Source organism: Podarcis cretensis, assembly GCF_951804945.1.
Source record: "Podarcis cretensis genome assembly, chromosome: 14".
NCBI classification, from domain to species: Eukaryota; Metazoa; Chordata; class Lepidosauria; order Squamata; family Lacertidae; genus Podarcis; species Podarcis cretensis.
In genome coordinates this window covers 37578785-37711192 of record NC_137183.1, presented here as the reverse complement: position 1 = coordinate 37711192, position 132408 = coordinate 37578785, and the positions used below count along the sequence as shown (strand labels likewise).

Below are 132408 nucleotides of genomic sequence, written 5' to 3'. Positions count from 1 at the left end.
TATGGTTGAATGTATAGTTTTATACAATATCTGGACTGAAAATAGTTATGGCAGCTACTCCACTTTGTTCGTTTCTTCATATTGTTGTCAAACCGATAACCCTGAAGACAGGCAAGCCTACTCAGTTCCTTGATGCAGTTTGGTCTTGGTGCACTTCTCCTGCAATAACAGCACAGCTCTCATCTGCTACAACTGGGTGCTGATTGGGTAAGCTACAGACCTCCCCATCTGAGGCTGTGCCAGTCTGTTCAGAGCAGCATTGTTGCTATTGCACATTCGCAGCCAAGAGATAAACATGACTAAGAGCCAGGCACAGTCTCTCTACAATATCTGCTGCACTGAGTTGCCCATGATTCAGCATTCAGGAACTCTGTACCCTGCCAAGAGCAGCCAGGGCAAAAACACAAGTAACAAGCCAACAAACAATGAAGCCAAGTATCAGTGAATCAGACTCCAGATTTGGCCTTGTAATGTTAAGGGATATCTATGACTACTACACCTTTTATTCATTTTTTACACAAGATACTGCAGTAAGAAATCAGTTTTCCTCACTGTAGTTATTTTACTTCTTTTGTTTGTTTTATTACTTTTTAGCACATTGTTTTATTCTGGATTGTAATACAATTTGTTTTTTTAATAAAATAAAAAGGCAGTACGAATGAAAGGCAAACCTTCACTTGCAGCAAATACAGCTTCTCTCTAAAGAAGGCAAGTTAGAGTTTCCACTTTTCACTGAGGTAGTAACACTCTCTCTGGCCTACACCGTTTCAGACTGAATATCCTCTGTACTGTACACAGAAAGCTAGCATGCTATGGAGAAAGATTTGGCATGCTGGCTTTCTATTTGCAGGAGTATTTATGAATGCTGGAGCAGTCAGTCATGCGACAACACACACCCCGTCCAGTCTAAAGTGATCCAGCCCAGACGCAAGGTTACTATCTCAGTGAGAACTATGCCTCAAATACAGACTAGACTAGAGAGACAGACCAGGGTCTAAATTCCAACTAGACCATGAAACTAAGTAGCCTTGGGCTGGCATCTGTTTCTCAAGATAGCCTACCTCAAGCAGTTGTTTGTGAGGTTAAAATGGAAACTTCGGCTGCTTGAAGAAAGGGTGGACCAAAATGTGATAAATCATAAAAGTGATACTTTGGACCATGACCCCAAGCTAGGGAAGAAAGGTGTTATTTCCTAGGACAAAGTATTGTACAAAACTAGGGAAATATTTCATAGCTGAGGAGCTACAGATGAAACAGACTTGCAGACTTAAATTCACCCACTAGAGTAAAAGTAAATTAAATCTAACTTGCTAAATTCAGTAATGCTATGCTTTTTCCAAGTCTCCAGAATCCAATATGATCTATCATCAGAAATGGTTCATCTCAGGTGCACTCGTGATCAGCATTCATAGTGCTGAAGTTTAGAGGGCAACATGACCATACATTATTAAGGAAGATAAGGAAAGCCAACATAGCAGTAAAAGGTGTGTCTTGTTCTAAAGCAGCACAGTGTTGCCAAAAAGTCTGTTTATGAAGTTATGTATGAGGAAATAGCTTGGGGCACCAGCTATACAAACAGGCAGTCTAAGAAGAAACAAACAGGCTTCTCATTCGCAACACGAGCCAGTTTATGGAAGAGTAATACACCAAATTCTCTTGGGAAGGGTGAACAAGGAACAGATACTAGTCTAGATGTAAAGCAGCAGTGGCTGCATCAACACATGCAGCAGAATGAGGCAAGACTGAGGCAGCAGAATGGGCAGCACCAATTCTGACTGAAAGTTTCTTTAATGCTGGCCTGTGTTCGTTTTGTTAAAAATCTTTGCAAGTAAGAAGCTAACGCAGCAGGGAGAAAGATTCTAACCACCCCTTTGCACACTTTACTTGTTTTCTAGGCACAGGGTGTTTGTAATGTAGGAAAACATTCAGACAAGTCATTCCCTTAATTGCAGTCTTAAGTGGCACAGCCCATCCTTCCACTTTATCCTGCTGCATGTCTACATGGGAATTTGTCATCATCTCTTTATACTTCCAACAATCACACACACACACACACACACACACACCCCAACTGCAATTTAAATATCACATGCGGATATTTATTGCACATATGTGCTGCTCTTCTTTGAGGACAGACGTGGCACATAGAAAGGTATTTCGTATCCCACAACCATGGAACACTCACTCTTTAGAAATTCATTGAGCCCAATTAGCTTTCAGAACCGGCTCAAGATATATTTTGGGGAAAATGTAAATGAATGAAATACATGGAAGGCAAATATATTTCCCCCCAAAGGAATCCTTCACATTCCTAGGGTTAGACTACACATACACACATAAGATCACCCAGCCTCACAGAGCCAAAATCTCCAGTCTCCATTAAAATCCTCACACAGCAGATGATCTCATAAGATCAGGCATTATTTTTCCTCAGAATTTGTTATCAAAGGGTCTTTGGAAAACTCAAAACTACAAATCTGACAGTAGTTTGTTTTGTCTATTTGCAAGGAAGACGCCAAGATTCATATGAGCCATGCTGCCCATCATAATTATTGTAAAACTCCTCTACATCCTTTAAAAAGCACATATGCTTTACTTTTGCCTCAACATACGTAGGAAGTAGGTAATGAATATCCCAATTTTACATACATAGTAGTGAGACTGAGAATAACTGATCCGGAATTGAACCCACTTCATTCAGGATTACTTACTGGACCACACTGGTTCACAGCTCTGTTTATGTCCATATGTTGTGTACAAAGCTATACTCTGTTCAAGACAGACGGATGCTGCCAACAACAACTTGTTTTACAATACACTTTATGAGGTAGTTAATATCATAAAAAAACCTCGTTTCTGATCCCAGTGTTTCAATATTGCTGTCATCTCCCAACTCAAATCGTTCACTATGTTATAATTTCCTCCTTGCTGTCCTAGATTTCAGACGGTTGATATCTCTGAGAGGGCCGGTCTCAAGCTGGCACAGAGGTAAGGTTAACTTTAGACAGAGGAAGGTGACAATTTAATTAAGAACTACCATATGCATACAAAATGGAACAGAAGGCTCCACCTACCACAAGCACACCATCTCTCACAAAAGCAAGAGAAGGCTTTTCATATTGGTAATTTCTCTCACACACAGACAGAGAAAAATCCTAAGTACTATGGGCTGAATACAAAATAGAGGAGTGTTACTTCATTAAAACTCAAACAGTGTATTACAAAAATAAAGACAATAGGGTAAAAAAAATCCCAAATACATCTCCCAAAACAACCAAGTGCAACTGAAACCACACCTCCTTCCAGGATAAGGGTCATATTCAAAGCAGGATCATATAAGGGCTCTAGGAAGGTACCGGTAATTACAACTCATAAGGGTCATAGATAGGGAGCCACAGGTTCTTCTTGGCAAAGCAAGTTACTTTCCAACAAGTCACAACATGAAAACAGGATTGATAGTATGTAGAAGCCCAATCAGTGATAACAACAACAGAGACTGGTTAGTGAGCAAACTGTTACCACCACCAATTAGTAGCAGTGCTAGGTGTGAGCAGAAGAGAAAGTGAACACCTGTGAGAGGGAAGAACATCACCAGGAGGCAAACTAGTCAGTTCCATGGGAATTCATTTAGCAGTAGCACGGGCTTTGCAACCATGGGCCCAGCAACCAACTTCTCCCTTTCTATACTAGATTTTCACACATCTTCATCCAAGACTAGATGGCAAGTTCCTACAGAAAACCACTTCCCCACAGGCATCAAACAAATGAAACCAGTTAGTGCCCAGCATACTCGATTAGTTCCTGGTTCACTTGTGAATCAGATTCAGAAAGCTCTGGAAGACTCTGCTTGCTTCTATGATAGCCAAGATGAGCAGATTACAGGTGGATGGTTGCAAGATGATGGACAAAGAGCCCTAGATTCCAACTAATGACTGGTGGCATGAAAACTCACTTCAATGGAAGACAAACCTCATCCTAGCAAAACAACACTTGCTACTCTGCGAAGCAAAGGAAGAAGAAAATCCAAATTGTCCAGAACAGTACAAGATCAAAGTGAATGAGGTCTCTACAGCTCAAGCCACTGGGGTTTGTTAGGGGTGGGGTGGGGCAAAGGGGTCAACCCATTATGCTGTGGAAGAACCAAATTTGACTCTGAGTGGCATAAACCACATCAGTCTATATCCAATTAGTCCCTCTGCTACTCTTCTTTGTATCAGACTGCCCCTAAGTATTCCTCCCACATGCTGGCAGGTAAAGCAGCAAATGGAACCTCAGATTCCTCCCTTTTATGGCCAGCCACTTAAAACTTATCCAATTCAATGATGCTTGCCTGAGCTGGTTGACCCAAGGTCTTATATGCTCCCATAGCAACACTCTGGTGCACAGACAGCACAGCTAAGGTCACCTAACAGCAAATTGTGGTGAAAGGCAAGCAGAACACAGCACACATATACAGGACGTAGATATTTCAGAAAGTGAGAAATAATTCCACAAAACCACCCATTCTTTGCACTGTTCTATGAGACGTCTAATACAAATGGGCTTTGAATTCTGGCTGACTTTGATATTCTTTGGGGCAAATTTTAGCCTTAACTCCACTGTATCAATGTATGCTGTGGACTATGGATTGAAATCTGGTCTTAACTAGAAAGTAGTAAAGGACATCCCGGTTATATTTTATAATAATATTAATTTATTACTTATACCCTGCCCATCTGGCTGGGTTTCCCCAGCCACTCTGAAAAGCTTTGGCTAATGCTGCTTACAGCAGGCTTGCCTTTAGTCATCAGCCTTATCCAAACTTCTGTATCTACTATGCGGTTCCTCCCACTACATCTACATATTTTCAATTAACCCAAGCTTGTTTTATTATGCCATCATTTTAAAATGGTTCAATAAAAAGCATCCTCTTATCTTTTTTGCATGTCTCACTCTAGGTATACCAACAACCACAACCAAATTAGAGATCTGCTGCTTGAGATACCCTAAATATGAACTTTTTGTCTTCTTGGATCTCTTTTTCAAAAGTCATCATGTACAGTGGTACCTCGGGTTAAGTACTTAATTCGTTCCGGAGGTCTGTTCTTAACCTGAAGCTGTTCTTAACCTGAAGCACCACTTCAGCTAATGGGGCCTCCCGCTGCCGGAGCACAATTTCTGTTCTCATCCTGAAGCAAAGTTCTTAACCCAAGGCACTATTTCTGGGTTAGTGGAGTCTGTAACCTGAAGCGTATGTAACCCGAGGTACCACTGTATATAAAATATGGGTGCAGAGTTGTGTAACCAATGCAATTAATGGCAAACATCAGATTATATGCCATGAGACTCAGAAAGGTTCATGCAAAACACAGTTATGTCTAAACCTTGATCTAGATATTATTCGTGGAGTCCAAAGAGAAGAAAAGTACTGGAAATTCAAGGTGATACAAAAAGGCCTTTCTCTCATCCCAAATTCATTATTCAGATTCATTTTTTTAAACAATTGCGACCAACCCTCACCCAGAAGGTCTTAGTAGATACAGCCATTTTACAAGGATCATGATCTCAAAGTAGCCCCAAGCTAACACAACTCCGAACAATCATCCACATCGCCAAACATATGTTTCCCTACAACTGCTGATGTTTTTCAGAGGGGAAAAAAAATCATTTGAAAAGTTCATTAGTAACAATGAATGGATGCCAACTGCAAAATAGAAAGTTTGACCATTTCATAATGTTTAGTTTTGTTTACTAAACAAATATTTCCAAGCAATTTGGATTTTTGGATGTTTTCATGAATGTGTGCACTCTTATGTAAACTTTCACCTACTGTATGCAGTATCTAGTTGAGACACCTGTACTGCAGGGCCCTCAGGGGTCCCTTCCAACTCTACTATTCTATGACTCTGTGCTAAACTAGATCACTCTACAGGGTGTCACAAAAATGTTCAATGTAAATTGATTTTTTTTGGATGCAAATTACCCAAATTTCCACAGGGTTTCCCCCCCCCCCTGAAAACCCACATTCCTGGCAGCTTCCTACAGAATGACAACGATATGTGGGTGTGGGTGCATTTGTGAGAGAAAGTGCCAAGGCCAGCAGGAAGAACAGCTGGCTCCTTCCTCAATGAGCCACAGGGCTGCTAGTTCTTAGAACCGCCGCTATGGCAGAATGCTTCATTTCATCTGGAGCATGCCTTCTGTCCCTTCCCAAGAGTTCAGGAGGACAATATATAGCAGGTGTGGGTTTTCCTTGTCACCGCCACATTGTTCACTTTTCATAAATGTCTTCTCAAAGATTGAAAAAGAAGAGAACTACAGTCCTAGAATTCAGCAACTCCCAGTAATTGAAGGCTTGATATCAAGTGAGTGAGTGAGTGGTGAATGTGTAAATCCGTTTTAGAAGAAAACCACATTTGTGGCTTTTTGAAGAATAATAGAACTGTAGAGTCAGAAGGGACGCTGAGAGTCATTTAGTCAAATTCCTTGCAATGCAGGAATCTTCTGCCCAACGTGGGGCTCGAACCCATGACCCTGAGATCAAGCAATCATGTCACATTTAGTCCTCAGTTTCTGATGCACTGCGTTACAAATCAATAAATAAGAAGGGGAGTGACAATTTAGACTAGATACAAGAGTTTAATTTTAATTTTAATTTTAATTTCCCAAACACTCTGTGTACAAGGTAGCCAATGCTACCTTGTTCTTCTGGTGTGTACTCCTGTTATGATAGAGAATTTCATTCTGTATTTCTAATCTGTTTAAAAGTGCTTCCCAGAGGAAAGCAGTAAGCATTTTAAAGTCCAGTCACATGCAGCTGTGACGAAGCTACACCCCTCCAAAATAGTAGAATTAGCTTGCCTCTGCTTGCCAGAAACAAGTGTTTCCTTTATGGAAAGACTGCTACCCCATCTCCACTGCAAACAGCAAACTCCCCTCTCTTGACTCAGCAAGCTGCATCTAGCTACAAGGTCTGTACTTGCTATCTGCTAGTAGTAAAGTGTTTTTTCAACCTGTATTTGCAAGTTGCAAAAGACACAAATGGACAAGAACTCAAAAGCCAGATTCGTATCAATGTTCAACTATTGTTTTAAAGATGGGAGTCCAGAGAAATAGAAGAGTGCAAGGGAACAAGTTACTCTCCCTTCCCCATGCCCTCTCTTGTCTTCTTTCAAATGTATAATACTTATTAGCACACTTACATAGGGACTGATATCTTAAAAGTGCTGTACTTACAGATCAGCTAGTTAATGTGTCACTTGGCAGAGTATTTATAAAGATTTACCTTCCTTGTAAACCTTATTTAATGGGGGCGGACAGATTTTTCAGCAGCAAGAGAATAGGGTGGAGAAGCCTGTTATCTTTTGGAGAGATAAGGCCTAGGCTAGCCTGGTAATTAGATGGGAGACTACAATAAGTCTGAGGCTTTAGCTGGAATGCTGCTCTCTGGACAAGGTGAGCCTTCAGGAAATGTGTTGTCTGAAAACTAGTACGGTGTATAAGTGTCTCAATTATTAGATTATAAATTCACATTTCAGATATCAGATCAGCCCCAGGCAGTAGTCCCAGGTAAGCCACAATCTCTTAAGCTTCAGTTCTCCTTCTCCAATACTGTACAATGTCACAGGGTTATTGTAAAGCTTATTAGACCAAGAATAATTTGAAAGATCCTGTAAAAAAAAAAATGAAAATGCAGAAAGAAGAACACAAACCCCTGAAAATGCCTGGATGTTCATTGGAAGGAACCCATGAAACAGTCTGAAGGCAAATGATACAGCTACTTGGTGAAACTAAGCAAGCCTGTCTGGTTTGTGACTGGAAAGCTCATGTTTTTAAACTTAATTGTTCTATGGTTTTATTGCTGTAACGCCCCCCCCTCTCTCTGTGTGTGTGCGTGTGTGTGTCAGAGAGAGAGAGATCAACATACAGATATTAAAACAAACAAAATATTCAATAAAATGGATATTCAAACAAAAGATATAATGAACTGAATAAAACAATAATGCAGTTAGGGATCCTGGGTAATTTCTTACATTTGCACCCCTTTCCTAAATAATAGAATACCAAACACAGGTATTTATTTATTTAATTTATTTTTATTAGAGTTATATACTGTCCTTCATCAAAAGATCTCAGGGCAGTTCACAAGAAAAAAGACACAAGAGAAAAGCAGAAAAAAATAGACAAAACAGAAGCAACACACATTTAAAAAAAGCACACACATTTAAAAGGCTGTAGAATATGAATCCACCAAAGGCATGGCTGAAGAGGAATGTTTTTGCCTGGTGCCTAAAAATATATAATGACAGTGCCAGACAAACCTCCCTGGGGAGAGCATTCCATAAATGGGGGGTCACTGCAGAAAAGGCCCATTATTGTGCTGTCACCCTGCAGACCTCACATGGAGGCGGCACTTGAAGAAGGGCCTCAAATGATGTTCACAATGTCCAAGTCGGTTCCTATCAGGAGACTTGGTCCTTGAGGTACTGCGGTTCTGAGCTGTTTAAGGCTTCATAGGTCAAAACCAGCATTTTGAATTTGGCAGCCAGTGCAGTTGGGCCAGGATTGATGTAACATGCTCAAACTGTCCTTCCCCAGGGAGCAACCTGGCCACTGAATTCTGCACCAGCTGGAGATTCTGAACCATCCTCAGAAGCAGTTCTACATATAATGTGTTACAGTAATATAACCAAAAGGTTACCAGAACATAGATAACGAAAGTTAGGCTAACCCTGTCCAGAAAGGGGCGCAGCTGTGCCACCAGCTGAAATGGATGAAAGGAACACCATGCTGCTGAGGCCACCTGAGCGTCAAGGAGTACGCCCAAGCTATGTATCCGCTCCTTCAGAGGTAGTGTAACCCAATCAAGAGCAGGCAACCTCTCATCCACCTGATCTAGGGAAACACTCACTAACAGTGTCTTAGTCTTATCTAGACTGAGCTTCAGTTTTTTGGCTCTCATCCAGTCCATTACCTAGATAAGACAACCGCCTGGCACATTCATTCAGGTCCCTTCAGAATATTCCTGGGACCACAATAGTGCTTTGTTTAAATACAAATTTACTTTGAACCAAATGTGAATGTAAGAAACATGGTTTTATTGTCAGCAGCTATTTCTGAATAACACTAAACTATGGCCTCAGATGCAGAAGGCTACAGGCTCAATTTCTCACATCTCCAGTTAAAGAAAAGAGCTTTGCTGCTTTGTAAGTAGAGCTTGATACGGAAGGGGGGGGCATGTCTTCTTCACCCCTTCCGCCAGTCACCAGAGGATCCAAGGCGATGACCTCAAGGGCACCCGGCCCTACATGGACCCCTCAGCCCCCACACTGTTACACAAGCACCGATTTTCTTGCTTTCGGTGCTAATTTACTCCATTTCTCTAAGACTCCATGACACCTCCTCTGTCCTCCATAATCCCTCAAATGAGGTGTCACGTACACTCAGGAAGACCCTAATCCTGTCAAGTCACTCTGCCAAGCCTTTCCTCCGGGCAGTGCCAGGTGGCAGACTATGCATACCTGGACTATTGTCCTTTCATCACCGCTACTCGGGATGTACTTATCTGTGCATATCTCCAGCTCTGCATATTCCCCCCTCCCTCCTCCATATGTTAATCCTGTGTAACCCAACCTCTTCTTGATGTATTCATGATGTAACCGTGATGTATTGATGATGATTTTGCACTGTATTCTGGGGCATGGAAGGAAGTTTTAAAAGTTCATGTCACCCCATCCTCGGGGTTCAATCTCACCTTGAACCTGTTGCGCAATAAACTTGGATCTTCTGCATCTTGCTCCTGTCTCCGGCTGCGCTCATTTTCCTCTGCGGGGACCCACGGACTTAGTCCGACAAGCTGGGTGGCAGAGCAGCCTCGCACCCAGATTTTACCATAACAAGGTGGACTAGATGGATCACTGGTCCATTTTTGTACAAAGCAGTTCCATGCAGGCAAACATCTAGAACTGGGCTAAACAGCTGCAAAAAGAACAAACAAAACTATTTCCTTGAAATGGCTTCATAGCCACTTGGATATAAAAAAGGGCAATGTGATCTGAGGGTAGAATTTTTCAGGTTTCTGTTTTCAAAAAACCATCGACTATAAACATCTTCCACACACATACCCTTCAACAGCTTCCCAGATATGGAAAAGCCTCCCAGGCTTAAAGCCAAATACTAGCACTAAGAACCAGTTAACTGGGAAAGCCACAATCTCCCTTCTGCCAAATCAGAACAGCTTCCCAATCACCGAAGTTATGTTAGCTAGATTTAAAGCAGAAAGCATACACTGCCCCTGAGCCAGACATCAACTTGCCTGCCCTTCTAATTACATCAATATAAATGCATTATCTTTGCTGTCAAAGTTTGGCTTTCACTAAAATAGCAGCAGACTTGTGCAATGTAAAACTCAAAGGCGGGGACTGCAATCTAGAAATCCTTTCTTTAGGCCAATTGCAATCTGGATCTGTTCCCCACAAGCCTCTTCAGTCTCACACTGATTTCAGAAGAAAAGCCTCTGTGTGTCTAACAGAACAATAGTAATAAGAGAAGCAATAATAATGCACAGCTACTCCTTTCCATTCTTTTCCTGTGTCAGGAAAGAGCACTTGAGCATTTGGTATTTCCCTTCATTGAAGCTTCAATGAATGGGAGACTGGAGAAAGCAAGTCTACATCCTCTCTCCTTTTGTCTCCTTAACGGTAGCCTAACCATCAAGCAAATGATAGTGAATGCAGGTAAAAACAAATACTCTTCTTAGAAGGGATTAGCTACCCAGGAACCAGCCCCACTATATTAGATATAAAGCTAACCTGAAAACAGCAAGTCACAGGTCAGGACAACACAGGCAAAGCTTATTGGGATCTCAATGAAAAGGACTGTTTAAGGGCAACCAGGAACCCCAGCCTTGCTAACTAACTACAAACAGGTAGGGCCAATTCACAGAGGTTTTACTATTTATTTGTATTCTACACTTCAATGAGGAGAGATGATCTCTCCCTTTGATGAAAGCAACCCTTAGCACTGGTACTTTAAGGCAATCAATTTTAGCTTATAATTTTTAACTGCTGCCTCCTGCATCGTTTTTGCTGCATTAACAGCACCAAAGTGACCTATCCAGGGTGCAAGCCTGGGCGGTGTGTATGGAGGTCTTGGGCTGCACACAGGACAAGTCCCCCCCTCCTTGGCATCACTGATGTGGTCCAAAGGAAATGAAAACAATACATTTTGCACCAGTTTGGCCAGAAGGAAGCATACCCCGGTCAATAATGCCATGGTGCACTTGCAGCAGCACAACCTTCATCTGCCCCAGAGCTGCAACAAAACATGGCTCTTCCATATTGGTATTTACAGCCACAGCAGGTAGTATAACTCTCCAACATTTTGGCTTCACCCCCAAAGGCACACTCTTCCATTGTCTCACGAGACAGGCAGACATCAACCAACCACAATCCAAAGGAAAACTGGCTTCCAGACAGGTAGCAGCACTTGAAATTCCAAATAAAATGAAAAGCAAAAGGTTTCTTGGAGAACAGGGTTATCCACAGGCCTGGATCCAGCTATAATGGAGAGGTGCCTGGCTACTACTACCCTTCCCTTTGATGACCGCAGTGATGTCAGTGGATAACTGAAATGAAGAGACTCTCAACGAATCTGGATCTTAGGAATCACAGAGTTCTGACGTACTTTACCTACACACCTGTCAGCAACAGCAAGAGTGACAAAGTGGTTAAAAACCTGAACTAGAAATGGAAAAACCTATGTTCAAATCTCTACTCAGCCATAAAGTCCACTGAGTGAACTTGGGACAATCACCTCCTCTTTCATCCTCACAACAACTCTATGAAGTACGTTAGGACATGAAATAATCAAATATGCCACCTAGAGCTCTTTGAAGGAAGGATAACAATAAGGTGTGAAAGGGGAAGAGGGACGAGACACCAACAATTTCTTCCTTTCAGTGCCACAACAAGAGTTCAAGCACATTATGGCATTTCCATACATAGAATTGTAGAGTTGGAAGGGACCACAAGGGTCATCTAGTACAACTCCATGCAATGGAGGGATCTTTTTGCCCAACATGTGAGTCTTTCTTGCATTATGTAAGAATCTGATAAACTGGGAGAGAACTCAAAAAGAAAACAAAATGTTCAGTGCATCCAAAGTACAAATCACATTTATATAAGGAACTAATTTAACCTCAGATGTGGAATGCCCTTTGAAGTCCATTGTCCAGGCTCTGAATCTACCCAAATGGCACAGTTGCTTGTTGTTCAATGTAAGCAATCTAAAAAGGAAACTGAATGGAGAAGCTGGAGCTCTTTCCATTTCTAAAAGGTCCCTGACCACTTCAAGCCCAGCTTGCTTCCCTTTTCGTAACAAGTCAGTATTTTAATTTACTTCCAAATAAGCAAGCTTAGGATCAAAGCTCCACAGTGTTAATGGGGCTTATTCTGAAATTAGGCTGCATAGTTAACTAAGCTTAGTACAAATGACACTTAAAGCTTAAACACAGCTTAGGCGCTAGATATGTTTCATGGGTCTATGAAATGTTTTTTTGCCAGTTCAGGGTTACATCTTCTGTATTCCCTATTTAAAAGAAAATACCGGGGAGTGGGGGAATAATAATAAAGAATGAATGAATCACATTGAAAACATTCTTCCTATATAATTCAACAAGAAATCAGGCTATGCTGGCGATTAAACCACTAGCCCAGAATTGGAGAGAAACAGAGTAGACTTTGTCCAAAGACAAAACAACAAGACAAACAGAGTTGAAGACCTTCATGCTCCCTTCCAACTCTACAATTCTATAGAAAAATATCCAGGTGTACTATGAGTAGAACTGTCAGAAAAGAAACTAAGACAGAATCAAAGATTTCAAGTCATTTTTAAGAAACAAAACAAAACAAAATTCTCACAAAGCAAAACCCGTTATACAGTACTGTATATGCTACAACCAGATGCACAATCAATAAATGCTAAATGGCCAGGTTTTAAATTTCCAAAGCAAGAGAAATGGAGGACAAAGAGGAAGCACGGTATTCCACTATAATGCCCAAGATGCAGCATTTACTACACCCATAACTATGCTGACACTATGTGAGCACCACCACAAATCAGGATGGCGTCACAACAACACATGGGCACCGCCTCACTGCTGCAGGGCTCTTGTAATGTTTGTTTTTATTTAGAAGAGAACAGACACATCAGACTAAACGCTAGGTTTCATGGTATAGGTACATCCATTCATCACATTTGTATCCTGCACTTCCTCGTAAGAGCTCAGGGCAAGTCACATACATTTATCCCTTTTTGCCCTAACAACAATTCTGTGAAGTAAGTAAAGCTCAGAAACAGTGATTATGCTTAATGAGACACAGTTGAGCATCGTCAAAGAGCCGTGATATGAACTCAAGAGTTCCCGGTCAGCAGTTGAATGCTGTCCACTATGTAACTTTGGCTCAAGTTCACCAGAACTCATCTTGAACTATGTAATCACTGGTGCTTTTGGTTTTCCACCCACTACCCACCATGCGCCATTTATGACTACCTGCATATTTTCTTCATGACACAGACATTCACTGTTCCTTTTCATTACTGGAAAGCCCCAAAAAAATGCATTTTGAGAAAACACGCAACTGAACAAACACAGTGCCTTAGTTTACACAACACACTAAAGCAGCTTTGTATGTAGGGGTGCATAAATATTCAGTGAAATATATTGAAGGTTTACACTGATCACAACCTTGAACCCCCCTGCAAAAAGCCTACCCAACAAACTTCTCCTAATGCACCATTACCACATATCTGAACAATATTCTGCAATACTAGCTGTAGGAACAACCAAGGTAAACCAGAATTTGTTTAAATACAGATTGTTGTCAGTGTTAGAAGATAGCCAGGTGTGTTTTGTGACTGGCGCAGGTCCAATTGCGACTACGTGGAGATCTCTGGACACCAGGTTGGTGACTGGGGAAAGCAAAATGTCACTTAGAGAATGATCTGAAAGATTTTCCTTGAAGTTTTTTTATTATTATTGTGGATTGTTTTGTTAGATGTTTTAACCACTTTGAGATTCGTTCTTTAAAATACAAAGTGGTATAGAAATGAAAATAACAACAACAACAACAACAAACCCCACTAAGGAAACAAACAGTGCCTAGGTATGCCATTGTGGCGACCGTAACCTAGGCTCAAGGTGCAATTTGCTGATTAGATTATATATCTGAGTTTCTAACACTGATTGTTGTACTGAGGCAGCATGTGAGAATACTAAAACTGGCATTAGAAATCAGCATATCACCCACCCACTAAAATTCAGGCATAAAAGACAACAGGTCAGGGAAACAAGGCATTTCCACCAACTGCGGATTCCAGACCAGAAACCTAAACTTCATTCATTCAACCAGAGACATTGTCCCCTGTCCAGCACAAGGACACAGGACCAAGAATCTTATATTGCACTTCTGGCTCTGCCACTCAGTCACTGTTTGACCTTAGACCAAAACACTACTTCAATCCAGTGCATCTGTTTCCCTGTCTTATTGGCGCCAGCAACACTTCCTTGCCTCAAAGTAGGATTTCTCCTGTTTGAGAAATGCACAGTTCTTCAGAAGAAACTATGATTAACACTGTTGTGGTACAATTAATAAAATTCATTAAAGAGTAGAGCAAGGATTCAGTGCAACCCTCAAAAGTGCCTGCCTTCTAATTTATAAGATGTTTTGAAAACAAATATATACAGTCATCAACTCCAAGAGTCTTCAAAAGGATAGGCATAAAAAAACCAAATCAGAGAACACTTTACACAAAGACATTCACAGACATCCTAGACAACCAAGTGCATATTTAGATATGTTTGCATCTTACTGCTTCCAAGTGCTTTTTATTTGGGTGATTAAAACATGCTGATTTCCCAATGTTCTAGGGCAACTTCTTTTTAAAAAATTTAAAGATTGACATACATTCATATTTTCCTAGAAAACCACACTCTACTCAGCATTACTCACATATATAATGCATAAGAAATTCTACAGGAACCACTTCCCCCTCTGACTTTTTGTCCATTGATCTCATGTTTTGTGCCCCTATAACAGTACAGGAACTCCAACATGGATAAGCTCAATGGGGGTAGGGAGGAGAAAATAAAACTCATTTCATTATTGTGACGCCACACAGCATTTTTTAAGAAACCACCTACTATGCTTCAAACTCTTATCCAGGGGTTAGTGTTTGAGTCAAAGAAGGCAGCAAAGGGGGGAGGATCTCTCCAAGATATGACTAGTTCAAACAGGATTGTTATTTATTTAAAATTACACTGCTTAATATAAAAGCCTCTAAATTGTTTACTTGAAGATTAACAATAATGCAAGAACATTCATTAACATTTCTTAAAAACTAGATACAAAGTGCAACTGTATATCACTAATAACAATGAGTAGCTGAAGTCAGGCATGCGCCAAAGCGCATCACTAGTTAGGAGTCCCCTCAGCATTGCACCCCCATGGTTGTCTAGAAATGTGGGCAGGAGGGCGAGAATGTCTCGCACCATCTCAAAACTTCCCAGGCACTCCACAAGCAACATACAGAAGACCTGAGGAAGCACATTCCTCACGATGAGGAATACCCCGAAAGGTTGGAAGCAGTGGGAGATATGATGCACACTGCATTGTAGCAGAGAAGAACTGAGAACTAGGTGCACATCAGAATGGGACTAGGAAGGGGACCAGTCCCTCGAGAAGTTAATGCTTGCTCTCCAAGGCTCTGGGACAGTCTCTCAGATCAAACCCAAAAATGCTTCCTCAGGCACCCTCAACCAGTTAAGGGAGTCTGTTGAGAGGCCCTTGACTCCTGGACAAAACCGTCATCTCCAAAGTGGTCCCTAACTATGGAACAACCTCCCAAGAGAAATTCTTCTGACCCAACCCTCTTAATAAGTTTTAATTTGATCAGACGGTTTTTTAATACGTAACTTCCAATGTTATGTTTTTCATCTGTGAATTCTGAAGTAGTTTTTACAACAATGTTTGTGTCTGCACTTGTTCTTGTGGTTTTCATGATGACGTTTTAACTATTTGTCTGCTTTTTATTGTTAGCATTGCATTTTAAAAGCAAAAGAAAAAATATTGTGAGCCTTTCTCCACCTCAAATTTGATGATGATGATGTTGATGATGATTAGTTTTAAGAGGCAGGATATAAATATTAAAACAAGCAAAGCAAACAGAGAAGCAGCAGCAGCCTCTGGGCCAAAAGGGGTGTGTGCTCACATTCAGTCTCAACCTCAGTGGTGGTGGTGTGCCCTCTGCTGTGAGCTATTTATTCATTTTCTTCCATTTATATCCTGTCTTTCTTCCATCATGAAACCCAAGGCGGCATACATGTGGCTTCCCAGGCAGTCTCCAATCCAGGGACTAAACAGACCCAGAACATTAGTTCCATTATTTTTGTTTTGTATTTGAAATTCATGTAGTGTTCCACAACGTTGGGACTCGTTTAAGCACCTTCGGCTTCTAAACTGGTGTTTTGACTTTGGGGGTGTGACAGGCTTTATCTTTGCTGTTACCCATGTTGCTTTTCATTTCACGGTGCATGCCTGACATTCTTTTTTTTTATAATTACTGCATGCCAATTATGACAAAACATGTTCCATGATGGGGTGGTCCACAAATACTGTTCAGCCAGTGCGGCGAAGCAGTTAATAGCATTATATAGACTATGACATGGGAGAACAGGGTTCAAATGCCGCCCCCCCACCCCCCAACTCTGTCATGAAGCTCGCTGCATGACCTTGAGCCAGTCACCACCTCTCTGCCTTAGCCTACCTCACAGGGTTGCTGTGAAGATAAAATTGAGGGGGTGGGTGGGTTAGAACCATGCAGGCCACCTTCAGCTCCTTGACAAAAAGGTGGGGGTATCAATGTAATAATAAAAATGAACAAAACCAACAGATACAGCTTACAACAAAATAAATGAATGAACCAATAACTGAAGTGGGGCTGATGGGGGAAAGCGAATATCCCTCTTAGGGAGATTATTATGGAGAAGGAATGAGGAAGCTTTCATTTTTATTTGCGTGTGTTTGACTATCTCTCGCCTCATTTAAAAAAAATAATAGGGAAGGGGCGACTCACCTAGCCCACCACCACACGCCCCCCCCTCCAGTACGCGCACGCGCGCCTCCCCCTGACCGGGAGCGCGCCTTCCCTTCCCCCACATTCTCTGCCCCCCCCCAACTCACTCTCTCTCGCGCGCGCGCTCTTTGGCGTTCTCTCCCTCCCTCCCCCTCTCCCCCCCGCGAGGGTCGCGCGCTCAGACTGACCGTTGCTGAGGGACGCCCCGGCGGCGGCGGCGGCTTCAACGACTGTTTGCTGGCTGGGCGGCAGGCTGACCGGTTTCCTTTCTCTCCCGTTCTCCTCAGCCCCGTCTCCGCACTACTCACCGCCACTACTACCACCTACCCCGCCTTGGGCGGCCGAGTAACTTTGACCCCCACCCTCCCGCCTCCCACCCCGCCCGGCTCTCTCCCGCCTCCTCAGGAAACCGTTTCCTTTTTCTCTTTCCTTTTTTTTTTTTAACCCCCCTCAGCCCCAAAGCGGAGGCAGCCAGCTATAACAACCGCCCCCCCCCACGCTCCTCCTCCCAGAGTCCAGAAGCCGGCCCCTTACGCCGCTTCCGTAGCGTAGCGACTCACCGAGAAGCGAAGAGCCCGCCCTGCGGAAACAGCGCCGAAAGCCGTCGTGAATACGAAGGTGAGAGACTACAAGCCCCAGAGGGCCTGGCGGGAGGCGGGAAAACGGATGTGGTAGCCCTCGGTGGTGAGGGAGGCTCGCTTCGGGAGTTGTGGTCCTGCAAAGGAGGGAGGTTTTTATTTTTACCTCAGTCAGGAAGGGGTTGAGAAAGAGCGCGTAGATGCTGATTAAAGGCGAAAGGGAGGCGAGCTGTTTTTGCGGTCGCGATGTCCTGACAGGAGTGTTACCCAGGCCTGGAAAAGAAACATAGGGTTTTGACTACAACTCCCAGGATCCACTGCGCCTCCCACCCAGCCTGGCAGCTGTGCGGCAGCGGCGGCTCACCTGGGGCTCAGCTGGTGGGCGGGGCTAAGCATGATGCAAAGCTATGCGCTGCCCCAGGCAGCTCTCCGGTACCTTTTGCGTGCGCTTTATGCGGTCTTCGGTAGCTGCAGCCGCCCCCCGCCATCGGGAAATAAAAAGCACCCAAAAAGCTCATTGGAAAAAGCAGTCCCGGAACGACGACGCGTCAGCTGAAGGCGCTACTCGCACAGGCACGGGCAACTTGTAAAACAATGGCAATAGGAATTGAGAACTAGGATCTGATTTTCCCCCACCTCAGCGATACCACTTTACATCCAAAGCTACGCACATCTAAGCAATAAATAATCAAGAGCCCACCCACGGTCAGAAGTGCAGTTTTTTTATTTATTTAAAAGTACTTCCAAAGCACTTAACTAAAAAAAAAAAATACTTCAGCAGAGTCACCCTTGTTTCAATGACACTTTAACATACTGAAGCCAAGAACTTGAGGATTCAGCCCTGAGCACAAGTACTCCAGACTACAAGATTTTGATGCAGGACCCAGTTGAAAAGTACAGTTTGAAAATACATTGACCTTGAAATCAAAGGAGTGCTCTCAGCTTCAATTACCTGCAGTTTTCAATATCAAATGGAAAACACATAGCAGCTTCCTTTTCAGAAGCTAGCTGTTATCTACTGGCCATTTTAAGTTTACCCATTAGCAATTTGGCTGTTCAAAGCTTTTCTCTGCCTATGGCAGTTCCAAGCAAGAACCTGGGCCTGCACAACTGAGGAAGTCAGCACAGATGTTTGTGAGATATCTTCATTAGAAATGGGCTTACCCTTATTACCTATGGAGGTGTAAGGACTCTAGATATGTGTAATTTGTACACAAGTACAATAAGTATGTTTGTTTGTTGGTTTGTTTGTTTGTTTGTTCAGTCATCCTGAGAATAAAGCACTGGGCCCAGAAAGCAATAGTCAACGTTAAGACCTCACATTCAGGATCTGCACATGAAACTTATGACAATGCAGTTCTAGAGTCTCTTTTCACCCCAAATACCTTTTGGGAGGAAATCAAAAGTATCATGGTTGCTCTTCTATGCCTTCATTCGCCTACAAAACAGAACATTTAGGAGTTCTCCATTCCTCCAGAACCTTAACATGCACTCCTTGGGTTTTCCTCAACCTCCTTTCCCTATCTCTCCTGCCCTTTAACTTTGCCTCCTCTCCATGTTCTTTATTTTTTCTGGTTTAAGGGAACATAAGCCTTATGTTCCCCTTTCAAGACACTTTTTTCACAATTTAGGAGGGTTGAAACAGACTGCTTGTTTGGGGAACCATAGTATATGTGGCTCAAGGGAATCTAAAAAGACTTACCTACCCTACACAGCCTTTGCTTGGGAACAAAAATGACCCTCAACTTGTTTTCATACAGGCAGGGCAGACTACCCAACCATAATTAATGCATAAGGGCCCTGAGAACCTTGGTAACCAATCTGATCTCTGAGCTCCTAGATCACCATGAGCACTTGAGAATGTCTTTCTATATTTTTCTCACACCGTTTCCCCCTGTTGTATCCTGCCCTTTAAAGGATACCCGGTTTCTCTTGTCCTTCATCATGCCTAGGCAGAGAGGTCACATCTCCCCTCCCTTGGATTATGATAGTTAAGCTGCTGAAAACTTGTGGTTTCACAAAGAAACTGAACTGCTGTGGCAGTAATAAACACTTTGATAGCCACCATCTCCTTGCCATGGACACTTTTATTGCTTAATCCTTCATATGCCCAATAGCTGGGCTATGTACAGCTCCTGGGATTGGTTGCTTGGAGCCCCTTGTCAGTCGGAGGCCACCTGGGTAAAGAGCACTTAAAAATGGGACACCAACGTCCCTTTGTCCCTCCTCAGCCATCCAAGAAGATGCTAAGTTGCTCATGAGCAGACTATAAGCCTGCATGAGTAAAGTAATTGGGTAGGTGCATTTTAAATGTTTGTTTTTTCAGTATGTTATTCTGCCTTTGTGCTTTTGCTCTCGTAAGCCAAGTTTTTAATAAACTCTCTTAAAATTGGCTGCTGGGGGCTTGGTGTATGTTTGAGCTCACCTCACTGTTCCCAAATCTCTTTGGTATTTGTGTCTAGGGAAAATATGAGGAAAGCAAGCTGTTCTGATGTTGATGTTACAATTGCTCCGTATGCATAAGTTCTCACACCCAGCACTTAAGCAAATAATAGATTACTCGTGTTTACTGGTATGTGTCAGAACAATGCATAGGAGACATACCCCCCCCCCGATGTCTGTAAATTCTAGGGATTATACTAGCATAAAACATGTGAATTCAAAATCTCAAGAAATACAGTCTTTTTAAAACCCTACTTTTATTTTTTTTTAACCACACAAAGGTATATTGCACGAAAGCATAGTAGACAATTATATAATGACATAACCTGATGGTTTCCTAAAGAGACAGTCAGAGCAAAATACACAGAGAATAAAAAGAGCTTAGAAGAACTATCAGGATATGCTTGGATGCTTACAAATGATTTTCTCTATCAACCAGGGAGTTCTGTGAAAAAACCTGCTTGCTACCTAAATTTCTCCTATATTTATATTAGTTTGTGGTAGGTTTGTATGTGATATCTTGCACAAAGCTTCTAGCTGCTCACAGTTGTATCAGAAAGCCTCAATCTTGATCAGGGAATTTTATGTTTCCAGTACCGTTCTTGTTTTAATCTCCAAAGTAAGATTGTCAAGGTGGGCAAAAGTTCAATCTTGTTTACAGTGACAGACCAACAACCAGGTAAAAGACCGTGAAAGGTTAAAAGAGGACAAAGGCATCTACTGGAATGATGTCCTTGAAGCTGCATTCCAGAGAAGAACAGGCACAGGTTGAGTGCTCCAGCATCACCCTTATCATTCATAGCCTTGAGCATCTGCTCCTGTCTCAAGGTCAGAGGAGGAGCTGGTGGTACTGGTACCTAATAGTTGGAGACATAAGCTAGTTCTGTTTCTAGTTAGGGAGGTAGTGGAAAAGGCAGTATCTGTAATCTTCCTCTGTCCCTCCCTCTCCCTCTGCATTCTACCTGACTTTCTGCCCTAATGCTTGTGGCCCAAACTCGGCCACTGGCATTTTAGGTTTGTTCCATTGTGTCTAGGCCTGCCAGATCCCTAGTACCCTCCCCTCTTATTATTTAGGAACAGCAGTTTCTCCTGCCTCTTTACAACTAATCAGTGCACATGGCACATGCAACATTGATGCAACCTGTGAAGTGGTAGGAAAAGCAGGATTTGCCTCATCAGTAACATTGCGGACCCCCTTCCTAGAATATTCAGATAATGTTTACAAGAAAAATGTTTTAATTGTTTTACTTCAGGAGGTGTATGCCGGGGGGGAGGGGGAGAGAGAGATTGTTGGCAGCAGTGCTCCTACTTGTTTCCATTTTCCAAATCAATAAATGGAAAGGGCATGTGGATGACTGGCAGGCACTTGGCATATTTTTAAATGATGTTAAAATGTTATTGAATGTCATTACAATGAATTCAACATCTATTTTTAAGATATTAGATGCCTTGTATTAATTTTTTTACTGACTTGCTTTAACTTACAAGTCTTCCCACCCTGCTGATGAATCCTTAGCCCTCACCACTTCCCAACATTATTATCTCCGCTGGTTAGCTACCTCAAACAATGAACTGGAAAGACACTCAGCTAAGGCTTTAGATTGTTAATCACATTGATCAACCAGCTAAGCTAGCTCCAGCAGTTACCAAAGAGGCTGAGTTCACAGGTCTGTTGGAACAGGAAGGAGAAAAAGAAAAGCTGTTAGCTTCTTTCCTCTTCATCTATTACAGCAGTAGCATAAGAAAAGAAATATTGCAGGTACTGTCAGTTTTTGACTTGTAGCCCCACCATTCCTCCTGGCCGCACTCATTTGTCACCATTGCCATTTCCTGGTTATGCCTCTCATTTAAATAAACAAGATACATTGTGATCATAAATAGCAAAGCAGGCCTGTGGCCCTCCAGAGGTTGTTCATTTCCCATCAGCTCTAACCACGATAGCCAATGATCTGGGATGATGGATGTTGTACCCATTCAACATATGGAGGGCTAGAGGTCCCCCATACCTATGATAAGGTACATACCTCAGAGGATGTAAACTGGCCTTCACCAACCTGGGAGCATCTCTGTCCAAGAGCAGCCACAGCTGGGGTACCAGCTGTAACTAGTAAAGGGCACTCCTAACAAGTGAATCCATCTGAGCCACAAGTGGAAAAGATAGATCCAGGAGATGGAATTGGGTTAGGAAAGGATGCAGTGTAAAGTTAGAAGTAGGGTCTCCTGCAAATTCTCTCTCTCTCTCTCTCTCTGTGTGTGTGTGTGTGTGTGTGTGAGAGAGAGAGAGAGAGAGAGAGAGTTTAAATCAAGCAGTAATTCAAACTCTCCTCACAACATGCTGAGAAAAGCAGCCAAGGCCTTTTTGACATCTTCATTTCATAGCTTATGGTGCTGGTACTTTCCCTACCTGACTGTTGCACAACTTTGTGCTTGCACTCTGTACCTTGCCGCCTTCGCTCACCGTCATTAGTGGTGGTTTCACAATGCAGCACTGGTTTCTTCACCTAGCCCAGGGCAATCTTTCAGTGCTCTTTGACCCAGAGGTAATTAGATAAATATGACAATTAAACATTTGCACTGTGAATGCGGTTTAGGTGACAAGTGCAGTTAGAGGGTGGAAAAAATTAGTGACCTTTAACCCAAGGTGTGCAGTACTTCTCCCCAATCCATTTTTCCAAGCTGGAGGGTGTTGTTGGGCTTAGCATCAAGCCTCTACAACAAAAGCCCACCTAAGGAAATGGCCACCTCAGCTTCAGAGTAACTGGAGTCCTGCAGTCTGAGACAATTTTAATCAATAAGTGTTGTTTTTAAAATGCTAATCTTTCTATTTAATAAGGAAGAGAGTTTCCCCTGTGAATTTCATATAATATGATTTGGGGGCTGCATCCACTGCTAGTCCTACCCAGAGTAGATCCACTAAAAATAATGGTGATGGCTAACTTAGGTTATTAATTTCAACAGGTGCGCTCTGAGTAGAACCTCCTTGGATACAACACTCATTATTTATATAGTGCAATCCATGTGTATAGTGCAGGAAAATAGGTCTCTGCCTGGAGGAGCGTGCAGTCTAAAATTTATCACTTGAACATATTTTGCTGCTAACTGGGGAAGAAACAGCAGTAGTTATGGACAGAAAGCCACAGACACTTTTGAAGCAGCCAGTGTGAAAAATTTGGTCACACAAATTTCCAAATGCTGCAATGGCCAAAATATCTGCTTCAGGAGGAGACACACTGGTTAGGCAGCTTTACAACAAACACTGTTACGTAAATATTATTCATGTGAACATTTTATTATGACCACAGCACTGGAGTTTCCTTGACACATCCAGTACAAGGAAGCCTGATCCCTTTCCTTGAACTCCCAGTCATCAAGTCACAGAAACTCTTTCATCATTGTCCTTCCTTAGTCATCCACATCTCCATTTGTACCTTCCTACTCTCAACCTAGAGAAGAGCAGGAATGTGCAGCGATAAGGCATGACGGTGCCAGCATCCTCACTCACCACAATTCCGGGCTCAGTCATGCATTGATTCTATTTACTGTGTTTCATGCTTCCTACCTGGCCACTTCCCCAAAGAACCAAAACTTCAGGGGGCAGTTCTTACTGGGTCAGCTTCCTTCTTCAGAAGTACAAAAACCTTGTAATATTTTTAAAGAACATCCTACTGTTTATGTTCATTTAACTAAGCTGAGCACCAAAAAAATAGCCAAGCAAAGCTAGTCTTTAAAGTGGAGAGACGGAAAGAAGAGGTGATGTAAGGATAGTGGAGAAGGCATTATTGGTGAAGCTAACAGGTTTTGATTATGAGGGATACAGGAGGATGAGGAGATGGCTTTGCGATCAAATTGTGATTTCAAGGCCATCAGACTTTTTTGTCCCATGTTGGGTTTGCAGCGCAGCTTTTGGCATGCATGGTACCAGTGTTCAGGTTGGGAATGTATCCGAACAGCCATGACTCATCAGCTTACCTCAGGATGGGAGAGAAGTTCAATTCACTTTACATTTAAAGCAGAATCTGTCAAATTCACACTTTCCAAAGCACAGGTATCCCTTTAAATTCATATATATCTGAATTTTGTGATGCAATTCTCCAACCAAAGGAGGTTTACAAAAATCCATACGTTAGGAGAAAGTGTGCCAGTGTGGTGTAGTGGTTAAGAGCGGTAGTCTCGTAATCTGGGGAACCGGGTTCGCGTCTCCGCTCCTCCACATGCAGCTGCTGGGTGACCTTGGGCCAGTCTCACTTCTTTGAAGTCTCTCAGCCCCAGTCACCTCACAGAGTGTTTGTTGTGGGGGAGGAAGGGAAAGGAGAATGTTAGCCACTTTGAGACTCCTAAAGGGGAGGGAAAGGCGGGATATCAAATCCAAACTACTACTACTACTACTACTACTACTACTCCTCCTCCTCTTCTTCTTCTTCTTCTTCTTCTTCTCTTTTTTTTTTAATAATATTTATTAAAGATTTTCAAATATAACAAAAAAAAGAAAAACATCCAAATTTAAGGCCTTATTTTCAATATCATCTTTCCAGGACTTCCCCCTCCCCACCCCCTCTTATATTCCAATTCTTTCAAATAGATTCAGCAAATTCTTACCCCAAATTTTAAAATTATTATCATTAACCCAATTTAAAAAATATTTCCCCATCCCCTAAAATCGACCTGTTCCCTTCCACGAGTTCCCCTCTTTAATATAAGATACAGATTAACATAAAAAAATTAAAAAAAGAATAAAATATAATTTAACACCCTTTGGATTCCAAATTTCCCTCCCCCCTTTCCCGGTTGCGTTCCCAATGTCCATCAATATCTACTGTCTCCTGGAGCTCCCACATCTAAGCCATAGTCCTTCACCAGTCCGCTTTGCCGTCTTTTTAATAGTCTTTACCATCTTTTAATCATCTTTAATTTCAAATGTCCAATCTTCGAAGGGGTCTATCTTCCAACTTTGTCCAATTCTTGTTTTTCTTGTTGTTCTTGTTGTTCTCTCTTCTCCTCTTTTTTTTTTCCCCCCTGCTCTCCTGCAAAAATATTCTAATTCCAAAAAGCTTATAATTCCTCTACAGAGGCTTTGTTATTCAGGAACAAAACATTACGTCAAGTCCCTTCCATTCTTCAATAGATAAATCTATTGTCTCCTTTAGTGTGTAGACCTCTGTAGACAAAATAGTGTTCCATTTCTGCAGTTTCCCAGGAGATAAAAAGTCCGATTCAAATTCCATGCCAGCGATACTTGTAATAACCCACAGCTCCTCTAGAGGGATTATAGTAACTCAGTTTCATTCCCGATCTCACCCACCAGTCAAAGTAACTTATTATTCCTTGTTTTAAACAGTTTATATCCAATTTATAACAAATGTAACCAGCAAAGTCCTCGTAACAAAGTTCTCTTTTTGTTCTTTAGTTTTGGCAGCTCCTTTGACAGCTGTCAAAACCTCTATTTCTCCTCTCCAGGCGCTCTCACGGATCGCTCCCGGGGTTTCCGGGGGGGGTTGTATTTTAATTCACATTCCACTCTTCTCCTCCAGCCCAGCTTATAATTTTCCATCGCGAAATTAATAACTTTATCAAAAAAAAAAGGTTGCACTCGATCTTAGTTGTCAGGTCCTTTGCTTTAGCTCCTCTACAACAGGGGGGAGGTTGACTTCCTTTTTATACCTCCCCCGCTCGCTTCGAATTTAAGAAAAAATTTATTCCCCTTTTTAATCCAAGTTCCAATTACTCACGGGTTATTCTTTTAAGTCCAGATTTTCAATGGAAGAAGTCAGCGCTCTCCGCCAAATGGCATGCGGCTTCGCTCGGCAGGGGAAGCGGAGGACTCACAGCACCACCACCCCCCTGTCACCCGCTCCGCAGCCTTTAAAAAGGCTCCTTCGCGTGGTCGGGGGGGCGCAAACGGTGCCCGCCGAGTCACCATGCCCATGGGTTTCAGCGCCCATGGTTTTTGAGGGTCCCCGCGTCGCCGGCGCGGTAGAACCCAGCCCCTGCCGAGCAGACTCCCTCCGGAGCTCGGAGGGAGTCCGCCATTCGGTGATGGCGCCAACCCGGAAGTCTCCTCTTCTTCTTCTTCTTCTTCTTCTTCTTCTTCTTCTTCTTCTGTTCTTATTATAATGGAGCTTTTCTTATAATATGGAAGAAAATGTACAACTTGCAATTATTAAAGAGAAACTACCATTAATTGTTAGAAATGACATTCATCTTTCATGTTTTCTTTTCAATTCTGTTACAGTTAAACATAACAGAATCAAAATAGTCTGTACAAGATGAACAGGTGTGCCCTTAATTCTGAGCATTTTTAATACCAATAAAAACAAATTAAAATGTGGAGTTCAACCCCTTCTCCCATCCCATTTAGAAAAGAGTACTGGCCTCAGGTAGGATGCATTCAAGAAAAACAGGATACAGTGTTCAAATTCTTTGGAATAGCATTAGTTGGATTTCTACCCTGTCTTTGAATCTAAAATGATCCCCAAGGGCCCCTTACATAGAATAAGAACAGCTCTTCTGGATCAGGCAAAAGGCCTATCAAGTCAAACATATTGTTTCTCATAGGAGCAAACCAAATGCTATTCAGTTATTGGAAACTCACAAGCAGAACATCCTCCACAAATTCTTCTAATCTTATACAGCTTTAAAAGTTCGTGGCTACCACTGTTTCTTTGAGCATGTAGTTTAATAATGGGATTTGTAGCTGCATCTACCACTCCTCCATTTCGGGGGGGGGGGCGGCTTTTCTCTATCTACTTTCGCCACACCATGCATAATTTAATATCATGTCTCTCCTTACTTTTCCCTCCCCAAGCTTAAAAAAGCCTCAAACACAGTAGCTTTTTCTTGTGGGGAAGTTGCTCCAGCCCACTAATTATTTGGGTAGTTCTTTTCTGCATTTTTTCCAGCCCTGCAATATCCTTTTTTGAGGTGAAGCAGCCAAGTATTCCACAGTGTGGTCACACCCCAGATTTGTATGAAAGTATTATGCTATTAGCAGCTTTATCTGAGATTCCTTTCCCAACTATCCTCTACAAGGAATACACAGTTTTCACAGGAGCTGCATATTCGGTCAAAGTTTCCATAAATATTCCTTATTTTGAGTGTTCTGTTTAGTTGCCAACAAAAAACTAAAAAAAGAAATTTTCCATAAATCTATCTACAACAGTCTCAATATCTCATTCCTGTTTAGTCACTGCCAGCTCAGACACTGTGTGTGTGTGTGTGTGTGTGTGTGTGTGTGTATCCGTATCCAGTGTGTCCCCAGTATGCATCACCTTCGTAAGATAAAATGAAATTTGGGGCTTCTTCCATCTACTCAGGCACACAGGCACTGCTTTGTGATCAGTTTCCTCCTTTCCCCCCAAACCAGTCAATTCTCTTTAGGTTCTTGTGGCCATTCTTACCCCATTCATCCCATTTCACTCTGGCAACTGAGTTATATGTCTCTGTTTGCATGCGCCTTAACTCCCACCCAGGTCTGTACCCCTAAGTACAGTATACATCCTGTTATACGTACATGACTTCTTATTAAATGCATGCATTTACAATATAGATTCAATTATTTCATTCTGTTTACAGGCTCAGAAGAATTCCCATCGAGGTAGAGGTTAGCCTGAGCTTCTGTTCTGTGCCAAAATAAATATTTAAAATGGGTGTGTCACACTGCCCCAGCATTGCTGCTGCTGTCAGTTAAGCTCCCCTACACTTAATAACACATTCTATAACAGAACACTTTAGTTTGCTTAAGCAAAAAATAGCAGGTGGTGTTGAAAACAGGTCTCCTTTCACACCACATTGCTGGACCTCATCATTGTCCAAAATGTTTATCCATTTAATTTGAAACTTGCTACAATATAGTAACAATGTTAACAGGTTGTGGAAGTACCCTTATGAAGAAGTTGCAGTAAAGAGTGAAAAATCAGATTAGAAATTCAGCTTTATATGGTCTCAAATGCTGCTCACATTCTTTAGATATCTCCAAATCCAAACACCAATAAACCTATACATTCAAACTTGTTGTCAGAGCTGCCTCCAGGTCCCAGCTCACAGAGGACCAACGCTAGGCTGTAGTTATGTACAAAAGTCTTTATTGAGATTCAGTCTCCATTTCAAAGCCGCAGCGTGCAGCTCTACGTCCCGAGCTTAGACCGGCGAAGTCCTGTCTGAGTCTCCTCCCCCTCCACACCAGTTTAAGACTCTCGCTTTGCTCCACCTCTTCCTAAATTCCTTTCTCCTCTGGGCCCTCCTGCCCGCTAGGGTCTCATCCTTCCTCGACTCCTCTGACGCTGACCCTGACGATTCTTGCCCCTCCTTCCGGCGGGCTTTAGGACCTGGTTCCCTATCCGGGCTACCTTCTGTGCCGCTCGCCTGTACCTTTGAACTTGGCGCGCGCGCCCAGCCTGCAACTTTCCTCTTAACCGTTAACTCGCTCTCTGATGGAGGCGTGGTCCACCCTGACTCATCTTCTCTCGCTGGTGGTGCATATGTGGGCTCTGACACCTGGGACTCCTCCCCCCCACTACGCTCTGGTGGGGAAGCTGGTCCTGATTTGCAACTGGTGCTCTGGGAGTCCCCGCTGGCCCCTTGCTTCTGGGGTGTCCCCCTTGGCTCGCCCCTTGCCCTGCCCATCGGCGCCCCCTTCTGTGAATCCTCCGATTCGCTGGAGAGGCTCATGGAATCTATCGGGCTGCTGTCATATTCTCCTACGCTGCCCTCGGATTGCTCCCCCTCGCTTTCCATCTCCTCTCCTCCCTGCGCTCCCGCTGAGTCCCTGACATCCATCCCCCCCTCGAAGCCCCCCCTTCCCCCCTCCCCCTCCTCTGGCGTGGGTTCCGGGTGCTCCAATGCTGTGGGGGTGCATGCCGGATACCGGTCTTCCCCCCTGGCATGCTGCCAGTCCGTGACGGGTACATCGACGTCGCTCTCCTCCGCTTCCATCTCGTTGCCGGCGTGCTCGAAACCAGGATCCTCCCCCAACCCGTCCATGCCCCCTTGTTCCCCCATTTCCTCTGGGTAGTCTGCGTGCCAGGGCCCTCTGAGCAGTCTCCTGCGCCACTCCTCCTCGGGTTGAGTGTCCCACCAATAAGAGCGCTCCCCACCCAAGTCTGAGACCGACCCCTCCGGCGAGGTAGTCCCTGGAACCGTCTCCTCAACCGAGGAGAACCCCTGAAACGTACTGGCTGAGAGTGTGGGGGTGAAAAGATATTCGTCAAAATAATCCTCCGGCATGGGCCTGTGTGGGAAGAGTGCGTGGAACTCGTCTTTGAGGTAGTGCTCCTCCACCGCATAGTACGGCACCCAGCTGTTGGCGCTGGCCGGGGCACCTTCCCTTGCGATGAGATATTCGACTCCCTCTTCCCCCCATCTCGAGTCCAAAATCTCCGTCACCTCGTTGAGTGGCCCCGCCCTCGGCGACTCCCCTGTCATGGGTGCATCTCTAAGTGGACTGGGAGCTGTTCCTGGCTCCTGAAACCTGTGAGGTGCCTTGTAGGGCGTTAGCACCGATCTATGAAAGACCGGGTGCATTCTGGAACCCTCCGGTAGTGTCAAACGGAAAGCCACTGGGTTGATCTGTGCCTCGACTAGGTAAGGGCCCAACTGCTTGTGTCCTAGCTTCTTCTTAGCTAAGGACCTGGCCGGCACTGCCTGGGCCGCTAACCAGACCCAGTCCCCTACCCGTATGTCCTCCCCCACTCTTCTGTGTTTGTCTGCTTGCATCTTGTATACGTGTTTTGCTAGGTCTAACTGTCTACGGAGCTGTTCATGGACCTCCTGTAACTCCTCTGCCAATGCCTCTGCTCCCTGTGGCTCCCCCTCCCCCTCTTTCTCTAAGCCCGGGAAGGTCCTGGGATGTCGCCCGTGGTTGGCAAAAAACGGTGTCACCCCCGTGGACACGTGTTGTGTGTTGTTGTAGGCAAACTCGGCCAGGGGCAGATAGTCCACCCAGGTCGAGGGCTGCTGGTTGGCGTAACATCTCAGGTACTGCTGCATGACGGCGTTGACCCTCTCCGCTTGTCCGTTGGTCTGCGGGTGTCTTGCCGACGCTAGGTTGACCTTGACGTTCAGGATCCCCATCAGCTTCCGCCAGAAACTCGAGATGAACTGGCGCCCCCTGTCAGACAGGATAGACCGTGGCAGGCCGTGTACCTTGAACACGTGGTCTATGAACAGCTTGGCTGTCTGTTCCGCTGTGGCCACCTTCGCGCAAGGAATGAAGTGCGCCATCTTGGTGAACATGTCGACTACCACAAGTACTGCTGTTTTGCCCCTCGAGCTGGGCAAGTCAGTGACAAAGTCCAAGGCTACCCTCTCCCACGGTTCGGACGGGGTCTGTAGCGGTTCTAACAGTACCGCCGGCGGTCTGTGTACTGGCTTGGCCCTTTGGCAGGTGTCGCACCTCGTGACGTATTCCGCGACTTCTCCCCGCATCTTGGGCCACCAAAAGTCTCTGGCTACTAATTCCACTGTCTTTTCCCTGCCGAAATGTCCGGCGCTGGGTGCGTCGTGTAGCTGTTGCAGTACTGTCGCGCGGAGTTCATCTCCCGGTACGTAGATGGCCCCCTTGCGGAGGAGCAGTCCGTCGCGTATCTGGAACTCGTCGTCCTTTGCCGTGCCGCTGCGCACCTCCTCCATCTTGGAGCGCGCGAAGGAATCTGTTCGCAGCTCGCGCCGTATCGCTTCCAGGTCTATTGTGGCAGAAGCGCATGCCCACGCCTTGGGTGCGAAAATGTGTTTGGCCGCTACCGGTGCTGCTTCCTCCAGATACTGCGGCTTCCTGGATAGCGCATCAGCCATGACGTTGTTGTCTCCGGGGATATATTCTATCCTGAAGTCGAAATCCGCAAAGAACTCCGCCCAGCGGATGTGTCTCTGGTTCAGGAACCGCGCCGTGCGCCAGTACTCCAGGTTCTTATGGTCCGTGCGAACTTGCACCGTGTGTTTGGCTCCGATGAGGAAGTGCCGCCACGCCTTGAATGCTGCATGAATGGCCAGCAACTCTCTGTCCCAGATGGTGTAGTTCTGCTCCGACTTGCTGAGCTTCCTGGAGTAGAAAGCACACGGCCTCCAATCCCCTTGCGGGTCTCGCTGCAACAGGACTGCCCCCACGGCTCTGTCGGAGGCATCCGTCTCCACCCTCATGGGCTTGCTGGGGTTCACATGCAGCAGTTGTTCCTCGGAAGCGAAGAGACGCTTGAGTTTCTGAAAGGACTGCTCCGCCTGGTCCGTCCAGGTGAACTTCTTCTTCTTGGAGCTGAGGGTGTCCGTGATGGCCGCCGTCTGCATAGCGAAACCCTTGATGAACTTGCGATAAAAGTTAGCAAAGCCGACAAACCCCTGGACCTCCTTCCGATTGCGCGGGCTCTTCCAGTCCAGTACTGATCGTACCTTGGCGCTGTCCATGGCGATTCCCTTGTCGGACAGCTTGTAGCCCAGGAAATCCACCTCCGTCATGTCGAACTGGCATTTCTCCAGCTTGGCGTAAAGCCTGTGCTCCCGTAGTCTTTGCAGGACTTCCTTGACATCTCTCTCGTGAGCCTCCTGCAATTCCGAGAAGATCAGAATGTCGTCCAGGAAGCAGACGCACTTCTTGTATAGGAGCCCCGCTAACACGTGATGCATGAAGGCTTGGAAGCAGTGGGAGCCATTTTGTAAACCGAAAGGCATAACCCTATACTCATAGGTGCCCAAGGGCGTGAACATGGCCGTCTTCCACTCGTCGCCCTCCCGCATGCGTATAAGATTGTACGCCCCTCGTAGATCCAGCTTGGTGAAGATGCGTCCCTTTCTCACCGTCGCGAGCAAGTCGTCGATCTTGGGCATCGGGAAAGCCGTGGGCTTGGTTTTCGAATTTAAAATTCTGAAATCAACTACAAGCCTCTTCTGGGGCGTGTCTTTTTTCTTCACAAAGAAAACAGGACTGCCCCCCACTGCTTTGGATTCTCGGATGAATCCCCGCTTCAAATTGTGATCTATGAACTCCCTGAGCTCTTGCAGTTCGTCTTCAGACATGGAGTACAGTTTTCCGGTCGGCAGCGTTGCCCCCGGCAGGAGGTCAATCTTGCAGTCGTAGGGTCTGTGGGGAGGCAGCTTGTCCGCTTCCTTCTCGCAGAAGACCTCCAAAAACGCCTTGTACTTGTCGGGTACAGCTTGCAGCATGCCCAGTTGTAGCTGTGGGTCATCCTCTTGCCCCTCGTCCTCCTGGTTAGTCATGATGCAATGTTCTGCGCAGTAGGAGGAGCAGAAGGTCAATTTACGCTGGTACCATGCCAATGCCGGGCTGTGCCTGTCCAACCAGCTCATGCCCAACACTATGGGCGTGTCTGACAGTTGGGTGACGTTGAAGCTGATGACTTCGCGGTGATTTCCAATGCGCATCACCATTGGCGGCGTTTGCTGTACCACCTGTCCCCCCAGCAATTCTCTTCCATCGACTGTCACTACTTTCAGGGGCATCGTGGCAGGCAGGAGCGCTATGCTATGTTGCTTGATGAAATCCACCCCCATAAAGTCTGCATTGCTACCAGAGTCAATGGTAATAGGCACTTCCATGGTGAGCCCATTGGGAAGCTGGAGTGTTGCGGTGAGCTGCACCACTGGTTTGGGCGGGAGGGGGTCTGTGGGCTGTAAGATTCCTGGGGACTGCTTCACTGATTCATCTGGCTGGGCCCCAGCGGCTCTGCTTCCAGCCAGACTTCGTCGTTTCCCTGCTGCGGTTCCCTCTGCTGAGCTGCTTCTGTTACTTTTGCTGAGGCTGCATTGTGCTTGTGGAGCCTCTGGGGGCACTCTTTTGTCATATGCTGAGCACTTTCGCAGATGTAACACTTCCTGTTCCCTCTAGGAGGCTTCACCTTGGCTGCTCCTGGTGTGAGGGCTCTGGTCGCTGACTGAGCCTTGGCACCACCTATCTCCATCGGCTCCTCTCCCCCTCCCAGTGGAGGCGTGGATTGAGCGCGCGCTGAGTCTCTGGGGAAGAAAGGAGGTGCCCTTGCTGGCGTACGTCCCCAACGCCCTTCATCTTTGCTCCAGGGACGTTCTTCCAGCCGCACACCAATCGTCAACGCCTTCTGGACCACTTCTTGAGTGCTCCGTGGCCTCTCCCCCCTTGCGATTTCGTCTTTCACAGCCCCGTTCAGCCCCTCCCAGAACAGGTCCCTGACGGACGCTGAGTCTTTTTCCCATCCCAGCGCGTTGACCAATGCAAAAAAGCGGGAATGATATTGCCTTACAGTGGCTCTGCCTTGTTTCAGACCGTGAATCTCTTTTCTAGCGACATCGACATCTATCTCCGATAAAAAACAATCGTCCATCGCCTTAATGAAGGCTTTTGCGTTTTGGAGGGCTGGATCATTATCTCTCCACAGATTGCGCAACCACGCTTTAGCTTCTCCATGGAGATGCGTTAGTATGAAGCCTACTTTCTCCTGCTCATCTCTAAAGTCCTTCTCCAGCAACTTTAGCGCAAAAACTACGTCTGCTCTGAAGTTAGGATATTGCTGCAGACTCCCATCGAAATGCGACACCAGGCTCCCCCCTCTCTTCCCGAGCCCGATCCCTTCTGATTTGGCTGCCGGTGGCCCCTGTTTAGTCAACATTTCCAACCTGTTTTGCAGATCCTTGCAGACAGCATCTGATTCCTCTTCTCTCCTCCTTGCCGCTCGTATTTCTGCGTTAAGTTGTACCACGGCTTCTTGCAAAGCTGCCAGTCGTTCTTCTGTAGTCATCTTCTGCTGCTTTTGTGAGCTCGCAAAGCACCAATCTTCGCCCCTCGCTGCGTCCTCTCACGTTGCGAGGTTCTTTGAAATTTGAGACAGGACTTACTGTCAGAGCTGCCTCCAGGTCCCAGCTCACAGAGGACCAACGCTAGGCTGTAGTTATGTACAAAAGTCTTTATTGAGATTCAGTCTCCATTTCAAAGCCGCAGCGTGCAGCTCTACGTCCCGAGCTTAGACCGGCGAAGTCCTGTCTGAGTCTCCTCCCCCTCCACACCAGTTTAAGACTCTCGCTTTGCTCCACCTCTTCCTAAATTCCTTTCTCCTCTGGGCCCTCCTGCCCGCTAGGGTCTCATCCTTCCTCGACTCCTCTGACGCTGACCCTGACGATTCTTGCCCCTCCTTCCGGCGGGCTTTAGGACCTGGTTCCCTATCCGGGCTACCTTCTGTGCCGCTCGCCTGTACCTTTGAACTTGGCGCGCGCGCCCAGCCTGCAACTTTCCTCTTAACCGTTAACTCGCTCTCTGATGGAGGCGTGGTCCACCCTGACTCATCTTCTCTCGCTGGTGGTGCATATGTGGGCTCTGACACCTGGGACTCCTCCCCCCCACTACGCTCTGGTGGGGAAGCTGGTCCTGATTTGCAACTGGTGCTCTGGGAGTCCCCGCTGGCCCCTTGCTTCTGGGGTGTCCCCCTTGGCTCGCCCCTTGCCCTGCCCATCGGCGCCCCCTTCTGTGAATCCTCCGATTCGCTGGAGAGGCTCATGGAATCTATCGGGCTGCTGTCATATTCTCCTACGCTGCCCTCGGATTGCTCCCCCTCGCTTTCCATCTCCTCTCCTCCCTGCGCTCCCGCTGAGTCCCTGACACTTGTGAATTTTGTAAGTTTAGATTTGTACATGAAACACAAGACTTGCTATATTTTTGAGTCATAAATGACTCCAAAAGGGTATACCATATGTGAAGCTTTCCCAACCAGTATCACTTCATATATTCTGCAATAAAATATGTCAATTGTTTTATAGTGTTTCAACACATTGCTACTTTTCAAAAATAAAAAGGATTTCAAGAGTACAAAATGGAGTAGCTTTACCTACAGTATAGGAATCTGTAGTCCAAATATCACAGAATATGACTTTATGGTAAAAGGCATGTTTCCAGTACCTGTACAGAGTATCTTATTTCTAACCATTGGGACAAACCATATATTTGCTGGGCAGGTGCTGCTTATGGTTTTGCTTACTTTGGAGACAAATGCCTGGCAAACAATTTCATGGAGCGCTTGTATCAGTTGCACTGGGGGTATGAGCACTTAAATGAGCTTAAGCCTTTCCAATGCCTCACTTATTTTAAATGAATAATCTGCTGAAAGGAGAAGAGGGAGACATGATTACTTCCAAAGACCAGAATTAAAAAGGCAGCCTCGCAGCTTACCACCTTGTCATAGATTCACCCTCCTGTCAACCTTCATTCTCAAGGCAGCTTCTTACATCTCATTTTCTCATAAACACCAGGTTTGCAAGTCACAGGGGAAATGCAAGCCCTAATGAAGAGCTGTGGACAGTGCCAGAGCAACCTGGAAAACAGACAGGACTTGGGGGCAGGGACCAATGGAAGCCAAGAAATCCAGGTCAGGAAAGAAAAGTCAGCCAGGTGATCCTTGCAGAATCAGCCGTCTGACCAAATTAATATCATGGAAGTTTGCCAAAGGCTGAAGGGGAGATGGGACGTCTAACCACTGCCTCCAGTGAGCAAGCAGCAAAGGCTCCTGGTGTTCCACAAAGGAGGGTTGCCGTACAAACAGGTGGGTTGGTGTTTTCACGCTGCTGACATAAGAGCTGAAGCTTCTAAGCTGATACCCAAACTTTAGAAAATCAAGATAAGAATGGCCTTCTGGCATCCATCTGTCATGAGACAACAGAAGAATGTGCCTTCAGGGATAAAGCCAAACCATTGGAGAGTTACAGTGCCTGCTGTGGCCGTAGTGACCGCTATGGGAAGAGACCTGTTTCGTGGCAGCCGGGGCAAATGAAGGCCTCTTGTTGTTCTGAGGCATGTGTACCATGTTGTTTCTTCTCTTCACTCCTGCCAGCTGTCATCCCTCCCCTGGTCATGGTCTTGCTGTGTATGTTAGACACAGGTGAACATAGACAGTGCCAAGCATGGTAAACAAGTATGCTTAACACAAAAGTTGAGCCAGAGTAAGACCCCACTCCGGTGTCCTGTTCCACGGGAGCTTGAAACTCACTGGAGAAGTGATCAGGGTAGACAAGAACAGGACCTTGGACAGCTCCAAGGGGTCCTGCTAAGGCAGCTCTAGGCGGGCGATGTTACCTCATTTGTTTATTTTTTTTTTAAAAAAAACTATTTGTTTATTTTCACCACATGGGTCTCAAAGCAGCTCACAACAATAAATATACAATATGCAGAATTTAAAACAAACCTGCAAAATTTAAAAAGTCAAGAATTTAAAATCTCTCTCTCTTTTTTAAAGTAAAACATCTGAGGACTCAAGAGGGCAAAGGACTCTTGAAATGTAAGTTTTGACCAGACATCTGAAACTCAGTAGGGCCAGTGCCTGTCTTCTTGTAGGAGGGGCTTCCATAGGCCCACAACACTGAATGTGTGACGTGACTTGGGTACGAGTCATGCTTCTGGCCCATAGGCAACCACTAATGGTGCTCAGGGATCGACCTGGGGTGTACAGAGTAAGACAGTCCTTAAATGACCCTAGGCCTAAGTTGTGCAGGGCTTTGCACACTAGTACCTTGAAACTGGCCCACTTGCAGACAGGAAGTCAGTTCAGTTCTTTTAACATCAGCCTTATGCAGGCTATCCAGACCTGGAGTGTGGTGGGCTCCCTGGAGAAGCTTGTCTGTGTCTCTGAGTCAGAGGAAGATAATACGGTTGGTCTCAGCTGGAAGGGGCCCAAATAAGGTACGCCCAAGGAAATAGCCTGAACCTCATCTTATTCCTCTGCTCTACACATTGCAAGGAGCCAGGGTCATTGGTCATCTATCTCTTGCCCCATTCTGCAAGCAATGTTTAAGTAAATTATTTTCCCTTCACTGTGAGAGCTTAAGAACATAAGCAGAGCCCTGCTGGATCAGGCCAGTGGCCCCTGTAGTCCAGCATCCTGTTCTCACAGTGGCTAAGCAGATGCCCATGGCAGGCCCACAACCAGGACCCAAGTACCACACCACTCTCCGCTCCTGTGGTTTCTGGTATTAAGATTAAAATGTATTTATCTGCATAGGCCTTTGCAAGCAAGCATGAGGGAACTGCTGCTTCGTTGCTGCTATGAACTAAGCATTTTGTTTATATGTTTGTGAGATTTTACTGTAGATCATTTCGGGTGATAGTAAGTTGCCTCGAGGGTCTGTCTTGGCAAACAGGCAGAGTAGAAATGCTTTAAATAAATAAGAACTAAAACAGGGATAGGACAATGTTTCAAGGGCAACCATGACTGAGAGGTTTCTTTATTTAAAAGTGAAGTAGCTTGCTCCACAGGGTCCAAAGACACAGAAGTAGAAGTCATTTGGGGAATTTGGAGAACCAACATGATGTAGTGCTTAGCGTGTCAGACTAGGACCTGGCAGTCATTAACAGTCATCAACGGGTTTACCACACCTATCAGCCAATCACCCATTCCCACCACCCTTCTGAGTAATACCCCTCCCCACCTTCTCACTATATATAAAGGTCTGGTGGCTTCTGTTTCAGTGTATCTGAAGAAGTGTGCATGCACACGAAAGCTCATACCAAGAACTAACTTAGTTGGTCTCTAAGGTGCCCCAATATATTAAACGGGTGATAAGAAAAACCCTGTCAATTATAGACCCATTAGTTTGTTAGATGTAGCCTCTAAACTATATGCCAGGCTCCTCCTTGGGAGACTGGAAGAATGGGCAGATACAAAAAGATGGTATCTGAAGTCCAGGCAGGTTTCCAAAGAGGGAAATCCACATTGGACCAGTGCTTTGTGATGAACTTTCTGCTATGTAAATATGTCCATAATTTGAAGCAAAAATTATATGTCACTTTTATCAATCTAAGGTGCTACTGGACTATATATATATATATATATATATATTTCTACTGCATCAGACCAACATGGCTACCTACCTGAATCTAGGACCTGGGAAATCAGAGTTCAAATCTCCACACAGACATTAAGCTCACTGTGTTACCTTGAGCCAGTCACTGCCTCTCAGCCTAACCTACCTCACAGGATTGCTGTGGAGATTAAATGAGAAGGGGGAGAACCACGTTGACCACCTTGAGCTCCTTGGATAAAGTGGGATATAAACAAACAAACAAATAATAAGAGATTCACAGTCAATGTATATAAAATGCTCAGTTCTTAAAACTGTCACAACCAAACAAGGCCCAGGAAGAGGCTATGCAAATAGGAGTAGTCTCAGTTTTCAGGTGTCCAAGATCACTATGGTTAGGTGAGCATGTGTTCTACTTTACAGAGGCTGTCCAGTTAAAGACGAAGAACCAAAAAGGGGGAGAACCAGGGAGGAGGAGGATTGAAGTTGCCCATCAGCCATGAGCACCTGGACAGCAGGTAAGGAGGCACACAGGTCACTTGCTGTTTGTCTTCTCCAGTACGGTAAGAAGTAGTCTCTTTCTGGATAATTAAATACAGTGATTATTTCTAAATGTGCATCTGTAACATAAAATAGGCCACTCTCCATCAAGGGCAGGGGGCAGATGAAGCCCAGTAGTGTCACTAGATGCACCACTTTGCTTTCTCCCATACAAGAGAATGGCTGCCACACACTTTGATAGGGAAAATGTAAGGCAGCACTAGGAGACACTAGTAAGGTGCATGCAAAATTTACCTCCACCACCACCTCTTGCTGGCCCAGCACTTACTGTCAGCAACTCAACTGAGGAGTCCCCCCCCCCCCGCCTTCTCCCATACATTCTGCAGTGAGCTAGCACTCAAATTCCAGCAGCTCTTTGATGCCATCTAGTGGCAGAACAAGAGAAGTGTCATCAGCCTTGCATAATTGTCTATGAGGTTAATATCTTTTTTAACATGAGTTTTCAAATCACTTCTAGGAACTTATGTTAGGCCTCTGTTAATACCTTAGGGAAGTGTGCCTGTTGTGTGAATATGCTCAATACTGGAGAAACCATAAAATATCCCCACCAAATGTACAAAATTCTCTACATGAAGAACTTGCTCATGTGTGTGTATATATATCTCAACATCTTGGCTTGAATGCAGATGAATGTATCAGAATGAATCACCCCATGTAGCAATGTGTGTTTTATTATAATCACATACAAATGCACATGTGGCACTTCCAGGGGCATGTTTGACTAACAATGGCAGATAACCTCTGGTTAATATCCTGGGTGCAGCTTCCTGGGGCCAAATTCTGCAAAGCCCACATGAAGACTCACCCAAATAGCCTGATGCTCCCAGTCAACTCCCATTCCCATTACAGGTAGGCTGTGGCTCCTGCCTCTGCACCAGGAGTCCGCCCCCCCCCCCCACTCTTATTATTTCCATATTTCCCTGGTGCACTGCAACACAAAAGAGAACAAAAACTGAGACAGAGAGAGACTGGTCTCCAGCAAAGAGACGGTAACAGCTTTTAATCAGACAAGAGTCAGTACACCCGTTAAGACAAATACTGTTTGCCTCTTTCTGGAAGTTCCTTCACATACCAGCAGGGAAGAACAGGTTTCCTCAGGAAATTAAAGCAGTGTGCAAGCCAGTGCTTCACTTTTGTTGGTTTATTATTATAATTTTCCCCCTCCTGTGACTATTTACATTACAGTACCTCTTTGTGATCAACCGGGAGGGCTGGGAGAGGAGTGTGTGTGTGTGTGTTATCGTGGGCATAGATGCCCAAGTCAAGAAAGGCAGATCTGCTTATTTATAGATTTGTACATTATACATATATATATGTGCGTGTGTGTGTGCATGTGTGTGTGTATACACAGATACATTGCTCTCTTTTTTTGAAGTATTAAAAAATTGATCAGCCATCAATCTATAAAAAATACCTAACTCTACAAGGTAGAAAAAGAAAAGCCTTCCTTCTCCAAGTATACACTGATTTACACCCAAGAGTCCACTGGAAATGTACAATACGCGGATTCTTTCTCCAGATTTCTGGAATGGTTGAGTGGGCACAGCAAGGGGATAAATGTGAAGGTGGGTGTTTGAGCTCAAAGAATCGCTGTCCAGGTGGAGAAGCAAACACTTCCACATTTTTTGTCCCTGTGTTCCTCACCCCCCCACTTGATCTAGCTAGAAATTATAGAGCATGAATCCACTGATTATAATAATACAAAAAAATAGTTCCACATAATCTGGCCATGGTGCCGCAATTCATCCTGGGAACCTGGTAAATGCAATTGAGCTCAATAGGAGCAAAACCCAGTGACCTTGGATTGGGGTGCTCACTTTGGTGCATTTTTTATTTTAGAAAAAAACAGAATAGGATTGTTGCTTTCCCTGTACATCAGGGGTTGAGAACAAGCACTTTATGCTTTCCAGGAAGAAGGAGATATGTCAGCTTTCACTGCCCACTTCTGCTCTCCATGAGAGCCAGTTGCTCAGATGGCTCAGGCAAGTATGTGGGGTACTGCTACATACCTTGTGCCTAAATGCGTGTGCTTTAAGAGAGGGCGGGGAGATCTAAGAGAGAGAGGGAGAGAGAAGGCACCCAGAAAAAGCTCAGAACTCTCAGCTCCATCCCAGAAGCAAACCTTCACTGGGAGTCCCAGGCACTGGCCAATCAGTGCCCCTTCTTAGGGGGTCCTGAATGTTATCTATGTACAAAGCAGCAGGATCCATCAACAACAGATTTACGCTCCACCTTCCCTGTTCCCTAGTTGTGCCATTAAAAAGAGAAACCCCCAAGCAAAACATGATTTAAAACCAACCCCCAGGGCCAGATTTTAAAATATATATATATATAGAAGAACACCTTAACCTTCTGGTTCTGTGGAGACAGCATACCTTTTAGGTATGGGAAAAACCAACCTTTTCCTATAAAATTCGGGATGGGGAGGTGGGCAACATACATTTTTTTCTTCCAACTGGGCTTAGATAGAAGGAGAAGGGAAGAAGGAAAAGAGGATTAAGTTGCAACACATCCATCTCTCTCATCCTGTCCCAAAGGGTATGCAAAATGAAGCAAACAACCCAAAATCCTGCCAGCTTTAACCATTTTAGATTTGACTCTTGGTATGGATATGATGGCAAAAGCTTCATTTCTGGTTAATGGAACATTCTGTGCAGCAAGACATGGTTATGTCAGCAGCTGAACAGCTTGCTTCTCTGTCTGAAGTATCTTAAATTTCCTCTCTCATCCTCCCGCAAAAAAAATTTGGGATAGAACAGTCACCATTCCTGTCTTAAAGTGACCAAACTGCTGCGAAAATAAAAGGATAAGATAAAGGTGTGCAGTGAAGGTGAAGGGATGTGGTGGTGGCTGCTGCACCTGAGGGGGAAAATAGCTCTGCCTCCAGTGCTGAAGTATCATCAGCTGAGCATCCCCCCCCCCCCCGGTGCCTCCAGCAGACCAACCACATCACCTGGTGGGCAGCTGGCCTGCAGAATAGCCATCAGCTGCGACTAGGTCTTCAAGCAGAGAGGGTGTCAGTAGGCAATTTTTTAAAACTATAATGCCAGAAAGCCCCTCTCCTGGTTCCCCACCTGCCAGAACCTGTTCACCTCCCTGCAACCTCTGATAGGAAACAAGCCAGCTATGTTTTCTTTAAGGCAGCTTGCCAAACAAAAGGGGTCGGGGATCACACAAACTACAAGCAAGCCCCCTCCCTCAAATATTTTGATGGGGAATGCTTCTGCAAGCTAGAGAGACTAAAACGTTCGGACCAGGTAAGGGCCCTTTTCTCCCCTTCCACTGGTTCAATGATAAAAGTCATCCACGTGTCTTGTGGCCTTGACCCCTCTTGGAGGGTGCCCACAGCTTCAAGAAGGGAGATGCTGCAGAGTGCAACTGATGTGTCTCCCAGTGAGTTTTCAGGAAGGATGGGGTGGGCAAGGCAAGGGAGGGAGGGAGGGAGGCAGTGGAGAACTTCTCTTCTTCTTCATCTCCCCTGTGATGGCTGCTGCGGGACAAGAGAGATTTGGACCTCTTTTCTCTCCCCTTGTGCAGGGCAGGGTTGTAAGCTTACAGGAAGAGGGTTTCAAGTTGCAGCCCAGCACAGCAGGCTGCTGGTGTACGTTCCCATTCCCCCACCCCCTTTTCCCGCTGTGTTCTGCACCTTGCATTTTTTCCCCTCCGGGTTTCCTTTTGCCCACCCCCCACCCAACCCTCGTGAGTCACAAGGGCTCAAAAACCCACTGGAGTCAGCGCAGCCAGCCTCAATAGCCGTCTCTCTCTCTCCCACAAGTCCACCAGGTTCCACCACCTAACCAATTTCATGACGTGAGGCATCCCGCGCCTTCTTTGCAGAAGAGCCAAGACTTGCCAGCATCTCCTCAAGAGCAGCAAATGCACGGCACCCAAGTGTCACTCAGGACCGCAGTTCTCAGCCTCCTACTTGACCTCCAGGATGGATGGGTTGGTTTCCATGATGGCCACAATGATCCGGTCAATGTAGTCCTGGAGCCGGAAATTGATCTCTTCTTGTTTCTGAATCGCCTCCATTAGCTGCAGGGAGGAGGGAGAGAAGGGAAACATGTTACATGAAGGCTATTATTCTGAGTCGGCAAACTCTGGGCTGAACAGCGTGTCCAAAGGCACAGTACAATGATGAACTGCTGCACAGAGGGCCATAGCGCAGTGGTTCGACATCTGCTTTGCATGCAGAAGGTCCCAATCTCCAGCATCTCCAGACAGGGCTGGGAGAGAATCCAGCCTCAAATCCTGGAGAGCTGCTGCCAGTCAACGTAGACACTACTTGGCTGGATGGACTGAGTATAAGGCAGCTTCCTATGTTTCTGTGCAGAAAAAAGCTCCCAAATACAAGAGCAGCAAACCATTACCAATAGCCCTTCCTAATGGATTCTTGGTGGAATCAATCCAGAGCTTGTTCTTGCACCTTTGATGGAACATACCAATCACAAAGTAGCAGCTGCCATGTTCCATCTCCCTTCATGCTTCTCACTGTTTCCTTCAGTGGATTTTAAAGCTAGATGACATCTGAAGTTGTATGTTGTCTTAACTGACATCCCTTACAACTAAATATACAGAGTGAGGCCCACCTGCATCCCAATGGTTATTAGGGAAAGATTTTGAAATGAATCCCAGGGTAACTGCTTTATGTACCACTCTAACACTGCCTCTTCCAGAGAGAACTTACATGACAGTTTACTGAACTGTTTTTTTACTGTTTTTTTACTCACAAAATACAGCTTCTATATTTTCTGATTTAAGACCCCCTCGGGGGCAGCTTACAACTCTTAAAATGCACCAATAAAACCATGTTCAGAGAGAGAAGTAATAATAAAAGCACAAAAATGGCACAATCCCCACCCCCATATACCTATTTTGTCATTACAGTCGGTTGTAAGTGACAAGGAGTGTACTGCAGAAGGGTGGTCCACAAATTAAAATTTAAAGATTCTGGTCTAACTTCCATTTTCTCACTGGAATAAATACTTTCCAACTTCCTAAAGGCCAGAAACTTTTGTTTGTTTTTGAGGGGGGAAGAAATACAGTTTCTGTCTCATCAGGATTCATACCTGCCAAGTTCCATGTAGGCACAGCACTTCAGTGCAGCACCAACAGCAAAAACTCAGCATTATGCAGAACACTGTTGAATTTGATTATTTGTTCCAAATTAAAACAGGAGGGGGGGGGGCTTGCATCTGGCAAACTGATAATTTATAATGTATTTACACTTGGATACGGGGAAAAGATTTAAGTCCTTAGTCTTCCTTAAAAAACCCAAAGTATTGAAAGGTTTGAGTTCTGACTGCAAAATTTTACCACTACACTTTTGGTTTCCATTTCATATGAATTTAATTTCACCTTTACTGCTGACAGGAAAGTGGTACCCAGAGTTTCCCGCAGACCCTCCCACAGTACCTCATCTCTGGAGACAGAGCTGATTTCTGCAGCCAGAGATTCAGAGAAGGAAGCAGAGAAGAGGTTCTTGGCGCCTTGAATACTGAGGTTTATGATCTGCCCATTCAGCTCATCATTCTGTTCCTTCAAGTTTCGGTTATCCTGTTGGCAAAAAGAAACCCAAAATGTTGCAACTGTTATCACTACCAGCTCCTTCCACTATGAACAAATGTGTGAAGCTGCCTTACTGCAGATGCCCACCATCTAGTATTCTGACTGACAGTATTTGTGATACACTTACATGTAGCCTTTGCAAACCTCACATCCATTCATGCCACAAATTGACAGCACACATAAATATCTTTCAAAACTAAAACATATGTGCCATGAGTTCTATCTAATGCTCCCCGTGCATTGCTTTGCTGGAGCAATGGGACTCTTTCTCTCCTCCCCTCATGCGTCCCACAACCCCCCAGAGCAGATTTTGATGATACATGGGGTGCTGTAGAAGAGAGGACAGGAAGAGAAAGCTGCACTGAGCACATGCAAGTCTGTTGCACGAATGCATTGGATACGACCTCATAAACCTCAGCTGAATTAAAAATGATTATAAAAGTAATTCAGATGCATGGTCATAATTTCCTGGCAGCTGTGACAAATAATGCCACCATATAAGTAATATAAAACTGGTTCTCCAACAACAACCGTGCCCACAACATCCTGACGTGTTTCATCCAGGTAATATAAAATAATGCTTGACAAAAAATATTCCCTTGAGTCTGCAGAATAAATAGCAAGCTATATCTTTAATGTAAATGCATTTAAAAATGCATTTTTGATCCTGCAGCGGGATGCCTTATAATGAAGCTGACCATCTAGATATGCTCTGCAGATATGTGGATGACATTACTTGGCACCTACAATCTGTAAAAGATCCGTAAATGGCAGAAGATCTAAGTTTAAGAATAATGTGCCATGGAATGATTATTTTAGCATACCGCTGGGAGAAGTGTATATGATTAATGAGTGCACAATTGTTCTGCTTAGCCAACATACCAAATCATAAGGGCACAATATTGGTTTAAGGACCAAAGATTCAACAGTTTAGTTATAAACTTGCTCATTTATTTTGACCTCTCTCCACCAACATCTGACCTTTAGTTGTTCCAGCACATTGTTTTAGCATTCTCTTGCATTTAATTTGAACCAGTCTCTGAAATGCAGGGCCAGTAGAGCTATACTGAGACCCACAATGCTCTCTCCTCCCAGTGCCCAATCCAGCTATAGCATAGAAGTCTGTAAGGAAAGCTCAAGTACCTGCTTGAGCCGCCTGATCTCTTGCTCCAGTTCTGTCTCCCGCGTCCGGCTGTTGTATTCCTGGAGGCCTATGCTACTGCTCCTGCCCCTTCGCTGTTCTGCTTCCAGCTTGAAGAGCTGCAGGTGCTCCAGCTGTTTCCTGAGGTCCTCAATCAACTGCAAGGCAAGGGAGGCAACTAGATTAGTGGAGGACTATCGCCCAAGAGCACTAGCCCATACATACAAAGCGACTCTTTACTGCAAGGAGGTAAATGGGCTGGTGCACTAGGTGTGCAAGGCAAAAGGCACAAATGCTTCTGTACTGATAACAATGTAATATTTATTCAAAAAGGAGAGACAGACAGACAGACAGGAGGCCTTTAAACTCTGATAACCTTACACCCACCCTGAAATGAAGTCTTAAACATAATCCTATGATCTACAACCAGTTCCACCAAAAACTGGAGATCAGCAACCAAGGGCAGGACTGATAAGGGCCAAGACTTTACGGCAGGGATGGGGAACCTGTGGCCCTCACTATGCTGCTGTGCCTCTTGACTCCTATCAGCCCCAGCCAACACATGCTGATGGGAGTTGCAGCCCAAAACATCTAGAGGACACCAGGCTGGCAAAGGTTGGTTTAAGCAATGCATTTTGCTAAACATAAGAGTGAAAAAAGACAAGGAAAAAGCCTGCTCTGGAGGGGATGGGGTGGGTTTCTGTTTCTTTGTTCTTGTTCTTATCATGTATGTTGTGCTTTTATATTGTATTTTTATGTCGTGAACTGCCTCAAGATCTGTGGATGAAGGACGGTATACAAATTTAATAAATAATACAAGTAATACAATAAATAATACAAATAATCTAGTCAGAAGAGAGTGAGATATCTGGGGGTGGGGATGAGGCAGGATAGCAGGGAGTGCCCCATGGTGCAGTCCCCCTCTGGAAGCCAGCAGGCTCTGCTCACCTCCTGGGTCAATTCCTTGTCCTTTTGGAACTGGTGCCTCTCGTGGGTCAGCTTGTCTCCCAACTTCCTCTTGTTCTCCTGCTCCTCATTGAGCTGCATTGTGAGGTCTTCTATCTCGTCTAGCAACTTCTGCTTCTCCTGAAAAAAAAGCCAGGGAAATGAAACTGTGACCCTCCCAACACTCTCGCCTCTTCCAAGCACCTCTGAAGTCCAGCAAGACCCCATGCCTTCCTTCACTTGGAAAAGGGACACTAGAGGGCAGAATGGCAACAAGCAAGGAACATAAGAAACCTGCTTTAAGCAAGGCAAAGGGGTTAGAAATGCATAAGTGATCCAGACAAGGTAACACGTGCGATTGATTGGGTTTTATTATTATGGATACTGCTTGAAACTCTCTCCTCATAGAGTCAGCAAAAGTGGGAGAGCCCTTGGCCAAACATGAATGTAATAGGGGGCCGTAGGCATATCTTCCTGTCACCCCACCCGGATCTGTAACATGAAGGTAACACTGGCCTACTTTACAAGATTGTTGTACACTCTTGGTCTTCATAACCCTCATTAAAGAATTATAGAAACTGGTGTCTTATTAAGTGGAATAAAGTGACAATGCATGTTGCAAAAAAGCAATAAAAAAAGAACTACCGTATTTTTTGCTCTATAAGACTCACTTTTTCCCTCCTAAACAGTAAGGGGAAATGTGTGTGCGTCTTATGGAGCGAATGCAAGCTGCGCAGCTATCCCAGAAGCTTTCACTGCGCAGCAATCCCTCTTGCTGTTCTGGCTTCTGGGATTCAGAATATTTTTTTTCTTGTTTTCCTCCTCCAAAAACTAGGTGCGTCTTATGGTCTGGTGCGTCTTATAGAACGAAAAATACGGTTCTTCTTCTTCTTCTTCTTCTCCTCCTCCTCCTTCTTCTTCTATTAAATATCTGTTGTTGTTGTTGTTGTTTAGTCGTTTAGTCGTGTCCGACTCTTCGTGACCCCATGGACCAGAGAACGCCAGGCACTCCTGTCCTCCACTGCCCCCCGCAGCTTGGTCAGACTCATGCTGGTAACCTCGAAAACACTATCCAACCATCATTAAATATCTAGCAAGCGGCAAAGAAGTTGCTGGGATGAGTTCTTACCACAACTATCAGCTTGTCTTTTTCAGCATTCTCTAAAATGTTGACCAAAGATGCTTTACATGATGGAATAACCGTATTTTTCGGCCCATAGGGCGCACCTAGTTTTTTTTGGGGGGGGGGAATAAAGGGGGGGAAATTATTTCCTCCCCAGGCGCGGGGCTGGGGCGGGGGAAGCTTCCCCCGACCCCAGAATAGACTGCTATCCGCAACCCTAGGGAGCCCGGCGGGAAGTCGCGCCAGTCTCCCCAGGCTTGTGGATATCTGCCCGAAGCTGAGCAGCGCGCCCTGGGCTTTGGGATGCAGGCAGCTCTCCGGAAGCCTTGAGAGACTGGCGGGAACTCCCGCGGGCTCCCAAGGCTTGCGGATAGCTTCCTGAAGCCTGGATTCGCCCCATAGGACGCACACACATTTCCCCTTCATTTTTGGAGGGGGAAAAGTGTGTCCTATAGGGCGAAAAATACGGTATTTGCTACCAGTAACAATTAGTAACTAGAAGCCTAACAAAGGTTGCAACTCAATACCCTAGGTATTCAACAATGCAGCAAAAATAGCCAAATTAAGCTTCCAAAAAGCAGGAGAAAAATAGCCTCTTGGATTGAAAATCAAGGAACAAACAAAAGTGTAGATTTTTAGACAAGGAACCTTTCTTTTTAAAAAATGTATCATCCAGAAACTCTCCATTACTCTCAAGTTAAAAGGACAAAAACTGAAGGTACATACTATTAGCTAACATTTGAAACAAGGTGTCAGAATGTCTGGTTTTGATACCAAGGGAAATCCATCTGTGCAAAATCTCACATATCGCCCATTTTGTATAAAATCACTGAATTCATATACAGTGTTAATTTCCCAGTTACAGTATATACAGGATGAGTTCTTTAAAAGAGGCCCCGTGGATACAGAGTACACATTTTCCACGGGGCCTCTTTTAAAAGACTCACCCTGTGCTTGGATACAAGCTCTACTTGAAAATCACCTGTTACCTGCTACAAAATTCCCTTCTCCCCTTTCCTTTCCTTTCCTTTCCTCTTATCTGAAGGAGCTGAACACTTGTAGCCTGCATCTCAAAATAAAAGTCTCACTCACTTGCACTATGTTTTGTATCTTGGATTACAGGTGAACCACCCCCTGCTTCCAGAAAAAATTAAGCCAAAATCTAATCACAACCCCTCCAACCGAGCCTAGCCTTCCACTTGATCATATAAGAGAAATTGATGCAGTATCATCTTAGGATAACCACTATAGCAAATCACAGGAGATACATCATACATTTCTATGCATATTTACTCCAAAGAAATCCCTGCTATATTCAGTGGGGTTTACTACAAGGGAAGTGAACATAGGGATTGGAGTCTGAAAGTGACAGGTTTGAAGTTACAAGGCAGCCTAGGCTGGCATTCATGGAAAGGCTGGTATTTGACCTCAGGGGGAGACAAATAATCAGAGATTTGCCTAAGTGCATGGCCTAAAGCAGGTGTGAAGCCCCTCTGGCAAGAGCAAACTGAGCACAGCTTGCTCTGAAGGCAAGGATGCTGAGTAAGGGTGGGATAATGTTGTGTCACTGAAACATAGAGCCATATGCATTTTTCTTTACTGCTGAGAAGTTCTGCTCCAGAGGAAAGCACACCACCCCTTTTATTTTTAAGACACACAGAGGCATATTACAGAAATCTCTGCCCGGCAGAGGCACCTCACCTCCTCTAGCCTCTCAATACTGGCTCTCAGGCAAGGGACGCAGGACCGAAGTTCTCCATTCTCATCATCCAGCTGTTGTATCCTGCAGTTTACAGAAACAAGCATAAGCTTGGAAATGTACTGCCATCCCTGCAAGCAGGAGGCCTCTCTGCCTGGCCCTTGTGACTCTCCCCAGGCCACACCCCTTGCTGGCCTTGGCTGGCCTCATGTGCCCTTGAACCCTGATCTTGCTTCTCGCTTGCCTGGATGGAGAAGAGAGACGTGTGTGAGTGTAAATAACTGTACAAAGCCTAAAATTTACATCGGTTGCTCCGCCCACCTTTAGCTCTGGTCCAAATCACCCCTGGCATGTGAACCCCTGGAAAGCTCTCCAAAGGGGAATGTAGCCCCACCACCACCAACATGTGTTAACTGTAAGTTGTACGAATAAGGGCTTCCTTTTTTACTTGCTGAATCTTCCACCAGTGAATGTAACTGGATGACCCAGAGTAAGGATGTGCCTAAGCAGAGTCTCCATCCATTTGCCAACCGTACCGGGCTTGGAGGTTCTCGATCTCAATGCTCTTCTCCCGCTCCATCTTGCTCAGCAGATCCCGCTGTTTCCGGATTTCATCCATGAGGACCTCATCCGATTTCAGCTCCTGCTCTTTCAGCTGCTCCTCCAGGGCGTTCGCTCTGTGGAGACATAGAGAGGTTGTAAATTCTACTACCAATTGATAGGGCTGTGTCATGTCTGAAGCCCTGTCATTCCACACAACTGTGTCACATGCCATTTCTGAACACACAGACAGGCTTGTCTCAAAGCTGACACCTGTCATGCAAGCCAATCTCCCACCCACCCGATTTTTACCTGTGCACCAGTTGTAGGTTTTCCTGCTTTAAGCGGCTGTGCTGCTCCCCATTTGCCGCCGTGTCCTTTTCCAGCTCTGTCACTCTTTTCTCTAGGAAGATCACCTGCAAAAGGAGCAGTGAGAGTCAAGCATTAAAAGGCCTGCCCTTCCTGCTTCACCCATAGGACATGAAAGCCAGTCTGGGGGCAGAGGTTTTGGTCCAATTCAAGAGCAAGCAGCTCTAGCCAGTTGTACACTTTGTTTCCTCCGCACTTCATGGTCCTTTGCTTAACGTCATATTATCATCCTTGGCTCCTTAGTCTGTAATACCCAAAGCGTCACCTTTTGGGAGAGATTTAAAAATAGAATGCTCCTTCTTGGTAATCCATCTGAGTCAATGCTCAGGGCTGCTGTTTCAAAACCCTTAAGATGCTGGATGCTCACATATCCTAAGCCAGTGCTCCACAGCAGCAGCAGCAACAGCTGGGAAAGTGGGGGGTGGCCTTCTTGTAATCATGAACAGGGAACCTGTGGCCTTTAATAAAGGATGGGTTAGAAATTTTTCTAAACACATAAAAAGTAAAGCATCCCAGTGGCCATGCAGGCTGGGGCAGGTGGGGGTTGGGAGCCCGCAATTGTCTGGAGCAGTACTAGAGCAGCATTACACCCTTATGGGAGGAGGGTGTCTGCTGCCTCTCTGTATGAGTCACTGGTCTGTGATCAGGAGACACATACCCAGATCTTTAACAGAGAGACAGACAGACAGAGAAGAAAGCATTTGCTTCCACACACTCTAACAGTAATGCTTTCCAGCTGTAAAACACACCCACCTTATCAGTGATGTCCTCTTCCAGGCATTCGGTGTTGTTCCGGAAGGGTTCCTCCATGACATCTAGCGGGAGGGTTCCTGTCTGGTGAAGGTGTCTGTAACGAAGACAGACCAGGCCGATCCAAAGCAAGAAGACAATTAGAAGGACCATCATCACAGAGGAGAACACCGAACTAGCACAGTTGTGCATGGGTTAACATTTCCACCTTGCTCCTTTCCCTTCCTGCAGGGGATTCCATCATCAAGTGCAGTTCAGAAGCCCTGTCTGACTACCAGAGTTGGATTTCTCAATTAAAAAACCCCAAACACTTCTGTTTCACGGGCTACTGCCAGCCCACCCACAGCATCCCTCAATAGTCCTCTAAGCTGAGCAAGGTTGTCTGACACCTTTGTGGGGTGGCAGAGAACAATAGCGTATTACCAGGTACCCACACTTACACACCTTTTCCCCTTTGCTCTTTGGAATATGGGATGATTAAGATCTGACTTTCTCCCACTTAATTTCTTTCTGATCTTCATGGCAGCGAGATAAAACACGTTCTCAAGAGCAATAAAGAACATGAAAGAGGAAGAACCGTGGCTCAACGCTGCAGCATATATACTTCGCAGGCTGGACGTCCCAGGATAAATTGCTGGAGTGGCCTGTTTGCATCTGGGAATCCGACATTCAAATCCTCACCCACTCTAAAGCCTATTAGACAGCCTTGGGCAAGCGGCTGTATTTCAGTCTAATCTACTTCGCGGGAAGAGCTGTAGCTCAGGAGCACAGCACCTGCCTTGCATTCAGAAGTTTCCAGGTTGAATCCCCACATTTTCAGGTAGGGGCAGGAAATCTCTCTGCCTAAAACCCTGGGGAGCCACTGCCAGTCAGTGTAGACCATACTGAGCTAGGTGGAAAGCATAAGGCAGCTTTCTATGTTCCCTAAGAGGCAGGCTGGGAGGCAGAGAGCAAATTGGTAAAACAAGCCCTCCCATCATGTTGAGGCTCCAGCATTGCAGGGGGTTGGACTAGATGACACTCATGGTCCCTTCCAACTCTACAATGCTACGATTCTATGCCCCCCACCCCACCCATGGAAGCTGCTTCCATTTTAACACTTCTCCCTGTGTGTCTCTGTTGTGGTCCAAAGGCCATCATTTTATGACACGACACCCAGGTCAGACATTAATCAGCTGTTAACTAGCAATGCACTTTATCACTTAAAGAGTGTTCAATATTCCACCCAAAGGACAAGGGGGAGGCAGGCTTTGGGTGTCCTCTGCCTTCCCCACCTGCCATGCAAAGCCTTAACACAGAAATTCATGCACTGAGAGACTGTGAACGCATTGTGGTGTTTGAAGGGTGGTTAATAAGAAGTGGTTAATGATAGGTTACAGGTGGTTAATAAAAGTTACACTGCTGATCAACCAAAGCAAAGCATGAAAAATATACAGGCAGCTTGGAAGCTGTGGACCTCATTCCAGATCTCCCTACACAGCAGCAAAACCTGTCTCTTGCAGACAAGGCAGAGCCAGAAATACCATCAGCTTTGGTAAAGAAATGCCACCCCAAAAGCCCTGCAAGAGGGCAAGCACAGCCTCCTCCCTGATGGCCCATTAAATTTGAGCCAGGCCATATGGCAGGGATAGCCAACCTAACCCAGAGGTTGCTGGGCTACAGCTCCCATCATCCCTAACCACTAGTCCATGTTAGGTGGGGCTGATGGAAGTTGGGGCCCAGCAGCATTTATTTGGAGGATGCCATGTTAGTTACCTCTGGCTGTGGTGGCAGGAGGAGGACACAGCGGTGACTGGGCAATCAATATTGTCCCAACCAGTGTGCATGTCAGAAAGAAACTGGTCCCACTGGCCAGCTAGCATGAGAGGGTTGGTGAGCTGCATCCTGCCCCCCAATAAACGAGGAAAGTGAAGTAAAAGCTCCAGTCTCATAGGCAGCTCTCATGGGTGTTACCTGGGGCAGGGGTGTGTGAGGAGCCCCTCCCAAGTAGTTTTTAAATGCTCCTCTTTCTCTTCACTTCAGAGGCTCAGGTTGGGTATAAATGTAATAAATAGAATAGAATTTAAAAACAGATGGAGGACTGTGTGTGTGTGTGTGTGTGTGTGTGTGTGTGTGTGTGTCACCTACACTGGGGGAGGCAGCTGCTGGTGTTTTAGTTGCTTAGATGTATCCACCTAAGTTTTAGTCAGAGTAGACCTATTGAAAATAAAGGAACTAAGTTCATCATGTCCATTAATTTCAGTGGGTTACTCTGATTAAAGCTAACCCCTTTTCCCAGACCCAAAATTGCAGCGAAAGCAACACCTAATCCAGTGAAGAACACCCACCCCTTGTGCAACTTTCATAGTTTAATCGTGAGTCCTGAAGGGCGGACCAACAGATGGGTATCCACATGCTCTGGTTGAATTTTGGCAAATCAGCAGCAGGATGCTATTCCATAATGCTGGGTTGGGGGAAGAGAGCGAATGAGAGGAGGAAGAAGCCCTAAGAATGCCCTTTCTCACACTTTGTTCTTATTGCAACCAATGTGTAGAGAATAATCATGAAGACAAAGTGGGTCCTGGTGGATGTCTGAGATGCTTTAACAGGAGAGCCCCACGTGGAAAAAGCAGTCTCCCAAGGTACGCTGGGCAGAAGCCTTACAGCTTTTACCCCTGAGACAAGGTAGCCTTCCAAATTTAAGTGCTAGACTGGTAACAAGGAGCAGCATGTCAGTTGGTGAGTAGGGTGGATGGAGGACAGGTCAAGCAATCCGGCCCTCTTGTGCACCCAGCATAGAAACCAAACAGGCTACAGGGAGGAGAGAAGCCCCCTCCTCTGTATCCAGTGTGGAATGCAGGCTCGCTGTGTCCCCCTTCTCCACCAGCCACCCGCAGACTAGTAAAGAAATGGCAACCCCCAAACTGCAAGACTCCTCAAATCCAAGCAAAATATAAATAGAGCCTCCAGGAGTACTTCATCCATTCCCTCTGGGGCAAGGAGAAAACATACCAAACAAAGACCACCCACATGCACTTCTAGCATGCAACGCCGAAAGATGTAACTGCTCAGGAGATGTACCTTTTAAAAAACAAGGAAAGAAACTGCCCTCATGCAGTCACTGGAAAGAGAAGGTGGAAGGAGAAAGAGTGACCCCCCCACCACACCGGGGGGGGGACCCATGCAAGGAAGCCGTCGCGTGGGCTTTGAGAGCAAGTGCAGGGAGAGTAAAAGGAACATCAGAGCGTACCTGGCTACCTTCTTGCTTGAGAGCCTCTTATTTGGACTGTGGAATGAACAACAGGAAAACTAAGTCAGGAAAACTGACACCCAAGAGCAACAAGCGAAACAGGAAGCAAGCGAAGACAGAGCGGCAGGGGCATATCCTTTACAATTCACGGCACAAATGCACAACACAGCACACCCAGGCCATGCACCCCATCCCGCCCCAAATCTAAACCCAGCCAGAGGCAACATCTTTTCTGCACACATTTTTAGCAGCGATGCAACATCGGAACGGAACAAAACGGGCCCTCTGTGGTGCCTGCAGGAGCGTCCATCGCTCCTCTTCCCCCTGCGTCCGTTCACTGGCCAGTCCTGAAAACAGATCCCGAGGCTAAGAATAGAACTTGAGTGTGGTGGGACTTTCGGCTTCTGCTGGATTTAAACCCACCTGTCAGCCAAGCGGGCATCTGAACCCCCGATAGCAAGGTGCAGGGAGTGCCAAGCAACGTACCTCAAACAGGCGCACCACAGAAAAGGTCTGTGGCACACAGAGGTGAAGCCAAATACACATACCTGAAAAAGCCCCACTACGAACCAAGGCTGGACGTGCCTTGGCCATCTTTCTAAGCAGGAGCTTCTGTCAGAGAAAGAGGAGAAGGGGCCGGACGGATGACTGGAAACACGACAAGAAGCAGAGAGAGGAGAACCCAAACCCAGTAAGTAGTGGGGCTGAGAGAACTCTTAAAGGTCACCCCTAGGAAAAAGGTTTCTAGCCCAAATCGTGGCATCACCTTTTCTGACCTCTAGAGGTGTGTATATCTGTTTCAGGGGATACGTTTTAACTGTTAAGATATATAACACTTAGGAGCAACAGCTTGCCCAAAATATTTTTATCCACTGAGGCAAAGGACAAGAGGGCATCTGTCCCCCATCTCCCACAATTCCAAGAGCAGAATCTGACCGGGGTCACATCTGCACCATACATTTAAAGCACTATGGTGCCACATTAACAGCCAGCGCTTCTCTCAGAGTTCATTGGTGAATTGATTGTTAAAGCACTTGGGGAACTGTAGCTCTGTGAGAGGAAGAGGGGGTCTCCTAACAACTCTTAGAACCCATAACAAATGACAATTCCCAGAATGCTTTGGGATAAACCATGACTGTTAAGGTGGCAGCATAGTGCTTTAAATGTTTGGTGCAAGTATGGCCTGGACTGGGACTTTAATCTTGCTTCAACACTGGGAAAGGGATTGTGTCCTCCACCACACATGAAGGCAGCAGGCTAGTTTAGGGGGTGCATAACAAGTCTCTAGCACACATAGCTCTGACCTCCACCAGAGGAGAATGCCCAGGAGGCTCAGCAGGAATGGCTGAAGGTGCTGCTGCTGCCGCCACCCACCTACCAGCATCCACCACCTGAGGCAACTGCTTCACTTTGCCTAATGGTAGGGCTGGTCCTTAAGAGCAGAACATAATATATGCAAACACACAGAGAGGAATGGATTGACCATTGCGATAGGTTTTTAAGCTGGGTAGCCGCCTATCAGAGAAGCTGTAGGAGTGGGCTTCTTGCATCAACAGAGAGTCACTAAAAGGTATTGGAGGTCCTTTTCAATGCTGAGATTCTATATATAGCACCCTTAATGCATGCAGTGCTGTACAGAGAAACATGCAAACAAAGGTCAGCCTCTTATTGGCATTTACAACCTAAGTTCCAGTGGAGAGAAAGGGGAGGCATCTGTGTGTAAAAACGGCAACATGGATTTGAACATACCACTTTAGCAGTAGGCATGTCATACAGGCACATGCAGCCAGCAGTGGCTGCAGGTCCCTGTTGACAGCAGCACATGGCACCAAGATGCCCTTGCCATGTTCAGAGGTGGCTGGTGCCCACTTGAACTGGTAAGACGGAAGACAGGGGGAGGGACCAACAGTAGGTGGAGCCAGAGCCAATGACAGGCACAGCCAGGACTAGAATCAAAGCCAACTTTTGTCGCCCTCCTCCTCCCTGCTGAGTGCTACAAGGGGCAACCTGGAGCCTAAGGAGAAGGAAGCTGATTGGCTGTGCCATTCCTTGGACTGGCAATGTGTCAGAGTGGGCAGGTGGGGGCTGGCTGAAGGTAGGCTGAGGTTAGAGGGGCAGTGCTCCACTTGCCCTGATATACCAGCCTCCACTGTCACACCGTCTCTTCCCCACCTCCATGCCTTCCGATCGTGTGAATTCCCCTTGTGAACATCCACCAGACCGGGTTGGGGTGTTGGACATTCAGCATAATATAATTGCGGGAAATCTATGAAGTAGTAAGTAAGGGGGGTTCTCGGAATACATGACATCTCCATTCACAATGTTTGCAATGTTGTCATAAGCCTTTGATCTCGGCACACCAATCTAATGCAATCATTTCCTTCAGGCTGGAAGGGGCTGTATCTGAGTGGCAGGACACCTGCTTTGCATGCAGAAGGTCACAGGTTCAACCCCCAGCATCTCCAAATAAGGACTGGGGAAGAGCCCTGCCTGGAAAACTACTGCCAGTCATTGTGTGGACAATACTGAGCTAAATACTGCATTAACTCAAATGTAAAGTGCACCTTTTTTGGCCAAATTACATCGTGAACATTAGGGTGTGCATTAGATTCAATGGCACATTAGATTCGAGTAAATGCAGTAGATCAATTGACAAGACTACAAACCTGCACACGTACTCAATTAAGCTTACTTATTGAGTAGAGCTGCAAGACCTCTCATGTTCCTCTCTTATTTGCCTCATCTCCTCCTCCCATCTGCCATACCCAACTCCATGCCTTCTGCCATGGCTTATCCCAACATTTGCCAACATCTGTGCTGACTGAGGCTGATGAGAGCTGCTAACCAAAGCAGGTGGAGGGGGCTAGATTGGTGAGAGCTGCCTCATGGCTTGCAGCGATCGCTAGGGTCTCCATTTACCAAGCCTGTCCAACATATTCATCTACAATTCTCAACCTGCTTTCTAAAACCACCATTGCCTCATCTTGCTTGAAGCCCCCACCTCTTTCGCTAGCTGCTGCCATTCCCCACGCCCCGTTCTCCTTAGGCCAGAGTAGAACACAAAGGCACCAAGGAGGAATCCAGAAACGCCACATTTGCTTCAGACACACAGATTAGTTCATGCAAAGGAGATTAATTGCAGAGCAGAGAAAATGCAAAAAGGAGGATTCTCACTGGCAGTGTTCTTCCTGGTTTTGAAGGGATAGAGATAGGGTGCTTTCACATGCAGTGCTAACAAACACCTCCATCTCCCAACATTTTTTTTAAGGGCAGTCAACTGAGTGCAAGTTGCACAGACACTGATGTGCATTATCAGCAGCCAGTGATCAAGACTGCTATTGAGAAACAGCCTTCCTCCCTGAAGATATACACACAGGCAGTGAAGAGGGTGATGGGGAAGGGCTGTGGCTCAGTGACAGGGAACCTGTTTTGCATGCAGAAGGTCCTGGGTTCAATCTCTGGCATCTCCTGATAGGGCTGGGAGGGACCCCTGCCTGAAATCCTGGACAGACCCAGACCAGAACTGACATAAAGGAGTCAACAGCCTGACTCAGTATAAGGCAACTTCCTATGGCTTAGTCTTCAATGCCAAGCTCTACTTAAGAGTCGATCCACTGAAATTAATGGACAAAACTAACTTGGATCTATTGCAGTGGGTCCACTCTTGAGTATGACATGGGGGGCCACAACCCTATGTTCCTATCTTATGCAAGAAAATGGTAGACTTGATATTACTAAGAGGATGTGGGTGAGGGTGGGGAAAACCACAACTGAATAATACACTTTGGCAGACAAGCTGCTCCATCATCACACTTAGCCGTTTAAAATTTGTTATTTTTGTAAATAAGCTCTGGGGTTTAATTATATTACAATCGAGTGGTGTATAAAATAAATCTTGTGAAATAAACCAACCAACCAATTTGACAAACCTCAAAGGAAACAGGCCCATCCTGCAGTGTAAGCGCCCCAAATATCAAATGGTTTCAATAACAGGGCCAAATATCACTTAAAGCTGCCTGGTAGGCAGATTGGCAGAGGCTAGATTTGAACTGGAGACTTCCTGAATCATGTTTCAGCCTTCACCAATAGACAACAACAGTTCAGGGCCCTTCCTCTGAATGTACTGCAGATGTGATTTGTTAAAAAGAAAGGAAGGGAAAAAGTGAGCACCCATGCTTAGCAAACCATGCGAGTCCTACTTTCCCAAGAACATATAAATCATGCAACTTTAAAAAGAAGAGTGTCTCATGCCCCAAACGAGTTACCTATTCATTTCAAGATCATTTAGGCGAGCAGACAGGTCCTCGAGGCGGTTGATTTGTTTGTGGCACTGGGTACAGTAAAACTCAAACGCCTCGTCAGTGATAATGCTGTGCAGTTTCGCCGCAAGTGGGTTGGTGCTAGAAAAATCACAAGTGTGTCATTCTTGTAAAAAAGGAGAACATTCAGGCAGAGCCCCTCGATTCCACCTGTGGCTTCCAGAAGTTGAAAGAGAAGAAGACGGATGCTCTCGAGTAGCCAATTTTGGAGGCAGGTGGTGTTTTGTAAAAGAAAGGCGTGGGCTAGTTAATGCCATTTCAAGGAGATAATGATTTGCTGCCTCTTTCCAACAAACTGCCACTTCACCCCACAAATCACTCGAAGACTTGCTGAGAGTCTTAGAAGACCACTTCATGATTTTTCTGCCTGTCACAGAAATTGTAATGCACTGTGCATGATTTTTAATTGTATTATTACTGCTTCTTTTATTTCTTTTAATTTGAATCCAGCACACAAACAAAGACCCTACAGGACAAACTGCAGCATTCCCTAACATATGGTTGGATCCACATTTTCCTTCTTATGGATTTTAACAACTTTCAGTCTCTCCCCACTTCAGTGCTTGTGCATGGACTTTACATCTGAACTGTGCCTTTGGGTTGAGGAAAAGGGTGTGCGTGTGCTCAGTTGGTATTTTTTTCCAATTAAAAAAGCATCAAGAAAAATACCATTACAAATCGATATGGATATTTAATGTGGTGTATGTGCCTTTTCGCATCTTCAACCACAAATCCATAGACAACACGCCATGAGCCATCTAAATGAAGCTTGCAGGCCACTGGTGGTCTGTGAACTTCAGTTTGGGAATACCTGCAATAGAGTGTCCCAACTGATGCTCATCTGTCTTGCTAGAAGCTTTTGCAAAGGTCATTATCAGGAGAGCCAGATCCCATCCACACTATATAGGATACTGGATGGGAGCGTCAGACCCAGGAGCCAAATATAGCTCTCCAGGCTATTCTGTGTGACCCTTGGAACTCTCCCCAAGCCAACGTAGTTGCACGTGATCTGTGCCAACATTTACACATGTAGTGATCTGTGGCAGCCATTTTTCATACTGTGACAGCTAAAAAAAATTTGCAGTAAGGATTTAAAATATGTTTGAGAGAGGCAGGTGGTTATACCTCCCCCTCCACTGAAATAAACTTCTGGAAGCCACAAGATTTAAATCGGAGATAAGGTTAATAGTGAAAACCACAAAGGAGAGGTTTAATTTAAATACACACACACACACACACAAACACAAACATAGACACACAGAGGTGTGAGCTGGTAGAAACAAGGTTAAATTTACAAACACCTGGAAAGACAGTAAATGACTTGGCTCAGTTCCTACTGTTTTGCTGAGCAACTTACATCTCAAGAGGAGGCCGCAAGCATCTATTCAGATGAAAAGAAGCAACAAGCCAAGCAGCATCAGTCCCGGGGTTTGGAGGGCCCTGGGGAAAGACCTCCTCTTTGTGCCCCCTCAGTGAATGTGCATCCTTTACTGCAGCTGGTCCAGGGGGCTCTTGTCAGAGGGACCCCTGCAGGAATATGTGGGTCTGTGGCAGATGCCCGAACATGCTGCCCTATGGTGCCAGAACTGAAGCCATTGCAAACTACAGGAGCTTCACACTTCTTGGTGTGCAGTCAAAAAGCTTTGGCACTGTATGCATAACAGCATTCTTATACCAAGCTACTGATTTCAGATGAAGTTGTTCTAAAATGTGCAACAAACTCCCACAATTGATCCCCTTCCTACCCCCAAAGAAGTCATTCACTTTTTAAAAAAAATAATAATTTTTGAACACTGCGGCCTAGCAGGAGCTGAAGCTTGCAAGGCGGAGGAAAAAAGCACAATGAAGAATCAAACCTAGAGAAGAACAAGCTCTGGTGCTAACTGATACAACACTTTCCATTTCGCTCCACATGATTTGGAATACAATGCTCCTTCCTTTGAGAGCAGGAAAAGCTTGCAACTTGTTAATTGCAGAAACACCCTGCTTTGGAAATCTGGATTTGAGAACCACCTCTTCACAAGTTGCAAAGCAAAATGTTCCTCTCTGTGTAAATGCTACAGAAGAAGAGTTTGGATTTGATATCCCGCTTTATCACTACCCGAAGGAGTCTCAAAGCGGCCAACATTCTCCTTTCCCTTCCTCCCCCACAACAAACACTCTGTGAGGTGAGTGGGGCTGAGAGACTTCAAAGAAGTGTGACTGGCCCAAGGTCACCCAGCAGCTGCATGTGGAGGAGCGGAGACGCAAACCTGGTTCCCCAGATTACGAGTCTACTGCTCTTAACCACTACACCACCCAAAGCTGTTGCTTTTGCTTAAGTAAGGGCAGCACTGTGGGGAAGACTGGGAGAAGAGAGCAAAACCAAACTGCAAATAGAAGAAGCACTCTGTTCAGCATAGAAAGATGTTCAAGTCATTCTCAAGTTACACCGCCATTGTGTTGCAGCATGGAGGGTGGCTGTTCCGGAGTCCAACTCTCCATTCCATCTCTCCCCCATCCTACAATAAACAAGCATTCTGTGGTTGCTGAGCCACCCCTCCTGTTTTTCCTGATTTTTTTTGTATTTCCACTTGCGATTTAAATGAAGGTTTTTTTAAAAAAACACACACAAATTGCTGCAGAAATGAAGAGAACTGAATTCAAGGTTGGAAAAAATGAGAAGCAGAGAGAAGTCAACTGACAGATCCATCCATCCTTAAGTATAACAACCTCAGGAGTGCAGAGAGTAGAGGACATATTTGTATGCAGTAGACTTGCTTGCTGGGACAAGATGGCAGCTTCTGAGCTAGGAGAGGAGTAAGATGCATCTTCCTGTTCACATCCCCATAGGAAATCCCTGCTCCTGCTGGACCACTGACAACAGGAAGCCCTTCAGCCCATTTGTGCAACTCTCCCTATTTTCTTCTGCTCACTCAGCAGGACTAGCCAGCGCCAAGCATCCTGTCAACAACCACACAAGCCGTTAGCAGCCGGTAGCCAGAGTCCAGCTCAGCATCTTTCAGGGGCATCCTGTTTGGCAACACAGCCCCAGGTTGCATCTGCAAGCTAGAGACTAGGAGAGACGCTTGCTTGAAATCCAGGAGAGCTGCTGCCAGCCGGTGGTCTGATAAGGCAGCTTCCTCTGTTCCTATGACAAACTGGCTCCTCCTGCTTGCCTCGTTTCCCAGCAGGTTGATTTGGCACCAAGGTATGGTCAATCTGCACATGGCCTTACTTAGATCCCATCAAAGCGCTCACTTCCTTGCATGGAGGGAAGATGTGTTTGCACTAAGCTGCTGGGTGATTTGCTAGCACACCTGGCAACCTGGACCCATTGCATGCCAAGGGCACAGGCCATGATGACCTGTGTGCCGCAGGCACAATGTAATCCAGGTAGAGATATGGGAGAAATGCCCTAAAATGAAGGCATCTTTATGGACTGCATGGGAAAGGCAGGAGAAAGGTGGTTTATTATGCTCAGAAGGCATCAGAGAAGGTATGTGACACCCATCATCTTCCATAGCTATTTCGTGCAGACGAAGAAAGTATCGCTCTCTCACACAAATCATTTTCTCCCTGCTGCTTAGGACACATTTATATGGATCTGTAGAGGTGAGAGAAGCAGGATTTGTGGTGCACAGGGCTTTTTGTCACAGCTCAGTGGTAGAGCATCTGCTTTCCATGCATAAGGTCAGGCTGGGAAGGACCCTTCTCTGAAACTCTGGAAATCTGCAGCGAGTCAGTGTAGACAATACCAAGCAAGATGGATGAATGGTCTGACTCAGTGCAACGCACCTTCCTATGTTTGCAGAAGGAGAGCACCTCTGCTTTTCGTGTGGATGCTGTCAGCTTAAAACTCCAGGTAGAATGGGGCAAGAGTTCTCTCTGAAATCTTGCAGAGCCAGTAAGTACAGACAAGATTGAGCCAGATGGACCAATGATCTAACTTGGGATGGTGCAGCTTGCTATGTAGCACAGTCACTTTCTTCCTGCTGCCTGTGTGTTGTTGGCTCACAGCTATTCCCCTGCACATTCAGCACACAGAGGGGAGAAAACTGTGGCAAGGTGTGCCCTGACGGCTTCAGAGTATCAGGCTGGTAAACAAGCCAACTCGATACCAGCAAAAACCTGTTTGGTGGAAGTACCCAATAGCCAAGCTAACCCCAGCTGGGTGGGGAGTGCTGAGAATGTGGAGACAGCGCGACCAGGCAGTGCTGGGAACGTGCTGAAACAACCAGACCATCCCATCCGCCACTTGACCCACGTTTGATATGCTAGTGTGCCGCTGCTGAAAGTACGCCCAAGTGCTTGTGGAGCAGTGATCAGAATGTGTGTGCAGGAGCAAATTTTTTTTATTAGTCTTCAATTACAGTCTAATAATAGCCCCCTTATAACAATACCAATTTATAATACAATTATTAATACCAATTGTTCAAATATCGAATTATATAATTTAGATGAAGTAGGCCCCTGCATGCTGGATTTGATGGATTGATTATTTGCATTATTTCTGCGTTCCAAAATCTTATTAATTTCAATTACATTCCGGTCATAATAATAATCCCTTATACAACAGCTGCAGTATTAATAACTTCTATTCGTGTTGACACATTAAATCATTTATAAAACTACAAGTGAGGAACTCAAGCTTTATTCTTGTTCTTCCTGTGTGTGGCAATTATTCTGTCCATGGTGTTTCTTCCTGTCCTCGTAAGATGTTATGTCTTTCTTTTCCCCAGTTGTTGTTGTTATCCATCATGCCTTGGACGGAGCTGATATCCCATTGTTCCAGAAATTTCTCCCTCAACCTGTCCTGTGCTTCACTGTTTTGTAACTTTAACAACAGCTGCAAAAGTCACTCTGTCCCAATAAATAACCTGTTGTCACCATTTTCCCCCTCAGCCTGGGAAGAAGAGTGATCTGTCAAGCTGTAGATGACTCAATAAAAACCTTATCAGTTCCTTGGCAGTTCACAGACTCCATTCATCCTTCCTTCCAACTGAAGATATATGAGCAATTATACTTCCAATTAAATTAAATTCCAAGTCCTCTTAGCGTTATTCAGTTCACTTTAAACAATAAAGAATGGGGAAGAATCAGCTCTAAGTTTCCATCATAAACCTTTTTGCAAAATAGAGCTTTCCTCCCTTTTTGCTTTTTTTACACCCACAGTTTCGTTTGATGTTATATTCCGTATTTATAATCCAATTTCTTCCATCCTTGCTTGTACAAATATAATTTGAACTAATGTTCAGAGGAGGGTTGCCGAATCATAAATGTGGAGAAGAAAACTTTAAATAAAGAAACTGTAGGCTCCCCCCCCCCGTCTTTTGCACCGAATGAAGTCTTATCTCAAATTCAAACTTTAAAGTCCTTGCAATTGGGTTGGCTCTGGAATTTGTGATCTCATCTCTTCTAGCATGTGCCTGTACTTCAGTTCAATTAAACTCTAACAGGAGAACCTCTGCTTCTTAATGGCAGCGTTGGAGGGTTTTCGACAGGCAAAGTGCTTTCCTTGCCAGAGCGAGAGCCAGATACCGAGATGAACTGCGAGTAAAGCCCATTCCCCCTGTCCCGGGGGGGGGGGGGATTTGCAAGGATAATTACACTTAATCATCCTTGTTTTTCCTTCACCAACGATCTCCTGCTGTCATGGGGCCTGCCTCCATTAAAGCAGAGCAGAACTGGAAGCCGTGTGCTGGAGCAATCTCATGACTGTTCACCAATACTGCTAACTGCACAGTTCTAATAGATTTCCCTCCGGCCAATGTTTACTGCAGCCTTTGCCAACCTGTGCCCTCCAGATGTTGCTGGACTACAACTCCCATCAGCTTCAACTTGCGTAGCATGCTGGCTAGGGTTGATAGGAGTTGTAGTCCAACTTTATTGAGGGCACCATATTGGGAAAGGTTGGTTTAGCGGCTGGCTCAAAGACATATAACCAGAGTTATCTGCAACAGTTATTTTCGACACCGCAACCAGTGGTGGTGCTGCTGAAGATAGGCTATGGAAGAAGCTTAGAGACAGGCACCAGCCAGTTGAGAAACGCTCAAAATGCAGCAACATGAGACACAGGTTCTGGCCATCTTACCTGGGAGAGAGGAAGGATGAACTGCTGAAGCCACTTTCTCCGTTGCACAAGCTGTCTGAGAAGAGATCCACCTCATTCCCTTCCCCGTAGTCCTCAAAGTGCTCCTCCCCGCTAATTACGGTGACGATGGAGTGATTGTTAATGTCCGAGGTCAAAGGAAGGTCATGAGGGTGAGATCTGTTGGTGGAAAGGGAAGTCAGTATCTCAAGAGAAGGAATCAAGGAGTTCACCACACCCACCACTTCCAACAAATGACGGCCACACCCCTGCAGAGAGCGGCATTGATGGAGTCATGCTCAAAACTGCTGCCTGCATTTTTTTGCTGCCAAAGGACCGCAATATTATTATTTATGACATTTATCAGTCATTATGTAATCATTTATGTATTATTACATTTATCATGTGGCTTCACAACAATGGCATTCAGGATCCAAGCCTGAGGCTCCCTATTCTTGACCTGTATCATCTACAAATTGGCTTCCCATTATTTAAAGCCACCAAAGTCTGCACATGGCCATCACCATCACTTCCTGCAGCAGTGAATCCCACAGTTACACCCGATGACATAGAAATCCTTACATTTTTCTATCCCTAATCCCTTGGCAAGGGACGTGGGTGGCGCTGTGGTTTACCACAGAGCTTAGGACTTGCCGATCAGAAGGTCAGCGGTTCGAATCCCCGTGACGGAGTGAGCTCCCGTTGCTCGGTCCCTGCTCCTGCCAACCTAGCAGTTGGAAAGCACATCAAAGTGCAAGTAGATAAATAGGTACCACTCCCGCGGGAAGGTAAACGGCGTTTCCGCGTGCTGCTCTGGTTTGCCAGAAGCGGCTTAATCATGCTGGCAACATGACCCGGAAGCTGTATGCCGGCTCCCTCGGCCAGTAAAGCAAGATGAGTGCCGCAACCCCAGAGTCGGCCACGACTGAACCTAATTGTCAGGGGTCCCTTTACCTTTACATTACTATATATTTTGGAAAGTTGTTAGTTCATTCATTCACTACGCATTTCAGCACCTCTTAAGATATCATAATCAAATTTTGCATGATGATCCCCGAGATCAAAGAACAGGTTTCTGTCAGTGTATGGATACGGTTGCACATCATTTTGAACCAAGGCAGCAGACTGAACTGATCAAAGCAACGGTGTTGATGTTATGCTTTCTTAGCAATGCCTGAGCAATGCCACTTACGGGGTCTGCTAGTAGATAAATATTTTGGGCTGACTTGGTTAACAGGAGCAGCGGTGATTGCTGCAAGCTAAAAGGGAGCTTTTATGAACTTGGTGCCTTCAAGCTGCATTGGACTCATAGTCCCATCAGCCTCAGCCAGCAGAGTGCAAAATGCAGGGAGAGCCAGGGGCCTGCATGGCAGTCTTCTGCAGATGGCAGAATGGCATCTGGCTGGCTATTATGGGAACAATGCTGGATTCAATGGACCTTTGGCCTGATGCAGCAGGACTCTTACATTGGATGCAATCCTCCCCTCTTCCTTGTTTTAGTTTGGCGACCAAACCAATCACTGCTCTGCCTTGGAGTACACCACTCAAGCTGTGCATTCACACAAGGCCAAGGCATGCGACACATGGCAGTGCTTACATGCATACACCCAAGGCTGCAAATCTGCGCAGACCCAGCGTTGCAGAAGGTGCTGTGAATGCCCAAGCACAACGCAAATATAGCTGGGCCAAGCAAAACTTATGTCCTTTGTAGAAAGTGCATACAATAAGGCAGTGGCTGTATGGCAGGCAACCAATCTAAGAGGCGGCTGAATCAACGGTAAAATATTTTCAGCTGCACAGCCAACCCACATATTAAAGTGTTGCGGCATTTAGGACTGCATAATCCTATTAAGGGCCCAGGAACACGCTTTTAAGCAGTGTAACTTGTCAAAGGCACAGACGCCAGGCTTATTTCACAGATACCAGCATTCCGTAACAAAAAGAACGCCATCGTACATGGGTGCACAGCCTAGCAGACAGAGTCACAGATGCGAGTCCTCGTTTGCCATTTTAACCTAGCTGAGTCATCACTGGGCAGGTCTTGGGACGTGGTCCTGCAGCCTCACTTCCCTGACTGGAAAGTGGGCCTAAGGGCCACCCACTTTGCAAGGTAAATGAGGTTGAATCTTTAGGTGAGCTGCAGATCTTTCAGGGCTGAAGAACTTTAAAGGCTTGGAAAGGCTCTTCAAATATAATTTCTAAATCAGAGTAAGAAGTGGCTTAAAAAAAAAGGACCAAACCCCTGCACCTCTGTGTGGATGAGAATTCGTGACACTGGTCCTTCCTTAATTCAAAAACAGGAAACCCAGAGTTATCAGCAATTCTAGGGATGCAAAAGTGTGTGTGCTTTTTGTGTTAACAGACGGAACAGTCGTGCTATCATCCAGGAAACAGGAGGAGGAGTGAGGCTGTGTTCCTCGTTGCTGATGAAAAATTCCCAAAAGCAAAGGCAATACAGAGATTCAGCTTGAAGTACTCCAAAACAAAGTACACATGATGAAAAAGCTACAAGCATTGCCCAAGGATAATATACAATTATGTTACTTTTGGGATTTGCTCCATTGTGTGTATCTGTGGGGTCTGTGTGTGTAATTGCATGCTAGTGTTATGAAAAGATTACAAAAATCTGGGAAGCAATCTTCAAAAAAAAAGGAAAATCAGTAAAATCGGTCATCTAAACTGGGCTCACAGCTTGGGTTTAGTTTTGATATTTGAGGAAGAGAGTAAAAATAAAGACACTACACAAGGAACTAGTGACCTCTCCTCTGGCAGCAGTGGTACCACTCTGTTGGTGGTGTCACTTCCAGTTGCTGCTCAGCTGGTGTTCACCTGTGACAGGGCCCTTTCAGCGGTGGTTCCCCATCTGTGGAGTGCCCTCCCTCATTACTGACTTTCAGAAGAATTTTTGAAACATTCCTGTTTAGCCAGGCATTTTTGATGGCTCAAAAATACTGGCCATGGTAAGTAAGCTTCTGGAAAAGGAGAGGAATGTGTCCGTATTTTGGTAAAGATCCCTAACGCACTAAAAACAAGGGAAGTGCATGAGCAGAAGGCGGCAAGATGGGAGTCAAATCTCTGGACATCAACAAGGAGAAGATCTTCTGACCACCAGCAAAACAGAAATAAGGAAGAGGGGATCAAGACCCTAGTGCAGGAAGGAAATACTGGAGGAAAGTAGATATTAAAATCTAGTAAGCCCCAGTGAGGGAGGGAGGGAGGGAGGGAGAGGAAGAGTGAGAGAGAAGTGGTCAAGCCAATCTTATGGGAGGCAAATCCCTGTCAAGATCAAGGCAAGGCCAATTATGCAAAAGGCCCAATTTCTGCTTCTCTTCATATGTCGTGTCAGTCAAACAGCTCAAATATTCAGGGAACACATTCTAGGAGAGTTCAAATTTGGAGCATATATATTTACTATATCCAATGTCATATTTCAGATCCTTGTCATTAAATAAGGAAATGCCCATCTGGATGAACTATAGTTTGTAACACAGAAAGGGGAGCAGGTATAGTCATACTCTAGGAATGCCCACTAGCATATTAGAAATAAATGGCACAGAGTGTCCATCAAGTTTTGGGTTGTTGTTGTTGTTGTTTTTCAAAAAAAATTAGTTTGTCCACACTAAAAAGCGTGGGGGGGGGCACATTCCAAGGCAGCTCTAAAGAATTAAGACACACTATTATAAAAAATTGTCTATTATTATTGTATGCTGCTTCACTGACAATTGCCCTGGGCTCTCACGAGAAGCCATCATAATAATCATTCCTGCCATTTTGACTGAGAGCAACATTCCCATAGATCAATTAGGCTCATGTGGATGGCAGCAAAAATAAGTGTGGGCTGGAAAATGGAAATGTCAACCAATTTCAGCTGAATGGGAATGGTTATTAAAATGTCTGGAGCTGGCAGAAATGGATAAACTGTGCCGCTCCATCCAAGGGAGAGAAGGCAGACTATGGAAAAGCCATCTGGTCGGGAGATGGACTTGCTTTGTTAAGCACTGGAATGCAAAATATGGAAATGAAAGGCTTGAAAGGAATCTGTTCCTGTAATGATTGAGGATGGCAATAATAATAATAAACGAAAAATCACCACCCATTCTTTTTCCTTCTAGTCCTCATACCACTGGCTTCTTGCAGCAAATGGAGGGTGTCCAGGCTCATTGTATGTATGTATGTATGTATGTATGTATGTATGTATGTGTCAGGGATCAAAAAAACCCTCCTCCTAGGACATACCATTCCTGGCTGAGCAATACAATGCCTACCCAGGAGCATATGATGCTGCCCCCACCCCTTGCACTCAAGTTTTAGCTTCTTTTCCACCCTAGCACATCTATTAATCCCGCACATAACTCTTTATAAGACTTGCAGGAATGGCATTTTCCACCTTGCTTTGTAAGAAGCAATGGTGATGTTAATTTGCTGGCCGCTTGACCTTGCGTCTCCAGTGCTTGTAAAGAAGCCACTCGAAAGCTACACACACAGAACTGCCACTATCCTGGTCAAACACAACAACTCCACTTTTAAAAAGACAAATATCCCACCCACCCACCTCCAAAGAAAGGCATTTGTACCTACAGGCAGGAGAGTCCAATGCACTGAGCCATACTCCCAGGAGGCCGGGCAAGGCGAACGCAAGCTGGCATGCTTGCTAATTCTCTCCAGGAAAAAAAAAAGGCCCTTGGTGGCCTCGCAGCTCAGAAGCTGATTACGGACTGAGGGTTAGCAACCACTGAGCCCAGCTCATTTCAGCAAAGAAAGCGGCAGGAGGCTAATCCCAGTTCCCCCTCTTAATCTGCAGGGCCTCCAGCAGCAAAAACACTCTTTCAGCCCCGGATCACAATCAGAACCTTCTCCAGCTCCTTGCGGGCATATGGGAAGTCCTCCTTCAGGTGCTCCAAGTAGAAAGTGAACAGGGTTTTTTGGGGGGTGGGGAAAAGTTGCCTAACCCTAAACTAGTGCAAAGGCGCAGCTTAAGTCCCAAGTCAACTTAAAAAACAAGAACACCCTGATACCCAAAATGGAAAACCTGAAGAGTCTTCCCTTCTCATGGATACATATGGTGGCTTATGCCCAACAGGGAACTAGTCGGACAGGGCTATAGTTAAGTTAGCTTCAGTCAGCTCCTGCCAGAGAACCTGGAGAACTACTGCCAGCCAAAACGCCAGCCAGGGCTTGTAGCTTGGTGGTAGAGTGCAGGCTTTGTAGGAAATCATCGGTACAATTCCTGACAGCGTAGACATTCCGGGCCCAAGAAGGCCAGTGGTCTGACTTCACCAAGAATTTTCTCCCCTGTGCAAGCCTTATCAGGACGAATGATTGCTATGATCAGGTCGGATCACACTCTGGACACTTTTGAGAGAAGGTGGCAGGTGGATATATGAATGCACTTTTTTCTTTCATTGAACAGGTCAAGTTTTAAAAGGGGGGGGGGGTACCAGCATGACTGCCTTTTCAAAAAGACACAAAATATCCCCAACCTCAGGGGTGGAAATTAGCATGCACTTCCCCAAAACTTCGACTTTGCTCTGCACAAGACAAACCTTGCAGGTCAAACACAGCAGGGGTGCCAACTTGAATAAAATACTGGGGGGAGGCAAGCCCCGACTCTCATAATCAATCACAGGACATGGTGCACACACACCATTTGAATGCCCATCAACTTTGGGGGGCCCTGCTTTCTTAAATATTTTACTGGGGGGCCCGAAGACCCCTTGGCCCCTAGGAGCTGGCTCTTATGCAACACAGCTAGTTGCCAGTTTGATCCCCCATTCACCTTTCTAGTCCTTTAGTCCTAACACCAATGCCTTCGTTCCACAGGAAAGAAGGGCAATTTCTTCCAGAAACCCACAGGCTGTCGTTTCCAGGCCTCATTTTTGCCTGTGCTTTAAGACCAGTGCCTGAGGCCATGCGCAGTTGGCCCGCCCTTAAAATTTATTTACTTATTACATTTATATACCACCTTTATCTTCCAAGGATCTTGGGACAATGTACATGTTTCTCTTCCTCCCCTTTTCATCCTCACAGCAACTCTGTAAGGTTGGTTAGTCTCAAAGATGGTGACTGGCCCAAGGTCACCGAATGAGCTTCATGGCTGAGTGGAGATTTGAACCCTGCTCTCCTAGGTCCTAGTTAGATTGGTGGGGACATGAGGCAAGGCCTGCTCAAGGACAGCCTCTAACAGACAGAACTTCCTCAGTTGCCACATTTAAGAAAGTGTTATAATTCACGCAACTTCTCTGTTGTGGCTCTCAAAACTGTTTTCATACTGCCTGAATTGTATCTCGACATAGTGCCTTTAAAAAATAATAATTTAAAGTGCTATTATTAGATTACTTTATTTTTATTGTTCGTTTTCCGTTTGCCACCTTGGGCAGAGCTGATCTAGAAAAGACACTTGATACAAATGTTTAAATGAAATAAATGCAAATTCCATAAACCAGGGATGAGAAGCCTATCAGCCTGCAGCCACCTGTGGGTCCATGACCAATGGCAAAAACAGACAGAATAACGAAAGTACTTCTTCACGCAGCAGATATAAATGCATGGGAACTGGTTGCCATGAAGGTGTGATGATGGCAAGTGGCTTAGATAGCTTTAGAAAGGGGATTAGACACATCCAGGGAGGATAAGGCTATTAATGGCTACCAACAAGTTACAATGGCTGTGCTGCCTCCAGAATCGGGTGTGCCCTGAATATCAGATGCTAAGAAGCAACGCCGGGAGACAAGGCTTCTGGTTAGCCACTGTGGGAAACAGATTGCTAAGCTTGATGGGCTGCTGATCAGAGCCAGCAAGGCTCCCCCCTCAGCCCAGTTCACATGACATGGTAAAACATTGTCCTGGCTCTCCGTGCCAGATGCAGAACTCACACACATCACTGTGGCTGGAAGTTTTAAAAGGTTTTCATGATCATTTAGCCAAGAATAAACATAGGTTTTAGCACTGCAGCTGGTTTGGAGCAAACCCAACCACAATCAGTGCAACGGACACAACCGCGAAGCCAAGGATAGCGGGCTGCTTCTTCCTAGCATTGGTAGAGAGAGAAGAGAAACAGGTGTGATTGGCTCTCACACAGTAAACCGTGGTTTTATGGCTTACTATGATGCATGATTGCAGCCCTTACATTTTGCGGAGGGGAGAAATGGCCACTTACCCCTTTGTTTTGTGCTTCCTAAGGCTGGTCTGCCAAGAAACTAAGCTTCCAAATCTCTGCTTTAAGTTCCCGGAGAGGCTCCTGCTGTCCCAGCCATCACCAAGATAAAGCACCTACCCGTTCTCAGGCTCCTCAATGGGGTCTGTGAACTCCGAGTGCACAGTGGAATCGATCGCGCTATCCGTTTCTACTTCATCATGCATCTCGTGATGCACCAGGGTGCTGGTGTCTTCGTCCGTGAAAGTCTCACACTCGCTATAGGTGCTCTCTGAGCCCATGTACGCACTGTCTGTCACTTCATTTGCCTGTTGCAGAGAAGAGGAGAAAAAGCAACGTAAGAACAGAGAGAGAGAGAGAGATCTCATGACAACTCCAAATCACAACTATGTTTTCTTTCAGCAGAAAGCATTTTCTGGAGGAAGGGCTCTCTCTCTCAGTGGTAGAACAACTGCTTTGTATGCAGAAGGCTCCAGGTGCAATCCCTGGCGTCTCCATGTGGGGTCGGAAGAGGCTCCCGCTGAAGCGCTGGAGAAGCGCTGCCAGTCAGTGTAGTCAATACTGAGCTAGACGGGCCAATGGTCTGACTCGGTATTGGGCAGCTTCCTATGTTCCTGGAGCGGGAACGAAAAGAGAGGGGTGGAGTACTGAATGGAGAAGGCTTGACGGAGGTGTACAATAGATGAGCTTTCCAGCTTTGGCTCATCTTCCTTTTTCTTTTTTTCCTCTATTTTTCTTTTTTCTTTTCTTTTATCTTTCCCATAGTTGCTTATGTTCTGTGTCATGTACTTTGATATTTTTTGTAGTTTTTTATAGTTTTTTCCCCTTTACTATTAAGGAATTTTCCTTTGTAATTTTGGTTGTCTATATTTATATGTACCTGTTTAAAGCAAAATAAAAGTTATAAAAATTAAAAAAGAGAGAGAAGGCCATTTTGAGAAGGAGGGTTTTAACATATCTCCTTCACTGAAGGTACACACGCACTCTTTCTGTTGTATGCTTCTTCATGAACTCTCCTATTACAATGGCCTCATCTGCACACAACACAAAGCCCAACTATGGCTTAGCATGAACGAGGAAGTGCACTGGTGCACAGGGAGAAAATTTTGGCCACTGCGCTCCTCCCCAACTACCGGGAGCAAAGCCATTGTTTGGCTTAATGCAAGTGATGGGTGGCACCTGTTGGGACTGGTAGGGTGGAAGGCAGGGAGCCCAACAGTAGGGGGAGCCAGAGGCATGGACAGGCAGAGCCAACTAGTTCTAGGTTTGTTCCCATCCTCTTCCTCCTTGCTGAGTTCTACAAGGGCAACCCTCAGACTGAGGAGGAAGGTGACAAGCAGGGCCACCCCTTGGGCTGGTTGTATGTAAGACTACAGGCAGGTGGAGGCCAGCTGAGAATCAGGCCTTCCTTTCCCTTCAATTCCTCAACTGTCTTTCTCCCAACTGACAGTTAAATCCCAACTGACAAGAACCTCCAGCCAATCAGGTTATGCCACCATCCAGACCAATCAGAATGCACTGATCCAGGCCCCACCTAACATCCTCAAAGCAATCACCTATCTCCCTCTCCTCTCAGAACTTGGTCACTAAGCACCACTGCCAACCAGGCTTGTAACATTAACAGTACAAGGCCTTGGGTTTTCAGAGTCACAGAATATTTCTTCTCCCATTTAAAACACAAACGTAAACAGACATATCTATAGCCAGCCCTACCATTTGTCTACATTCCACTATGAACAAACCACGAGGTGTGACCAAGGTTTGTTCTTGGCTTACCACACATGGTTTGTTTGGATCAAAGCAAACCACGAGGCTGGATTCAGACGTTAGAGCATTAAACTAGATAAATGAAGCAGGTAACTGAAATATTTACGATCTGTGTCCTGCCATTAGGAATGGTCCCAGGGCAGGATCCAGAAGACATGTGATGCGGCTAATCTACTCAAGCTAAGTAGATCTGATCTGGTCAGTGACTGGGAGAAACAGCCTGGGAACCCCCAAAGTAACAGTGCTTTGAGTTCCACAGCAGAAGGACAGGTGGACAGACATGTAGTAAATCTACTATATATTTTAGAAAGTTGTTTCTTCACTGCGTAGCTGGACACCTCTTAAGACATCTTATCCAAATTTTTGCACAATGGGTCCTGAGTTCAAAGCGCAGGTTTTCATCTATGTTTGGATACAACTAGATGCCCATTTTAATCAAGATCACCAACAGAACATTTCAAAACTGCACCGCTTTTATTCTTTCTTAGAATTCCTGAGCAACTTTGGGTACAACGCTCTAGTAAATAAAAACAAAAGCCTTCAGAGTGTATTGTTTTTCGAGCCATTAAGGACAGACCCTTTCAACAAGCAAGCAAGAAATCCAGGTTACACATATCCATTTGTGTTACAACACCTTTTTTTTTTTTTTTTTAATAAAGGCAGTTATTTCTGGTGAACAGACGTCAGAATAATCTCTGGGAGAATACCGCTTATTCCCTTCTACTCCAAAGAGAATGCAAAAGCAGGCAAATTACTCCTGAAGGTCATCTTGACTCTTGACTATTAAATTTGCACACCAGGGGAAAACAAATAAATACACACCCATATCAAGTTCAGAGGAGCTTTTTCAAAAACACTGCAAAGTTCTGTATCAAGAAAGGTTAGCAAAGGAGACACCATGTGCTTAGCAGCAAGATTTTGCAAGCTTTCATGTCACTTGCTTAAATGCCAAAGGCACACATGAGACAGGTAAACAGAGGATAATTCCAGAATTGTATTTCTCTCTAGATTTTCAGCATATGATCCTGAAGCCTTGAGCTGAAGTGTGAAAACTGATCACAGTCCCCTTAACACAGTAACATTAAACAATTTTTTAAAGAACTGAAACCCTCTGCCAGCTTGCTTAACCATAGCCCCCGTCCCCCCCAAAAGCCAGCTCAAAACTGACAGCTCTTGTCAATGCTCCTGGTTTTTTTAGATGTTAGTCTTATATCATAGCTTTCTTTCACAGAACTTACAGTATAGGTTCTCTCTTTTTTCCCTCATGACCACCCTGAGGGATAGGACAGATTCCAGTCTTCCTCAACCTCAGCCCTCCAGATGTTTTTGGCCTACAACTCCCATGATCCCTAGCTAGCAGGACCAGTGGTCAGGGATGATGGGAATTGTAGTCTCAAAACATCTGGAGGGCCGAGATACTAGACCCAAGTCAGAAAGCTGAGGTAGGTTTCCCCAGTTCCAGTTCAATACTCTAATCCAGGCATCCCCAACCTTCGGCCCTCCAGATGTTTTGGCCTACAACTCCCATGATCCCTAGCTAACAGGACCAGTGGTCAGGGATGATGGGAATTGTAGTCCAAAACATCTGGAGGGCCAAAGGTTGGGGGTGCCTGCTCTAATCAACACATTCATCTGTTTGCAATCCCACACTCAAGGGCAGCCCCACAGAGGGTGGAACGCAGTAGCTCAGCTTTCATTTGACGAAGGCATGGGTGACTGTTTCTTGGTCCCCTCCATTGAGCAGAAAAGGGGAACTAAGTGGCTGAGGTTGGTGGGAGTTGTAGTCCAAATATCTGGAGGGCACCAGGTTGGCAAAAGCTGGTTTAAAGTCGCAGGTATACACCAGTGTTTGTGTGCATTGCGCCACTGAGCGGCTTCTACTCCTCACTAGGCAAAGTAGAGAGAGTTCTAAGTTTCAGCCACTGCTTTGGAGCAACAGCAGATATAGCCTTGCCTGGTCATTTCTGTTTCCTTCCCTTCAATTAAATATTAAACCCCCAGCCAAGATGCCAGGGAGACAGGCTCACATTCCTAACCTAGATATCCATTTACCAAAAAGGAAAGCTTCCCCCCCCCCAAAAAAAACTGCTGCTGCTGCAGCAAGAGAAAAAAAAAAGTTAAACTGTCACCTTTTTGGGGGGGGGAATCCACCTCCCCGCCTGCACCTCGCCCCCATTTTACAGCCTCAGGAAGGGCAGCTGGTTTCCAGGGCAGCTGCTGAAAGACCTTTGCAGATTCCTCGGCTAAGGAAGTTTGTTTTTTGTCTTACCAGCAGGCCTGACCTCAGCACATTCTACAGATAAATCTTTTCTGTGAATTGCCCATGCAACGTTGAACAAATACTCAATATGAAAGGGAGGGGGGAGAGAAAGAAGTGGCAAACCGAGCCTTGAAAACAAAAGCACATATAAACAGTAAAAAATAAGATAAAGGCTCAGTCCAAGTCTGTACATTTTGCGTTCAAGGTAATATCAAATACAGTACTGTAGTAACTCTTGCATTCTCTGCAAAAACAACCTGCTAACTTTATAGCAGAGGTTTTTCACCCCTTCCGTCAGCCAGTCTTTTTTATTATTATTATTTCAACCTATGGTGAGAACATTAAAGAAAACTGTCCAGTTGCACCTTAGAGACCACCTAAGTTTGTTCTGGGTGTAAGCTTTCGTGTGCATGCACACTTCTTCAGATACCTGTACCTGTGCAAGTCTCTTTGTGAGGGCGATAAGAAAAGGTATCTGAAGAAGTGTGCAAGCACACGAAAGCTTACACCCAGAACAAACTTAGTTGGTCTTTAAGGTGCAACTGGACCATTTTCTTATTTTTTTATTTATTTCGACTGCGTCAGACCAACACTGCTGGCTACCTACCTGAATCTTCACCATAGGTTGCGAGGAAACAAACAACACCACACTGTAGTTACAAAAAGTTATATTCACAATCACAATGTTTTTTTTATTGCATTGTGGACAAGCTTAAGAGCAGCTATCAAGGATGCCTGCCCCAGTTACACCGCAGGTTCCATTCGATGCAATAGCTCAGGTCCGGTACCCTGGCCTGTTATGTTTGCTCACACATCCTAAAGTACTGTAGAGCCCCATCTTAGTCTTAGAGCACCTGTTCTTCATGCAGGTTCAATCTCTGGCATCTCTGGGTGGGGCTAAGAGAGATCCATGCCTGAAACCTTAAACAGCTGCAGGTCAGTATGTAGACCAAGGGTGGCTATCCTGCAAGCCACATACAGATGCTTAAACATGTGTTTGTAGCTCAGTGCTAGAGCAGCTGTTATAGATGCAAAAGGCCCCAGGTTTGATCCCCACCATCTCCAGGTAGGGCTGGGACTGTCCATGACCTGAAACCTCATGGAGCCACTGCCGGCCAGTGTTGACAATACTGAGCTAGATGAACCAGTGGTTTGGGCTCAGTATAAGGCAGCTCCCTATGTTCCCTTATTAGCCTACTCTTTCCATACACACCCCAACCTTAACAGCAGGTGGAATTGCCTTCAGGAGACATCATTACCACTAGCTCTGATAAGATCTCCATCCTCCCCTAATTGAAAAGGACCCCAGAGTCTCTGGGAAGAACAGCCAAAGGATTGGTGGTAGTAAGGGAAAGAGTGGGGGAAGCATATATAAAAAAACAACTTTCTTATGGATACTGGAAACGTCTGCACTTAACGCTTGCAGAGTAATCGAACAAAGGAGGAGATTTCATATGCACACCTTCCCGGGGTGGGGTACACCAATTAAAAAATTACAGTATTAAATGCAGCGAAAACAAAACTACAGCCAAGAGAATACGGTGGGTCCTATATAGGTAAAGAGAGAGATCAGATGTCGTAGGTAAGAGGTACACAACAAAAACAACATAATGAAGGTGGCAGATGTGAGGAGGGGATCCCTCAGCTTAGGGGAGGCCACAGAGAATGCCCTCTCCCTGGCCGCTCCCCCTCAAACCTCTGAGGACTGTAGAGCTGTAAGGTGCAAACTACTGCTGACCAAAACTTCAATAAAGAATGGGGGGAAATTATAATTTACTTGAGAGACAACTGTAAGCAGATGAAAACACTAGCAGGGTTGCAATAACACTTGTAATGTAGAAGATTCTATGAATAAACTGGAGACTCATAAATTTGGATGATGAAATAATATGCAGTTGAAAAGGTTTATACAGTATACAGGATTCATGGAGGGGAAGGTGGAAAATCTAGAGATTCAGAGCAATCTCTAAATATGGGTATGTACCATATTTTTCACCCCATAGGACGCACCGCCCTATAGGACGCACCTAGTTTTTTTTGGGGGGGGGGGGAAATAAAGAAAAAAAAATTATTTCCTGAAGCCTGAGCTTCCCCCGACCCCAGCCCCCAGAACAGCCTGCTATCCGCAAGCCTAGGGAGCCGCGCCGGTCTCCCCAGGCTTGCGGACAGCTGTGCGAAGCCTGAGCGCGCTCTTCAGCGCGCCCAAGACTTCGGAATGCAGGCAGCTCTGCGCAACCCTCCGGAGCCCGGCGCGGCTTGGCTGCACGGAGCCCGGGAGTGCAGGCAGCTCTGCGCAACCTTCCGAAGGCCGGTGCGGCTTGGCCCCGGGCTCCAGAGGGTTACATAGAGCTGCGCAGACCCCGGGAGCGCAGGCAACTCTGCGCAACCCTCCGGAGGCTGGCGCGGCTTGGCGCTGGGCTCCGGAGGGTTGCGCAGAGTTGCGCGGACCCCGGGAGCGTTGCGCAGAGCTTCCTGAAGCCTGTATTCACCCCATAGGACGCACCCACATTTCCCCTTCATTTTTGGAGGGGGAAAAGTGCGTCCTATAGGGCGAAAAATACGGTATTTTGCATTGTTATAACTCTACACCTGTAAAATCGAATAAAAATTATTTTTTAAAAAACCTTTGTTGATTGCTGAACGGAATATTTCATGCAAGCACCTTCCTCTATTTCCCAAACTCCGCAGGATCTACAGTGCGTTAATTCTGCAACCATTCGAAGAAATGATTTACATCGGTTGCTTGTGCTGACCTCCCTGCTCCCCAGCCTCCCCACAGAACCGGTTTCTCTGTTGCTCAATAGATCCAAACCCTTTTCCTTCCTGGATGAGCTCAACGATACTGGGAGAGCAAAAACCACCACAGAAGTACACCCTTCTTATAAAACATGCACACACACACATACAAAACTCACAGGTGGAGAATGCCACGTCTTAGCAGGCTCAGGGAAAACGCTGACTAGGTAAGGCTCCCTACTGATACCGAAGTGTTATGGGCGGACAGATGGACAGGCAAGTACCCCTCCCGACACAGGAACCCACCTGAGGGGCTGAGCTAGAGCATTCCAGAGAGGACCGGAATCTGGACCATGTTAGCACCTCAGATTGGCACCGCTTTCCTCTTAAAGCCGAGGGATAATCTTTTACCTGAAGGCAGGCAAAGTTCCTACTCTGAAAAGTGAAAGTCCAACTCTGGATACGCTTATTTAGTAACACACACACCTCCCGCCTTTCTGCTGGGGATGGGGAGGAGGCAAGAAGCGATCAGGAAGTACAAACTGGGCTGGTTTGAACAAACTGGCCTCAGCTCTCTCAACAGAGTTCCTTTTGTTCTTGAACTCCCCAGATAACAGCCTACAGGCTAATCTCCCCCCCTCCCCGCAGCCCACCCCCATTTCCCTGCCGGTGTTTCACTGGGAAGGCTCAATTCTTGCAACTAAATGCAGATCTCAGCCACCTTTGGACAAAGACAGCTAAGTTTTAAACTTGTGTCAAAGGAACACACCCTTTTCTAGCTCAGGAACATTTATCTCTCCCTATATGAAAAGGGGGGGGTCACCCAAAAAAACCAATTGCCAAGGGATTAAAGGTAAAGGTAAGGGGGACCCCTGACCATTAGGTCCAGTCGTGGCCGACTCTGGGGTTGCGGCGCTTATCTCGCTTTATTGACCGAGGGAGCCAGCGTTTGTCCACAGACAGCTTCTGGGTCATGTGGCCAGCAGGACTAAGCCGCTTCTGGCGAACCAGAGCAGCGCACGGAAACACCGTTTACCTTCCTGCCGGAGCGATACCTATTTATCAACTTACACTCTGACGTGCTTTTGAACTGCTAGGTTGGCAGGAGCAGGGACCGAGCAGCAGGAACTCACCTCGTCACGGGGATTCGAACCGCCGACCTTCTGATCGGCAAGTCCTAGGCTCTGTGGTTTACGCACAGCGCCACCCGCATCCCTTGCCAAGGGATTAGGGATAGAAAAATGGAAGGATTTGTATGCCATCAGGTGTTACTGTGGGATTCACTGCTGCAGGAAGTGATGGTGATGGCCATGTGCAGACTTTGGTGGCTTTAAATAACGGGAAGCCAATCTGTAGATGATACAGGTCAAGAACAGGGAACCTCAGGCTTGGGGGCTTCTCCATTTGCTCCCCACCAGGTCTCTCTCCATCCTTACTTCACACCCTCCTTGCGTATTTTTGCCTGACTTAAAAACCTCTGCTTAAAAACCTCAAAGGAAGGAGAGTCCACCACCTCTTGAGGGAGTCTGTTCCACTGTCCAACAGCTCTTACTGTCAGAAAGTTCTTCCTGGTGTTTAGTCGGAACCTCCTTTCTTGTACAGTGGTACCTCGGGTTAAGAACTTAATTCGTTCCGGAGGTCTGTTCTTAACCTGAAGCACCACTTTAGCTAATGGGGCCTCCTGCTACTGCTGCTACTGCGCTGCCGCTGCACAATTTTCTGTTCTCAACCTGAAGCAAGGTTCTTAACCCGAGGTAATATTTCTGGGTTAGCAGAGTCTGTAACCTGAAGCATCTGTAACCTGAAGCATCTGTAACCCGAGGTACCACTGTATATTGAAGCCACTAGTTTGAGTCCCATCCCCCGGAGCCGGAGAAAACAAGCTTGCTCCTTCCATGTAACAGCCCTTAAGATATTTGAATATGGCTATCGTATCTCTTCTCAATCTCCTCTTCTCCAGCCTAAACATACCCAGCTCCTTCAACCGTTCCTCATAAGGCTTGGTTTCTAGACCCTTTATCACCTTGCTTGCCCTCCTCTGCACACCTTCCAGCTTGTCAATATCCTCCTTAAATTATGGTGCCCAGAATGGAGGATAGATGGATCCCTGGGTGTGGGTGTGCAGAAACAAGCCTACTGCACAGAGGTAAAATTAGCTTCCATGGCCCCACCCACTTTTGTCTCTGGCCCCACCCACGACTTATAGGTCTATCTCCTGAAGCTAGGCATGGTTGCTAAGCCAAGCCACCATATCTAGAATCACTGTACCTCAGAGTAACAGATGCTGGGGACACAGAAGAGCTCCCAGAGCTTTCTGGTTGGCCATTACTGCCGTATGTGATGGGGTTAATCAAGGACAGCCCCACCCAGATATCTAGGGCGTAACCTTGTTGATCTAGAAGTAATTGGTGATGCTACAGTAGGTCCAAGATTTATGGGGCTGTGTGCAACTGCAGATTTCACACGTGATTCGAAAAAAGCACATGACTAATGTGCATGGTTGAGCTCTCTCTCTCGCTCCCTTTCTCCCTCCCCCCACAAAAAAAAAATGTTTTCACAGAAAGTACGTTGTGCCCCAGAGGAAGCAATGTCCAAGCTTAAGGAGATAAAGGGATTCAGTCAACTTCAGCCACCTGACATTCCTCACATCACTGAGCACACAGGAACATAGTCCTTAAGTAATCATTGGCAAAAGGCAACAAAAGACAAGTTGCGATTAGAAGGCGGCTCTCCTTCAGCCCCAGAATGAGCAGAGCTGCTCTAAATCAAGACTGACAGGCAGACGAGCCAAGACTCCATATAGCCAGTGCAGTGGCTGGACTAGTTCATGAGAGACAAAAGCACTATAGTAGATGAAAAGTGTCAAGAATGGTAGTGTCCACTATGGTAGCAGAAAGGGTCTGGTTCTGCCCAGGCATTTGAAGAAACTTTTTTTAAAAAGTGATTTTTAAACTGATAATGTGATTTATGAGTTTTGGGGCTAGAGACACAGACACACACACACGATGCAGGACTCAGAGCATCTGACGGGAGCCATAGATTGGCAAAAATCTCCTCCTGCATCTCAAGAAACCTTGTTTGTAACTGTCATGCCAAACTGTGTGAAGTCAAGCCAAAGTCCTGCCAAATTGGGGGGGGGGGGCATTATCTTCACATTAGCAGAGTTAGGACCTGCCGTGCCAAAAATCAAGCAAAGTCACATTCCGGCCAGCCACCTTGATTCAAAATGGTGCCCAGCATCCCAGCATCGACAAAGACTGCCACCTCGGGAACCTCTGTGTGCTAATATCTCAAGAGGTGTCCAAGCCCACAGTGGACAAACGGACAGATAGACAAACCACTTTCCAAAAGTATAGCAGATTATTGAAGCATATCCTCTACGGCTGGCCATGGTTTCGCTTTTATGCTGAAGAGTTCTGCATCAGATGTTCCACTGCTTTACACATCATTCAATTCGTAGGCTGTCTGAATGTGTGGCAAATTCCTTTCTGAGAGCCTGCACTTGGCACTAGTGGACAGCTGGACTTTGCTGTTTCCTTGTAGAACACTTTAATCCTGTTCCACGTACTTTAGCTGCTTCTTTTTAAATGGCTGACTTTCTAAGCATTTCCCTGCCCTGTAGAAGCTGGGGATTGAACATGGAACCCTCCTGCAGTGGCAGGTGTTCTGCCACTGTGCTATGGGTCCTCTTCATTTTAATTCAGAATCAAGATGGTCTTACTAGACCGCAGGTCTAGTAACCAGCACTATCACTGTCATTAGAATTAATTTATATACTGCTTAGCAGCCAGCGAGGCTTCTAAGCACTTTACAAGTATAAAGCATACTTGTGCACAAGCATAAACGACAGGTTGCATGAAGGGTGTTCATAGCTAATAGAACAAAAGCGAGCTTTACAGGACTCCGGTGCTTTCCACTCATTATACACAAATCCTTCACTTTCAATGATCCAATACAAGCTCTCAATAATATAATACAATACAGCCTCTTTCAGTCTCTTCCCAAGTCAGTCCAGCACAATTACGCCACTTCTCATATTTCCACCAACACTCATTTTGTCCGATCTTGGTTCAAGTTGTGTTTTTGACCACACCTCGAATGCCTGTCTTACAACTGTGTTCCACAAATAAAGGGATTTTTGTTGTTTCTGCCATTCCGTTTTTGAATGCATTTTAAGATTATCACCCACGTGTATAATATTGGTCGGTCAGCAGAGGGCAGTGTTGCCAACTCAGAGAGAGAGAGAGAGAGAGAGAGAGAGAGAGAGAGAGAGAGAGAGAAGGAAGCGGTTTGTTTATTTATTTTCATTTATTCTTTAATATGAGAAATGCATGCTCTCTTATGGTTTTGGCAACTTGCTTTGGGGGGGGGGATAACAAATGATCTACGCCTGGCTAAAAGAACAAAATATAAAGACTCTTTTGTGGCACATTGGCACTGTTTTATTGTTTGGAGATTAAATACAAAAGCATCTCCTGTAAGCATTCTGGCTGCTTTGATTATTGTGGACCTGAATTTGGATACTTTCGGAAAGACTGCACTATCAGATTGATGTTTCTGATTATTATTTTTATTTCACTTTACACTCTCCTTGTCCCATCAACAAAATGAGAAGGGGACTGATCTGTACTATAAAAAAGTTATTAATAAAAATATATTTTAAAAAAATTAAAAGGGGGTGGAGAGAATAAAAAGAAAGGGCCTCATCTCCTGTGGCAACCGCCGACTCCCAAGGAGCAATGGCCACACTAAAGTTGCATCACTGCCACTAGGCCTCACTTCAACATTGTCTTTGGGCAGAAGCAGCTTCCAGCCAAGCTCTGATCTTGTAACTGGAGAGTCTGAGAGACAGGAGAGAACCTCTGTTTGAACCTTCTCAAGTGTCATTAGGAGAAAACAAAGCCAGATGGATTTAGCTGCCAGTCACTCTGCCTGACCATGGGATGTATTTGCAGAGGCGGCAAGATCTGAGTGGGGATGAAAGGGGGGGGGGGAGTAGAGCCATATGACCTGCATGCAGTTTTTAAATGCCTAAGGGCACGACCTCAGGGAAATAAATTGGACTTGAAAAAATGTAGTTGTCACACTCCCCCGCCCCCATTTGCCGGTTACAGTGTTCTTTTGAATGGAGTGGAAAGCTCACAATTTGCAACAACCCAGTAGCCACAGGCTTCAACATCCCTGCACCCTGATCTGCCCCAGGCAAATGACTAGCATGAAACGGAGCACTCATGTCATCAAGACAGGCCAACAGACATATATTTCAATCCTCCTGCAAAGCTTTCTTAATGCATAACCAAAGGAAGAGGTGGGGGAAATTCATGTTGGAGACAAGGCCTGACACTGGATAAGGTGAGGCAAGCTTGCATAAAGATTTGTACTTCCCCAGTTATGCCTGCAATACTCACCCCTGAATCTGCAGACTAGAGGAAGACTAGCATTAAAGAAATGCTACACCAAGAAAACAAGGCTACTAGTTCCTGGCCATTTATCAAGGAAAGCAAATGGGCCGTGCTAACTAATTTCAAGCAGTGGGTACCGTATATACTTCTGGTCTCCATCCAGTCCTGCACACAGATGGATTCTTCTTTGCAAAAGCAAGCGTTCTTAAGAAAATAAATGTGGCAGGGCGGTGGGTGTGAGAGATCCCGTAAACGGTGGCGCATGGCACTGCCACCTTGCAAGGCTGCCAAGAAAGCCCTCACAGATTAAGAATGCCACATTTCCTCATCAGCTAGTGAATTCTTTTTTAAAGTCCTCACGACAATCCATCAGCATTTTAGGGTATTTCATTTTTGCAAAGCAATTTTCTGTAATACAATGCATTTTAAAAAAACAAACGACGACATTATTTTCACAAACATATGCACACTTTAGTATATGCATGGTTGCACAGATAACTTGGCTGGAGACCTGCATTGCAAAATTTGGAAAGGAGCAAATTTTGAAGGATAAAAAGGCAAGTTTGCCTTTAAACTGAATGGCATTTCCCCCCATCCCATGACCATGTGGCCTGGTTTAAGGTGGGTCGCCACAGCAGCACTCCCACCAGGTAACAAATTGACAAATTAAGCAACGGGGTCCCCAAACACATGTTTGGGTTTAGGGCCAGTCTTCTGGGCCTGAAAAGGCTGGAGACAGCTGCTGTAAAGACTCAAACCCTGTACAGGCCTTAGTCACTAGGGGCAAGCAAAAGGCTTTGTGTTCAGACACTCACCTCAAATGTGACAAAGTCATCAAACTCATCGGGACAGGCAGGTGGTGGTTCATCATGGGCATATCCCATAGTGCAGAGCTGGTTGTCAGGAACTGCTGAAAGGGGGTGAGAACACACACACACACACCAAAATATTATTACAGGAGGGAAAGACAGTTTTTTTTATTTAAAAAAGCAACATTGAGGGTTGGAATGCTCCTCCAGTGAAGTCTCAAGCAGCAGGAGAAGCGTCAGAAGATGAATGCAAATGATATTCTGTAAGCCCAAAGCTTCCACCCACAGAGGAGGGTGCCCACCAAGGGTGCCAGCTTAAATAAAATATTAGGAGGTTCCAGGTAAGCCCTACCCTGCATAATCGATCACATGACATGGCATACACAAACCATTTGAATGGGAATTCCCTTCAACTCAGGGGGGCGGCCCCCTCAATTATTTTAGGGGGGGGCGAAGGGACCTTGGCCCCTAGGTTCCTCTGGTGCCCGCTGTGCCTCTCTCCTTGCCTTTATCTCTGCTTCCAGTGGGGAAAACCATGTTGCATCTCTAGGTGAGGTGAGCTACAATGTTCAATCCCTGCTGATACAGAGATGGAGCAGAATCGCCTCCTTCTGAGAGGCAGCATGCCCGCTATTATGAGATAATTGCTTGAAAATATCGTTTGCTTCTCGTTGGAGTAAAATAAATTTTATTTAATTGAAAATATGTAAAGGGTTGTATTAAACACTAGGCATACTCAGGAGTAGAAATTTGTTGGAGCCAATGCAAAAATAATATTCCAGCAAGAGATATAGGTAAAGGTAAAGGGACCCCTGACCGTTAAGTCCAGTCACGGACGACTCTGGGGTTGAGGCGCTCATCTCGCTTTATTGGCCGAGGGAGCTGGCGTACAGCTTCCGGGTCATGTGGCCAGCATGACTAAGCCACTTCTGGCGAACCAGAGCAGCGCACGAAAACGCCGTTTACCTTACCGCCGGAGCAGTACCTATTTATCGACTTGCACTCTGACGTGTTTTCGAACTGCTAGGCTGGCAGAAGAAGGGACCGAACAAAGGGGGCTCACCCCGTTGCGGGGATTCGAACCGCCGACCTTCTGATCAGCAAGCCCTAGGCTCAGTGGTTTAGACCGCAGCGCCACCCGCATCCAAGCAAGAGATATAAACTGACTCAAATATTTAAAGAAAAAGACACATATAGAATCTTGGCACATCTGAAGCTAAAAAGGGGCTTTGCTTCTTGAACAAATGTTGCTTTAACACAGCATTCCTCAACTTAGTCGTGAAAAACACCTGGAGGGGACCCCGACACCGTCAACTCTCAAGATACCAAAATCCAAGAGATATTGATTAGGAACATAAATACAGAATTTACAATGCATGTTCCAAGAGGAGGTCAAAAGGGCCATTTAAGATTTTGGTCAGATTCCAAAAGCTGAGCTCAGGAAAATCTCTTTCTTTCTTTTTTTAAAAAAAATATTTGTAGATAAGTTTCAAGAAACAAACTTTAAGTCTTAAAATCTTGTGGCTATATGTTAAAAGCAACAAGTCACCGGTCAAATCGAAGATGCCCATACCTAGAAATCTAACATAGTTGGTAGTGTGGTGTGGTGATGTTTTGGGGATGCAAATTCAAATTAGACTATAGAAAATTATAATTTTATGTCAAAAATAAGAAAATTGCAAAATTTCACAGTGTAGTCAAAGGAAACTGAAAATGCATTTATTAAATATAATTAACTTTGAAAAGGTAAGAAAATAGTTATAACGGTGGATAAAAAATATTAATAATCTACTATTAGAGTGGGACGCAGGTGGCGCTGTGGGTTAAAGCCTCAGCGCCTAGGACTTGCCAATCGAAAGGTCGGCGGTTCGAATCCCTGCGGCGGGGTGCGCTCCCGCTGCTCGGTCCCAGCGCCTGCCAACCTAGCAGTTCGAAAGCACCTCCGGGTGCAAGTAGATAAATAGGGACCGCTTACCAGCGGGAAGGTAAACGGCGTTTCCGTGTGCGGCTCTGGCTTGCCAGAGCAGCGATGTCACGCTGGCCACGTGACCCGGAAGTGTCTCCGGACAGCGCTGGCCCCTGGCCTCTTAAGTGAGATGGGCGCACAACCCCAGAGTCTGTCAAGACTGGCCCGTACGGGCAGGGGTACCTTTACCTTTACCTTTACTATTAGAGTGGGCATAGAGAATGTATCAGTTTGCTGCTACCACACTGACCCTGGCAGATAAAAACATAGGTAAACGGCGTTTCCATGCGCTCTGACACTCGTCAGGGTGTTCCATTGCTCCAGAAGCGGTTTAGTCATGCTGGTTACACGACCCGAAAAGCTGTCAACAATATTTTGCTTGAGAATCTTCCCATCCCCCCAACCCCATGAAAACATTTTTCACCTATACTTGGCGCTTCCCTACCCTGGGATTACAAATTTGTTCATGCAATAGTTTTCCTCCGCAAAAGCAACACAGGTAAAAAAGTTCCTAGAGGAAAAACCATTTTCACATTAGTACAAAGTTACTCTTCGCCATGTTAGAAACATAGGAGGCTGTCTTGCACCTTCTCAGACCCAACCTCAGTACAGTGGTACCTCGGGTTAAGAACTTAATTCATTCTGGAGGTCCATCCTTAACCTGAAACTGTTCTTAACCTGAGGTACCACTTTAGCTAATGGGGCCTCCCACTGCCCCCACCACTGCAGCGCTATTTCTGTTCTCATCCTGAAGCAAAGTTCTTAACCTGAGGTACTATTTCTGGGTTAGCGGTGTCTGTAACCTGAAGCGTCTGTAACCCGAGGTACCACTGTATTGCTTACACCAGACTTCCTCATCCTTGGCCCTCCAGATGTTTTGAGACTACAATTCCCCTCATCCCTGACCACTGGTCCTGCTAGCTAGGGATCATGGGAGTTGTAGGCCAAAAACATCTGGAGGGCCGAGGTTGAGGAAGCCTGGCCTACACTGACTGGCAGCGGTTCTCCAGGGTTTCAGGCAGGGGGACATTCTCAGCCCTACCCTGAAGATGTCAAGGAGTGAAGCTGAGTTCCCCCATCCCTGTGCTACAGTCCTTCCGCTCCTCCTCTACTGCAACACTGTCCCCTATAATATGAAAGCAGAAAAGGCTATTCTATCAGGATCAGTCCCCAACAGCTGAAGTCTAGCACATGGCAGCCTGATAAATTAGATCTCTTAAACCGGGGTCTGCGGCTGCCAAGGGCAATACCGTAATTCATGCTGAGAAACGAGCTTGGGTCCCGTCTTCAGCCAGTAGTGCAGCCTGAGCAGCAAGGAGTATAGCTGGCTCATCGTTTCAACACACAAGCCGCGCTTCTCAAATGGCGGTTTTACGGCTGCTGATTCTGCACATTGCAGCCGGTCTGGATTGCAACAATTCCCCTTTCGATGCTTTGTAAATTTCTGCTCTTCTGAAATCACATTCAGGAGGTGGCTATTACATCCTGGAAAACCGATCTTAAATACTTTTTATTAAAGATTTTCATCATCTACAAAAGAACATGCAATGTCTCTCCCTTTTTTTGTTCAGATTATAAAGTCTTTGGGTTACATTCAATGTAAGTCAATATGGCACCCAGAAGGAAGGGGAGAGAGTAGAGGAGAAAGGGCAAGTGATAAATTTGCACATTATTTTTTCATTTCCCCAAATTGGTATATGGGTGAGGTTTTTATGTCGGCGTCATTTGGGTAGGTTCTCTTTCTATACATTGGTTTATGTGGGCAGTGAGAGAAGGTTGAGGGGGGCTTGGGGCATTGTTGTTTGCCTTTGATTGACCGCCATGAGATTCATTTGCATGTGTGGAAGGGAGGAATGAATTCTTGGGTCAAGTTAGCCATACTGATCTGTGTGCTGCTGGTAGATCCCTGCTATCATTATTGTCATTTTGACCTGTGTGTGTAATAAAGGGGAGCCGAAGATCAAACCTCTACATTCTGAAGGAAATCAGCCTTGAGTGCTCACTAGAAGGACAGATCCTGAAGCTGAGGCTCCAATACTTTGGCCACCTCATGAGAAGAAAAGACTCCCTGGAAAAGACCCTGATGTTGGGAAAGATGGAGGGCACAAGGAGAAGGGGACGACAGAGGACAAGATGGTTGGACAGTGTTCTCGAAGCTACTAACATGAGTTTGACCAAACTGCGGGAGGCAGTGGAAGACAGGAATGCCTGGCATGCTCTGGTCTACTGGGTCACGAAGAGTCGGACACGACTAAACAACAACAACATCATCATACCAGGGTGAAGGTGTCCCCATGTCAGTTTCTCCATTTTATTTGTCCCCATGTCAGTTTCAATCTATCGGTGCGCTTTTCCATTAAAGCTGTTTCCCTATATAATTTGGTGCCCAAAGTCCATGTTTACTCCTGACAGTCTCTCCAGTGTCCAGCTATGATGTTTCTGGCTGCTGAGAGTAGGTGGGTTATAAGCTCTTTCTACTGTGAGTGAGCATTTCTGTCTGGGAAAATATTCAATAGGGTCAGTTCTGGGGTGGGTTCCAATACCTGTTTAGTTACTTTACGTATTTCTTGTAGGACTGCTGTCCAAAAGGGTTGGATTCGGGGACAGTCCCACCACATGTGGACGTACGTGCCTGTAGAGGTACAGCCTCTCCAGAATTTTGGTAAGGTTCCTGGATGTATTAGCACCAATTTCCTCAGTGTAAGATGCCATCTATAGATAAGTTTCAAAGTGATTTCCCTTCTTTTGGCTGAAATGGATTTAAAGGGAGGTTTGGACCACATTCTAGTCCATTAGGTAGTTTATCTCGTAACCTATGTCATGCTCCCATTGTTTTTTAATTGTGTTAAGGGGGTCTACAGAGTTGTGGAGCAGCATTTTGTATACTGCAGATGGAAAATGATTTTAAATAGAGCGAGTTGCAGTTCCTCAACCTCCTTTTGAAATGCGTTGAGCATTTTTAAAATGAAATAATAATTTTGTTCTTTTGGTATGGTTGTTAGGAGCAGCATATTCCCAGAGTATGCTACAGTTTGGACTATTACTCTGGTGCGAGACCCTAATTAGTAACTCTCCACTGGCACAGCCAAGAGATACGTTTCAGGATGTCTGCTCATTTAAAGGCAGAAAAAGACTTTGAGATCAGAAGGTTCTTTTACACAATCAGGTCTCTTGTTACCACAACTCTTTCTCCCACTTGATCACATATTAAAGTTTACAGCTTTACATGCTCAGGAACTGAATGAACCAAATCTACCAACCACAACACAGCTTGTAAACTATCATTTTTGTCCTGGGGTAAATTAACTGCCAAGTTCTCATTTATTGCAGCAAATCCAATAAAATAATGATGCCGTGCGTTTTGAGTTTGCTGCAGTAAAAAACTCCCTAGACTTACTGCAGCAGATTTACATTGCGTCAGATGGTACACCGGGTTAGAGAGGCAGTGTGGCGTAGTGGGTGGAGTTTGTGCAAAGCACCTGATCTCCCTCATTCCAAAAAGGTAGGTACAGAATTGGAGAACGACAATAACTTCTTAAAGGATGTTGTGAACACTCTCACAAAAGGTTTTAAAACAAACAAAAAACACACGTTATGATAATCCCAAATTGATGATGTACCTATTACACATAGGCACATAGTTCAGGGCTTTGCATGGAGAAGAAGTCAGGCCCAATCTCAGGTATCTCCTGTTCAAAGGCTCAGGTAGCACAGGTGTGGGCTACCTATGGCTCTGGGAGTTGCAGTTTCTTAAAGGTCCTGAAAGTTTGTAGGTGACCCCCATGTTCCCCTCACAGAGCCATAGCTCCCAGACTTCCTCGGCAACAGGGACTGATTGTTAAACCACTCTGAGAACTGTTCCTTTGCCCCACCAAAGGGCAAACATTTCCATCCTGAGGGCCATATTCCCTTCTGGGTGACCTCCTGAGGGCCACACGCCACATGACAGGCGGGGCCAGAGGCAAAAGTAGGTGGAGCAATTTATGCAAATTACACCTTCGTCCAATGGGCTGGTTTCTTCACACAGTCCTCCATCCAGAAAAGCAAGAGACATCGTCAGTATTTATGGACACATTCCACCCAGGCAAAAACACCCAGAAATAAAAAGAAGGACCAATGCAGGGTATTGCCTGGAGAGAGGGGAGTGTGGCCTGGAGAAAGACCCAAGAAACAGACAGAGAGGCCCCTGGAGCCTGAAGTTATAGATCAGAGGTTTTCAACCATTTTGACTCCAAGGCTCCCTTTCTTGCAGAGTTGGCAGCCTTTCGCCCTTTTTCAAACACCCTCCCTTGTGGAGTGTTTCCTCAGCCTCCTCTCCTCTCCCCTCTCCTTGGGAGTCTTCTGAGCAGCCACAGGTGCCGCCCCTGGGACCTGAGCTGCCCCCCCCCCCGCCCCAAAGAGAACTGCCCCCTCACACTGGCCAGCCCCAGAGGCACCATTTGCCTGGGGAGCACGCAGCCAGGGTTACTGCTGCAGCAAACAGCCGTGCAAGCCTTTGGGAGAAAAAGACAGGAGAGGGCATCAGATGAAGGAGGGAAGGAAAGAAAAGGAGGCTAGTGTTGCCCAAGGCACCCCTGACCATCCTTCAAGGCACCCCAGGGTGCCACAGCACACTGGTTGAAAACCACTGCTATAGATCTAAACTGGTTTCAACATAATATCTTCTCCCTTATTTAACTTAGGTGATGTTGGGGATTTGGGAGCTGGGCGAAGGGGAGGAGCAGATTGCAGCTAGGGATGTTTTGCAGAATGCGCTCTCAGCAAATACTACAATCCCCAAAATTCTCTGGGGTAAACCTGAGCAGTACAAATGCTTTACAATCATACCTCGGGTTGAAGTAGCTTCGGGTTGAGCATTTTCGGGTTGCGCTCTGCGGCTACCCAGAAGTAACGGAACACGTTACTTCTGGGTTTTGCCGCTCGCACATGTGCAGGCGCTCAAAATGACGACATGCGCATGCGCGGAAGCGGTGAATTGCAACCCGTGCATGCGCAGGCGCAGGTTGCGTTCACTTCAGAATGCGAACGGAGCTCCGGAATGGATCCCGTTCGCATCCAGACGTACCACTGTATTTTAAATGCATGCTACCCAGCTTTTCCCACATGAGCGCCTTTTTGAAATCCAACATCTCTCCTCTGTATATTCATTAGCATCTCTAGAATTAGGGTCTCAGAAAGGCTGCCAGGCCACCCCTCAAGCCCACCCACCCAATCAAACGGTTGTTCTGCAGTTGCAACAGAGACACAGCAGGGAGCTGGCCGCCTGCCAACCTCTTCACAGGTCCAGGACCAACAGCACAGAAAGGACAAGCTCAACATGGCTTGGAGTCATCTACCAAACTCATTATTGCATCTCTCTTGGTGCAGGTCTTCCTCCCCCCCCCCCCCACAAAGCATATGGCACATTGTATACAGTTGATGTTGCTATGGTGACCTCACCCAACGGTCCCCGCCAACACAATAGGCTACATGAAAGCTTTTGAATCCCTGTTCAAATGAGCGTTAAAAAACCCACAAACCCTCGCTGCTCATTAGCAACACAAACCCACAAAGGACTCCCCATCTGCACATTACAGGCGCACGTGCTGTCGAGCATGGCCAACGGGACCTTGTAGCACTGGTGCGCCCAGAAATACAATAGCTAAAAAGAGAGAGAGCATTGGTACAGCAACAGAGCACTTGGGATTTGCCATCCCGACTGCCGTGTCCCAAGCAGATCCCCAAAAGCCACATGGGCACAGCTGGCACCCCCAGATGTTCGCCTTCCTGCTGACAACCAGTCCAGGCCCTGGCTGCCCTCCTGCTCCTGAGTCTCAGCTGAGCGCAGCCCTAATGGTCAGTTTCCTCCTCTTTGGCCTCGGTTCTGCCCTTTCAGAACTGAGTAGGAGTGTGGGGACAAAACTAGAACTACAATCTTGGGTTAAGAACTTAATTCATTCTGGAGATCCGTTCTTAACCTGAAACTGAAGGTACCACTTTAGCTAATGGGGCCTCCTGCTGCCGCCACACACGATTTCTGTTCTCATCCTGAAGCAAAGTTCTTAACCCGAGGTACTTTTTCTGGGTTAGCGGAGTCTGTAACCTGAAGCGTCTGTAACCCGAGGTACCACTGTAGTTGGCTCTGCTTGTTGTTGCCTCTGGCTCCCCCTACTGTTGGGCTCCCTGCCTTCCACCCTACCAGTCCCAATGGGCACCACAGCCACCACTGACACACAGTCATCAGAGCCCTCAGCTTTTAACCAGAGACAAGTCTCTCATTCGGCTTTGCTCATTGCAATACAATGGAGCCAATATCCATTTTCCTCTAACAGTTGCTAGAGTGAGATGGGTGCTTGCACACGGGATATGACAACATTTGTGAAATGAGCAAGGGCAGCAAAAAGCAACGTGTCGATCAGGACCGGAGCCATGTTTGCTTTTCCCCTGCTTCGCATAGGCCCAACCTACAACAATAGAAGCTTTCAGGAGCATTAAGTCAGCTGGGAGAGCATTATGGCCTTGTGGCGCCTGGGAGACATGCCGCCGAGACCAGGGGGGCTGGAGCAGAATAGTTTCGAGAGCTGAGGCAGGAAGATAGGCTATTGTGCCAACGGACTGTGGAGACAGGACCAGACTGGGGAAGCAAAGCCCTGGGGATGTCACAGCATTGCACCAACTCTGCATCAATTGTTGCCATTCCATAAGATCCAGCAACCCGAGTTGGGAAAGGGCGAGATTCCATGGGTTCTGCTGTGACAGGCCAGCTCCATCAGGCCTCCTCGTCTCCTCTCAACGGTCACCTGGTGCCAGCCATTCCACCAGACTGCCTCTGTGGGAGAGACAGGAAGCAGGGCTCATTTCATCAGCTTTGCTGGCACCTCCACCCCCTCAGCTGTGCCAGCTGGGCATTATAGGAACAACTGTTTTGCTTTTCCTCTTCCCCTCCTTGTCCCTCGTGTACTGTGTTCTTTTAGATTTTACCCTACGGGTAGGGACTGTCTCGTTTTGATTGTACGTAAACCGCTCTGGGAGTTTCTTTCGCCGAGGAGTGGGGTACAAATGCTCTAAATAAATAAATAAATAGAAAGAAAGAAAAATAAAATGTCACCCGGCTGCTTGTAGTTTTTTTGGAGGAAAATTAAATAAAAAGCACCCAAAGCAACATGCTCCATACAGTGGTACCTCGGGTTACAGACACTTCAGGTTACAGACGCTTCAGGTTACAGACTCCACTAACCCAGAAATAGTACCTCGGGTTAAGAACTTTGCTTCAGGATGAGAACAGAAATCGTGTGGCAGCAGCGGGAAGCCCCATTAGCTAAAGTGATACCTCAGGTTAAGAACAGTTTCAGGTTAAGAACAGACCTCCGGAACAAATTAAGTTCTTAACCCGAGGTACCACTGTACTGCCATTATTCAGATCAGGGGTGGGAAGCCTCAGGCCTGGGGGCCAATGCAGCCCCCACCTCTCAATCTGGCCCTCAGAACTCTCCCCAGGGCCCTCACTGGCCCTGCTTGGTCACCTGAGTTTTTGTGCCTGGCTAAAGCATGTCCTAGGGACGCAGGTGGCGCTGTGGGTTAAAGCCTCAGCGCCTAGGGCTTGCCGATCGAAAGGTCGGCGGTTCGAATCCCTGCGGCGGGGTGCGCTCCTGCTGCTCGGTCCCAGCGCCTGCCAACCTAGCAGTTCGAAAGCACCTCCGGGTGCAAGTAGATAAATAGGGACCGCTTACCAGCGGGAAGGTAAACGGCGTTTCCGTGTGCGACTCTGGCTCGCCAGAGCAGCGATGTCACGCTGGCCACGTGACCCGGAAGTGTCTCCGGACAGCGCTGGCCCCTGGCCTCTTAAGTGAGATGGGCGCACAACCCCAGAGTCTGGCAAGACTGGCCCGTACGGGCAGGGGTACCTTTACCTTTACCTTTAAAGCATGTCCTGCGACGCAGGTGGCGCTGTGGGTTAAAGCCTCAGCGCCTAGGACTTGCCGATCGAAAGGTCGGCGGTTCGAATCCCTGCGGCGGGGTGCGCTCCCGCTGCTCGGTCCCAGCGCCTGCCAACCTAGCAGTTTGAAAGCACCTCCGGGTGCAAGTAGATAAATAGGGACCGCTTACCAGCGAGAAGGTAAACGGCGTTTCCGTGTGCGGCTCTGGCTCGCCAGAGCAGCGATGTCACGCTGGCCACGTGACCCGGAAGTGTCTCCGGACAGCGCTGGCCCCTGGCCTCTTAAGTGAGATGGGCGCACAACCCCAGAGTCTGTCAAGACTGGCCCGTACGGGCAAGGGTACCTTTACCTTTACTAAAGCATGTCCTTAACTGATCATGCCTTTTGCTAGTGTGGACAAAGGATAGAATGGGCTGAGGGTGTGGAAGCAGAATCTAGCCTACAGTACGAGGGGGGCGGGGATACACCAGCTAGCATGTGGCCAGTGTTAGACATTAGCCAGGTGCCAGGCACGTTTTCCTACTGGTGTGAGTCCAATTGCGACCATTTGGAGATCTCTGGATGTCAGGCTGCCGGATGACATCTCCAACTGGCTAGCTCCTCCAGTTTTCTTAAGCATATAAGCAGAACAACTTATTTACTGCATTGAGATCCCACCTTTTTCTCCAAGGAGTACGCGGTTCACCCTCTGCATCAGTTAAACCCCGACAATGACCCTGTGAGGTAAGTTAAGAGGCTGTGTCTGGTCCAAGGTCACCCAATGAGCTTCATGACTAAGTGGGGATTTGAACTCTGATCTCCCAGGTCCTAGGTCCAACACACTAACCACTACACCACACTAGCTTCCTAGAACACTTCTGCTACGGGGCAGCACTATAAATTAAATAGGTAAATAAACAGAGTGAAAGCAAAATGTCCCTTAGAGAAGAATCTGAACTATTTCGCTTGAAGCTTGAATTTGTTTTAGTCTGGGTTGTTCTATTCTGGCGATCGTAACCTAGGTTTAAGGTGTCATTAGGCAATTACATTATATATCTGAGTTTCTAACACTGCATGTTAGATATTCTGATAAATCGTTATCAAGATATGCCACAGTGGATAACTGAGTCTAGCATTCTTCCTGTGCTGATGGCTTGGTGCTAGAACTGCCCAGTGAATACAGCAGAAGAGCAGAGTGGAAAAGAAGGCAGGCAGAAGCTTCGAGAAGGCCAGAGATTTTCCTGCAAATCCTTCATTCGGTTGGAGCCTCAAGGCTGTGATGTCAACGCAACGACCTCAATGCTCCACATCTGGGTAGCTTCCTGCCATCCCCATTTTGAGTTTGCAGTAGCAAAGGCAAACCGACATCACTGTTACAAACTTCCTTGCCGCTTCTCCTCTCGGAAAAAGTAGGTCAACACATTGGATCATCTGCTCAAATGCTGCTAAGCTAGTAGAGAAAGTAGAGGCTACGAAGACCGCCAGATCACTGGTGAAAATGCGGGAGGAGTCTATCCTGCAAGCTTCTTCCTCCTTAGTCTTAGGGTTGTCTTTATCGACTTCACCAGAGACTCCTGAGTAAGTTTAGCGGACAAGAAATAACAGGAGAAGTCTTCTTGTGGATCAGGAATTGGTTAGGTTACAGGAAGCAAAGAGTGAGAATAAATGGGCAATTCTCTGAATGGAGAGAAGTAGAAAATGGAGTTTCCCTCCAAAGGATTGGTATTGGAATCTGTGCTTTTTATCTGGCTCATAAACAGTCTAGAATTAGGAGTGAGCAGTGAGGTAGTCAAGTTTGCTGATGATGCCAAATCAGTGGTTTTCAACCAGTGTGCCATGGCACCCTGGGGTGCCTTGAATAATGGTCAGGGGTGCAGCGGGCAACATGGCCTCTGTCCCTCTTTCTTTCCTTCCCTCCTCTGATGCCCTCTCTGCCTCCCAAAGGCTTGCACAGCCGTTTGCTGCATCAGTAGCCCTGGCTACGTGCTCCCCAGGCGAATGGTGCCTCTGGGGCTGGCCAAGGGGTTCTTCCAAGGCCTCTGTGGGGCACTGTGAGGAAGCAGCTCTCCTTGGGATTGGGGAGGGGCAGCTCAGAGACCAGGAGCAGCAGCAGTGGCTGCCCAGAGAGGCTGTCCTAAGGAGAGGGAAGAGGAGAGGAGGCTGAGGGAACACTCCACAAGCGAGGGTGTTTGAAAAGGGGTGAGATGAGCGTCGCAACCCCATAGTCACCTTTGACTGGACTTAACCGTCCAGGGGTCCTTTACCTTTCCACTAGCTTTCCACTTATAAAGAATTTCTTTTCTTTTATTGGGGATGGGGTGGGTTTTGTGCACAAAGGAGTTCACTCATCAGCAATCTGGTTCAGCCTGACTATCATTTCTGGACTCTACCACCACTGGATTTTGCCCTAGCATGTTCACAGAAGCAGCATTTGAGCCAAGGACAACTTTGGCTTATAGTTTAGAGTCTTAAACAATCTGGATCTGATATGATTGTATATATATAAAAAAATTTAATTCCAGGTAGGGAGTTTCCGCCTGCCCTACCCATCCATGTGACCGAACAACTTCCAATTTCCCTTCAGCTGAGAAAAAGTGAACTGCAATGCAGATATATCACAAGGGGGTGGGAAGAAAGTTAGCATTTGTGTCAGCAGACTAAGCAAGAAAGGCTAGGTATAAAAAAAGATATTTTGTTTGTTGCCAACTGCATCATGTACTTTCGGGTGTGACGTTAGTCAGCAAAACCTGCTTGCTTCACCAGTGGAAGCTTTAAGAATTGCTGTGGGGAGGAAGCCAACAACGGCTTTGTGCAGGGTAGGCATAGGAAACACATCACGCCTCAAGGCTGCCAAATTGCCAGGAACTGGGCTTCTCCCCTGTCTCAGTTTCATGGCTATGCTCAGCTGCCGCAGTGGAAGGCAAATGCTTCTGAATACCAGTTGCTGGAAACCACAGAAGGGGATGGTGCTCTTGTGCTTGAATCCTCAGTCCTAGAGCATCTATCCGTCTTGCATGCAGAAGGCCCACGTTCAGTCACTGGCATCTGTAGGTAGGGCTGGGAGAAGACCCTGTCTGATACCCTGGAGAGCCACTGCCACACAGTGTGGACAATTCTGAGCTAGATAGACCAATACAGTCATACCTCGAGTTAAAGTTGCTTAAGGTTGAACGTTTTCGGGTTGCGCTCCACGGCAACCCGGAAGTAACGGAACGCGTTACAGTCATACCTCCGGTTGAATGTGCTTCGGGATGAGCGCATTCGAGTTGCGCTCTGCAGCAACCCGGAAGTAAAGGAGCACGTTACTTCTGGGTTTCGCCGCTTGTGCATGCGCAGACGCTCAAAATGACGTTACACGCATGTGCAGAAGCGGTGAAAAGTGATGCACGTGTGCGCAGACATGCCACTGCTGCTTACGTTTGCTTCTAGATGCAAACAGAGCTCTGGAATGGATACCGTTTGCATCTAGAGGTACCACTGTACTTCCAGGTTTCGCCGCTTGCTCATGCACAAACGCTCAAAATGACATCACGCAGATGCACAGAATTGTGACCCGCGCATGCGCACAGACTCAGGTTGCATTTGCTTCAGGATGTGAACGGGGCTCCAGAATGGATCACATTCGCATCCAGAGGTACCACTGTACTCTGAGATTCAGTATAAGGCATATTCCTATGTTCAGCACATTACTCCAGATGAGGTGCCACCTTCACCTGCTGTCCCAGTACCAACACCTTTGGAGAAACTACCACTATTCTCAAACCAAGAGGCTCTGGAATCTCTTAATGTCTCTAGTTGTCGACAGGAAGAAAGAAATAACAGGGTTTGATGGATACTTCAAATTCAGCCACTATGAGAAAGCCCAAAATTATGCAACTCCAAAGACTTATAGTTAAGGGAGCCCTGAATTAAAGGGCTTTATTAGCTGTTACTTCTATCTAATTAGCGCAACACCATGATACTGCAAGCAATGAATTATGGAAAGAAACCTGAAGCCATGTCTCCGAGAAAGCTGTTCTAGAGAGCATAGCGCAAACACTCGTAAGACTTCCATTGCCCCCTCCCAAGCTGTATCTTTGCAACGACAGCTTTATCCTGGGACAATTGCCCCTAAAGCATTTGGAACTGAGCAGAGGTTGTTCCGATGTCAATTTTCGAAGATTCTAAAGTTAGTGTTTCCTCTGATGTGCCCATGGTTCTGTAGCACAAAACAGAATTTTCAGTCCTCCTGGCCACAGATACAAAGAGGACAGAGTGGCGCTTTTCAAAGAGGCAACCTTCGGACGCTCTACGCATTGCAAGGGAGTATTTATCTTTTATTACTTTATAGAAAGTATTTATACGCTGCCAACTCAAATATCAAAGGCCCTGCAAGACACTTAAGTTTGACAGAACATAAAATGCCACTGAGAACAATACAAAATAGTCATTAAAATGGATTAATCAAAGAAGTTTAAGCATCTGCACAGGCCTCACAGCATGAAAAGGTCTTCAAGTAATGTCTGAAAGTCAACAGCAAAGATGCTTGCTGAAAAGAGTATTCACCTCAAAATGGATATTGTAGAGTTGGAAAAGGTTCAGAACAGGCCTACCAAAATGATCAAGGGGGTGGAGAGATTTCCTTTGTGAGGGAAGGTTGCAACATTTGGGACTTTCTAGCTTGGAGGAGAAAAAGTAAGTAAGAGGCGACATGCTAGAAGTTTATGAAATTATACATGGCATGAATGAAGGGAGTGGATAGAGGAAAGATTTGATCCCTCTCTCATAACAGTAGAACTCATGGAAATTCAGTGAAGCTGAACATTGGATAATTCAGGACAGATAATTCAGGACTTCTTCATATAAGTTCATAGTTAAAACTCTGGCACTTGTTCCCACGGGAGGCAGTGATGACCACCGACTTGGATGCCTTTAAAAGAGGATTGGACAGATTCGTGCAGGATAAGAAGAAGAAGAGTTTGGGTTTGATATCCCGCTTTATCACTACCTGAAGGAGTCTCAAAGAGGCTCACATTCTCCTTTCCCTTCCTCCCCCACAACAAACACTCTGTGAGGTGAGTGGGGCTGAGAGACTTCAGAGAAGTGTGACTAGCCCAAGGTCACCCAGCAGCTGCAGTGGAGGAGCAGAGACGTGAACCTGGTTCACCAGATTACAAGACTACCACTCTTAACCACTACACCACACTGGCTCTGAATGGCTACTAGTCATAATGGAGGCTGTGCTCTGCACCTTCAGTCAGAGGCAGTATACGTCTGAATCCCAGTTGCTGGAAGGGAGAGCGCCCTTGTCCTCAGGCACTGCTTGCTGGTTTCCTGCACAGGCATCTGGTTGGCCACTGTGAGAACAGGATGCTGGTCTAGATGGGCCACTGGCCTGATCCAGCAGGCTCCTTTTACGTTCTTAAAGCATGAGAGCAGCAACACGAAATGTCACAACTTCTCATTGAGGCCAATGAGGCTTCTGAGACCCAGGGGAGCTGCCAACAGTGCTTGAGGGCTTTGTATATGAATACAAGAGCCATGAACCTGGAATTGCCTTGAGACAAAAAGTAGTCAAGTCAACACTCAGAAACAGACTGGAAGTTGGCGCATGTGACACAGCACTGGCCAGTCAGTTCATCTAGTCCTTTACTGTCTGCTCTGACTGGCAGCAGCCCTGCAGTGACAGATACAGTCCTTTCTCAGTACTGCTGTCCAAACCCATCTTTTAACCAGAGATGATTAGCCTTCCAAACTGGTGACCACCACTGCTTCTTGTGGGAGCGGATTTCCCTCCCTACTCCCTGTGTTACTCCCTAGTAATCAATCAGAATGATAATGACCTAAATGGACACCCCCCTTATCTCTCATTTCTTTCAAAGGAGGACACTGACATTTCAAGGAAGAGGCATAAACTACCCTGGGGGAGGGGAGGGGGTACATCAATAATGTCAGGAAATGCCTCCATGCTGGGAAGGTTCAGGAAGTGCTTGGGATGCCTTCCTCCCAATCTCGGGGCGTAGGAATAAAAACCAACCTCCGTTCCTGATAGCTGAGATTCCTCGATAGAAGTCTTCAAAGCTGATTACTCCAAGCCCAGCGGGGTCCAAGAACTTGGTCAGGTCTTTCACCTGCAGGAGGGAAAAAACCGAAAGCAAATCAATGACCCAGGTTTACACAGCTAGACTAGAGCCTAAGCTTGGGCTTTAGACCAGGCATAGGCAAACTCCAGTGCTCCAGATGTTTGGGACTACAATTCCCATCATCCCTAGCTAACAGGACCGGTGGTCAGGGATGATGGGAACTGTAGTCCCAAACATCTGGAGGGCCGGAGTTTGCCTATGCCTGCTTTAGATAATACTTTCCTGGAGGGCTGTCAAGAGAGAGCAGAACAGAATCTAACAGGGTTAAGGTGCATTTCTGCACTATGCATTTAAAGCAGCATCGTACCACTTTAAGCTGTAAGCATCCCCGAAATAATTCATGCAAGGTGTTTTGAACATTTCACCTGCTAGAAATTTTGAAACGAGGGGACTTATTTTTAGTAAGCTGTTGCAATAATCATGTCCCTTTAAAAGGCCTTTTATATTTGGTACCAGCTGTGTTTTCTGGGGACAATACGCAGCCTGACATGGTGTCCCAATTAAGAGGATTCTACATTTAGAAGCTCGACAAAACAATGCCCGTAATAGAAAATTTTTGTAACCACGTAGCAATTAGTGGGAAGTGGCGGAAATCAGGTTAGCAGGCGCCGGGGTTCTGGCAATGTAACTGGAAGGCAGAAAGGGGGTATTCAGAATCAAGCAATATCAGAGGCAGAGATGAGGCAGCAGGGATTCTCCACTGGCTCAGCTGAGAGACCAGCAACTTTGAACTCCTCCTGCCTTTCAATAGTTTGCATTCTGGGAATTCCAGGAACAAGCAGCAGCATTTGCTTTTGCTCCCCCCCCCTTTCCCCTCCCAATCACTTTTTCTTGTGTGTTGTGGTCCTTGGGTTGTGTCCAACATTAGCCATACCTAGTGTAGACTCAATGAAATTAATGGGTGTGACTAAACTAGGTCTTTTCCTTTCAGTGGTTTTACTCCAAGTAGAACATATCTGGATGCAACCCTTTGACTGTATATCTAAGGTCAGGAGCTATCTTTATTGTTGATACATCTGCAAGCTGCTCTGAGAATCTTTCCCACCACCCCATATAAAAATACTTTGAATAAATGAGTTTAGAAATGATCTAATCTAGTGCAGAAGTCAGGTTAAGCATCCTACTCATAGAACGACTGAAATTAAGAGGCTTACGTTAGTCAGGTTCATTAACTTCAGTCGGTCTGCTCTGACTAGGGCTTGTGTTGGATTATGTGGCTTTTACTTAAAAAAAAAAAAAATCTTGGAGGTGGCCTTTATCACGGATGGGGGCTCTTTTCCAGACAGAGGGCCACATAATATTTTCTGGGCATTACCCCAGGGCCAGTCAGTGCTGGAGCAGAAGCCAACTTGGGCAGTGCATCTTCCATCCAAGCAACCAGAGATTGTCCAAGTTCAAGGGCCCATTTCCAGCCAGGCAAACACACTCAAGGAAGATGTGAAGCAAGACCAGTGAGGGCTGTGGCCTGGGAAGAGTCCTGAGAAGCAGACAGAGATCTGGAGGGCCACATTTGAAGTTCCTCACCTCTAGTCTAGATTAATAGCATCAGCTCCCACCCACCCCCCTGCTGCTGCTGCCACCCCCAAATGTTTTTTAGTTGTTTGGGGAGTGAAAGTCTCCCACCAATGCACTCACACGCAGTGACTCATTTCAACCCTCACAAAAGCCATCAGTCATCACTTCCTTTCTGTACCGTTCAGGGCATGTGGAAATTACAGCATCTACAGGTAACATCAACCCTTGAGCCCATCAGCAGCATGGAAAAGTAAAAAGATGCATGCAGACTTCTGCCGTTCTTGCATTCCTCTGCGGAAAGTTTTGCTTTCAGCACACAACAGGAAGCAGATCAGAAGTTTTGAGAAAAGGGCACTACAGAGTAACACACTGCCACGTTAATTTGCAACTGATGTGTTTTTTTTAGGAAAGGGAGAAATTGCTTACTGTGATGTTCACCACCTCGGCATTTCTCTTGGTGAACTTTCATCACATGAAGTTCTGAAGTTGCCCTATGAGCTGGGCCCTCAAACTTAGTCAGGTGTCTGATTTACTCTCCCCAAATACCAGAAGGAAAGGACAAGAGACAGGAAACACACACCCCTTTGGCTGCTCCATCAAATGCATGTTCTACCTAATGAAAACCATGTGCAGAGAAGCAAGGAAAAACCCCGATTCAAGCCATTCTGTGCCAGATTTTAAACGAGATTTTATTGATATAATGCACTTAGGCGCTCAAAGAGCAGGCCAACTAAAAAGCTTAATATCTTGCAGGTACACTAAATGGCACCCATATGGCACAGCGCAACCCATAATCGGATATTGTGAAGCTTATACGGGCTTCATACTAAACAGCCTTTTTCTCTTAGGAGGATAATTCTCTTCCCTGGCATCGATGGCCTAAGACAGCAAGCACCACGGGGAGGCAAAAAGGCACACTATAAGCAACAGGTAGGCAAGAGCACCCTCAGAAGCCCATTATTAGGCAGGTGGGGCCAGCTCTACCATTAGGTAGATATGATGCCGAAGCCCCATCTTTCTATATTTCCCAAGCTGCCAGCTGTCCCAAGTCAGGAAGCAAGGCAGCCAGGCTCCCCAAGCCAGTATCGCCTCTCTCATGAACCTATAAAGAGCCCTGCCGGATCAGGCCAAAGGAGGCCCATCTAGTCCTGCATCTCATTCTCACCGTGGACAACCAGGTGCCCTTGAGAAGCCTGAATGCAGGTCTTGAGTGCAACAGCAATGGACGTACTCCAATACTGGCATTCAGAGACGTACTGCCTCCAATAGTGGAGGAAACCATCATAGTTAATTGTAGGTGTAGCCCATGGGGTGCCCTGTGGGTGCGGCTGGACCACAGCTCCCATTCACCCCTGACCACTGGCCATGCTGGCTGGGGCTGATGGGAACGGGAGGTCACCATCATCAAACCTTTTATTGGCATCACATAGAAACTTCCAAAACAAATCAATACAGAATTACCACTTCCCTGGTGGCACAAAACATTTGCTAAAAGAAAGGAGGCAGAGCAGTCTATCGTCACATCTCTAGGTCTCCAGGGAGATCAGAAGTCTGCAGTGTATTTCGACGACAAAAAACCAAATAGAGTTATTTAGCCACTAACTTGGTGAGCTCCTGATCATTCCCCAGTAATAGAAACTGTATGACCTCCAACTCTGGTTTCCATTTGGGGGTACAGAGTTGATCTAGAAATTGCTGGCAGAGATCAGCATATAGTTTACAATTAAGAACCATATGTGTAAGGGTTTGCACCAGGTGGTCTTCACCTGGGCAAGTTCTTTCTCCTTCCACCCTGCCTGAGAACCTTCCCCAAAGGTGGTTTGATGGATTTGAATTAAACCTGGCCAGAGAAAATGCCAGAGAAAAGCAGAAATTCAAGGTAATTGTGGTTAGTTTCATGTGCCCAAGAAAGTTGAAAATAAAGAGGGGAACATGTTTTCTCTGCTGCTTCTGTTAGTTCTTGGCATTCAATATCCCACAACCTAGTTTTTATTATAGCCTTGGCAGATGGTAGCAATTGGGGTGCCCTGTGGGTGCGGCTCGACCACAGCTCCCCTGATCACTGGCCGTGCTGACTGGGGCTGATGGGAATGGGAGGTAACTGGGGTGCAGTAACACCCAAAGAGCACCACACTGGCTGTCTCTGAACTGGAGCAACGGCATGGGGGAAAGCAACATGATTTTATTCCTTCCGTGATGCAGAGGGATCCTCCCATTACTTTCGGGGTGTGGGAAGGTACATGCCACAGAAGTATTGCACGCAGGGAACCCTGAACTCCATCCAGACTGCTGTTTTATTGCAGGCGTATACAGCAACATGCTGCTGACACAAAGCACATTTGAAGTGGATTTATCATCAACACATCAGCCCCATTCAACATCTTCCAAGACATCAAGGTGGATTCTCACTATTTTGCATGCAGAGCAGATGGTCTAAGCACCAAGCTATGGCCCTTCCCCAAAACTAAGCTCTACAGTGCTAATAATGCAAAACGTTACAGTCCCCGGAGGTGTTCCCTGGAAGGAGCCACAACCCACAGGTAAGGTGCCAAATCACCAACAGCTCAGGTTGTCAGGTTTGCTAACCCAGCTCAGAAGCCCGATCTGCTTTCCCGTTGTTAACCAGGCTAACTGGGGGATTAAACGTCTGTTAATATGCAACCCTGCATTTTGCCAGGAGCACGTTTCCGTTCTATTGCAATTATAGCCAATCAATCAATCATTAAAAAATCCCCTCCAGATACCCTATCCAATCACAGCAATGGCGAATTATAAAGGGAGCAAAGGCAGGTTCTCTATCCAAGTTAAAACAAAACTTAGCCAATTATCTGTTGGGTCAGACTGAGTATAGGGATAATGATTCTTTTTAAAAAAAAAATAAAAAAAATTTTACATAGCAATCAATCTGTTTGTTACACTGAAGCTTTGCCTTGGTGTTTAATCCAGTGTGATGCAGTTGTTTGAGTGCTAGACTAGGGCCTGGGAAGCCAGGATTCAATCCCCCACTCAGCCAGGAAGCTAATTGGGTGACTTTAGGCTAGTCCAGGCTGTCTCTCAGCCTAACCTGCTTCCCAAGGCTGTTTAAGAGGATAAAATGTGGAAGGGGAGAAGCATGGATTCCATCCTGGAAGTCCTTGGAGGAAAGGTGGGATCACACCAAAAAAGGAATTTTCTTTCCAGGGAAGTGGCTGTGCAGGTAAAGTTTATCGTGCCGTTCAAAAGGGTTGTTTTAACTTCTATCAAACTTAAAGGTAAAGATAAAGGGACCCCTGACCATAAGGTCCAGTCGTGGCTGACTCTGGAGCTGCGGCGCTCATCTTGCTTTATTGGCCGAGGAAGCCGGGGTACAGCTTCCGGGTTATGTGGCCAGCATGACCACAGCAGCGCATGGAAACGCCGTTTACCTTCCCACCAGAGCGGTACCTATTTATCTACTTGCACTCTGACGTGCTTTCGAACTGCTAGGTTGGCGGGAGCAGGGACCGAGCAACAGGACCTCACCACGTCGCAGGGATTCAAACCACCGATCTTTTGATCGGCAAGTTCTAGGCTCTGTGGTTTAACCCACAGCACCACCCATGTCCCCTATCAAACTTGGGAGTGAGCTATAACATTAACGCTACAATCCCATGTATGCTTATGATGGGGTTAAGTCTCATAAACCCAGCTGCACACACCTCCAAGCCATCCCACTTTGGAGGGGGCAACAAGTTATTCCAGAATAAAATCATCACCTTAAGGTCTTCATGGCGTAAGTATGGATTTCTAAGGGCTAGGATGGGGACCTAGCCATTGGTCAGCTCTGGAAGGTGCAAACCCCAGACGAGTGCACCTAAGTGCACAGAGCTATAAGCTTAGCATGAAGTTGGAGAACCTTTGGCCCTCCAGAGGTGGCTGGACTATGACCTCCATCATCCCTGACCATTGGTTATGACTGCTGAAAATGGAGTCCAGCAGCATATGGAGCGACTTCATGAGTTTAGCATTTATAGACTGTGTAATACAGAGACACACACTCTGTGTGTGTGTGTTAGGCAGCCCGGGACACACATACACACGCATTCCTTAGACAGAAGGTTATGCATAGGGTGCCAGGAAGCACATTCCTTGCCTCTAGGTGAAATGTTTCCATTATTGATATTGTTCTGTACTGAAGCAACGAAGAAGGGATTTCAGATCCCCGCACGGGCGCCAGTTAAAATGAACTGAGAAAAGTGTGCATCGCAGAGAGGAAGTTGGCAGGAGAAACCCAAACCAGAAAGAAAAACAAGAGGTGCAATTGAGAACAGGAGCCCTGTATGTAATAGCACGTATTGCCCCTCCTAAATCAAGGGTTTCGCCATATGGATTTGGCTGGGCACAAGACGGGGGGGGGGGGGGGAGCAAGGATACTGTTTCTGTCAAGAGCCCAAGCTTTTCAAACAGGAAGGAATGGGTGGGATCTGAGCCAAAGCACACACACAAGGCTGTATAGAACGGGGCCGACACCCTCCAGCAAGACAGTAGACCTACTGTATACAAGCCTTCGCCAACCTAGCACCCTCCAGATGTTTTGTGCCATGTATCCCATCAGCCTAAGCCTGCACATTGGGCCAAGGCTGGTGTCTCCCTTCTTTTAGCCATCATGCTGGACCACAGCCCCCCATCCTCAAAGAGCTTGAAGCAAGGTTGGGTGGATGGCCAGGCCAGCAAAAAGGACATACAGGGCTGTCTCCCCATTATTGTCAGGGTCCTCAACAATGAAAGGCTGAAAGACTTGGCGAGATGACTGCCCCCCCCCCAAAGCAGCATGGATTTGTTTCCTTTTCCTGTATTCCACATAGGGCTTTTGAGATCACTTGTAGCAATGAACACACCTCCTGTCACAGTTGAGAAAGGTTCTCTAAAGCCCGTACTTGCAATCATAAAGACTAGAAGCTTAGCTTTCAATTATTCTGAAAGATCAGGATCCTGTTGCCAACACCAAAGCCATTGGCTTTTTCTGTGCTTCTTTTTTTTCAGAACCAGAGAAGACACAAAGTGCTATAGATTGGCATTATGTGCCAAGAGGGCCACTGTTTTGATTCAGCACTGGTTGAAGTTACAGCACATAAGCAGAGACAAGGCTTTTTCCCCCACCCAAAAAAAAAAAACACCATTTGAAGCAAATGTCTAATTCTTTATCTAACATATGTGATGCCTTTATAATTAAGTGTGAACTAATTTCCGATGTCCTTAATGCTACTACTCTTGTATCTGCAAAACGCTGCATTCAAAAGTGAAAAACTTACACCTTCAAATTATTTTTGTTACCATCCTGTCTTAACCATGGTATGTTCACCGCTCACGTAGTGCTTAACCATGTTTAAACAGACTTGTCCACAAAGTGTGATTTCACATGCTGGCTGGCCATCCCAACCATGGTTTAAGCATTCAAAAATGGGAGACTTGCTCTTGCTCAACCGGGGTAGGGGACAACCATGGTTAAAATGTTTAATCTTCATATGTGCATCTTACCAAAATAAGCAACCTTTGATGTACAAGGTATTGTTCAAATTTTACTCTATTTATAATTGCTTGCCGAATAACTCAGGACAAGGGAGATCTCCTCTGAATAATTTGTAACAGGACCGCAGAAGAGGAAACCAGTTCTTTCTTCTTGACAAGGATTGGCTTTCAGGCACAGCAAGTGTTTGCCCTCTGCAGGAATATTTGCTTGTGGCAAAACCAATGGAGCTGAAGTCTGATACAATCTACAGAGAACAATTCCTGCACTGTGGCTCCTGTTTCAGGGGCAGTCCAGAAAGGATCTTATTCTCACTGAGAATTCCTTTATCAAGCTTCCTTTACAGAAACCACCAAAATATTTCACCCTGGCCAGGCAGATGGAGAGGAAGGGCGGGGGAAGCCCATCAAAAGATTTATTGAAGTTCAGGTCTTAAAAATTACACCAAGAGAGGAAATAGTAAGCCTATGAAGTAAAAAAAGAAATGAAAATATTCCCGATTCCTTAACCACAAAGATGCAATGCTAAAGCAAGGAACTCCAAATGAATGGGTGTGTCCAAACAGTAAATGAATTAATCTTCCTGTGTTCAGAAAGTTAAACATGGTTCAACCTTGAAACACAGAACACAGAACTCTATTTCTTTCTATATATATATATATATATATATATATATATATATATAGAAAGAGAGAGAGAGAGAGATATCTTATTTTTCGCTCCATAAGACGCACCTAGTTTTTAGAGGAGGAAGGGGAAAAGCCCTTTTTTTGGAGGATCAGCTCACAGTTGTTGAGCTTACTTTGCAAAGGGGAAAAATTCTGTTTTTACAGGGGCCAGAGCCGGAAAGGGGAGCCAGCGACCGACCACACATTCGCTCCATAAGGCGCACGGACATTTCCCCTTACTTTTTAGGAGGAAAAAAGTACGTCTTATGGAGCAAAAAATACAGTGTGTGTGTGTGTGTGTGTGTGTATGTTTTATATAAAGGAGGTAAATTGGACAAAAACAAGCAAACAAACCACCTACAATGGGACGTTCTCAATGGGACTTTCAGGCAGGAATATATGCACCTCTTAGATCTTTATGCACTTGAATACTCACTAGAGATGGGTGTCTGTCAATTCAGCTTCTTCAAGTTGCAGATTTTTCCGAACTTAAGATCAGTTTGCCACATTTCCATATCAGTCTACGATCCTCCCCCCACTGCAAGTCCTCATGAAAATAAGTAAGAATTTTAGTGCTAATTTCTCCAACATACACTTTTTTGGTCTGCAATTTTCCCCAGTATAATGCATTTTTCTATGTTATTACGCATTTTAATGCACACTTTTCTGCAGTTTGTGTAGTTTTGTACAGAATACATGGCTGGAGAGCCACATTGCAAAATTTGGAGAAATGCGAATCTCAAAGGACGGCCGAGCTTCCGTTCACATATTGTTTTGGATAGCGCGAATAAGGTAGATCAGCTTTCAGTGCGAACTGAATCCAATTTCTCTTCCCCCCACTATTACTCCCGCATGAATATATGAACTGGCACTGTTAAAAAGAACTGTGTTTGAGGAGATGGAAGACAAGCTCTGCCTGTGCTTTATCTTAGGGCTCGTCTGCCCAAGAAATCGCCATGTGATGCCACAGGAGTGTTTGCCGTATGTTGCAGACTTCAACTCCCAACAGCCCCAAGCCAGAGTGGTCCATAGTCAGGGAGAATGGGAGATGAAGTCCAGCAACACCTGGAAGGCGCTATATTGGCTACCCCTATGTGGTGTCTGTGGAGCAATGGGAGAAGTCCCTTGCCTACCTCACAGGGTTGTTGAGAGGATAAAATGGGAAGGAGGATAGAACCACGTACGGCACCGCAAGCCCCTTGAAATGAGAAAATGAGATAGAAATATAGTATCAGCTGTGGCTCCTGACCTGCCAATTAAAGATCAACAGGGGAGTGAGCTGCCCTTGACAGTAATGGGGAAGAGCTTCAGCTTAGCGGTCGAGCCTCTGCCTTGCTTGCAGAACGTCCCAAGTTCAATCCCCAGGCAAGTCTGGAAAAGACCCACGGCCTGAAACCCTGGACAACTGCTGCTGGTCAGTACAGACCAGCGTTCCCCAAACTTGGGTCTCCAGCTGTTGTTGGACTACAACTCCCATCATCTCCGACCGCTGGTCCTGCTAGCTAGGGATGATGGGAGTTGTAGTCCAACAATAGTTGGAGACCCAAGTTTGGGAAAACTCTGGTGTGGACAATGCTGCGCTAGCTTTTTATAACTCAGCTTACTTGTTGCAAACTGTTCTTGAACATTTTGGGACATTGCTGAAAGCTCTCCGTCCCCCCCCCCCAATTCCTATTCCCTTGGAAGTCTCGGCTTTTTAAAAGTTTGCAAGCCCGAGGCAGAGACTGCATATTCCCATGTAGCGCCTACAAATTGTAAGCACTTTAACCGTGTTAAGCTTGCTACGTGAACAGCATTCTGGTGCATAAAATCCTTTCACGTACTAAAAAATAATGATAATCCCAACTCCTCTGGGCATAAAGGGGAAAGGAGAAGCTGTTAACTTATTCCACACTGTGGGTTAACATTGCAGATCTGTATTAGCTGGCGCTGCTCTCCACCCAAGGCCCACATACTGTAAATCGCGCAGCACAACACTATATACCCCTGGAGATCTGCACTGCTATGCAAAGCCAATGGAGAACTACAGTTCTCGGCTTCCTATTAATATTTTCCACCCTCATGTTATGACCGTGGGGGCAGGCATAGTGACTACCATATTTTTCGCCCTATAGGATGCACTTTTCCCCCTCCAAAAATGAAGGGGAAATGTGTGTGCGTCCTATGGGGCAAATACAGGCTTCAGGAAGCTCTGCGCAACCCTCGGGAGCCCGGCGCGAAGCTGCGCCGGGCTCGGGAGGGTTGACCAGAGCTGAAGAGAACGGACCATATCTCCCTTCCTATGTGCTGCCCACACCACACATTTAAAGCAGTAACATACCACTTTAAACAACCATGACTTCCCTCAAAGAACCATGGGAATTGTAGCTTGCTCCTTTTGTGGTAAAAAGTAAACCTTACCAGCATACACTCTCTCTCTCTCTCTCTCTCTCTCTCTCTCTCTCTCACACACACACACACACACACACACTAGAGACTTCAATGTTTATTATATTCTGTCCCATCTTGTCCTCCAAGGGTGGAGCCTGACAGCCACCCTGTGAGGTAGTTTAAGGCAGGGGATACCAACATGGTTCCCTCCAAACGCCATAAACTCCCATCAGTCCCACCCAGCCAGCATAGCCAAGGGTCAGGCATGGTGGGAGCTGAAATTCACAACACCTGAAGGCCAACACGTCAGCTACTTCCTGGTTTAGGACAGGCAGCGGCCTAGCAAACATGTCTGCTCCATCATATGGAGTCTGGCCCCAACAGAAAATCCAAGTTGCTCATACCATTAACACAGACAGATTCACATAGGGTACAATTCCCCACTGCTCCCTCAACACAGTTCCAGTTAACATCCATGGGGCTTGTGCAGACAAATCTCCTGTGGTGTGGGTCATAACATCTCCCCTTGGCACAGCCTTTCCCTAGATGCTGTCGGACTACAACTCTCTTAATCCTCAGCCAGGATGGTCAATGGCCACAGATGATGGGATCTGTGGTCCAGCCTCATTCAAAGACTCAAGAGACTCCAAAGCCATTCCCCAAGGAAGACATTTCACGGAGGGGCCAGAAAACAAATGGGAAAGGCTTGCGGCTTTCTTTCAAGCAAACTGTTTCAAGATCACCAACACCATTAAGAAAATTTATTTTTTATGTTCTGTGTAGCACTGATCTGTGAATAAAGAACAGCAGGCAGACACACACACTTCGGCATAGTTGAAGGAAGTATATATTTATGTCAGAGCTGCCCGAGGTCCCAGCTCACAAAGGACCAACGCCAGTTCTTGTTATATACAAAAGTCTTTATTGAAGATCAGTTTCGATTTCAAAGCCGTAGCGCGCAGCTCTACGTCTTAAACTCTAGACCGTTGAAGCTCCGTCTGAATCTCCTCCCCCCAGACACCAGTTTAAGACTCTAGCCTTGCTCCGCCTCTTCCTTTGCTCTTTCCTCCTCTGGGTCCGCCTGTCCACTGGGGTCTTGCCCTTTCTAGACTCTTCTGATGCTGAATCCCCTGAGTCTTCCCCCTGCCTCCGGCGGGCTTTAGGACCTGGTTCCCAATTCGGGCTTTCTGCTGTCCCGCGCGCCTGTACATTTGAACTTGGCGCGCGCGCCCAGCCGGCCACCTTTCTCCTGACCGTTACACTGCTCCTGTCACTGCTTCCCCCTTCGGGGGGGGGGGGGCTAGTAGGATCTGACTTCCCCTCCGTTCCCTCACTCTGCGATGGAGGCGTGGTCAGCCCTGACTCATCTTCTCTCCCTACTGGAGGGGACGCTGGCCCTGATACATGGGACTCTTCCCCCCCGCTACGCTCTGGTGGGGAAGCTGGTCCTGATTTCCAGTTGCTGCTTTGGGAGTCCCCGCTGGCCCCTTGCTTCTGGTGCGTCCCCCCTGGGACCCCCCTTGCCCTGGCCATCGGCGCCCCCTTCTGGGAATCTCCTGAATCGCTGGAGAAGCTCATGGAATCTCTCGGGCCACTGTCATACTCCCCTACGCTGCCCTCAGATCCTTCCCCTTCGCTCTCCGTTTCCTCTCTCCCCTGTGCCTCTGCTCCTGAGCCCCTGACAATTTATATTTTAAAAGACGCCATTCTCTAGGTCTGTATTTTGAAGCTGTGCGAGCCAGTCTTTCTAGCGTAACATATACACTAGCAAGCTAGTTCCAGGCCCACAAAGGGCAGCCGGGGGGGGGGGAGGAAAGGATGGTATGTACCCCTTTCACATCCCATATTATGACTATGTGGTATTACAACACACTTGGCAAGAGATCTGCAATGAGTCAGAAGCTGGTCACAGCACATTTGCCCTCCTCTCATGATCCACCTTTGCCTCATTACTACAGCATTACAGAAGTTTACCAAATTTAAATCATCATCAAGAAAAGGGCATTTCAAAAAAACCTCCAAAGCAATGGAAACCAGGTCAACAAGTTCTCTTCTTCACCCCAGGTAATATCCCCCCCACCCTCCCCAAACTGCAGCTACCCAAACTGCTGCACCTGTCACAAAAACTGTGAAGAGAAAGGAATTATAGGGAAAAAAATACACAGGAGAACTGGCCAAACCAGCTCCTGTTTCAGATCCTGGCAGCAATGCCTGCTTGTGCCCCGAAGGATTCCTAACTGATATATTTGCCCAAACTCAGTCACCCTCACAGTGGGAAATGCTCCGCATGCATGGGCCCAAATGGGAGGCAGGGTGGGAATGTTCCGTTCTGGACATGTCCTCACCTGCTATCTGAAACTATTGCTAGATTATTATTTTTTATTATTTTATGAGTCACCAACTTGAGCCTGCAGCTATCGCCAGGTTAAGAAGCAACTCGTACCAGGAGCAGCAAGGCAGCACCTCCTCTATGCATTCAGCATATTCACACCAAGCATTTAAAGCACTATGGTACCATTTTTTAGAGGTCATGGCATCCCCCAAAAGAATTCTGGGAGCTGTAGTTTATTAAGAGTGCCGAGAGTTGTTAAGAGACCCGCTATTCCCCTTCAAGAGCTACAATTTATGGAGTTCCCTGTGGACTGATTGTTAACATTGCTCTGGGAATGGTAGCTCTGGGAGGGAGCAGGGGTGTCCTAATGCTTCTCAGCACCCTCAAACTACAGCTCCCAGAATTTTTCAGAGGAAAGTGGACTATTTAAAGCAGGGTAGATTTGATTTAAATCAAATCGATTTAAATCACGAATTAAACCACAATTTAAATCACTAGTCAGTAAGGCTTGATTTAAATCATTTTTTAACAGAAAGACTCATTCTTGCTGGTATAATCTTAATATTTACAACCAGGTGAAGGTTTCATTTTTGAAAAAATAAATTTTCAGAGTAGTTTTTACAGTTATATCAAAAATTTCTGATTTGGTTATACTATTAGAAATACAAAGACAAGTAATTATGAAATTACTATTTATACACTATTTGGACAACTTTTCTGCTGATTTCTTACCCACCCTTTATTGCAAGGTCCTGGGAGGGGCAGGCAGTGTTCGCAGCAACAAGACATGCGATCATGTAACAAATAAAACAGTTGCAAACATAGAAGTGTAACAACAACAACAACAACAAAAGCAGACCCTTCCTCCATATAAAAGGAAAGGGGGAAATTCCATTGATAAAAGCAATACAAATGTTTAAAAGCATTTTTTTAAAAAAATCACTCCAGTACAGATGCAGACCGAGATAAAGATCTCCACTTAAAAGACTTGTTGGAAGAGGAAAGTCTGCAGCAGACACCCAAAAGACAACAGAGACAGTGCCTGCCTAATATTCAACAAAAGGGAATTCCAGAGGGTAGGTGCCACCAGCTAAAGACCTAAACATACTAGTCCTCCTTTCTCTTCTTAGGCTCTGGAAGAGGTATTTCTGCCACTGGGAGATGGAGAGAGAAATTCTTCCAAGATAATAATTGAGCACACTGAGCTTGAAAGCAGCCCAATTTTTATATAAAAAGGAGGAACAAAATTCTCCCTCCCACCACCCCAGATATATTTTCCCAGCCCCACTACTTCCTGCCTTTTGCACATTAATTGCTCATTTTTTTCCCAAGGGTGGAGAAACATCTCTCAACATAATTGGGCTGAGCTTTAGTAAACACTGCTTGCAGAATTTAAATTTTCAAGGAAGTGGCCAAAAACAGAATGCGGGGGGGGGGGGGGGTGGGGTGGAGATCCACCATCACCAAATGAGCTAGGAGCACAGCAAAGTCTGCAAGAATCACTGTGCAAAAGCAGCCAATAGGTCTGGTTATGTAACTCTCAGAAAAACCAAACACCTTTGATTGCTGAGCTTCTTGTCGGCCATAGAGCACCTTTTCCCCTCCCCTCCGAAACTGCTGAACACACACACACACACCAGCAAAGCCAAACAAGCAGAACTGAACATAAAAATCAGAGATAAGAGCGGAGTCAACATATGCGGAATGTGGTTTGACATTAACAAAACAAAGAAGCCTGGATTTCAGAGGGGCAAACCTGCAATTTTTCTGCACTGCAACCGTTTCAAAAGTCATCCTCGTCACCTCAATACATGACACCAGCATTTCTCAACACTGTTTAAACATAAATAAGCCATGCACCCCTCGTGAACCTATATATTGTCGGCTGCTGCACTGTGCTTACGGCAGAGATGAGGTACTGGTGGCTCTGTAGATTCTCCTGGACTCCAACTCCCATCAGTCCCAGCCAGCACAGCTGAAAGTCAATGGTCAGGGGTGATGGGAAGCCTCTGAGTCCAGCAAGGGCTGGAGGGCCACAAGTTCCCCACACTGGGGAAAGCCTGGTCTGTGCCACTGGCAAACCTCAGCAATGGCACAGGCAGGCAATGGCCACATTCACAGCATACATTTAAAGCACCAAGATATCACTTTAAACAGTCATGGCTTCCCTCAAAGAATTCTGGGAGCTGTAGTTTGTTTTTAGGAGACTTCCCATTCCCCTCACAGAGCTACAATTTCCAGAGTGGTGTAATTCCTCTTTGAAGGGAACTCTGGGAATTGTAGCTCTGGAAGGGAAATAGAGGTCAGCACCCTTAACAAACTACAGCTCCCAGAATTCTTTGTGGAGACGGTTTGAAGTGGTAGCATAGTGCTTCAAATGTATGGTGCAAACATGACCAGAGAGTAGCAGCATAACACTGTGCACTGATGAGAGAGGGTCACCATGAGCTAGTATATTTTTATTCATAAAGAATGGGTTGTTTCCCAAGCGCTGTCAATAAGGTGGAGGCAGAGTTTAATTTCCCCACTCAAGAGAGCTCCCAGCATCCTTTGCAAAGTTTTCTCACCATGCGTGTTCTGAAATGCACCTCATTGGTGATTGGTGTTCCTCCAAAAACACCAACACCGTGGCTGCCCTGTTGAAGCTGGCCATGGAGACAGGTCATCTTTGTTAAAGGATAGAGCACAAAACTGAACTGGCAAGTTTTTAGTTATTTGCTGCCCTTTCAAGCAAAGGCTTTCATTGCCTGGAACCAATAGCTGGGATAATACAATGCTGCTGTTGACTTTACCAGAGGGGGGTGGGCAGGACACAATGGGGGAAGGGCAGGAAATCGTTTCGTGCTTCTATACACATGCTCTGGACCAAAAGTCTGGACAGACTACTGTTCTGGCTGAAATGACAACCACAAATATGAACAGCCTCAAATCAATTTTCCCTCTTCCTGGAACTATGCAGCGATCTCTGTTTTCAACAAGATATTTCCTCCACCACCTACTTTGTTCCAAAATGAGACACTCCTCCGAGTTCTCACTTGTACCTTGAGATAGGCGTGTATCACAAGTGAGAAGCCTTTCTTCTGATGGTTAAGTGTCAGGAAGAGATTGATGGGCATTGTAAAGGTCTGATTCTTTTTCCGTTTGCTGCCAAATAAGCAGGAAGCTGTGAGCTCTACTCCTTTTCCCCTCTCCCCGCAAAATAACCTAATAGTCAACAGTTAAGAAAACTCAGGTTTCTGCAAAATGGGTATACATTTTCAGAGGGCTGCTTTGATCTATCCTGCTACCCCTTGGCAAAGGACGAAAGGATGGCGTCATGTTTACAGTGGTACCTCAGGTTAAGTACTTAATTCGTTCCGGAGGTCCGTTGTTAACCTGAAACTGTTCTTAACCTGAAGCACCACTTTAGCTAATGGGGCCTCTGCTGCTGCCGCGCCGCCGGAGCACGATTTCTGTTCTTATCCTGAAGCAAAGTTCTTAACCCGAGGTACTATTTCTGGGTTAGCGGAGTCTGTAACCTGAAGCGTATGTACCGTATTTTTCGCTCTATAAGACGCACCAGACCACAAGGTTTGGGAGGAGGAAAACAAGAAAAAAAAATATTCTGAATCTCAGAAGCCAGAAAAGCAAGAGGGATCACTGCGCAGTAAAAGCAGCGATCCCTCTTGCTGTTCTGGCTTCCAGGATAGCTGCGCAGCCTGCATTCGCTCCATAAGACGAACACACATTTCCCCTTACTTTTTAGGAGGGAAAAAGTGAGTCTTATAGAGCAAAAAATATGGTAACCTGAAGCGTATGTAACCTGAGGTACCACTGTATGTGGAGTAGCTGATTAGGAGCGGGGAGACCCAGGTGCAAATCCTCACTCAGCTCACTGTGTGCCTTGGGCTTCTCACTCAAGACATAAATTACAGGGTTGTTGTGCGGGTAACAGCAGAAGGTGAATAACTCTATATAGCTACCAGGAGCTCCTTGGAAGCAGAAGGGGTAGGGAAAGAAGTGTTGCAGGATGAGGCAGGGCAATCTTTCTGACTGCCCATGACCACATGTGCCCATGGGTGGTGACCAGGGACCACATGCCAATGAGCATTGGAGCTGGCAGTGGTAATTGCCTGGGCTCATTCATTCACCCTCACGGGGAAGAGTAACCCCTCTCAAGGCACCAATCTCCCCTTTGCAATAACACTCCTCCCAGCCCAGGAACTGAATACACACCATACATTTAAAGCACGTTGAAAAAACATGCCCCTCCAAACAAAGAATAGTGGGAACTGTAACTTGCCTCCACTGAGCTACAATTCCCAGCACCCTGAAACTACAGTTCCCATGATTCTTTGGGGGAGAACGTGATTTACATCTACAGTGTGTAGGCAGTCCTAGTGACCTTCCCTGTGCACCTTCCACCTCATTGCAATGGTGCTCCCAACACTGTGAAAAGCATGGGAGCAGAAAAACTTGGGTAAGACACATGGTGGCTTGTGTGTCTCCCTATGGACCACACTGAGTGTTATCTCTCTCTCTCTCTCTCTCTCTCTCTGTGTGTGTGTGTGTGTGTGTACCAGTTATAATGCAATTTATAATTTACAAATAACAACCACAGAAAATAATCAGGAGCTGGTGCAGACTATGGGAGACCCGCCCTCTTCAAGACATCCCTTCCCCATAAAGTGTTTCCAGGTTTTCAAAAAACTTGTGTCCCAACAGTGGAGCATACCTACAAATCAGGTGCTCTTTTTTCTCATGTGCTGCCTTCAAACCTCCTTCCAAAGCCACAAGCACTGCTAGGCTTTTCATTGTCATTTAAAACGATTAAACCCCAAGGATGAATGTCATGTGTTTGTTCCAGAGTGCAAGCCATGGCCTGTGCCTTTAACTACATGGGCAGCAGCATGCTGGAAATCTGCCGGAAGAATGACTTACTGCACTCCAGAGAAGAGAGGCATAAAGGTAACTAACCCACAGCTCCCACCACAGTAGGAGTGAGATAATTGGCCCTCCAAGTGGCTGGACCACCCCATGGCAGCCTGAGATCAGAGGGTACGGAGTTCTGCAACGGCAGCTTCCATGGCCAGGCCTGACGCTGGCTCTCAGCCCGATAAATCCTTTCAGCCAAACTAGACTCTGGGAGGATCCCGCTCTTCTCTCTTGCACCACAGAAGAAAAACCGCAATATTCAGAAGAGAAGGGAGGGAGGGTAATCTACATCCTTGTTAGGCCTGCCAGCGTCTTTTCCCCTACATTATTATCACTACGGCAGAGTTCTTGGCAGAAGCAACCTGGAGCAAAGAGAGCTCAGAGCGTTGCTTGGAAGCCCAAAGGGCTTTGGTCAAACAGCTCACTTAGCGCAAGACAGGGAACTCCTGGGCTTTCCTTTTTCGCCAGCCACTGAAGGAGGAGCCCATTACATTCTAAAATCTCTCCAGACATGTTATGAACAGAAGGAGCTGCCTTCTACTAAGTCATAACATTGGTCCATCTAGCTCAAGACTAGCTTCACTGACCAGAAATGGCTCTCTGGGGTGTCAGGACAATAATTTTTCCAATTCCTACCTGCAGATGACGGGGATTGAACCTGGGTGGAAAGAAGATGCTCTACCGCTGAGCTATGGCCCTTCTACAAGAGCAGAAAGCCTTTTTCAGCTCAAGGGCCACATTCCCTTCTGGGAACCTTTTGGAGGCCACATGCCAAAGATGGCAGGCCTGCAGAAAAAGTGGGCAGAGCAACAAATATGAATACAGTGGTACCTCTGGATGTGAACAGGATCTGTTCCAGAGCCCCGTTCGCATCCTGAAGCAAACGCAACCCGCGTCTGCGGGTCGCGATTCGCCACTTCCACACATGATGTCATTTTGAGCGTCTGCACAGGCGCAGAAACCCAGAAGTAACGCATTCCATTACTTCTGGGTCGCCGCAGAGCCTAACCTGAAAACGCTCAACCTGAAGTATATTCAACCTGAGGTATGACTGTACAATAAGCTGCTTTCTATGCATGTTCCTTCTGTCCTCTAGCCAGGCAAGAAAGAGGCATTATGGGAGTTTAAGGACACACAACCATCAGGCAGGAACATTCAAGGAGGGTTCAAAGTAGCACCGGTGAGGGGCGTGGCTTGGGGAAGATTTCCAAGGGCCAGATAGGGAGATTGGAGGGGCCTACATACTCTATAGACCAGGGATGTCCAACAGGTCAATTGCAATTTACCGGTCGATCAACCACTTTGGCTGATCCTCCCCCAAGAAAGCTCAACAACTCTGGTCAATCCAATGGGTAGATCACTGCCAGTTTCTTTATAGTGGGAATAGATCGCTGTCTCTTGGAAGTTGGACACCCCTGCTCTAGACAATAAAATCGCAGGTAATGAAGAGTGTGGCCTGGGTAGAACAGGGGGACCAGGGAGCCTCCCGAGAGCCAAACAGAGAGACTTGGAGAGGCCAGAGTTCCAAACCCCTATTCAGATGGGCAGCAGTGAGAACGTTTGACAAAAACTGAATGGAGTAAGAAAACAGTCCAGTGAAGACTGAACCCGATCAGCAGCCACAGAACACAGACCAATATTATTTTTTGGGGAGGGGGGTGTATGAAATGAAATGGGAGTTCCCTGAAAGAAGGCTCGCCAGCTGGCAACATGAGCAGAAGGATTCCATGTTTCCACAGTACTTCCAATTGTATTCCATAATTTAGGTTATCTTTAAAATGAAAATCTAGCACACTCTTCCAAGGATAAAGCTGTTCAGTTCAATGCAGCTTTTCAACGTGCAGCCCTAAGTACTGCACATCCAGGCAACCACCATTGTGAGATAAAAGGGAAACTGGAATTTATTTATTTATTTATTTATTTTTATATATTTATTTTTATTATCATTATCATTATCATTATTATTATTTATATGCCGTCCATCTGACTGGGTTACCCCAGGCACTCTGGGTATTAAATTACAAATTAAAACACAGTAAGATATCCAGACAAAAAGCTGCAGGGTCAAATAATTTTAAAAGGCATTCCTGGAATATTTTAATACCAGATATGAACCCCACCCTAACCCCACAACCTGCTGGGCCTTGTATTTGTATATTTTATTCTGCTGCCTTGTTTTATAGTACAGTGGTACCTCTGTTTGCGAATGGGATCCGTTCCAGAACCCCGTTCACAACCTGAGAGGAACGCTACCCGCGTCTGCGCACGCGCGGGTCACAATTCGCCGCTTCTGTGCATGTGCGTGATGTCATTTTGCGCGTCTGCACATGCACGAGTGGCGAAACCCAGAAGTAACCTTTTCCAGTATTTCCGGGTTGCCGCGGGACACAACCTGAAAAGATGTAACCTGAACTGAACGTAACACGAGGTATGACTGTATTGGTCTTCGATTTTGTGAATTGCCTTGTCATCATCTCCGTGAGAGGTGGAATAGAAAGGGTTTTAAATACATGCAAGATGGTTGAATTAAACTCAGGGTGAAGGAACGGGTCAGAGATAATAGCTTTGCAAGTGACCAGGGCAAAGCAGCAACTGATTGGAAGCTGCTGGTTTGGTACATGAATACAGTGGTACCTCGCAAGACTAAATTAATTCGTTCTGTGAGTTTTTTCGTCTTGCGATTTTTTTTCGTCTTGCGAAGCACGGATTTTGGAAAAGCTTCAAAAATCACCAAAGTCTTCAAAAACCTCAAAAAAGGCTACCACACCGCGTGCTATGAATTGCTCCTCAAAGTCAAGTCGCAACTGTACCCCCTGAATGCACGGTTTTAAGAAAAAGGAAACAAACTTGCAAGACAAAGGAAACAAACTTGCAAGACGTTTTCGTCTTGCGAAGCAAGCCCATAGGGAAATCCGTCTTGCGAAGCAACTCAAAAAACGAAAAACTCTTTCGTCTTGCGAGTTTTTCGTCTTACGTGGTATTCGTCTTGCGAGGTACCACTGTATCTGAACGATCTCTTTTTCAAGGCAGAACAGAAAACCCCCATGGAAAACGATATATAGTGGGGAAGAAGAGGATGAAATTTAAGGAGAGAGATTGAAGGGGAGCATCAATCTATTATTTTTTAAAAAAAACACGAGGTAGGATTTAAAGTTAGGATTAAAACCTGAGACTGCAGGGAACTGTTCTTTCCTGTCTATTTGCAAGCTGACAAATTTCTGCCTGTCACAGAGGATCATAACAGAGAGAAAAGCATTTTTCCAGATGTAAGAACATAGGAAGAGCTCTGCTAGATCAGGCCAATGGGACATTTAGTCTCAGCCTAACCTACCTCACTGGGTTGTTCTGCGATGATTGACAGATGATTCCAGACTACTGATAGGTGGGGAAAGTCATGTCCCACTATCAAAGCTGATCTGCAAGGGTTGGTATAGGGAGAAAAAGCTCTGGCTTGATGAGCCAAAAGTGTTCCCCACCCCTAACCCAGTTGAACAGTATGAACTGCTCTAAGGCAGCCACTTATACTCCTATCCAACTGGAAAAAGTAGAGGGCAGGGGAACAGAAATGTGCTTCGATCCTTCCAACCATGCTCAGATATCTGAAGTGAAGGCAGGGAATGGTTCAGGCTGGTTGGTGGTTCTGGGCTCCAAAAGAACAAAGTTTGGAACAAGCTTGGGGCTAAATGCTCTGACATGAAAATCCATGATTCACAGAGGTGCCTGAACCAGTAAACTCTAGCTTGGTTTAAGCCCAGTTCCGGTGGAACAAGGAACTCTGGCTTAATAGAAAACCAGGATCTTCGGGACGGAGCCAGCATTCATTGAGAGGAGGTGATGGGAGAGTGATCTTTGCTAGGAACACTGGAAGTGGCCTTATACAGAGTCAGACCACTGGTCTGTTTAGTCTAGTATTGTCTACACTAACTGGCAGAAACTCTCCAGTTTTTAGCCCTACCTGGAGATGCCAAGATTGAACGTGCAGCCTTCTGCATGCAGACCATATGCTCTGCCTCTAAGCTATGTCCCATGCCAAACCAGGCCAACAGCAGAAGCAACCTTCTAAAGATGATGGAGGAGACCTTTCCATTGACTAGAGAGTTTTGACAATACTACTGGTCAACCCAGAAGTTCATGCCCAATATCATTTTGGAGGTTCAACTAGGGGACTAACATTTTCAAAGCAAAACAAAAGAAGTAACCACTTCAGTGGTTAACACTACCTAGACAATGCCTTTCTTGTCAGGATTCCTCTAAGTCTGCCGATAGCTCCCTCCAGTGTGTAGGTGCTGCTGTTTTGGCTACAGAAAGCAATGGCAGTCACAGCCTAAGCATCAGAATTACACAATTGTTGCAATGACGTCCAAGATCACGTTGGCACACCTCTTTGAAGAGTCTCAAATGCACACTATGGGAGCCCCAAGGGTGATTAATTGCCATTAAGGTGACTTTGAAGAATGGTTGTTTTTTTAAAATGAAAACCTGTGAGATAAGCACAACGACCTGTAATGAGAATTAAATCCACGTGAAGGAATGCCATCTCAGCCAACTGTTTAGGCTGAATAGCTCCCATATGGTGTGTGTAATAGAGCTATATATACACCCACACAAGCCTTGATGTAGAACGCCTTTGACATCTTGCCTTTGAGACACTGCTGGATTACTCTCATTTTTATTATGCCACATTACTCCACTCAGAAATCCTCTCTTAGAACTCCCATTTCCAACATCTTCTAAGCAAACGGATAGGTAAGGTGTCTAATTTGGATTTTTTAAAAAAAGAGACCAATTACGTACAGCATCTTCACTGAGAATAAAGTAGGCTACCTGCAACTGCACATCTGAAGAGTTACACCCAGGCACACACCCTACAGAATAATGATTTGTAGCACAGTTTTAGGCTAGCATTATGCAAACACGTGCCAGAACTGCTCCTGCTCTTTGGAATCACTGTTTACCCTTCACTATTCACCCCCCACACCCAATTTTTGATTGCATCACATAGACAATCGCAGCAGGTTTCACCTGCAGCAAAGTGATATTCTGAAAGCTAAAGCCATGCCAGTATCAATGCAAACAGATAGCAAATTTCCCAAACCTAGTAACATTTGTTTTAATGGGAATCTAGGGGGAAGATGGGGAGCGGAGGACCAGGTATGCAATTCATGTTTCCCAGGTGTCTGCAGGTGTGCACAATTTGGCATCGCAAAGCTGATGCTCTGCTTAACATTTTTGCTCCCATCTGCAGTAGAGGCTGGTCCATTAGGGCAATTGGGGCATTGCCCCCCCCCAATTTCAGGCAGCCCCACCTGCCTCCCTTCTTACTTACAGCCAGTCAGGGGGTTGCTCCTGCTCTGGCGGCACCTGCTGTTGGTCTCCCTGCCTCCTGCCCTACCAGTCCCAGGGGGCACCAGTCACCACTGCCCACCAGTAATTAATGCAGGCACAGTTTGTCCCTGAAGAAGTCAGGCATACAGTCAGAAATGTTATCACGGCATTACTTTTTACTCCCACCTTTCCTACAAGGAGGTCAAGGTGGCATAGGCAGTTCTGACCTCACCCTACAAAAATGTATTTTATCTTCAAAATAACCCTGTGAGGTAGGACAGGTAAAGAGGCTAGCCTGAGGACACTCAAGCGAGATTCTTTGGTAAGGAGGCATCTGAAACTAGATGTCTCCTCAGCTTGACCCTCAAACCACTGCACAACACTGCCGCGCTATGGCTATGAGGTGGAATCCTTGGTTGGTGGAGCAGCAGAAACTAAACTAGAAGCAGCCACAAATTCATGTAGACACAAGCAGCTTATTTCTTTTTCTTTCCTCATTTCCCCCTCTCATTTTTTTTAAAGCACATAGGTTTGAGAAATTGCTTGCACATTTATTCCTTACATTTCCGCAAGGGTGAGAGATCTCCAGAAGACAGCTGAAAATTCAAAGGAAAGGCTTTGGTACACACAAGCCAGTCCTATTTCTGATGCAGGCATTTTAAAATGAAAGGTAGAGAGAGGCCTTAGACCAGGAGTGGGGGAAATCTCCAGATTTTGCTGGACTACAACTCCCATCATCAGCTCCAGTCAGCACAGCCAAAGATCAGCAGTGATGGGAGTTGTAGTCCAACAACATCTGGACTACATCCCCCAATGTTGTTTTTCCAGCAGCTGGGCTCCCTTCCAGTTTGTTAGAGAAGGCCAAGATGGTATCTTCCATGTTTTAGACTTCAATAAGCTCTTGCAAGCACTGAAAAGGGTCAGGGATGATGGAAGTTGTGGTCCATCAGTTGGAGGGTACCATGTAGGCTAGCCCTGTGTTAAGAGTATGGGAGGAAAACTAGGGGGAGGGGTTTGCAAGGGACAGCTGGGTAGGTGGGGAAAACAGGAAACACTCCTTCCAACCTGCAAATTCTCCTTACAAGTGCCCCCCTCTTAATGGCAGGATTTGTTCTACCTCCACTGTTAGAGGCATTTTGCCTCTGGGTACCAGTTGCCAGGAATCTCAGGTGGGCAGAGTGCACTCATGTCCAGCTTGCAGGCTTCATGAAGGCATCTTGTTGGCCGCTATGAGAACAAGATGCTGGACTAGATGGGGCCATTGGCCTGATCCAGCAGGTTTGTCTTATGTTCATACTATTGAGGTACAAATAGGGCGAGACACCCAGTGTTGCTTTTATCACATCAGGCTTGGGTTAGAAACCAGGTGCACTGCAGGTATGCACAGGCCTGGGTCTCACGACATACTGAGCCAACCTTTGGTGACAGCTCAGCATGGTGCAACAAGCAGAATGGACTGGGGACAAGCCCAAAAGCTGCAAGCCATGATTTAGGGCAGCGTTTCCCAACCTTGGGCCTCCAGCTGTTTTAGGACTACAACTCCCATCATCCTTAGCTAGCAAGACCAGTGGTCAGGGATGATGGGAATTGTAGTCTGAAAACAGCTGGAAGCCCAAGGTTGGGAAACACTGATTTAGGGCATGGGTAGGCAAACTAAGGTCCAGGGCTGGATCCGGCCCAATCGCCTTCTCAGTCTGGCCCACAGATGGTCTGGGAATCAGCGTGTTTTTACATGAGTAAAATGTGCCCTTTTATTTAAAATGCATCTTGGAGTTGTTTGTGGGGCATAGGAAATCATTCATTCCCCCCCCCCCAAAAAAAATATAGTCCGGCCCCCCACAAGGTCTGAGGGACAGTGGCCTGGCCCCCTGCCAAAAATGTTTGCTAACCCCTGATTTTGGGTGTCATGCAAGCCAGGCCACAGGAAGAGAGGTTGCAGAGCAAATATATATACTAGGTGCTCAAGTGAAAGAGACAGGTCACACTCTTCAATGGCATGTAGCAAGACACAGTAATCAAGCACATTCAGTAGCCAACAGGACTTGGAAAGAAACTCGAGGCACTTCCAGACAGGCACTATTTTCCAAGCAGCAACAAGGCACTTCCAGACCATCACGGTTTTCGGGTGGCTCTCAATAGCATACTGACAAATTCATTTAGCCAATTTACAGTTGATCTTTGTGGAAACAGGTCTTGCGCAACAAACCTGCTTCCACAAAGGACTGAACTTCTTTGCAATAAGCAAAGCAACAACAACAACAAAAATGCACTGAGAAGTGTCAGATAACACTCGCTTTCATGCAACGCTATCTAACCTCCTGGAAAACAGATCAGAATGAATGCTCATTGAATAGCCAATGTTGGCTAATCTCCCTGCAAACGAATAAGGAGGAATGTTCAAAAACCTGGTCTTCTGCAGGTGTCCTCAGAAGCATTCATATATGATGAGCAGTTGGGAGCAACAAAAAGACATTTGGTACAACACCATCCTATCTCTTACAAACAATCATTCCAAAACCGTAATGGAAGTGCAAATCAATGTCACTGCAAGATCGTAAGAAGGTAATCCCTCCCCTTAACACAAACAGGATGGGGGAAGAGTGGAGAAGTCTTTAACACAGCAACAAAACATGACCAGGCATTGCCAACAAAGTTGCTTATTGCAGCCAGCGAGTCGTCCAGATTTATCATCCCTACCAGGCAGCACCAGGCTCAGACATGCACAAAAGCCACGGAGAATTCATATTTGCCACAACTGCACTTTGAAAGGGCAAAATTAAAGTCCCAGTTTGAAAAAAAGTGTGTGCGCTTTCAAGCAGTCTTCAATAAGCATCGTCTAGTCCCTTAAGAATAGGTGGCACTAGACAACCAACATTCACCCCAGGTTAAACCTAGTAGGTAAAAACAGCAGACCCTCCCAGCCAATTAAAGAAAGTTAAGTTGGCACACCTGTGGCAGATCTGAATTTGCCCCTCACATCACCTCTAGTCTTTTTACTGTTTCATCAGATTTCTACAGCCAATTCTGTTTCATCAGATCTCTACAGCACAAACCAAACCACAGCTACTCAGCAGTAACTCCTACTGAATTCAATGGGGCTTACTCCCACATAAACAGGGTTAGGACTGCAGCCTTATGTAAAGAAGGCTACAAAGGCAATTTTTCCCCAACCCCTTCCTTTCATGGTTCTCTCTATTGTTCAAGATGAGAGCGTCTATGGAAGCAGATACACAACAAGCACAAAAGTAGGTATCAAATTTGATCAGATTCCATAATACCACTTAAAAGTAGGTGGGATCACAGTTACACACACAGGTGATGGTTACAGCAGATGAAGAAATTAAAAGCTTCCAGAGCCTTTGGCCCCATTTCTATATATATATAAAAATAAAAATCAAGCCACAGTTGGGGGTTTTTTCATGGCCTATGTCATTTTTTCCTACAGGTCAAAACAGCCTTGTGTGAATACTTTCCCCATCCAAACACACAGTGGAAATATGCCTTGTATATATGGTAGAGCAGACATAAGCAAACTCGGCCCTCCAGATGTTTTGGGACTACAACTCCCATGATCCCTAGCTAACAAGACCAGTGGTCAGGGATGATGGGAATTGTAGTCCCAAAACATCTAGAGGGCCAAGTTTGACTATGCCTGCAGTAGAGAGCTGGCTAGGCCTCACCTTCTCAGTGGCCTAAAACAGGCAAGCTCAGAAGAAAGCCTTGTTACTGGTATAAACTGGGCCTTAGGCTGCACTCTTCTTACCCGTACTAAGTCAGTGCTGGTCCTGCTATTAGACATCATGAGACAGCCTCCCCAGGCAACCAATTTAGGACATCATGAAAGGCTAAGTCATTAGTCATTTGTTTTCGTTATCATAAGTCAATTATCATTGTATATTTACTCCCAGGGAGAGGCACTTGTGAGACTTTCTGTCTCAGGTGTCAATGTAACTTGGCTACACTTGAGTACTAAGTTCCTCTTGATGTAAGGTGGCTGTGCAGTAGAATATCTTACCAGACTTGACTTGAAGGTAAGCCTCACTGGCCTCTCAGGGGCTTACTTCTGAGTAAACATGAATAGGCCTGGGCTGTGAAATGAAAGTGCCATTAAGAGCATAAGCCTTGACTGGAACTGCTCAATACAACTGCTCTTCCTCAATTCAATACTGGAAGCATCCTCGAAAACCTCCCTCATAGAACCAAAGTTATGTGTTGGCTTGGCTACAGATTAGAATAAGATTTATATCAGATACACATATTTAGAAGCACAGGGTTATTCACTATACACAGGAGAAGCCATCAACCCTCAACAAAATTAGCCTTAAGAAAAAGAAAACCCTGTTACCTGCTCTGCTCCATAAACCGTAGCAAACTGGACAAACTCCTCTATCCGGACAAATCCATCACCATCACGGTCCAGGGCATCGAAGACGGCTCGGAGCCGGGGAGCATCATCTGGAGAACTTGGAGATTCATCCTCTATGTGTTCAGTGTGCCCAAATTCAAGGTGTGGGCTGAGATTATTGGGAGAATGGAAAGCAGGAAAGAGGTCCACTCCCGTGCCAATTTGGGGAGCAAGAGCCAAATTCAAAGGCCGCAGCAAAGGGCTCTGCGGACACTTTTGAGAGTCACAGCTATCCATATCTTTAGTCCAAGGTGGGCTTGGAAGGCCTCTGTCTAAGGGGCCTTCTTCCTCCTCCTCTTCCTCTTGAGAAGGCTCACCAGCCAAGATCAAGGATTCCCCACCTTCCACAGGCTCCAGGGGTTGTGGAAAGGGTTCTCCTTCACTCCACTCCTCTACAACCGGTTGTAAATCCTGAGGAACTGGAGACTCAGCCTGGCTAGAGGAGCAGGAGACCAACTGCTCCTCTTCCCTCAACGCTGTGCTTTCCTCCAAGGCCAACCCATCTCGGACAGGGGCAAGCCTCAAATCCAAACCCTCCCCGGGGCTATCCGGATTACTGTTATCGCCCACACCTGAACCGGTTTCCCCGTCGCTGATTGGCCCCTGGGCCTCCCGGTCCACCTCCTCCGGCTCCTTCTCCACGCGGTACAAAAATTCAAGGGGGCCGTCGGGGAACAAGGCTTGGCGGCGCTCCATCTCACCCAGCTTCATCCCGTTCAGGACGCGCTCCAGGGCCAAAGGCTTTTTAATGTCCCCTGTTCCGGGCAAGATCAAGGCGGTGTTTCCCGCGGTTGTTTCCCGGGAAAGCAGCACGAGTTCGGGGCTGGGCAAAGCCGGTCCTTTCTTTTGCTCCAGGAGGAGGTATTTCCCATTCTGGAGGGGCCCCAGCGTCAGCAGCGGCTCTCGATCCGGTTTGATCCCTGGATCGGAAAGAGTCATTAGCAAATCCGGATCCATTTTCATCAGAGAGAAACTGAAGGGGGGGAGGGGAGAGGAGAGCGGGTTGCTTGTTCTTGTTTCCTTTTAAATAGAAAAAAGGGACTGCGAGGAGGAGGAGGGGCGGGGAGAGAAATGCAATATAAAGGCCGCTCCGCTTCTCCTTAGCAACCGCCGCCCCGCTACTGAAAAAAAACACAAAAACCGATCTCCGGTTATGGTGCCGTTTTGGACGCCTCGGAGGAATCGCTGCTGCTGCCGCCGCCGCCGCCGCCTCTCCTGCAAACCGGAGCCGCGCTCCTATGCCATCGCCTCGCGTCCATCACCTCCACACCCTTCGCATCTCCCCTTCCAGAAGGAAAAAGCAGCCCGCAAGCACACGCACACACCACCTCTGCTCCGGAGGAAAAGAGAAGAGTTGATCTATTAGATCACGTGAAAAAAAATCGATTTCAAGGAAGAGTAAGATGAGGTGGTTGCAATCCAGGCAACGGCAGCGCGCGCACTCGCAGAACACCTCCCCCCCCCCAAAAAAAAGATTCAATGGAAGGAGCAAAGGGAGGGGGAGGGAAATCAGCAGCGCCCTCGAAAGAAGGAGGGAAGGGGGGAAAAACAAGCCAGGCAGCGTTTTGCAAAAGGAGGCCCCGGTTCAAGCCGGCATCCAGAAGGACGCAGAGAAAGCGCGACTCACTCCGGGGGTACAGGAGGAGAAATCAGGTGTCCGCCTCTTTTTTCTCCCCCCCCCCCTCTCTGTCGCCTCCTCCTCACTCGCCTACCCGACGGGTCTGTATCCTGGCAGCGCTGCTCTCCCCTTGCGGCAAGAGGTGCATGGCAGGCGGCGACCGTCTCGCTCCTCCTCTCTGCAAGCAAAGCCGGCTGGTGGCGAAGGAGGGAGGGCGGGCGGCTTGGCTTTTCGTCTGCCCCGGCGCCTCTGAATCAGGCTCCTCCCGGCCGGGGGGGACGGGAGGAGGAGGAGGAGGCCGGCTTTGTGTGCGTCTCTCTCCGGATCAGGCTCCACCCGTTGCTTGCCTGGCCGGAGGGGAGATGGGAAGAGGGGAGAGCAAGGAGACAAGGTGTTTTATTAAGAAATAAAAACGGGCCCAATCTGGGGGTTACTCAAGAGAGTGGGGAGCACTTGCCTTCCAGCTGTGCGTGCTTGAGATCCCACTGAATGAATCTATTGTGTTTATTGACTGCATTTACAATATCCTCTCAAACAGCCTTCGGTGTTCGCATTCGCCACTTAAAACAGCTTTTAACCTTCTGCTTGACTTGTTTGCTTGTTCTCTGTTCCCGTAATTCTGTTCTGTAAGTCTAGCACAAGTGTAGAAAACCTCTAAAGCGAAACGGGCCAAAGATGGCACGGAATACAGGAGCCCAACATCCTAACTTTCTGCCAACTGCTTGAAACCCTCCCCCCCCTTTTTCCCCAGACAGAAGGTTATCAGGACTCTTAGGGGAATCTTAGCCACGTCTACTCATAAGTAAGCCTCATTGAAGTCCGTTAGGTTTACTCCCAGCAGGTAAGTGTAAAAAGGAGGGCTGCTCTGCTAGCCCCAGGGGATAGTGCCCCTCACTATCAACAAGTGGGCCAGAGCGTGTTGGCAGGTGATTATGGGGGGGCCCATAAAGTTGGCACCAGCACTTGGCAGTCTGGGGCAACTGCCTTGGCCCCAGTCATGAGCATAGCCAAGGGGGGGGGTCAGGGAGGGGCAGCTGCCCCCCCTAATCAAAATAAATCCATAGCAAACTGAAGTTCTGTCCCCCACTAACAAAAATCCTGGCTACGCCCATGGTCCCAGCGCCCTATCTGTCTAAAATGGCTCCATCTGGGGGTTACTCAAGTGTGTGGACAGCACTGCCCTCCGGCTGTGGGGGCTTGGGGTGTTAACCCACCTCATTTCTAAAATCAAACAAACCCCAAAACAAATCGACTCCTGGACTTTGAGTTGCACCAAGCCAGTTGATCTAGCTGCCATTTTAATTTCCCACACTGCTCTCACCATAGAGGTGTTCAAGGGCACTGTGGGAAATTTAAAATGGTGGCAACTAGCCTTGCTTGAAGCACACATGCTGATTGCTACTCCCACCATAGCAGTTAGGTTAGCTCATGGCAGAAGTCCAAAAAAAGAAAGGGGCTCACTAGACAAGTTCTTCCCCAGAGACCACCCCCCAAAAAAAAGTCATAGCCAGATGAGTCCTTTGTCTTCACCATCCAAGTGTTGCCTTATTCAGACTGACACCTGTCACCTTGGCCAGCTGCAGAAGTCAGAGGTGACACAAATATGGACTACAGAAATGAATGAATAAATGCTTATTATACCAAACAGTCAGCATACATGGATTACAGAAATAGCATAACCAGAATGTTTGGGGCACTGGTTTCCAAACTCTTCTCCCCACCACTGGGGGAAATGGCTCTGGGTCTTGGCGGATCACTTACCGTATTTTTTGCTCTATAAGACTCACTTTTTCCCTCCTAAAAAGTTAGGGGAAATGTATGTGCGTCTTATGGAGCGAATGCAGGTTGCGCAGCTATCCCAGAAGCCAGAACAGCAAGAGGGATTGTTGTTTTCCCTGCACAGCGATCCCTCTTGCTGTTCTGGCTTCTGAGATTCAGAATATTTTTTTTCTTGTTTTCATCCTCCAAAAACTAGGTGTGTTTTGTGGTCTGGTGCGTCTTATAGAGCGAAAAATATGGTAACAATTTTTCTACCTGTTGTAGCCATTGTAGTGCATTGTGTCAGATGCTGTATGGATTTTCATTGTAAGCTTGCATTTTATTGTATTACAATTTGAGTTCCATAAAATACAATAGAAATCACAATAGAAAATAAAATATAATAATAATAATAATAATAATAATAATAATAATAATAATTATTCTTTATACCCCACCCATCTGGCTGGGTTTCCCCAGCCACTCTGGGCGGCTTCCAACAGAATATTAAAATACAATAATCTATTAAACATTAAAAGCTTCCCTAAACAGGGCTACCTTCAGATGTCTTCTAAAAGTCTGGTAGTTGTTTTTCTCTTTGACATCTTTGACAGAAATAAAAAGTAGTAATAAAATCCAGTTACAAATATATTTGCTGTGCTGTGCCTGCCACTAACAACCACTGTTCCTGCTGTTCTTCAGACACACCACAGATACCATATCAGGTGGAAGCTGAATTCAACACATATAGACCAGAAAATATTTTTGTGGAGCATCAATTTTTATTATATTTATTGCACTTGTATCCCACCCTTTTCTCCAAGGAGCTCTAGGTCTAGGTGGTGTACATGGTCCCCCCCCCCATTTTAATCCTCATAACAACCCTAAGCTTCGTAGCTCAGTGAGCACTTGAACCTTGCTCTCCCAACACTCTAACCCCTAAGCCACACTGGCTCTAATCACTTTTCTCTGATGCATAGCTGTCAACGTTTCCCTTTTTTTAAGGGAAATTCCCTTATTCCGAATAGGATTCCTCTCAAGAAAAGGGAAAAGTTGACAGCTATGCTCTGATGTATCATAGCCGGGTAGTTATACATACTTGAATAGCCCCCATTAACCCCCAAGTGAAAACCCAAACCCCCTGCAAGATATTTTATTTGTGACCTGCACCTTCTGTACTTATTTTTAATTGTTTTAGTATATAATTTTATTTTCATTCATACATTCAGCCTTGGGGGAAGATTAGTATTTTAGATCTGAGTCTGTGTATGTGAATGTGAATCTGCAGTTGTTGTTGTTGTTTTTACTTAATAGATGGTTGTTTGAATCTGTTTTGTTGTATCTGCCAGTTTTTAATTAGTGTGTTTTGTTACTCAGAAGAAATGCTTTGTGTTTCCCATTATCTGCAACCTTTTATTTAATTTGATTATGCACTATTATTTAATGTGGTTATCTTTTATTGCACAAAGTATGCCCCAAATCGCCCATGGGTGGGGTCTCCTCCAGGTTTGAGGAGTCTCTGCGCCAAGCATCATGTCATGAGCCCTCCCCCCATGTCCATTGGTAGGTCCTGGTAGGTTTACCTAATGGAAGCAACAGCACTCAAGGCAGCAGCAGACAGCTGACTCTAGCCATCCTTTTAATTTCCCACAATGCCTGTGACATAGTGTTGCTCTAGGGCATTATGGGAAATTTAACTCAGGTAGCTT

General features: G+C 46.1%; 1 protein-coding gene and 1 long non-coding RNA gene across 9 annotated transcripts; one reads left to right on the top strand and one right to left on the bottom strand.

The window, feature by feature from the left end:
- The first annotated feature begins 17600 nt into the window (after positions 1-17600).
- LOC307202466 lies at positions 17601-44460 on the top strand. The gene is made up of 4 exons (XR_013832884.1): positions 17601-17730; positions 35346-35635; positions 38310-38404; positions 43821-44460. It is a non-coding gene; the product is annotated as an uncharacterized lncRNA (long non-coding RNA).
- On the bottom strand, positions 39412-129086 carry RAB11FIP3 (RAB11 family interacting protein 3). Of its 8 annotated transcripts, XM_079952367.1 has the most exons (16): positions 128951-129086; positions 127264-128243; positions 100205-100298; positions 84334-84428; positions 71474-71661; positions 64204-64380; positions 58077-58211; positions 53812-53847; positions 50586-50679; positions 49776-49879; positions 49460-49600; positions 48926-49007; positions 46105-46242; positions 45159-45314; positions 43863-44003; positions 39412-42482 (listed from the first exon to the last, which is right to left on the bottom strand). In XM_079952367.1, exons 2-16 carry the CDS (start codon positions 128032-128034, stop codon positions 42369-42371), a joined length of 2466 nt encoding a protein of 821 aa, XP_079808493.1. In that variant the 5' UTR covers positions 128035-128243; positions 128951-129086; the 3' UTR covers positions 39412-42368. The 8 variants fall into 8 exon arrangements, with proteins under 8 accessions (XP_079808493.1, XP_079808487.1, XP_079808488.1 ...); XM_079952361.1 differs by lacking the exon at positions 128951-129086 and having other exon boundaries at positions 127264-128433; XM_079952362.1 differs by lacking the exon at positions 128951-129086 and having other exon boundaries at positions 84334-84425; positions 127264-128433.
- Between the last annotated feature and the right edge of the window lie 3322 nt (positions 129087-132408).

Coding starts and splice junctions, on each gene's coding strand:
- RAB11FIP3 (XM_079952360.1), bottom strand. CDS start 128,286: ATGAAAATGGATCCGGATTTGCTAATGACTCTTTCCGATCCAGGGATC. Junction 46,243..48,925: donor GTATTGAGAGGCTAGAGGAG/GTGAGGTGCCTC, acceptor CTTTTTTTTCAG/GAGAAGCAGAAGTTGCTAGA. Junction 44,004..45,158: donor AGATCAGGCGGCTCAAGCAG/GTACTTGAGCTT, acceptor TTTTGCCAACAG/GATAACCGAAACTTGAAGGA.